The 144,179-nt window shown below is 44.1% G+C and overlaps 2 protein-coding genes across 2 annotated transcripts; one reads left to right on the plus strand and one right to left on the minus strand.

The window, feature by feature from the left end:
* Positions 1 to 24,397: 24,397 nt before the first annotated feature.
* On the minus strand, positions 24,398 to 72,404 carry LOC311236304 (uncharacterized protein; the record flags this gene model as incomplete). The annotated part of the gene is made up of 4 exons (XM_084338381.1): positions 24,398 to 24,638; positions 36,036 to 37,412; positions 71,140 to 71,300; positions 72,368 to 72,404. The coding sequence occupies 4 exons, from the start codon at positions 72,402 to 72,404 to the stop codon at positions 24,480 to 24,482; spliced, it is 1,734 nt and encodes a 577-aa protein (XP_084194507.1). The 3' UTR covers positions 24,398 to 24,479.
* LOC311236305 (semaphorin-6D-like) lies at positions 72,215 to 112,667 on the plus strand (the record flags this gene model as incomplete). The annotated part of the gene is made up of 17 exons (XM_084338382.1): positions 72,215 to 72,511; positions 77,908 to 78,019; positions 85,180 to 85,240; positions 85,594 to 85,656; positions 86,281 to 86,382; positions 88,287 to 88,377; positions 89,686 to 89,805; positions 98,750 to 98,838; positions 99,774 to 99,994; positions 100,111 to 100,242; positions 100,855 to 101,010; positions 101,336 to 101,512; positions 101,995 to 102,135; positions 110,250 to 110,327; positions 110,469 to 110,527; positions 111,765 to 112,006; positions 112,119 to 112,667. Exons 1-17 carry the CDS (start codon positions 72,403 to 72,405, stop codon positions 112,665 to 112,667), a joined length of 2,502 nt encoding a protein of 833 aa, XP_084194508.1. The 5' UTR covers positions 72,215 to 72,402.
* Positions 112,668 to 144,179: the final 31,512 nt, after the last annotated feature.

Below are 144,179 nucleotides of genomic sequence, written 5' to 3' on the forward strand. Positions count from 1 at the left end.
TGCAGTGCAACGTACTCAAAAAGCAACGGTTATGGACTCCACTCAGTGCCAAACATCCAGGGGCAGGTCTAGCAGGACCAGGAGACCTCCAGATAAATATGGAGAGTGGGTGACTTACTAAAAAAAAAGGGGTTATATTACTCCTGTTTAAAGAAAAAATAGTTGAAAGGAGTTTGTTGTTTGAAAGACTTTGTATTGTTTTGGTTAAAGAAAAACACTTGAGGCACTGTGGCATCATGAGTAAGTTTACTTTGGTGGTGATCTTGTTTACGGTGAGAAAAGTGAGACCATACAATTATTTTGGGGTGAACAGGTGAAGCAGGTGTTTTACTCAGTTAGAAGCTAGAGAGGATACTGGGAGGTTGCCTTTAATATTGAGTTAGAGCTGTGGTTATATTGGGGCTGTATTCGTTGCGTTGTAGGTGTGTTTCATGCTTCTTTTTCAGAGTGTGTTGGAACCTCAGAAGCACTGAAAGGAGGTGGACTGTTTAAATTCCTAACACTGCACTACCTTCCACAATTTCACCCTGTTCTCAAGGGAAACAACTATCTTAAGGATTATAATGGACTGTTTCCTATGGACTGTTTCTTATGGACTGTTACTCCGTCAAGGGGAGATGTTCTTGGGCATTGTGACCCTAAAGGACTCCAGAGACTCAAGGGGTGTTCAAAAAGAAAAAAAGTCTATGTAATCTGTTTAGGATATTTTGTGTGTAGTCATAGGGGTGCTGGAATGTTATTATATTTAATTGTTAATTGCCATCCAGAGTGGGGGTAGTGTTATAAGATTATGGTCTGTTCCTTTAAGAGGGAGGCACCCACGCATACAGGTCAGCTACGCAAGGAGCGAATATGTGATGAGACAGGGTGTACACAGGAAGAACAACAGAAGCAGGTAGCTTGTTGTGATATATGTAACGTTAGTCAACAGCATGATATGAAGAATATAATGGAAATAAATGCACAGTCCTGAAGATAACGGTTTCCAGTGGTTTATTGTCACCACCGTGAGGCAGTGACGAGAGGAGGTGAACCGAGGGTCGAAACCATGACGACCATCTCGACGCGGGATGTAAACATCTCGACGCCCGATAGCCGGCTAGCTAGCAGAGCTAACAACGAAAACAACCAGGAACGAGTCCTTTGTTGTTCCAGCACGGCGCGGGACCCTCCCCCCCCCTCCCCCCTTCTTTGTTGTTCCAGCACGGCGCGGGACCCGACCCCCCCCTCCCCCCTTCCCACCCACAACAACACAGAGGAACAGATCACAAACGGACAATACTTCGAACCTGCCAACATCAATGAAATAACCAACGCCAATGGACTGAACATTTTTCACATTAACATTAACAGCTTAAAAAACAAATTGGATGAAATCAAACAAATATTCATAAATGGTAAGGCAAACATACTGTGCTTCTCAGAAACTAAGCTCGACGATTCTGTAAAAGATCCAGAGATAGAGATTGAGAACTACTCAATAATCAGGAATGATAGGAACAAACATGGAGGTGGTGTCTGTATGTACATACACAAGGACACCAAATTCATCAACAGAAATGACCTGAATCATAAATCAATTGAAACTGTATGGGTGGAAATCCTATTCGAAAGGGCGAAATCCCTACTGGTTGGCACAGTCTACAGGCCGCCAGATCATAGTGGCTTTTATGATACAATGGATGGGTGTTTAGCTGGAGTTGAGGATGTAGACAAAATTCTTATTGGAGACTGGAACACGGATATGCAACGAAAAGATGCACCCGTCTTCAAGGCCTTCAGTAGGTTTTGTGATCTGCATGGCCTCAGCCAGCTAATCACCCAACCCACACGTGTATGTGAATCAACTCAGACTACCATTGACCTCATTCTGACCTCCGACAAGTCCAAGATCTCAAATAAAGGGGTTATAGCATGTGGGTTAAGTGATCATTATATGATATTCTGTACCCGAAAAAAACTAAAACAAAAGGCTGGCTGCCACAAAACAGTCACATCTAGAGACCTCAAAACCTACTCTAGCGAGGCCTTCAACCTTGAACTGGAGAGTCTGGACTGGTCAGATGAACTCAATGGTACACTGGTTGACGAAACATGGCTTGGTTTCAAAACCAAATTCTCAGCAATACTAAACGACATGGCGCCCCTAAGAACCACCAGGGTAAAAAATCGCGCTGAGCCGTGGATGCACTCCGAAATACTGGCCGCTATGAAAACCAGAGACAAAAAATGCTCTGAGTTTCGTAAAAGTCAGTCAAAGCTTACTAAAAGCACGAGCAGTGAACTCCAAGCCCACGTGACTGAACTCAAACTAGAAAGAAACAGACTAAGAAACGACGTAAACTCCATGATCAAAACTGCAAAAAAGAATTTCATCAATGACAAAACTGAGGAAAACAAAAACAAACCACGTGAACTTTGGAAATTACTCAATAATCAACTAGGATGCAGCAAAAAACTTAAAACCAGATTCTCAAACATAAACATAAAAACTGACAACACGCTCATCACAGACAAGCTGGATGTAGCCAATTACTTAAACATTTTCTTCACAAACATAGCCACAACACTGGTAAACAAACTACCCTCCCACTCAGGGCTTTATGGGGTAGAACACATAGTAGCTTACTACAAAAACCTAGGGGTCCGCAAGGACGACTTCAAGCTGGAAATGGTAACAACAGATGAGGTACTCAATAAACTGAGCGCCCTCCAACCTAACAAGGCCACTGGCCATGACAACATCCCCTCCAAATTCCTCAGAGACTCAGCAGCCGCCATCACACCAATCATCACACACATAATAAACCTCTCCATAAAACAGGGACACGTCCCCAAGGACTTCAAAATTGCGAGGGTGACCCCTCTGCACAAAAAGGGCAGCAAATTAGACCCAGGCAACTACCGCCCTGTTTCTATTCTCACCTCCATCTCGAAAGTCATGGAAAAAATAGTCTACGAACAGGTCGAAAAATACCTAGCGGAAAAAAATCTAATCTACGAATTCCAATCTGGCTTCAGAACATCCCACTCCACTGACACATGCCTTCTCTATTTGAATGACCACATCAAACAAGAGGTGGACGCAGGCAAATACTGCGGCATGGTCATGCTGGACCTACAAAAGGCCTTTGACACGGTCAATCACTCCATTCTGATTGACAAGCTAAAAGCAATTGGTTTTGATAGTCTATCAGTGAGCTGGATGCAATCCTACCTTGAGGGGAGGGAACAGATGGTGGAGGTAAACGGTACCCTATCCCCCCCCCTCACAGTGAGCTGTGGTGTTCCACAAGGAAGCATACTAGGACCGCTACTGTTCCTAATTTATGCAAATGACATGTCGTCAGCTTGTGACTGCAACTTGTTCCTGTTTGCGGACGACTCAGCCCTGCTGGTCTCTGACAAGAACAAGTTACAGGTTGAAAAAACCCTCAGCTCGGAACTAGGCAGAATCTGCATATGGCTCGCTGATAACAAACTATCATTACACATGGGCAAAACAGAGTCCATTCTCTTCGGTTCAAATAACAAACTCAGCAAGACCGACGGCTTCTCAGTTACAGTGGGTGACAATATTGTCACAAGGAAAGATGAAATTACCTACCTGGGTTCCATCCTAGAGGCTAATCTCTCCTGTGACAAAATGGCATCCAATGTAATAAAAAAAGTCAACCAACGAACTCGATTCTTGTACCGGATCTCCTCTCTGGTAAACAAGAACACCCTGAAGACTCTGGCAGGAGCACTCATTCAGGGGTACTACGACTATGCTTGCACCTCATGGTACCAAAGCACCTCAAAGGCGCTAAAAACAAAATTACAAACATCTCAAAACAAACTGGTCAGACTACTGCTTGACCTTACTCCTAGAACCCACCTCACCCCTGCCCACTTCGACAACCTAGGATGGCTTAGAGTAGACGACAGAGTACAACAATTTGCAATGGGCCTGGTCTACAAGATACACTACACGACCAAGGTACCCATGTACATGTCAAAATACTTCCCAAAGGTCAGTGAATACCACGATCACAACACCAGAGGGAGCTCCACAAATCATGTTAAACCCAGATTCGGCTCAAATAAGGGACTAAACACGTTTCGCAATTATGCCACATCAATGTGGAACGCCCTACCCAAAGCTGTAAAGGAATGTGGATCACTACCCACTTTCAAAACCTCTCTCAAGGGACACCTACGGGAGACTGCAATTCAACACTGGCCCCTGTAAATATCCTAACCCAACCCCCTCCAATGTACAGTCATTTACCTAGTATGGTTGTCAATAGTTCAATGTACAATTGTGTTTGTTTGCACAGTGTCTCCTCCCCCCCCCCCCCTCAATGTACAGTGTTACTTGTTTATACAGTGTGCCCCCCCCCCCCCCCCCCAACCACCTCCAATGTAGATTACCCAGTATGGTTGTCAATATCCCAATGTACCCAACCCCCCCCACCCAACCTCCTCCAATGTACAGTTTCTACGTCAAATGTATATACTCCCTTTTCTTGACTCCTTCTGTATCACAAACAGTACTGTATTTGCAAATCTGGTATGTCATAAATGTATAGATGTAGCAGTACTGACTATCTGTATGTCATGTATGTCATATATGTCTATATGAATTGAAAATGGGGGACCCTGATGGAAACAAGACAAACGTCTTTCTCAGGTCTGCATCCCCTTAACAATTGTATGTATTGAGCCGTACTGTATTGTACCCATTCTGCAATCTGTTAAATAAAGTTTTCATTCATTCATTCATTCATTCATTCATTCATTCATTCATTCATTCACACACCACACATCAAGAGGGAATTACCCCGGAGTCCGGACAGTACGTTAATAATTACGTGACTGTACATGACCACTTCGGCCCTAGAGTGAAGATAACACTCTCCTGTACTCTTACTAAGGTTCGAGTTAACACAGAAAAAGGTAAAACTTTATTTAACAGATTGCAGAATGGGTACAATACAGTACGGCTCAATACACACAATTGTTAACACTTTGACGACCGGCTTGGACCCGTCTAATATGGTGCAGGGGACCGCGGAATGTAAACAAACGTGTTGGTTTTGTTTTAACTATGCTTTATAGTATTGCTATCTGTCCATTCTCATTGTCACTTGAGTGCATAAACCGTGCCTTCACAATGGCTTAAAGAAAATAAAAATCCATCGGTTGGTTGTCATTTTATAGCGTTGTGAATATAAGGTGTAACACACTTTTTGGCTAGGCTTTTTTCCCGGGAGCTTAGATAATAGGCTAAACGTTGGCGCAGTTATACAAACGCCATTTCTGCTGTATATATACGAATGAAATAAAACAAACTGCGTAGCATCCGGACTATTACAGAGCATCTATGGATGAAATGGGGGCGGCGGGGAACGCCGATTACTATTATTGATCTGCAATACAGTGTGCGTTCAATATAGCATTTTCATTGACCAATCACGTTACGTTATAAAACAATGTCCAATCCAGCTGTAATTTGGGGTAATATTATCCTACCGTCAGGCCATGTGATCGCCGGCAGCATTTCCTCACCACTCATCGGATTCTGGTAGATCGATATGCACATTGGCTAATCATAAATCCCATTATGCCACGCTGAAAAAAACGCTCGCCAAACTAATCCAAGATGGAGGATGTTCGGCTGGGATGCGTCTCTACAAATCGGAGATGCTTCCAGCTGCAGAACCCCAGAACCACCACAGTACACAATGGGAAAGCATTAAACCAATCATCTGTCTAAACCTCGTAACTCTATTCGCCCTCAAATCTGTGTTCGTTTTTTTCATCTGCCGAAAAGTTGGGTTTTTGGAGTTATGAGGGTTTGTCCCGCCAGCAGCGATTTGCACCTTGCCTTAAAGTTTTTGTACCTCATTGTCGTCTGCATTTACTCACTGTACTTAGATTGTACTTAGTGATGGCGAGATGAAGCTTCATGAAGCATTGAGGCTTTCCATCCAATAGTACCACACATGTGTCGAAGCTTCATGGTGCATTTGCTCTACTGTGCCATCAAGTGGACAATAAATGTAGAACAGGCAGAGTGATGATGATGCCAATAAACAAATAATAATGTGTCTGTTTTTCTAACAGAATGATGGCAGGGACAGAGGAGAAAGTGCTTGTGTTACTACAACATTCTATAATTTAATATAGTGTGTTTTTCTAACAGAATGATGGCAGGGACAAGTGCTTGCTTCATTCATTTTTATTCAGAAAAAGCAACTCAAAATCGACATGCCATCCTGCATTTGGATCATACAGATGTGATCAGATTAGGCACAGCAAGTTAGACATTACAGCAAGTTTATATTTAACGGAGATGATATCATATGGTCACCTTTTTTGAGTTGTGTTTAACTTTCTTCGATGCCCCGAGGGAGTTTAGAACCCGGGTCTGCCGTGACACGGGCGACAGGTGACAGCACAGACCGCTACACCAAGGTGAATTCACTCTTCATGACGTGTAAAGTGTGTCTTTTTAAGTGGAGTGAGTTTAACTCGCAGTACCGCTACTCGCCAGTCACTTCACAACGCTTGAAGTCCATCGTGACTGACAGTGCCTCGCGCTACCATCTGTTATATATATATATGGATACACATTTATTTGTCTTTCCCAGTACTCCACGGGATTCTCCAACGCAAAGAAACTCGTAATGAATTCCTATGTCGACACTTGTGTTGCGGGGATGTTCCGGGGAACATAGGGATGATCCCGTGTTGGAGACGCGTTGCGCACCAACCCCGAAGCCATTTCCTGAATCAGTGACGCGGAGTGAGGCTTCGGGGGCGGTACCCCCCGGAGTGGGGCTTCGGGGGCGGTACCCCCCGGACCGAGGCTTCGGACGTCATCAGTACGTCACCTGATACGCGCTTCGATACAGGCTCCACTTAAAAAAAGCTGGATTGCTCGACACAAGCTCCGGAGCCTCGCTTCAAACGTCACATCACTAATTGTACTTAGGTTGTGCTTTAGCTTGTATATTTTATAGTGTTATTCTTCTTTTACTACTTTTTACTGTATGAAGCACATTATCAGGAGCTCATACAGAAGTCGAACCAAGCATTTCACTGTAAAGTACATGTACGTTATATGTGACAAATTAAAACAAACTTGAAACTTGAACTTGAGAGGGTTTGAGACGTAAAACAATTTGAACCTTTGGTGATGTCAGACTTCATCTATCTTCCGGTCATTTCAGTAGAAAGCTGAATGGGAACTTAAATAAAAACATGACTGAGTTCTGGTTGCGATTATGAATGGTTGATTTCAGAAGGTATATCCACATATTCCACAGCCTGAAATCATTGGTGAACCATCAACAAAGTGACATGTGTAATGTAAATGTATAACATGTTTTTAATACACAAGGGAATAATTATTGTAACAATAAGTATTAACATGAAAAGTGAATAGATTGCTCACATCGAGGAACCTCCTAAGATTGTGCTTCATACAGTAAAAAAAATAAAGTTTAAAGAATAAAGTCAAAACAAGTTATGTGTCATCCTGACAATCTGAACACACACACACACACGCACAGTGATGCCTGTAGAAGATGACAGCTGTTAGGTACATAGCCTCTTCACAATAATGACGAGTGGAGCCCGTTTGAAACGAGTATCTCTGCACTCTTGTTGAATAGCTGTGGCTTTCAAAAAGGGGGCATTTCAGCCAGAGAGCAGAGGACGTGTGTGAATGAATGAATGAAAACTTTATTTAACAGATTGCAGAATGGGTACATGTTAAATGCTCATGCTAGCCTCGGTCAGATTGATAACCCTATAACTCATTGGTCCGCTCATCTCAACATCAAGCAGCGTCCTGCGATGTCTGTGATATCCAGAACCCAATGCGTCCACAAACTGCTGGGGTTAAACCCGACCGACAGACATAACACACGCACCGCTCCGTCCCCCCCAGTCATCGACCATAGGTCAAGTGATTGAAGTTGCGGAGTCTCTTATTTTATTTGCACCGGGAAGGATTCATTTGACCAGTATGACACTGTCTTTCAATCAGATGATATCCATTTCCCTTATACGTCACACGGCAACTAGAAGTTACTCTTACGAAGTCACAATATGTAGGTCTAGGAGAACTCTTATATGCCTATAATAAAAATTATTATCATCATTTTACGAAAGGACGTGTAATACTGCTCATTTGAAAGCTTGGTTGTATTACTACTTTTTTTAATAAGTATTACCACTGTAACATTACTTAATAAGCCCATTATATAGAATCTACATTATATATATATATAGAATATATATATGCTACATACACACATGGCATACATATGATATATTTCTTTCTTTAGGGGTCTGTGTGGATAAAGACATAATGTGATCATTACTACTAGAGTTTTACATCATAAATCCTAAACATCACGAGGCAGTGTTTCTTCCCAATCTCCTTCATCATGCTCAAAAATGGGTAAAGTTACAATGCAACACATTTCAATGCTTACCCGAATGGTCAGAAGGATGTATACGAAGTGGGTTCAAAAAGGTTTTATTTTTAAAAATACAAAATTACAATAAATGCACAATTCATGGTTATAAGTACAAAAAGGTTTCTCTTACAATATATCAGAATGCAGAATCCAAAAAAATCTCTCTTGAGATGAAGTGAGTTAGCCTTTATAAAGGAATTCAAGATCTCTTTGTCATTGGTTCAGATACAGTGATGAAATTTCACTAGCCAGTCAACGTTTAGCACGTCAGTACATATTTATCCAATCATTTTACTGTACGTGTACAGTACGTGTCTTATCATTCCCTCCGTTATTTATTACTTTGCAGTTACATATCATTCGAGTATGAGAAAGTCCCTCCACATACTATCTTAACAAAACCTGCAAGGGTTAACCTGGTAACCAGGCGTCTGCCGGCCGGAGAGCTGAGGGAAGGGTTCCGAGCAGCTAGGCCATCTGGGAAAACTCAAAACTCAAAGCAAAGGGTTGCTTTCAGCCATTGGGAACACAGCATTATTACAGTACAGTACAGTACATATTATTATAGTATAGTAATATATAGTATTACACACTCCCTTTTTAAGCATAGAATTATAATACATATAATATAATATATATATTATAATCCTTATCCTAAACCTCAATACTGAGAGCGGGCCCCGCTCCACATTCCGATGGTTTACTCCCTTTCTGTATGTTCATGTGGAGGGAGGAGGGAGGGAGACAGACACATCGGTACAGATTACTTTTATATGTAGAATTATAAAGCATATAATTAATATATACTAACTGTTACAAAGGATCAGATTAAACCGAATATATATATTTATTGATTGATATATATTGCATAGTATTTGTATATCGTTTGATATCCCTTGTATATTCCTTGTACATATACACGGAATATCCCTTTAGCCTACTACAGACCATAATATTTCATTCTCCTATTGGACAGCGGTCCACAGGCGCCAGAGCCATGCCTCCGGAGTCAGGTTCAAAGTCACCGTCAAGACATGTCTGTGCATGCCCGGCCTTGCCCAGGGATACGAGACAGAAATGTCGTTGGCACTAGTTTGTTCACCGTGCATATAAATATGGCGCAGGTGAATACAGAAGCGCTTAGTCTAAGAGTTACCCAATAAGTTGAAGCCTCACCCACGATACTCCGTGCGGTGAAGTATGGCCTGTTTGGCCCCAGAATAGAGCATTGAGACCGCGTGCGAATTAATAACTGAATTGTCAGAGTTTGGCGCTATACCGTCGAGTGCGACATATTTCTATTAAGTCAGTAATAGTCTATTTGTGTATAGTGTATCGTGCGGCTAAAGTTCTACAGTGACCAGCATCACCAACGCTTCCTCGTACCAGCTAGAGTTCTTATCCAGGCTAGGCTGCTTTCATGGCGCTTTCACCCGAGGAGACCTAGACGAGAACCGTGTGGACATGTACACTGGATTAATCTACCCGACGACTACATAGCCCTTTGCGGCTGGATTATATTTGTTTTGGTCCTGTGATTTATGGAGCGGAGAATCGCCGACACCTGCACGTGTTGGATTTACCCTGTGAGGAGCCAAGTCGAGTCCGCGCCTCAGAGAGCCTGAGGCCGGCTAGCTTTCTTCACTGTGGAGCTACAGTCTACGGAGAACAGCTGTATTCGTCTGTGGATCAAGAGGCTATTGCACCGTCTCCTGTACTTGGAGTCTCCTTAGTCATCGTTGACCAGACTCTCTACTACCGACAGATCCTCTACCCCTGCTGGCTTACAACCAGGGGGACCCTTCCAGTATCTCCCGCTATATATTACTAGTGTACCATAGATATAATTCCCTAAGATTCAGGTTGTATAATTACCTCCTGCGTAACCAGAGAATGGACATTCATTGTTGATTTGCCTACGCACATTCCTTTGCCTTACAAGTGCATTCAAAGTATAATAGAGAAGTATTATGTACCTTTTGCTGCAATAAATACTTAAAGACAACTTTGTGTAGAACCGGTTCATTGTGGGAAGTGTTCATTATATTTATATATCATGTACTGTATGGCCAGTAATTAAAGTACATAAAGCGGTAGTGGTTTAATGATACCATACTTATCAATACAGTCAGGGAATTGTACCCCTCAGTTACAATTGGTCCTTCGAGCCGGAGGGTAACTAGTGTAATATTAATATAGTGGTATTAATATTGACATGGCCTATGATGAACACTCCACAAAACGGTTCTCCTAAAGTAGATCGCCCGCAGCGTAGACGGCAGACACCTCAGTACTTAGAGGATTACGTTGCCAATATACTACCTAGCCTTCTACAGACGGTAAACGCGGAAAAAGTAGATAGTAAAATTATGTCCGACCCTATCGCCCAGGCTACCCCGCCAATAGAGGCCCTAGTGGGTTCTAACGTAACTGACCAAGCTCACGGTAGGGACCAGGAGGGACCTGACACGACTTTACCCCCCGCCAAGACCGAAGAAGTAGTCCCCGGAGAGCTCCAGGATAAAGACAGCCCTCCAGGGATGGAACTCTACCCGCTACAAGAAGAGGAGAGCACCCCGGAGATGGATCTCCAGGACTCGCCACAGGAGAACAGATCTCCAACGAGTACTGCCAGGAGCGGATCACCTCAACCAGCGTCTTCCCCCAGCGAGGCGGACAAGATGCTGGCACAGGCATTCCTCGCCAGCCTAGCAGCCTCAACAGAGCGCGATCGACTCCAAGCACAGACGCTTAGTGAGCGCGAACATTCTTCCATGGAAAGAGAACGCATTCAGGCGCAGCAACGGAGCGAAGAAGATCGTATACGTCTAGAGATTAGACGCCTTCAGACGGAAGAGAATATGGTAAGGGACTGGGCCGAAGCCCAGCGCGCCGCCGCCGAAGCCCAGCGCGCCGCTGCCGGTGCCCAAAGAGAAGCAGAGCGCAACCTCGCTCTCACCAAGCGCGAAGCCGAGCGCGACCGATTACAAGCGCAGATAATGGAGCAGCTGATCACCAGGGCAACACCCCCTCCCTCCGCACGGGGTTCCAGGGCCTCGTCAAGACAAGGGTCAAGGGCACCCTCCCCTACCCGATCAAGCGACCCTGAGCCCGACCACCAGAGAGAGCCTATACCCCCCTCCGAACTCCTTCCCCGACCGGTCCACGTGAGACCCAGCTACAAGGAAGAAACGGTCTACACCGCGGAGAGGCTAAATAGACGACTACAGGATCTAGAGGACCTGCCAGAGGAAGAAGAAGAGGGAGAGGAGGAGAGTCAAGCCCGACAGCAGCACAGTACTCCACAGGACCAGGAGGTCCAGTACAGCCCAGGCTCTACCCCCGCGGCTCTGCGCTACAGACCCCCGACTCAATTCACGGGTGAGCTTGACGCACGACCAGCCCCGAGGAATAGCACCTGGATACGCGGGCCATGGTACCCAGCAGGTACCAGCCCACCAAGAGGCGTAAGAGGAGACTCGCCTAGGAGGCCTCTCTTCCAACGCTCACCGATGTGCCAGCCATCCATGGCATCATACATTGGCACACCGACGTTTCCGGACTTCACCCACGAGAACAGAGCACAGTACACGGAGCTACGAATGTGCTTAGAGACAATGATGTCCGATGTAGCTGATGAACCGTACAAGTATGCTATCCTACTGAAGCACCTCAAGGTGCCCCGAGCGCACAATATAGCGCTGGCCTATGCCACCTCTACTACCCCATACACAGCGGCTCTAGCAGCACTCGACCAAAGATATGGACGCATATGGGACTACGTAATACAAGAGATAAGGCATATTGACCGCCTACCCCCAGCCACAGACAATCGCTCACTAGATGACCTGTCTATCAAGGTACAATCCCTGGTAGGGATGCTGGGAGCGCAAAGAGAAAAGGGTATGCACGAACTGTACGCGAACTCTAATGTCGAGAGGATTTTAGAGAAGCTTCCGCCCGCCCGACAAGAGCGCTTCAGGCGGCAAAAAGACCACCGTGATCCTAACGGTCCCGAGCCATCCCTCCTAGACCTAGCCGACTTCCTGGCGAGAGAAGTCAACAGCCTACGGTTGGATACGTTCATGCGGAGCACCCCAAGCTCCAGAGGGGGACCTAGGAGAGCAAACGATGGCCGCAGATTGGTGACCGTCATGCACCAATCAGAATCAGTACCGAGCAGCAAGAACCACAGTACCCCCTCGATGAAAGAGAAGTGGAAGATGGTGTGCCCGTACTGCGAAAAGGAACACTGGTTGTCACAATGTGACACGTTCAAGAAGATGACCGCCGACGAGGTGAGTCAATGGATAAAGTCCAACCGACGCTGTTACCGATGTGCGCGCAGTCACATGGCAGCCGATTGCCGCTTAAAGAAGAGGTGTAGTCGGTGTGACGGAGCCCACCTAGATGTCCTACACGACAGTAACAGAAGAAAGCCTGCACCCTCAAGCAGCACAAAGGCAAGTGTTATGTACATTGACCCCGCCAGCAGCGGGGGCGCCCGGGTGCTCTTAAAGGTGGTCCGCGTAACACTGAGTTACCAAGATAAGGTCATGGACACTTACGCCGTCCTTGACGACGGGTCAGAGAAGACCCTTCTCCTCGCGTCCGCTGCGGCCCAGCTGGGGATGCGGGGGAGCGAAAACCAGATGACGATTCGGACAATAAGAAGAGATCTAAAGACGATAAAGGGCGAGAATGTCTCCTTCACTATCGCAGCAAGCGGGCAGCCAGAGAGACGGTATAGGATTACTAATGCTTTCACCAGCCAAGAAATAGGCCTGTCGCAGTACACCTACCCCATCGCCAAGCTGATGGATAAATATGTGCACCTGCGTCAACTACCTATACCGCTCATAGACGGTGCCACCCCGACCCTGCTGATAGGCTCCGACCATGCAGACCTCATCGTCCCGATTGACCGGGTCCACACAGGGCCCAGAGGCTGTCCTGCAGCAGTCGAGACCCGCCTAGGATGGACATTACAAGGCCCCCTCGCTAAGTCTCTTAACCGAACAGCAGCCACTAACTGCCTCCACTCCAGAGTGACAGAAGAAGACACCACCCTCCTACAGCATGTCGAGAGGCTATGGACACTAGAGACAATGCCCTTTAAGAACGAAAAGAAAGACATTCGTTCCAAGGAAGACATTTACGCTATAGCACTCCTCGAGCAGGGGACAAAGAGAGTCAAAGTCAACGGAGTGATGAGATACGCAACTCCACTCCTGAGGCGAGAGGGTATGCCTACCTTCCACGCCCCAAAAGAAGCGACGGAGCGCTATCTATTGAACACAGAGCGGCGCCTAGCCAGAGACCCCGCTCAAGAGACTGTGTACCGCGCTGAGATTAACAAGCGAATCACAGCGGGACACATAAAGAAAATTGACTGGCGACGTCGTGCGCTGCTCCGCGCCTCCCTGATCAAAGACGGCTTTGATCTCCGGCAGCGGGCCAGCAGCGACCCCCCAGTATTGCGCAGCCTCTCCCCAGAGGACAAGCCCCTGCTGCGGTTCCTATGGAGAGAGAGGATCGGGGATGAGCAACCAGCCATCTATCAATGGGAAGTCCTCCCTTTCGGAACCACATGCAGCCCATGCTGTGCTACGTTTGCACTGCAAAAACACGTCGCAGAGGACCCAGCAGCTGATGAAGAGGTCCGACAAAGTGTAGGAAATTGTTTCTACGTGGACAACTGTCTGCAAAGCGTCTCGACGCCAGAAGAAGCCGAGGCCCTTCTACTCAAGCTCCGCGCCTCCCTGATCAAAGGCGGCTTTGATCTCAGGCAGTGGGCCAGCAGCGACCCGCAAGTATTGCGCAGCCTCTCCCCCGAGGACAAGGCAGCAAGCAGCGAGACCTGGATGGCGACCATCCCAGGAGAAGCCCAAGAAATGACATTAGGACTAGTCTGGCGCTTCAAAACAGACTCGCTCCATTATAAACACACACCCCTGACCAAGGAGCAGGGAAGGTCGACTGCACTACCGACCACCAGACGGAGTGTATACAGAACACTCGCCAGACAATATGACCCGTTGGGATGTATTCTACCTTACACCACCAGGGCAAAGATGATTGTAAGAGCGTTATGGGACAAGGACCAGGGCTGGGACGACCCCATACCCGAACACCTTGCATCCACATGGAGAGAGTGGGAGACGGAACTCAGCTCACTCCCAGGTGTCAACATACGCCGCAGCTACTTCCCACCCACAGTGAGGCCGGAGACGTGCCAGATGGACCTGCACGTCTTCAGCGACGCCTCCGAAGTAGCCTACGGTTCGGTGGCCTACTTGCGTGCCCGAGAGGAGGGAGGAGAAATACATACTGCTTTCATCCTGGCTCGCTCAAGAATAGCCCCACGAAAGCAACAATCTATCCCGCGTCTAGAGCTCTGCGCAGCCCTAGCAGGAGCGCAACTCGCCACGTTAATCCAACGTGAACTCACCATTCCGGTGCGAAGAACAATCTTGTGGTCAGACTCCATGACAGTACTCACATGGATCCGGTCTGATTCGTGCAGATACAAGGTCTTCGTGGGAGTCAGAGTCACAGAGATTCAAGATTTAACAGAAGTAGCAAGCTGGAGGTATGTGGACACAACACACAACCCAGCTGATGTCATCACCCGGGGAATGTCCCTGGATGACCTCACCCGTCACAACCTATACAGTGACGGGCCAGAGTTCCTCAAGCTCCCGGAAGAAGAGTGGCCTACACCCACCCCACGGGAAGCGAGTAAAGAGGAGGCCGAAAACAAGAAATCTATGTTCTGTGGATTGAACACACTCGTCTCCACAGACCCCGACATAGACGATTGCCTCACCCTAGAGAGTGCGCAGCTAAAGACATTCCTGTGGCACCACCCAGAGGTTCAGCTCACTACTGACATTACAGCAGCTGACTACGAAGAAGCAGAACTTCTTCTACTACAACGAGCCCAGAGAGACTCGTTCCCCGATGAGCTAGACTGTCTACAGGGAGCAAAGCCCGTCCCATCAGACAGCAGACTGCTCCACCTAGCCCCCGAGAGAGACGCCCATGGTCTCATCAGAGTGGGTGGTCGTCTGCGGAGAGATCCAGACTTACCGGATGACGTCAAGTACCCGATAGTCTTAAACAGCCGACACAAGGTCACAGAGCTGATCATAAAGAAATACGACGAGGATGTGCATCACGCCGGGGCAGAGAGAGTCTTCGCGGAGATCAGACGTCGTTATTGGATACTGCAAGGGAGAGAAGCAGTGCGGCGCTTCCAGCGAACCTGTCTAGACTGTCGTAAGTGGCGAGCGCAGCCCAGTATACCCCGGATGGCTGACCTACCTCCCTGTCGCCTCCGACTCGGCGACAAGCCTTTTCACTCCACCGGTATGGACTGTTTCGGCCCGCTGTATATAAAGAAAGGAAGAGGAACCGAGAAGCGGTGGGGTATTGTATTCAAATGCATGACCACCCGAGCGATGCATATAGAACTCCTTCCAACCATGAGCACAGACTCATTCCTTATGGCCTTCCGAAGATTCACATCGCGGAAAGGCAAACCGTCTATATTATTGTCTGATCACGGGACAAACTTCAAAGGCGGAGAAAGAGAGCTGAGAGAGAGCTTCCAAGCTATGGGCCCAGAACTTAAGACCCACCTCGCTCCATCCCAGATTGACTTCCAGTTTAATCCCCCGAACGCACCTCACTTCGGTGGAACTTGGGAACGAGAAGTACGTTCAATAAAGACAGCCCTGTACGCCGTGCTTGGGGCCCAGACCGTGGCGGAAGAAGTCCTAATGACAGTCCTCACGGAGATCGAGGGAGTATTGAACTCAAAGCCCCTCGGTTACGTCTCAAGTGATGTAGCAGATGTCGACCCAGTCACCCCCAACACACTCTTGATGGTGCGGCTGGACCCCGCGCTACCACAGACAATGTACAGGCCTGAAGAAGCGAACGGCCGAAGAATGTGGAGGTACAGTCAAGTATTGGCTGACAAGTTTTGGAACAGCTTCCTACTCCACTATCTACCGTCTCTACAGACCCGCCAGAAATGGGTGAAAGAGAGAGACAATTTGACAGAAGGAACAGTCGTCATGATTATCGACCAGTCACTACCCCGAGCTATGTGGCCGGCTGGCCGCGTAAGCAATGTGATCACCGGTGCCGACGGAAAGGTCCGAGCAGCCGAAGTGCTCGTCCAAGGACGGATCTACACCCGACCCGTGGCGAGGCTAATAGAACTGCCAAGGCTCCCCGATACTATTGATGACGACCATGACCCCATGACTTTGTGAACTGACCGACCCCTCACAACAGACATTGAGTAGTGGACAGTGCGGTTAATCTGTCTCTGCTTAGCTAATTAGGTGGGACTAATTAGGGGGCGGCTGTTACAAAGGATCAGATTAAACCGAATATATATATTTATTGATTGATATATATTGCATAGTATTTGTATATCGTTTGATATCCCTTGTATATTCCTTGTACATATACACGGAATATCCCTTTAGCCTACTACAGACCATAATATTTCATTCTCCTATTGGACAGCGGTCCACAGGCGCCAGAGCCATGCCTCCGGAGTCAGGTTCAAAGTCACCGTCAAGACATGTCTGTGCATGCCCGGCCTTGCCCAGGGATACGAGACAGAAATGTCGTTGGCACTAGTTTGTTCACCGTGCATATAAATATGGCGCAGGTGAATACAGAAGCGCTTAGTCTAAGAGTTACCCAATAAGTTGAAGCCTCACCCACGATACTCCGTGCGGTGAAGTATGGCCTGTTTGGCCCCAGAATAGAGCATTGAGACCGCGTGCGAATTAATAACTGAATTGTCAGAGTTTGGCGCTATACCGTCGAGTGCGACATATTTCTATTAAGTCAGTAATAGTCTATTTGTGTATAGTGTATCGTGCGGCTAAAGTTCTACAGTGACCAGCATCACCAACGCTTCCTCGTACCAGCTAGAGTTCTTATCCAGGCTGGGCTGCTTTCATGGCGCTTTCACCCGAGGAGACCTAGACGAGAACCGTGTGGACATGTACACTGGATTAATCTACCCGACGACTACATAGCCCTTTGCGGCTGGATTATATTTGTTTTGGTCCTGTGATTTATGGAGCGGAGAATCGCCGACGCCTGCACGTGTTGGATTTACCCTGTGAGGAGCCAAGTCGAGTCCGCGCCTCAGAGAGCCTGAGGCCGGCTAGCTTTCTTCACTGTGGAGCTACAGTCTACGGAGAACAGCTGTATTCGTCTGTGGATCAAGAGGCTATTGCACCGTCTCCTGTACTTGGAGTCTCCTTAGTCATCGTTGACCAGACTCTCTACTACCGACAGATCCTCTACCCCTGCTGGCTTACAACCAGGGGGACCCTTCCAGTATCTCCCGCTATATATTACTAGTGTACCATAGATATAGTTCCCTAAGATTCAGGTTGTATAATTACCTCCTGCGTAACCAGAGAATGGACATTCATTGTTGATTTGCCTACGCACATTCCTTTGCCTTACAAGTGCATTCAAAGTATAATAGAGAAGTATTATGTACCTTTTGCTGCAATAAATACTTAAAGACAACTTTGTGTAGAACCGGTTCATTGTGGGAAGTGTTCATTATATTTATATATCATGTACTGTATGGCCAGTAATTAAAGTACATAAAGCGGTAGTGGTTTAATGATACCATACTTATCAATACAGTCAGGGAATTGTACCCCTCAGTTACACTAACAGTATATATATGTTTCCATAATTATTACATACGCAAAAGGTTAGATTCACACAACAATATATGTATTTTGTAGTTTAACTAAGACAGTGATTCTCTCCTCTGTTCTCATCTCATCTCTGTGCCAACCTGCTCTTTTCATTCTGGCTTGTGCAGAGCAGCCCATGCACTTCACATATAGACACATACAGTAACATATGCCTAGATCTAAAACAGATATATACCATAAACCTATGCTTAAACCTTTTACATCCCACAATTGACAGAGAGAACAGGATGTCATTATAACCAGTGTCACTAGTTGGCTGTGACACTTCACAGTACAATACAGTACGGCTCAATACATACAATTGTTAAGGGGATGCAGACCTGAAAAAGACGTTTGTCTTGTTTCCATCAGGGTCCCCCATTTTCAATTCATATAGACATTTATGACATACACAACATACATGACATTTATGGCATAGGGACATATAGGTATTTAGTACCGATACATTTGTTACATAAACGGTATTCAAATATACAGTACTGTTACCCCTAGATCCTGACAGAGTATATACATATGATGGGGAGGGGACTGTACATTAGGAGGGGGTGGGTGGGTGGGAGAGAAATATCCATACGGCGGGGAGGGAATATGTACATGCGGTGGGGAGGAGACTGTCTATTGGTGGTGGGGGTTTTGGGCATTTACGGTGGCCAGTTTCGAATTGCAGCCTCCCGTAGGTGCTCTTTAAGAGCAGTTTTGAATGTGGGTAGGGATTCACATTCCTTTACAGCTTTGGGTAGGGCGTAACTGTTCCTTTAACTTTGGGATCACAGCCAGAGAGCAGAGGACGTGTGTAACTGTGACTTTCGTTTGGGATCACTTGGAAATTGGTTCTTAATAATAATAAAGCCCCAATCTGGAATATTTCTCATCATCGTATACATTTGGGGTATAATTCGCATACATTCTTGAAGAGTTTGATTTGCAGATGGGAAAATAAGCTTTTTCATGTTCTAAACCAGTGTTTCTCAAAGTGGGGGCGCAGAGGCATGACAGGGGGGGCCTTGAGATTTACAAAAAAAAATTTTTTTTTTTTTTTTTTTGGATTCCAGAAAATTATCACTAAAGTGCTATCTGTTGCAGCTGCACTGTTCTCCATGAAAATACCATTTCTCAAAATCTGAAAATCATTATTTAATAAAACACAGAAAAGGATCACCAAGTTACTCTGGATAAAAAAAAACTTTACAGACAACATTGAGACAAAGCTTCCTGACACATCTCCATCCAAACTCTTGGAAGAACTCTTTGAAATCTCATCTGATACCACCTAGAGAGCTAGTTTCAGAGTGTGGTGCTGAGTACCAAGTATCTCATCTCATGGCCCACCAAGTATCTCATGATGCAGCAGTTAAGGTGTGGATACCATTCAGCACCACATACAGTATCTGTGTGAAGCTGGCTTTTCATCCATGACAGCTCTGAAAACAAAATATAGGGCCAATTTGAAAGGTCACGATATTGGTGATATTTCAATAAATTTAAACATGGCCCATTTCATGACTATTTTGTTGGGGCGAGGGGCCCAAAATATTTTGGTCCGCCAAAGGGGGGCCTGACAGAAAAAGTTTGAGAAGCACTGTTCTAAACCCACTGTGACATTAAAAAAATACAACATTTTCACAGCCTCAAAAGACAGCAAATATAATTTAAAAACTCATATTTACATGTCGTCTAACGTGAGTCAATCAACTACTCGAGAATGAAAAAAACATCTCATTTACATTTGGATCAGATTGGATCAATAGTCATGACCTCATTATTCACTTTTTGTAGTTGAAATCTTCCCTAAGTCTGCTTTTCTCACCAGGATAGAAACACAATTCTATTCAATAATTACAGTAGAAACATTTTATATGATGGATGTCTTCTTGAAAACTGAATAAACCCAAAAGGGAAATGTATGTAGAAGTGGATTGTACAGAGAAACGTGATCAAAATGAACGTCTCATCACTGGCCGTTTGTCCGACTGAGATGTTGGAAGAGGAAATAAAAACTCAAGAACTTGACGTGTGGTTGACATGTTTATTTCCATCAACACAGTAGTCCTTCTATACAAAATTAAGCCAAATAGATTTCAACGTACATGTCTTTTATAAATAGCTGACAAGCTATCTTGTTATATATCGTTATTTAACATTGTTGATCCACTCTGCGTCCTGTCACTACTGCTCTGTTGATCCACTGTGAAGGGATTACGGTCTTAACCCTTTCACTGCAGCACTACCAAATGGTTAATCCTTTCACTGCGACAATACAGGTTAACCCTTTCGCTGCCCCACAACAAACGGTTAACCCTTTCACTGCCGCACTACCAACTGGTTAACCCTTTCACTGCGACAATACAGGTTAACCCTTTCGCTGCCCCATGACAAAGGGTTAACCCTTTCACTGCCACACTACGGACGGTTAACCCTTTCCCTGCCCCGCGACAAAGGGTTGACCCTTTCACTGCCACACTACAGGTTAATCCTTTACTAATCACACTACCGATGGTTAATCACTCAATGAAAATTGCTAGCAATTTCAACATTATTTTTATCTTTTATTATTTAATCATTGTATCCATTACAAGCAGTGTTTTGATAGGAACAGAGACAAGCTACCTTCAGACTGCCGGCAGAAGTGGCTCAGATACGATTTATTTTTTCTCATATGTGACTCAGATCAGAGTCTTTCATGACAAGTGTGAACTGCAACACAAAACACATGGAATCTGATCTTTTCAATTCTGATCTGGGGGCCACTTTCATACGTTGGTCCTATAAATCGGATACAGGTCAGATTTGTTTTTAATTAGCCGACCTCCACTGCATTCAACTTGTAAATTAAAATCATAAACTGTGACCTCAATGTCCTCCATGTTTAAATCCATCTTCTTTATTGTTCATTTGCGCATGCGGGTCAGTTCAGGAGCGTGGGACCGGTTCACACTGGAATCTGATATTTAAAAAATAATGTGAACGGCTAAACAAAAGAAATCAGATCTGAGCAATGAATCAGAAGTGAGCAAAAAAGCTTGCAGTGTGAACAGAGCCTGGGAGAGAGGGAACTGCTACATAGATCAAACCAGTTTATATGTTATTATTGCATTAAACGCACATATCTTTTGGATCGGAGCAATAAATCAGAATTGAGCACTAAAGCTTGCAGTGTGAACGCAGACAGAGAGAGAGCGAGAGAGAACTGCTCCATGGATCAAACCAACAGTTTATATGTTATTGCATTAAACGCACATAACTATGCAGGGATGTGGAACAAAAAGCAGGGAACCAAAAGGAGGTATAGGAATGGGCCGACAGCAATGTCTAGATATAAAATGAGAGTGCTGTCCAAAACAACAACAACAACCCTGAGATCCTGACCAGGGCCCTGTTTCTTGTACGTGGTTCAACTAAGTCGATCAAGATGTCATTATCCAGCTTCAGTTAACCCGATGTTTGAAGCCGGGATTTTCCTGTTCCAAGAAGGTGGATTCAGTCTCGTTAACTCAAGCCAGACTTGATTCTCAGGATCAGTGCGCGCGCCCGCCTCAGCTGAGAAGACAGCAGGTGTCGATCGCAGAAATCCTGATTCTCTAGCGGCATTGATTGATTAATTGATTTAAAACTTTATTAACATATTGCAGTACGGCTCAATCGCCTCGCCGACAAGTTAAATGCGTTATCTATAGGCTAATTTTAAGTCCCTCATTACCTCAATCAATCAGATTATATTTCTTTAAACTTGCCTGCTGGATTGAATAATCAAATGAGATCTTGCTAGCGAAAATAATTAGTTAACTGTTATACAGAATTACGATACGGCTCTCTTACCCATTGATTGATGTATAGTCAATCTTTAACTTATCTCCAATGTGGTCTAACGGGTTGTTCTTTTGACTTTCACACAGACGACCGGGGTTCTAGACCCTAGTCGTCTCCTTCTTTTTGCAATATAGGAATAATTCAATTTGGTGCACGTTGAGAGCTATATAAAGAATGACATCCTCAATGCATGTAGATTTATAATATTTTAACTTAAAACCAGGCTACTTTGGCGTATAATCATTAATATTATATTCAAAAAAATCATATTGGAAAGACCGGATTTTGAACCCCGGTCGCTGGGTTGGCAGGCTTGAGCACTACCGCTGCACCACTGTGCCAGATGGGATAAATTCATTGTTTATACATTAATGAACGAGAGACCCGTGTTTAGAATATCCTTTGTTTTGAATGAAGTTTATCTCCTTATCCTCATTCATTAATGTGACGTCAACGGCTCATTCAATTTCTCAAATCCGTCAAACAGCGCATCTCATCAGACATCTTAATCCCAGTTACAATTAAAATAACCACATAATGTGTACATCGCACGAGCGAGCGCCACCGTCGCCACGGTATATATAACGTGCATTATTTAGGACAAAGTGAATTTAGTATCAGCATTTTGGGTCTATTTTACATTTCAAAAGCCCCCTCTGGAAGAATGGAGCACAAGAACGTAATTCAGAATGGTATAATGCAGATCGTAGACTGTGGGAATAGTTTCAGGAAACGGGCCGTCACTTCTTTGCGGGGGCGTGGCGATGGTTCACAGGCTAACTTGAACTTGAACTCTGCTTTCGACCAGGCTCAAACTTTTGGATATGTTGTCATGGTGATTTGGAAAATCCACGTACATGAAACCGGAAAGTCCGGCTAACCCAGTTATCCAGTTAAAGTTATCCGGCTAACTCAGTTATCCAGGTACAAGAAACAGGGCCCAGGGCCCTGTTTCATGTACGTGGTTCAACTAAGTCGATCAACATGTCCATTATCCAGCTTCAGTTAACCCGATGTTCAAAGCCGGGATTTTCCTGTTTCACAAAGGAGGATTCAGTCTCGTTAACTCAAGCCAGACTTGAGAGTCAGGCTCAAGTCAGGCTAGATGCGCGCTCCCGTTTTAGGTGGAAAGCCAGCACGTATCGATGGCAGAGACCCTGATTCTCAACGGCATTGATTGATTAATTGATTTAAGACTTTATTGACAGATTGCAATAGGCTCAATCGCCTCGCCGACAAGTTAAATGCGTTATCTATAGGCTAATTCTAAGTCCCTCATTACCTCAATCAATCAGATTATATTTCTTTAAACTTGCCTGCTGGATTGAATAATCAAATGAGATCTTGCTAGCGAAAATAACTAGTTAACTGTTATACAGAATTACGAGACGGCTTTCTTGCCCATTGATTGATGTATAGTCAATATTTAACTTATCTCCAATGTGGTCCAACGGGTTGTTCTTTTGACTTCCACACGGACGACCCGGGTTCAAGACCGGGGTCCTTCTTTTTGCAATATAGGAATAATTCAATTTGGTGCACGTTGAGAGCTATATAAAGAATGACATCCTCAATGCATGTAGATTTATAATATTTTAACTTAAAACCAGGCTACTTTGGCGTATAATCATTAATATTATATTCAAAAAAATCATATTGGAAACACCGGGATTTGAACCCGGATCGCTAGGTTGGCAGACTTGAGCGCTACCGCTGGGCCACTGTGCCAGATGGGATAGATTCATTGTTTATACATTAATGAACGAGAGACCCGTGTTTAGAATATCCCTTATTTTGAATGAAGTTTTATTTCTTTATCCTCATTAATTCATGTGACGTCAACGGCTCATTCAATTTCTCAAATCCGTCAAACAGCGCATCTCATCAGACATCTTAATCCCAGTTACAATTAAAATAACCACATCATGTGTACGTCGCACGAGCGAGCGCCACCGTCGCCACGGTATATATAACGTGCATTATTTAGGACAAAGTGAATTTAATATCAGCATTTTGGGTCTATTTTACATTTCAAAAGCCCCCTCTGGAAGAATGGAGCACAAAAACGTAATTCAGAATGGTATAATGCAGATCGTAGACTGTGGGAATAGTTTCAGGAAACGGGCTGTCACTTCTTTGCGGGGGCGTGGCGATAGTTCAGGCTAACTTGAACTTGAACTCTGCTTTCGAGCAGGCTCAAACTTTTGGATCTGTTGGCATGGTGATCTGGAAAATCCACGTATATGAAACCGGAAAGTCCGGCTAACCCAGTTATCCAGCTAAAGTTATCCGGCTAACTCAGTTATCCAGGTACATGAAACGGGGCCCAGTGTTCACGACTTACGAAAAATAAATGTTACAAAATTAGCATAATATTAGGTTAGATTTACACAATTTTTTTTTTCCAACAGATTTTGCCAAATCAGTCGAATGTGATACGAAACGTCTTCTCCTGCTCTTTGCGTTGGTTGTCACACAGTTTGGACACGTCCTCCACCCTCCTCTGCAGGAGGACGGAGTTCTGGTCGATCCACTGGAGCGAGTCCATGTGAGCGTTGAGGATCTTGCAGATCTGCTGGAGCTGAGGATACAAATGCATTACAAATTATTAGGGATGTCCCAATTATTGGCATTCAAATGCCAACAATTTGTTCCTCACATTTGACCCATTCACTCACACACACACAAACAACGACAGAGGCGACCGTGCAAGGTGCCGACCTGCTCATCGGGAGAAATAAGGGGTTAAGTGTCTTGCTCAAGGACACTCAGACAGACAAGCTGCCCGGGAGGAGCGAGAATCAAACCGGGAATGTCCTCCGGATTACCAGACGACTGCGCTACGTGCCGAGCCACCGTCACCCACCATCGCCCACACAGGGTCCCAGTCTGACTTACAGTAACTAACTCTTGCATGATCTCAAGTTCATAAGGCAATATATCAATACAGTCTTTTCCATGCTGTATATTATTTTTTTTATCTACTTTTTCTCCCCATTTTCTATTTTTCTCCCATCCCAATCTCGTAGTATCCAATTCTCCCCTCCCCTGTCTCGAACGTTGTTAGACCATGCCTCCTACTGGTCGGCTGCAGTGAGGACCAAGCCTTGCATCACGTGTCCCCTCCGGTACTCGAGGAGGCAGCCGTCGCATCTTTTCACCTGAACAGCGCGATCTCTCAGCGGCGAGGAGTTTCACACTGCCCCCGATACTTCCCGATTCTGCTGTACAGGCGCACCAACCGACCTGTAGGAGTCGCTGTCCACAACGTCCGATCCCCACCCACCGGCTTTCCCACCCCCTAATACTGCCAATTGTGTTAGTGTGAACGACCAGCCAAGCCGGAAGCAACGCAGAGAGCTGGGCTCGAACCCAGCATCTCCTGCGTTAGTGGCGAGCGCCTTGCCCACTGCGCCACTTAGCCGCCCCATGCTGTATATTCTTATAGCATTCTTGCTTCCAAGCTGCGGCAGAAAATTGGCTTCTTGTACAGAAATAGATCCAGCTTTCCTGCGGCTGCGATTAGTAGAAAGAGGATTGTTGAAGCTGTTTTCACAATGTTGGACCATGGTGATTTATAGACATGCTGCCTGCAGCTTCAACTCTTAACCGTTTTGTGGCCAACCACGTATACACGTGTTAAACTCGTTTTTGCTTTTATTCCATTTTAATATCCTACTCAATGTCACGGAGCTGTATGTTGGCTGGAAACGGCATATCCGGACTCCGAAAGTGTAGTACCGGCCAGATCCTGGTATTGGCGCTGTCTCGATAATGCAGTTTTCCCTGTTGCAGACCGGGTGTCACTTTTTTTTCATTCCGGGTTAACTTTTCCATTAGCCTGAAGCGAGGGCTTTACCGGATCGCCTGGAATACTTATTGCGACACCAAATTCAGTATGCAGTAAAGGAATATAGCATCAGCCAATGGACATATCGATCTACCAGATGGCGATCAATAACTGGGAAATTCTTTTTGGAATCCAACCGGCCACAGGTAAGAGCGATTTGACGTACATTTCAGCTTGATCGGGCCTTGTTCTCATAGCCAACCCCCTGATCAGCGTATGTTGTTGTAATAACGAATGCAGTTATTGGTAATCAATCATCAGAAACGACTCCCCCCGTCCCCCCCCCCCCTTTCATGCATTCATGGTGGACCATGATACCCAGGGCCCGAAACTAGAGCCCGCCACCCGCCATTGGCGACCAGATTTAGGTTTGGCGAGTGCCACTAAGAGGTCTGTCCGCCATTTGGCGGGTCACAAAATAGTCATGTAAAATAATTAAAACTGCAGTGTGTTTTGGTCTTACGACAGGCCTAATTTGTGGCTTGTTTACCGATGTCACATCCACTACTCTTCTGTCCTGACTGCCCGTGGCGCCTGCTTGCACTGTAGGGAGCTAACTAAGCTAAGCTAATTAGCGTTAGCTGCTAATCCTGGAAACGGTCAAAGCACCGTCAGCGAGTCCACAAAACCAGTTCCATTAGTGAGGAAAGGGGTTATATTAACGAGGCTTGACAACAGGGGTTCAAAGATAACTTCACATTTATTGGCTATTGGTTTATTTATATCGCTTCATGCATCCACCAGGCTCCGTGTGTTCTGTTGACATCTTAGTCTGTGTGTGACATCATCAACTACGCGACTCAGACGGAGATGCATCCAGCTGCAGCGCCGGAGAATCCTTGCATGCTGCTGAATGTAGAGTATAGGGTCCAGCTGCAGCGCCGGAGAATCCTTACTGGAGCTGGAGGCTACTCGAGTATACACACAGACAGTGGAGCTGTTTGCAGATAGCGAGCATTTTGACTTGTTGCGTGGTGGCGATGTCTCGCAGATAATACAACTACAAGTATGATTATATAATATATATATTTTATAAAAAAAAAAAATTATATATATTAAAAAAAATGCAATCAAAAAAAATGTGGCAGGTAAGAAATATGCTTGGCGGGTAGATTCTTCCCATCTACCCGCCACTGGCTGGTGAGTCAAAAAGTTACTTTCGTGCCCTGATGATACCGATCATATGCATTTAGATTTTTAACTCTAGCTTGTGTAGGGCCGAAACGCATCGATGTAACGTTATTAGCTTAGCGCCCTATAACTAGCTTTGCAGGAATTACCCATGACCAATCAGATATAACGTTCATATTCACGACGCTATAAAATGGGAACGTATTGATGAAAAAAAAATCTTTATGGCATATTGAAGGGAAGGTTTATACTGTCAATTGACAATGACAATGGACACATAGCAATAATGTAAAATATAGATTTAGCTCTACAAACAACCTCACGCACAGTGAAACCTTGTAATGAAAAGCTGGCCTCAGAGTGAGATTAGACGGGCCCCAATGGCCCCGAATGTGTTAAGCCTCTGGTCTATCATTCTGCCCTCAGATCTATTACTAGTGGTGACAGATATGATGCCCACCACTGTGTCCTTTATGAAAAGGTTGGATGGCCTTCTCTGGTTGAAAGGCGTAACTATCATTAGTATTCGTTTGTCTTTAAAAGCCCTCATCAGTGAACTTCCCCCTTACATCACAACACTGTTGGAATGGAATCTTGGAACCTATTCTACACGTTCAAATGACTGCTTGGTTCTCAGGGTTCCTCCAGTTAGCTCTGAACTGGGAAAAACTGCTCTTTCCTTTGATGCTTCCAACACCTGGAACCAGGGTTAGAAATAAAAAATAAATAAATCCAGGGCTTTTTTTGCCCCCCATAATTGATTTTCGGGGGCTTTTTTGTATTTCGGGGGCACCAAATTTTTATGATAAAAATTAACAAAGATTATAAAACATTGTCGACACGTTTTTTTTTACAGTCTTCGTCCCTATGTTTGATAACGTAATGTTAATGTCTCCATATATATATATATATATATATATATATATATATATATATATAGTGCTCTACGCTAACCTTTTTCCCAAGGAGCACATGTGCTCCTAAATTAAATTAAAATAAATAAAATCTAAATAAAGATTTAGGAGCACACAAAGAAATTTAGGAGCACAGTGAAACTTGTTCAAGTAAGTTTTAAGTTTTAAGTTTATTAACAAACTATTTATTACATGCATAGTATACTGTGCGTGTGCATACTAGGGATGGGCGTGATCGATTACTCGTAGCTATGAGAAAAAACAAAAATATTGAAATTATTAATAATTTGTATGAAGAATTTTTTTTATATTTTCTATTTAATTTTTTTACATATTTTTTCACATGTATGTGTAAGATTATAACCGTTTGTTGGTATCCTTAAACATATATACGTGAATACGTAAAAAATTATAAAAAATAAATAAAAATCAAAAAAATATATACGTTTTTTTTCCCCCTTTTCGAGTAATATCGATCACTCGAGTATAGCATGCGATCAATCGATCTGGATTTTTCTTTAAAATGCCCATCCCTAGTGCATACTAAGGGCTAAACATCTGTGCAAAGTGTCTAGGGCTTTTCTTGCCCCCCTTAACTGATTTTCGAGGGCATTTGGTCAATTTTCAAGGGCATTTTGCCCCAAGCCCCCCTTAGTTTCGAACCCTGCCTGGAACGCCCTCCAACTGACTCTGAAGCTGAAGTTTCTTCCTTCTCTTGCTGCTTTTCAAAAGTATGATTTCCGACCACCGTGTGTCGACTTGTAACTGTCTTAGCTGAATTATTATTGTTTATTCTTATTTATTGTGTCTATGTGTATGAAATTGCTGAGATAAACAGTCTTGTTTTGTTTGCTTGCTTGTCGTCACTGTAAATGAGGGCAAAGGCACAGTGTCTTACGAGTTGAAATAAAGGTTTGAAAAATTGAAAATAACTGTTTCAGTTTGATACTGTATCACACTTCAATCTGATGTAGTCAAATTCTAGCCACCCAAGTAGATGGGATATAAAGCCTATAACATGTCTTCTAATATTGCAGCATCTCCTACTGTATTCCACATCACCCAGCCCTGGCACAAGGGATAGTAATATCATCAGGGTCTATATTCACAAAACCTCTCAAAGTGAGAGTAACAAGAGTAATATCACCAGGGTCTATATCTATATTCACAAAACCTCTCAAAGAGGACTGATCCAGAGGCAGTTTGAAGAAGGTCATGAAGACTAAATGTTCTTGGCCACTGAACCCAGATCAGCTGGGAACTTCAGATACGCTCTGAAGAAACCCAATCCCCCTAACAAACATCTATGCTACTCATAGTGGTCAAATAAAAAGGCTGTGTGTGTGTATACGAGTGTGTATGTGTGGGAGGGACGGGTAGGGGGTAGGATACGAAGAGAAGAGAAGATAATTCCTTCATTGATCCCCTTGGGGGAAATTCAGGGGGTGTGGGTGCAGGAGGAAATGGTTCAAATGTGAGTGCCATTAAAAAATGGGAAATGGTTCAAGTTCAAGTTCTTTAATAGTTGTCATACAGAAGTACAGAATACTTTCATACAAAATGCTTCTTACTGTTACGCTCCAGAGACTGTGCTAGACAAGATAGTATCAAATAACATAATAACATAATATAGCATGAATTTAGAAGAAGAAAATGAGGTCACAGTTGTTCGGTATAGACATATGTACAATGTTCTGAGTTACCATATAATATACAATACACAACTATGCAGTGTACTAATGTACAGTACTATCTAGTGCAAAGCAGAAATGGGATGCGGTACAATTTTAGGTACAATTTACAGTAAGGTGTACGAGTTGTAGTGCAATCCTTCATCCATAAATATAAAGTGTGGGGAGTGGGTGCTACAGTGTGTTTGTTTAAAGTGGGTGTGTGCTATAAAGTGTGTGTAGTGGGTGCTACAGTGTGTTTGTTTAAAGTGAGTGTGTGCGTGTGGATGTGTGTGCTATGTGTGTTTGGTGGTTGTTGTTGTGTAGTGTTCATTCATTGTTCGTTTAGCAGCCTGATGGCCTGGGGATAGAAGCTACTTCTGAGTCTTTCTGTGCTCGCCCCGAGACTCCTGTATCGCTTGCCTGACGGCAGCAGTTCAAAGAGGCAGTTGTTCGGGTGGCTCGAGTCCTTAATAATTCTCTTAGCCTTCCCCTTGCAACGCTTGTAGTAAATGTTCTGGAGGGTGGGGAGCCCCCCTCCGATTGTGCGTTCGGCTGAACGTGTCACTCTTTGTAGTCTGCTTTGGTCTTTTGCAGTGCTATTCCCAAACCAGGAGGTGATGTTGCCGGTCAAGATGCTCTCTATTGTACATGAGTAGAAGTTCTTAAGGATCTTCTGGCTGACTTGGAACTTCCTTAGGCGCCTGAGGAAGTAGAGGCGTTGTCGTGCCTTCTTCACCACACTGTTAATGTGTATGGTCCATTTCAAGTCCTCGGATATGTGGGCTCCGAGGTACTTGAAGCTGTTGACTCTCTCAACCGGTGCCCCGTCGATGCTGAGGGGGCTGTAGTCCTTGACCCCCGACCTCCTGAAGTCCACAATCATCTCCTTTGTTTTGCTGACGTTCAGGGAGAGGCTGTTTTCCTGGCACCATCCCGCCAGGACCTTGACCTCTTCCAGGTAGGCCCTCTCGTCGTTGGCAGAGATCAGGCCCACCACCACTGTGTCGTCAGCAAATTTGACGATTGTATTGCTACTCCGCTGAGCCACACAGTCGTGTGTGTACAGGGAGTAGAGGAGGGGACTCAGAACACAGCCCTGGGGGGCCCCTATGTTGAGGGTGATGGATGAGGAGGTGCAGTTGCCTGCTCTCACCACCTGGGGTCTGCCAGTCAGGAAGTCCAAGACCCACTGGCAGAGGTCATAGCCCAAGCCCAGGTCCCTGAGCTTGGCTATGAGTATGGAGGGGACTATGGTATTGAATGCCGAGCTGTAGTCGATGAATAGCATTCTCACATAGTTCCCCTGCCTCTTGTCCAGGTGTGATGCTGCTGTGTGCAGCACATGGGATATGGCGTCCTCCGTGGACCTGTTGGGGCGGTATGCAAATTGCAGGGGGTCCATGTTGATGGGGAGGGAGGAGCAGATGTAGCCCTTTACTAGCTTCTCAAAGCACTTCATGGCTATGGAGGTGAGAGCTACAGGGCGGTAGTCGTTGAGGCAAGCAGGCTTGGATTTTTTGGGTACAGGGATAATAGTGGACTTCTTCAGGCAGGTGGGGATGACAGCCTGTTCTAAGGACAGGTTAAATATGTCAGTGAATACTGGGGCCAGTTGGTCGGCACAGACTTTTAGGACGCGGCCGGGGATGCCGTCCGGACCTGCTGCCTTCCTGATATTCACTTTTTTAAAGGTCCGCCTCACCTCATGCTCTGTTACCCTGAACACTGCGCCTCCATCAGCAGCCGACCCCCCCCCCCCCATTGCCGAGGCTTGTGAGCTGGTGTTGTTATTACCAGCATCAAACCTGGTGCATTTATATAGTTATTTTAGTCAAGGCGCTTTACAATTTGTTCCTCACATTTTACCCATTCACTCACACAAGTGTCTTGCTCAAGGACACTTCGAGGAGGAGCAGGAATCGAACCGGGAACCTCCGGATTAGCAGACGACTGCTCTACCTCCTGAGCCACTGTCGCCCCATTATTGACATAATGTCATGCAGATATGTCAAGTCAAGATTCAAGTCAAATTCTGACTCCCGATTCTAATTCTGACGTCCACCTGGCGCCAGCCATGTTGGCCCCAAGCCTGCGCAGCCCAGGGCCGGGTGCCACACAGTGGGCGATGAGAGAAGAACCAACCTCCTCCCCAACACCGCAAGGCCTCCCACAGAGACACGGGGTCCGTCAGGACCGCGTGTATCGCTTCCGCAACGGAATTCGGTTTCCGGGTTCCTCTGATTGGCCGCGACCCCCACGTGACCCGCCCCCCTATCCACCGATCTGCCGCGGCAGCGCGATTGTTTACATCAGGGTCCCCCATTTTCAATTCATATAGAACGACTACGCCGTAACAAATCATTAAAAAAATATACCGTTAACTGGAATATGTTGTGCCTTTACACATAATTATGTTGGATTATGTAATTGGTTTGTCATGACAAACAAATAAAAATAATCGCGATTTACCAGCTGGCTACAACATGTGTGTTGATGTTGTAGCCACCTCCTCCGCGGCAGGAATACTAAGCTCCCCCTTAAGCTCCAGGAGAGAGGGGAGAGGCTGAAAACCCGCAGTTCTTGCCCGCCTGATGGGAGCCAAATCCCTGCATCCGATTTGTCTGATGAATACCCCCAAACATGGAGGTCCTGAATGCATGGAAGTATTGATTGCGCCGTAACAAATCATTAAAAAAAGATACCGTTAACTGGAATATGTTGTGCCTTTACACATATGTTGGATTATGTAATTGGTTTGTCATGACAAACAAATAAAATATCGCATCCGCCGGCTGTATCTGGCTTGCTCCAGCGGACACCAGAGCTCAGCCCGCGGCGAGAATGTGCTGCCACGAGCGGCATCGCTGAGCTCTGGCTCTGACTACATGCAGTCACTGAGTGTTGTGTTGCTGTAGCCAGAGGGTAAATCGCGATTTTTTTTATTTGTTTGTCATGACAAACCAATTACATAATCCAACATATGTGTAAAGGCACAACATATTCCAGTTAACGGTATATTTTTTTAATGATTTGTTACGGCATAGTCGTTCTATATGAATTGAAAATGGGGGACCCTGATGTAAACAAGACAAACGTCTTTCTCAGGTCTGCATCCCCTTAACACTTTAACTGCCGAAAACGCCGGAACTCGTCATTCCCCGCCATGCTCAAGTTGCAGAGGACGCCGGAACTAGTCATTGATATCAATATTTCAAAAATCTGTGATCGGAATCATATTTCCCCTCTGCAGCCTTGACACACAGTTCTGATCTCCTCTCAATCCTCTAGCGGTTCAAGAGCGCCATCTGGTGGCCGATCGGCAGATCGAAAAACCGGATGTCAACCTTTAACCCGGCAGGACTCACTCCATATGTGGTCCGGGCACTCGCTAATGTTAGAGAGACTCAGTCTTCACACAGTGAACATCGATCGGTGGAAATAACTCGAAAAAACATGATTTGGACGTATATACTATTATACAACCTGGAAATAGATCCGGTATTTCGACATCCCATAATTGAAAACTGTCTTCTCCACGCTGATCGCCCAACGGCCCGAGGAGACTGGGGTGAGTTTTAGCGTTATATTCTAACGTGTTCTTTACTAACTGCTATGATGAACATATGACCCACATTAGATGAATGGTATAACGTTGCCCACGGAATTATAAACGCCCCCTCACCCATCCGGTCAACATCAGATGACGTGTAGTAAATTCTAGAAGTACGTCCAATTGAAATGTTTGATCTCGCACAGATTCCTACCAAACTGTATTTCATCATCAATATAATGCATTTGGGGCTATAAATCACGTTCTGGAGAAAGCTGCAGAAAGAGATGAAAACATACTTATACTTTAGACCATATTTTAGTATGAATATGTGAATGAAAAAGTTTAACGTTGCTACACCATGAACAATACATATAGGACCTTGAATGGGCCCTAATAATGGCAATCTAGCAATAGAATTTAAAAAGTTATAGCCCTGCAAAGAAGGGGAACTTCTCCATGTTAAATAGAGCTGGCAACGGATGGTATATCATGAATTTAACCTTAGGCAATCAAAGTGTTAACAATTGTGTGTATTGAGCCGTACTGTATTGTACCCATTCTGCAATCTGTTAAATAAAGTTTTCATTCATTCATTCATTCAGTCAATACTTCCATGCGTATAAATTGAGGAAGCGAGCGAGCGCGTCCGCGGCCGCTCGCTCTGCCGACTGCCGCGCGTGGCAGCGGCAGAGCGGTGGATAGGGGGGCGGGTCACGTGGGGGTTGCGGCCAATCAGAGGAACCCGGAAACCGAATTCCGTTGCGGAAGCGATACACGCGTCAGGACCGGGGTGCTGCCCCCTCCGGGCTTCTGCATTTCCCTCAGTCCAAACCCCTCAACGGGCCGCTTGAATAACGAATGGTGGTAGTACGGGGGCGACAGTGGGTCGGGAGGTAAGAGCAGTTGTCTGGTAATCCAGAGGTTCCCGGTTCGATTCCCACTCAGCATCTCGAAGTGTCCTTGAGCAAGACACTTAAGCCTAAACTGCTCCTGATGAGCAGGTCGGCACCTTGTCCGTCGGTGTGTGAATGAATGGGTAAAATGTGAGAAACAAAATTGTAAAGCGCTTTGGATAAAATAACTACGGTATATAAAATGCAACATTTACCATTTGAATAATATGGGCCCAGATCTTGTGTACTGTGTACTGGTAAAGAGAACGTGCAACACAAACGCCACAACAACAAAAACAAGCTAAACGATTTCAAGTTACACATATACTGTACAGTAGGGCTGGACGATAAAACAATAACGATAATTATCGCGATATATTTTTCCTTGATGTAAATTTTCTTTTTTATTATTATCATTTGTTTTATTAACACTTTCAGTGCCACGGACGACATCTCGTTTTATTAGGCCCCCCACTGAGTGCCCACGACGACAAATATCGCTTTATTAGCGATCTGAAATCATATTTCATCAACCGAGTCTCCCGTTGGTACAGCAGTCCCTACAGGAGCTCAGAATGGAAAAAAGCGCCCCCTATCGTCTATCCCTGTGTAACTGCAGGTCAGTCGCTTAGACTGACCTGGGATCTGTAGATATGTAGGGGCGGAGCCAGCTGGTTCCTTGTGCTCACAAGAAGTCTGAACATGGAAGTCATCGCGGGACGGGAATCAGCCTGGAATATATATTTACAGCAGCCAATACTCAATCAATAAGCGTGATCGATATTTGGAATGGCGATCAGGAATTGGAATGATCTTTTTGGAGAACATCTGATCTGAGGTAAGGAATCTATTTTACCAGTCTTGGGATAATCAGAGTTGTATTCGCTGAGATCTCAGCGTTTGCCCTATGTGTGATGGGTCTCTGTGTGCGTGATCGCTGATGAGGAACTAAGAGAATCGATTTTTCAGATCGCCTCTATAGCGTGCATACGTACACATATACTATCGATAATCTAGCGTTTTTTGAAAACGATTCATAAATAGGCCGAAAAATTACAACGTTTGTGTATTCTAGAATATTCCAGTAAATGTCATTTATCATGGAATCTTTATATTTTCCTTGAAAACGAGGACTTTTCAAAATGCTATCAAAGGAAAATGAACCGATAAAAAAACAATCCGCTTCGACAATGTTGACTGGAAAACGAGTCATTGATAAGCGACGGGCAGATTAGAGACACAGCCATAATTTAAAACATAGATTAGGCGTTTTTAACGCTAACATTGAAGTGGATGGTGGGCATTCAACCGGTAAATCAAGGTTAAGCAAGGGCTCTGAAAGTGTTAATGCCAGTTATAAAAGTTTTATTTATTGTTATAGTTCGTGTTCATGTTCTACCTCAGATTTGTGGACAGACTTGTCTTTCTTGCCCGCAACTTAAAGTAATGGCTTTGCTTGTCCAAATGACAATAGTGACCAAATTGAGATTTATTTCTCTCTTGTTTGCTTTCCAATTTAAAATTGAGTTTGAAACCGTCTGTAGTACACACGGTAGGCTATGTGTGCTAATCACACTTGAGATTATTTATTTTTCATTATCAATACCAGAATTGAGATTTTAGTTATTTATTTTCATTGTTAAATGCCAGTTATAAAATGTTTATTGTTATACACAGTTCGTGTTCATGTTCTACCTCAGACGGTTTGGCAAGTAGGCCTAGTTTGTCACGTTCTGACAATAAAGACTATTTCTAATCTGAACCAGAATTAACCTTCTGGTTTCTTCAGCAGCAAAAAATAGCCCTTAAAGTTTAAACTTGACATAAAAAATTATTTCATGTATATCGAGATAATTATCGATATAGAAGAGTAGTGATATGAATTTCTTTTATCGTGTTTGCCCGTATATCGCCCAGCCCTACCGGCGTACGGCACGACGAGTCAGGAGCGAGTGGTCTCTCACCGGGTCACTGGTGTCCGCCGGGCCGCTGGACGTGTTCAGGTGCTCGATGATCTCCTTCAGGTCCTGGGACATCCGCTTGAGCTGCGCGTCCACGTTCTGCGCCAGCTTGTACGTCCGCTCGCGCTCCTCGTCCGCGTTCTGCATGTAGATGGTGCCGCTCTGCTCCTTCACCGACTCCTCCAGCGGCGAGAGCAGGTCCTCCAGCTCCTTCTGCTGCGACAGGATGAAGTCCAGCTCCTGGTTCAGCCGCCGCTGGTCCAGCTTCACCTTCTCCATCTCCTTGTGCAGCGACGTGATCTTCTCGCCGTTCTCCACCAGCATGCGGTCCCAGGCGTTCACCTGCGTGGCCTGCTGCAGGAAGTGCCTCTCCTGGTCCTCCAGCTCCAGGCTCCACTTGTTGATGAGCGCCTCCAGCTGGCCGTACGACATCACCGGAGGCGCGGCGGCGACGGGGGCCATCATCATGCCGCCGCCCGGGGGACCGATCACGGCGCCGAGACCCGCCGGCTTGAGACCCAGAGAGAAGCCGCCGGCGGAAGCGGCGGCGGCCACGGAGGAGGCGGCGGCGACCGAGGCCGGGGTGGCGACGATGGGAGCGGCCGCGCCGAGGGGTTTCGGCATGAAGCCGCCCAGGGCTCCTCCTGCGGCGGCGGGAGCGACGCTCACAGCCGGGGGCGCGGCGGTGCCCAGGGAGAAGCCGGTGACGGGCGCGGCCGCCGCGGAGGCCGGAGGGGTGAAGAGCGAGGGCGCGGCCTGGACGACCGCCACGGGAGCCGGGGTCATCGAGGGTTTGACGGTCCCGAACGGAAATCCTCCGCCCTGCATCATGGTGGCTGCTGGCGCCATCGCCATTGCCGGTGCCATTGGGGGTGCCATTGCCGGCGCCATTGACATTGCCGGCGCCATTGACATTGCCATAGCCGCTGGGGCTGCTGGGTTGAGCATTGTGGGTTGGGCTCCCAGGGAAAGGGTGGGGGGAGCGTTGTTTCCGAATGAGAAACCTCCCCCTGTGGCAGCGGCTGGAGCGCCGGCGGTCACCTGGACCTTGGTACCGAAGCTGAACCCGCCCATGGGAAGTCCTCCAGGTGCCGTAGCCATCGCCGGCTGGACTTGGGGCAGCTGCGCCGGAGGCTGGGCAGCGGCGCCGCTGAAACTGAAACCCCCCCCGGCTCCTGCGAGGGCCGCGGCGGCGGCGTTCTGTGCGGCGAGGCCGCCGCCGAGAGTGAACCCGGATCCGGGGCCACTAGGCGCCGTGCCTAATGTGAACCCGGTAGCCGCTGCCCCCGGTGTCGCTGCAAGTCCTCCTAGGTTTAACTTGGTGGTGGTGGGAGTCCCAAACGCAAAGCCTCCTCCTCCTCCTCCCCCAGGTGTGGTGATCTGCGTTGGGGTGGCGTTAATCAGGACATATATGACATACAGATAGACAGTACTGCTACATCTATACATCTATGACATACCAGATTTGCAAATACAGTACTGTTTGTGATACAAAAAGAGTCCAGAAAAGAGAGTATATACATTTGACGTAAAAACTGTACATTGGAGGAGGTTGGGTAGGTGGGGGGGGGGCTGTACATTGGAGGTGGGGGGGAGGGGGGGGGGGCACTGTACACCTGTACAAGCAAAACTGTACATTGGAATATTGACAAAAACCGTACATGGTCATTTACTGTACATTGGAGGGGGTTGGGTTGCATCTATGCCTTCTACAACGCTGTTTGGTTTCCGGGTTCCTCTGATTGGCCACTAAGCCCACGTGACCCTACGCTAGCACGCCCCCCTTATCGCTATGTGTCTAATATGGCCGTCGCTTATCAATGACTTGTTTTGTTTACATCAGGGTGAACGCTGTTGTATTCGCAAATATGAGAGCCAGCAATACGCAGCTCCAGTTAACCTAATTTATACCGTAATGAATCATTAAAAAAATATACCGTTAACTGGAATATGTTGTTTCTTTACACATATGTTGGATTATGTAATTGGTTTGTCATGACAAACCAATAAAAAATCGCTACTTTACATCAGGGTGAACGCTGTTACGCTGCCACCACCCACTTCAATGACAGAGCTCTCATATTTGCGAATGCATAAACTATATCTTAAATTATGGCTATGTGTCTAATATGGCCGTCGCTTATCAATTGACAGAGCTCTCATATTTGCGAATGCAACAGCGTTCACCCTGATGTAAACAAAACAAGTCGATAAGCGACGGCCGTATTAGACACATAGCCATAATTTAAGATATAGTTTATGCATTCGCAAATATGAGAAGGCATAGACGCGGTTGGGTTAGGACATTTACAGGGGCCAGTTTTGAATTGCAGTCGCCCGTAAGTGTTCTTTGAGAGTGGTTTTGAAAGTGGGTAGTGATTCACATTCCTTTACAGCTTTGGGTAGGGCGTGAGTCATGATGACACGTGATGAGCCGAGACTGTCCATAGATTTGTATTTATTTTATTAGTATTATTTTGTTTTACTTTCTTTATTGTAGACATTTAATTATACATGAGATACACTATAGACAATAAAAAAAAATAAAAATTATTTTAACATTTTAGATTTTTATAAATGCCCGTCTACCAAATAGTATCGAACAGTACCAAACAGGTCGAAAAGTACGTTGCGGAAAAAAATCGAATCTACTAATTCCAATCTGGCTTCAGAACATCCCACTCCACTGACACATGCCTTCTCTATTTAAACGACCACATCAAACAAGAGGTGGACGCGGGCAAATACTGCGTCATGGTCATGCTGGACCTACAAAAGGCCTTCGACACTGTCAATCACTCCATTCTGATAGACTTATCAAAACCAATTGCTTTTAGCTTGTCAATCAGTGAGCTGGATGCAATCCTACCTGGAGGGGAGAGAACAGATGGTGGAGGTAAACGGTACCCTATCCCCCCCCCCCCTCCCAGTGAGCTGTGGTGTGCCACAAGGAAGCATACTAGGACCGCTACTGTTCCTAATTTATGCAAATGACATGTCGTCAGCTTGTGACTGCAGCTGCAACTTGTTCCTGTTTGCGGACGACTCAGCCCTGTTGGTCTCTGACAAGAACAAGTTACAGGTTGAAAAAACCCTCAGCTTGGAACTAGGCAGAATCTGCATGGACAGGTCTTCTCAACCTCATACTCTACCAATGCTAGAGGTGTAATTATGACACTAATACACAGGTCTATTCCATTCCAAATTGAAGAGGTGATAAAGGATCCTAACAGTAGATTCTTGATTATACAAGGTCGCCTTCTCTCTGAACACCTCACTTTAATCAACGTATATGGACCAAATAATGATGACGTTAACTTTTTTTTTTTGATCAAATTTCTTTTATTATTAATTACATGAAACAGGACAACACAATAACCACAGTAACAAAAAACATAACTTCACAGGAGAATAACAAACAATAATAATACAGAATAATAAATTATAAAGACAAAAAGAAAAAGAAACAGCGTCCAACCTATCAAATATAGATGGCTACTTCAATAACAAAAGGGTCTTCAAAACATGGCAACCTTTCCCCACCTTTACAAAGTGGAGTGACTTAAAAGATTGTTTATGAGAGTGTTGCCGCAGATTTACTGTAGATAGCCTAGGTCCCTTACACATGTTCAAGACTGCCAAACTCGCAGAAGGTAAAGTGTAAGAAGAAAGAAATTCTTCCTCCAAGTTGGTTAACAGGTCAATCAGTCTGCCAATATTAGTCCCTTGGGGAGATGGCATGTGAATTGACATATAGCGCAGAATAGCTAAATACCAACCCCCCCTAAAATCCCCCCAGTCAAAGTTAAGAAGGACAAGACAAAAACCAAGACAGACAAGACATTTCCCCCTCCCCCTCCCCAGAGACCGCCGGACCCCCCCCGATCAAGCGCCCCAACCCCGCTCAGCCGCACACTGCGGTCTTTACCTTCTCAGCTGCTGCGAACCACAGGTCAATTCCAGCCTGCCCTACCCCAATCACCCGGGCCGTGGATATCTCAAGATAAATCACATCCAATAGAGTTAGGGACCAGTTAATCATTGTAAGCTTCTCAGGCTCCTTCCATCTCATTGCTATTAGCTTCTTCGCTGCTGTGACGCCCGCTAGGACAACCCTTTTCAGTTGTACGGACGCGGGTAGTGTCGTTATATCGTTCAGGAGTAGCGTAACAGCTGTGAATGGGATAGTTAAGCCACACAGATCTGAAAGTTTGTCCGTTATTGACCTCCAGAAGCGGGCCACTGGTGGGCAATCCCAATACATATGCATATAAGTGCCAGTGGCCTTTTGAGAGCACAAAGTGCACCGAGAGTCGGTTAATGACGTTAACTTTTATAATAATCTATTTCTAAAAATCTCAACACTACCAGGCAAATATATTATCGCTGGGGACTTTAACTGCGACCCTCGACCCAAAGGAAGATAGATCTTTCGGAGTGGACAACACCCACACAAGATGCAGGAAAACATTACACTATTTTATAAAAGTGCTGAACCTACTGGATCTATATCCATCAAAGAAAGAATTGTCCTGCTACTCGAGTACATACAAAAGTTACTCCAGAATAGACTACTTCCTGATATCAGCAGAACTACTACCTAACATTAGAGGATGTAAACACAACAGCATAGTCATATCAGACCATGCAGCTGTGTCTATGGTATTATGTGGAACCAAAACTGATACACAAATCTCATAAATGGAGATTTAAAACAAAATGGATGAAAGATCCAAAGTTTTAAATTTCTTTGGGAGAACAAATTGATATATACTTTGAAATTAATACGACTCAAACGTCGGCCACAATTAGATGGGAAGCCTTCAAGGCATATATTAGAGGTAAAATTATAAGCTACACAAGTAGAATGACAAGAGAAAGAATGAAAGAAATTAGAGATCTGGAATCCAAAATCAAAATGTTTGAGAATGAAAGGTTTCAGAAAGGACAGAATGAACATCTCATTTCAAAACAATTATTAATACTTAGAACTCAATACAACGAGATAACATACGATAAAGCTGCTGCAAATGTGATGAGGCTAAAACAGAATTATTACGACCAAGGGGAAAAACCTGGTAGACTCCTTGCATGGCGCATCAAACAACAGCAGACTGAGAGGACAATCACTAACATAGAGGATGGAAATGGAAATAATATAATCGATCCACTAGAGATTAACACAACATTTAAAACCTTTTATGAAAAACTATATAGCTCAGAATATAACATTAGTGAAGATACACAAACAAAATTTCTTGATAACCTTAACATCCCCAAAATCTCTGAAGAAAGAAAGAAAACCCTGGACGAACTATTAAACATAACAGAGATATCAGAGGCCATAGGTGCATTATAATCTGGAAAAACAGCAGGACCAGACGGCCTCTCAATTGACTTATATAAACATTTTAAAGATAAATTAGTGACCCCCCTTTTTTAAATGTACCTAGAATCCTTTGCTAATGGCTATTTACCCGCATCAATGAAAGAGGCCCTGATTATTCTGCTCCCAAAACCAGGCAAAACCAACACTAAATGCGAGAACCTCCGTCCTATAAGTTTGATAAACAACGACACCAAAATTCTTAGTAAAATCTTGGCCAAAAGAATAGAGGACGTGCTCCCAGAGATAGTGGGAGACGATCAAAATGGATTCATAAAGGGAGACAGGGATTTCACAATGTCAGACGGGTCTTCAACATCCTATACAACCAAAAAGGAGAGAGGGACACAGGTCTTCTCTCGCTCGACGCGGAGAAGGCCTTCGATAGGGTTGAATGGGCCTATATTTTTGACATTATTGATCTATTAATGATGATTAATGATTAATGATCTATTTGGATTTGGAAATTACTTTTGTAACTGGATCAAATTACTACACCTAAACTCTGTAGCTGAGGTACTAACAAACGAAGTGACATCTAAACCCTTTAATATCACCAGGGGTTGCCCTCAAGGCTCGCCTTTATCACCGCTTTTGTTCATTTTAGCTATCGAACCACTAGCAATAGCAATCAGGGCTAACAGACAGCTACATGGGATTGAAATCGGTAATAACAATCACAGAATAGCCCTTTTTGCGGACAATGTCATTTTGTTCCTAAAAAACCTAGACACATCGATACCCGCACTGCTTGATATAATTGATCAGTTCGGTAGTATCTCCGGATATAAACTGAACGCCTCAAAATCATCACTTATGCTGCTTAATGACAATGAGAGACAAACCGCTGACCAACAAGAATTCCCTTTCAAGCTCTCGAACAGTTTCACCTATCTGGGCATCAAAATAATACCACAAATAGAAAATATAGCATCAATAAATTATGAACCTATGATAGACTCCGTATTCAAATCCATAGAGAGATGGATGTTCTTGCCCATCTCTGTGATAGGGAGGATAAACATACTAAAGATGTCCATACTACCAAAGTTCCTATACTTATTTCAAAACATCCCTTTGGCACCACCGGTAGGAATGTTCAGAAAGATTGCGTCTCTCATCTCAAAATGTATATGGCGTAAGAAGTGTCCTAGAGTCCGCCTATCTCTGTTGTACCTTCCATTCGATGCAGGGGGGTTGACGTGTCCTAACCTTCATTGGTATTACCTGGCTGCACAATTGACAACTGTAATGTTTTATTTTTCTAAGAAAGACCCTCCATCATGGATGGAAGTGGAAGCATACCCAATGCAACTACCACTACATTTATACATGTATTCAGCTGAGCCAAAATATTTAAGAAAACATACTACACACCCCATAGTGCTTAACATGATTAATGTATGGTATGAGGTAAAGAAATGTATGAAAATAAACAACTCCATGTCGCAATTCAGCCCAATCTGGGGAAACGTCTCATTTAAACCAGGCAAACTGGATGCCGGATTCAAACTATGGACAAAAGAAGGAATAAGTAAAATATCTGACCTTTACAAAGAGGGGGTCTTGATGTCTTTTGAGGAACTATCAATAAAATACAGCATCCCAAGGAAGCATTTCTTTAAATACTTGCAACTGAGAAGTTTCATTTCCTCTCTGCAAAACCACTCACTGGTAATTCCTACACTTTCATCTTTAGAAAAAATAATCATCAAGAACTGCAATAGCAAAGGCCTGTTATCAATGTTCTATAACTGGCTTGTATCTGGTTCAGATGAGACGTCAATATCTATAGATTGGAGGCATGGAGGCTGGACTTGGGAGAGGAGATCTCAAACGAGGACTGGAACAGAGCATGCGAGGAGGCTCAGACACAAACAGCCAACACTAGCTTAAAACGACTTCAATACAAATGGCTGATGCGGACTTATATAACCCCTGTCAAACTGAATAAATACAACAGCAACACACCAGACAGCTGCTTTAAATGTACAGAGGCTCGGGGAACTTTTATACATTGTATTTGGGAATGTGACAAAATCAAGAAGTTCTGGGGGGAGGTGGTGAATAAAATCAAAGATGTCTTGTCAGTGAATATCCCATTAGACTCCAAAATGATATTGCTACACCTATATCCAGTAAATCTCAACCTGAGAACCAAACAATTTAAATTTATTGATTTTGCTATACTGCAGGCAAAAAGAACAATAGCTTTCAATTGGAAGAAAATAGACGCGCCCACAATAGGTGCTTGGATTAAGAACATGGCACAATGCATGTCTATGGAGAGAATAACATATATCCTCAGGAACAACATAGAGGTTTACGAGGATATATGGAAACCATTTAATGACTATCTGAGAAGGGAAGATATAGGAGGGCTGCTATAGGATGAGTCCCCCCGCTCTCTCCCGCGGTCAGTCGTGACCCGGACCCCGGGAGAGACCGGAGGCACGTCAGTGAAGGTGTTGTAAAGATGTAATTTATTTTATTTTATTTTCTTTTCTTTTTAATTTTTTTTTCTCAATCATTTTTATTTATGTACGAGCTATTTTACTGGAGGTACCAATGAATGTACGTATTATTTCTATATGACAACAGTAAAAACAGACTCAAAGATGCTAAGAGAGAGAAAAGGGGAGGGGGCAGACCAGGCTGCAGAAACAAATGAGTGGGGGGGCATAACATTTTCTCGGGGGGGCACAATGGCTTTTCAACACAGGTTCCCTTTTATACGTTTCAGCTGGGACAACGGCGCTGTGGCTTGCTTGGCGCTGCCCACGGTGCTGAACTAAACAGCAGAGAGGCAATTGAAAAATCTAATTTCTCTCTAGAACATTCACTTATACAAAAACAGACTGAACGGATATATATAACAGACCTGCTGGGGCAGCGGACTGAGAGCAGGGGACACAAACAGGCTGGATAAGATGGTCAGGAAGGCCAGTAGCGTGGTTGGGGTGGAGCTGGACTCTAGCGAGGGTGGCGGAGAGGAGGAACCTTGCTAAGCTCCAGGCCATCAGGGAAAACCCCTCCCACCCACTATACACAGACTTGGCTGACAGGAGGAGCATGTTATAGGCTCACACTACCTAAATGCAGCACTGAACGGCACAGGAAGTCCTTCATTCCGACAGCCATCAGACTATACAATGCATCACTGTGCCTCACTGCATCACTGAGCACAGAGTGACAGTTACCATCTTCCTGGACTCTTACTTTTTAAACAGCACTGTGCAATATTACACCTACTGTAGACTTCAGTATATTTTTACTGTATTTATTTACTGTATCTTTTATTCTATTTTTATTCTATTTCATTTTATTCTATTCTTAGGCCATTTGTTTTGTTATTCTTATTCGTGACTTGTTCTGTCTAAATGTTCTTGTTGAGTGATTTGCAGTGTCAAATTTCCCTCAGGATAATACATTTCTATTCTATTCTATATCTTTGAAAAGTTTCCATTTATTCAACACTTCTGAATTCACTGACAAACTCAACTGAACTGAGAAAAATAAGGTGCATAAAAAAGCAAACAAAATTCCTCCACAGGCTACTCACCATCATTAGTAGAGCGGCAAGCGGCGTTTGGGGACAGAGTGAAATCTTCTTAAAACACTGCCCCTCCACTCATTCCTGAACTTTTTTGTTAAGTCCTTCTCAAATGCCAACTGAATTAAATTGGCCTTGCGTCGATGAAGCATACTAAGGCGATGTTCTATAAAGACGTTCTTGAGGGTAGAAAACGAATTCTCACAGAGTGCTGTGCTAGCTTCAGTAGTGTTGTTGTTGACATCAGTGCCCACTAGGGCTGTTCCCGACTAAGGATTTGGATAGTTGACTTTGATTGACAAAAAAAAAAAAAAAAAAAAAAAAACTTTTTTTTATACCAGGGTGGGCACAGCTGACTCAGTGGGCGGGCCCGGCCCCCTAATGCCCGCCCATGGCGCCGGGTCTGGGAGGGGGGAGGGGGTATGTGGGTATACTTGTATACACTTGTGGAGAAAAGGAACTAAGAATAACTGACGACAATGAAAACCTGAAATGTGTACTGTAAAACCCAATAAAAATATTGTATAAATATTTTTTTAAATCTGCATGTCGTCAGCTTGTGACTGCAACTTGTTCCTGTTCATGGATGACTCAGCCCTGCTGGTCTCTGACAAGAACAAGTTACAGGTTGAAAAAACCCTCAGCTCGGAACTAGGCAGAATCAGCATTCTCTTCGGTTCAAATAACAAACTCAGAAAGGCCGACGGCTTCTCAGTTACAGTGGGTGACAATATTGTCACAAGGAAAGATGAAATTACATACCTAGGTTCCATCCTAGAGGCAAATCTTTCCTGTGACAAAATGGCATCCAATGTAATAAAAAAATTCAACCAACGAACTAGATTCTTGTACCGGATCTCCTCACTGGTAAACAAGAATACCCTGAAGACTCTGGCAGGAGCACTCATTCAAGGGTACTACTGTATGACTATGCTTGCACCTCATGAATGAATGAATGAATGAAAACTTTATTTAACAGATTGCAGAATGGGTACAATACAGTACGGCTCAATACATACAATTGTTAAGGGGATGCAGACCTGAGAAAGACGTTTGTCTTGTTTCCATCAGGGTCCCCCATTTTCAATTCATATAGACATTTATGACATACACAACATACATGACATTTATGGCATAGGGACATATAGGTATTTAGTACTGATACATTTGTGACATAAGCGGTATTCAAATATACAGTACTGTTACCCCTAGATCCTGACAGAGTATATACATATGATGGGGAGGGGACTGTACATTAGGAGGGGGTGGGTGGGTGGGAGGGAAATATACATACGGCGGAGAGGGAATATATACATGCGGTGGGGAGGAGACTGTCTATTAGGAGGTGGTGGGGGTTTTGGGCATTTACGGTGGCCAGTTTCGAATTGCAGCCTCCCGTAGGTGCTCTTTAAGAGCGGTTTTGAATGTGGGCAGGGATTCACATTCCTTTACAGCTTTGGGTAGGGTGTTCCACATTGTTGTGGCATAATTGCGAAACGTGTTTAGTCCCTTGTTTGAGCCGAATCTGGGTTTAACATGATTTGTTGAGCTTCCTCTGGTGTAGTGGTTGTGGTATTCACTGACCTTTGGGAAGTATTTTGACATGTACATGGGCACCCCGGTCGTATAGTGTTATGGTTATGGTGTTACTGGTGTCATGGTACCAAAGCACCTCAAAGGCGCTAAAAACTAAATTACAAACATCACAAAACAAACTGGTCAGACTACTGCTTGACCTTACTCCTAGAACCCACCTCACCCCTGCCAACTTTGACAACCTAGGATGGCTTAGAGTAGACGGCAGAGTACAGCAACTTGGCCTGGTCTACAAGATACACTACACGACTAAGGTACCCATGTCAAAATACTTCCCAAAGGTCAGTGAATACCACGACCAAAACACCAGAGGGAGCTCCACAAATCATGTTAAACCCAGATTCGGCTCAAACAAGGGACTAAACACGTTTCGCAATTATGCCACATCAATGTGGAACGCCCTACAGCTGTAAAGGAATGTGAATCACTACCCACTTTCAAAACCACTCTCAAGGAGCACCTACGGGAGACTGCAATTCGAAACTGGCCCCTGTAAATGTCCTAACCCAACCCCCTCCAATGTACAGTAAATGTCCTAACTCAGTAATACACGAGACCCTCTTCTTGGGACCAAGTAAGGTTTTGTCAATAATCCAATGTACAGTTAACCCCCCCCACCCCGCCTACCCTGGTATGTCATAAATGTATAGATGTAGCAGTACTGTCTATCTGTATGTCATATGTCATATATGTTATGATGAATTGAAAATGGGGGACCCTGATGTAAACAAGACGAAAGTCTTTCTCTGGTCTGCATCAAGTTTCAAGTTTCTTTATTAGTTGTACAGAATACTTTTATATAAAATGCTTCTTTCTGTTTTGCTCCAGAGATTGTGCTAGATAAAAATAGGTAAGTATAAAATAAGTATAGTAAGTATAAAATAGAAGTCAAGTACGTAGACAAAAGTGTTCAATATATACATATACACAATGTACAATGCAGAGTAGAAAAGTAACTGAGTTACAATACAATATACTATATACTATACAGTACAATGCAGAAATGGAATGAGGTACAATTTAGGCACAATTTACAGTAAGGTGTAATGAGGTATGGGTTGTAGTGCAATATATATTTTTTTTTTATCCACTTTTTCTCCCATTTTCTATATTTTTCTCCCATCCCAATTTCGTATCATCCAATTCAACCCTCCCCTGTCACGAACGCTGTTTCTTGCCTCCCACAAGCCGGCTGCAATGTGGACTAAGTCATACATAGCACAAGTCCCCTCCGGTACTTGAGGTAACAGCAGTCGCATCTTTTCACCTGCGCAGCTCGATCTCTCAGTGGCGAGGAGTAACGCGTGGGAGGCTCACGCTGCCCCCGACACTTCCTGATTCTACTGCGCAGGCGCACCAACCGACCTGTAGGAGTCGCTGTCCACAACGCCCGATCCCCACCCATCAGTTTCCCACCCCCTAATACGGCCAATGTGTATTAGTATGAACGACCAGCTAAACTGAAAGCAATGTGGAGCGCTGGGCTCAAACAGGCAAGCCCAGCGTCTCCGTCATTCGTGGCGAGCGCCTTGCCCACTATGCCACGTAGCCGCGGTTGTAGTGCAAATTCTTTACCAATAAATATAAAGTGTGTTTAGGTGTCTAAAGTGGGTAAAGTGGGTGCTGCAATGAGTTGTATGAGTGTGTGCGTGTGGAAGTGTGTGCTGTGAGTGCATTTGATGGTTGTTACATAGTGTTATTGTCATTTAGCATTCTGATGGCCTGAGGATAGAAGCTTCTTCTGAGTCTTTCTGTGCTTGCCATGAGACTCCGGTATCACTTGCCTGACCGCAGCAGTTCAAAGAGGCAGTTGTTTGGGTGGCTGGAATCTTTGATTATTCTCTTAGCCTTACCCATGCACTGCTTGTTGTAAATGTTCTGGAGAGTGGGAAGCCCCCCTCCAATTGTGCGTTCGGCTGAACGGGCCACTCTCTGTAGTCTTCTACGGTCTTGTGCGGTGCTATTCCCAAACCAGGAGGTGATATTGCCAGTCAGGATGCTCTCTATTGTGCATGAGTAGAAGTTCTTAAGGATCTTCTGACTGACTTGGAACTTCCTTAGGCGCCTAAGGAAGTAGAGGCGTTGCTGTGCCTTCTTCACAACACTGTCAATGTGTGTGGTCCATGTCAAGTCCTCGGAAATGTGGACTCTGAGGTACTTAAAACTGTTCACTCTCTCAATCGGTGCCCCGTCGATGCTGAGGGGGCTGTAGTCCCTGACCCCCAACCTCCTAAAGTCCACAATCATCTCTTTTGTTTTGCTGACGTTCAGGGAGAGGCAGTTCTCCTGACACCACTGCAACAGATTCTTTACCTCTTCCAGGTAGGCCGTCTCATCGTTGGCAGAGATCAGGCCCACCACTACTGTGTCGTCAGCAAATTTGATGATTGTGTTGATTGTGTTGCATCCCCTTAACAATTGTGTGTATTGAGCTGTACTGTATTGTACGCATTCTGCAATCTGTTAATAAAAGTTTCAATCAATCAATCAATCAATCAATCAATCAATCAATCAATCAATGGCTCGTGACCCGGAGGAGGTGTTTTCAATTGGTTTGGGGGGTAGGATTGGAATGAATGAATGAATGAAAACTTTATTTAACAGATTGCAGAATGGGTACAATACAGTACGTCTCAATACACACAATTGTTAAGGGGATGCAGACCTGAGAAAGACGTTGTCTTGTGGGTCCCCCATTTTCAATTCATATAGACATTTATGACATACACAACATACATGACATTTATGGCATAGGGACATATAGGTATTTAGTACTGATACATTTGTGACATAAACGGTATTCAAATATACAGTACTGTTACCCCTAGATCCTGACAGAGTATATACATATGATGGGGAGGGGACTGTACATTAGGAGGGGGTGGGTGGGTGGGAGAGAAATATACATACGGCGGGGAGGGAATATATACATGCGGTGGGGAGGAGACTGTCTATTAGGAGGTGGTGGGGGTTTTGGGCATTTGCGGTGGCCAGTTTCGAATTGCAGCCTCCCGTAGGTGCTCTTTAAGAGCGGTTTTGAATGTGGGTAGGGATTCACATTCCTTTACAGCTTTGGGTAGGGCGTTCCACATTGATGTGGCATAATTGCGAAACGTGTTTAGTCCCTTGTTTGAGCCGAATCTGGGTTTAACATGATTTGTTGAGCTTCCTCTGGTGTAGTGGTTGTGGTATTCACTGACCTTTGGGAAGTATTTTGACATGTACATGGGTACCTTAGTCGTATAGTGTATCTTGTAGACCAGGCCCATTGCAAGTTGCTGTACTCTGTCGTCTACTCTAAGCCATCCTAGGTTGTCAAAGTGGGCAGGGGTGAGGTGGGTTCTGGGGGTAAGGTCAAGTAGTAGTCTGACCAGTTTGTTTTGTGATGTTTGTAATCTTGTTTTAAGCGCCTTTGAGGTGCTTTGGTACCATGAGGTGCACGCATAGTGAATTGTATTTAATTTCTTTTGTTTGTGTTTAGGTTTTATTAAAATTTTGTATTAGGTTTGTATAGGGTGGTGATGTTAGGGTTGGGTATTATTTTTGTTTTGTTCTGGGTTTGTTGGTTTTTCTTGATTGTTTTCTTTTCTTTTCCAGGCGGCCTGTAGCTGTTCCGCAACCGTTCCTACTTCCGGGGTAGGCCTGATTGGCCGCGACGGCCACGTGACCAGGCGCGGCCACGCCCCGCGGCAGAGGCCGCTGTGTTGACGCTAGGCTGCTGTGTTTCCTGGTTGTCGCGCCGCGGTAGTCAGTTAGTTCTGTGTTCCGTGTTGCAATAAACGTTCAACGATGTCAACAAAACGGTATCTTATTACGGCTTTCCTCCCGACGACAAAGAGAAGAGAAGGTGACTGAAGCCTGAAGTTGATACAGTAAGTTTGATCGCGGTCTCGTGACGACCAGAAAGAATACAAAACATTACCTGTTGTTATTGTTAAGTCGCTATCTTGTGATAGTAACATGGTCGTGGTGTGAATTACCCATCGGCGTATTTAGACCACTATCAGTAGGGCACGTGCCCTACTGATGATCATCTGTGCCCCACTGATTACATTTTTTTTTTTTTTTACAAATGTTTTTTATTTCCCCTTTTTTAACATGATCAAATGATCATTTAACATGATCAAATAATTATTATAATATTTTTTACTTCACTTTGAAATATTATAGTGAAATATTTTGCAATGTTGTCGCATTTATCTTGTTGAAATCCTCCAACAGGCTATATCGCGCTGATTGCCATAAAACTGTATTGCATCATCAATATAATGCATTTGGGGCTATAGATCACGTTCTGGAGAAAGCTGCAGAAAGAGATGAAAACATACTTATACATTAGACCATACTTTACTATGAATATGTGAATGAAAAAGTTTAACGTTGCTACACAATGAACAATACATATAGGACTTTGAATGGGCCCTAATAATGGCAATGTAGCAATAGAATTTAAAAAGTTATAGCCATGCAAAGAAGGGGTACTTCTCCATAGACAAATAGAGCCGGCAACCTATGGTATATCATGAATTTAACCCATTGCAACCAAAGTGTTAACAATTGTGTGTATTGAGCCGTACTGTATTGTACCCATTCTGCAATCTGTTAAATAAAGTTTTCATTAATTCATTCAAGGGCTAAACATCTGTGCAAATAGTACATACCACCAAAATCACAAATTGGCCAATGCCTACTAGACGCAAAGGATATCGGTTGTCAAACTGCTTTTGTATGTTGTAGTGTTGTTATGATACCAACATTTTGACTTTGATACAGATAGGAAAGGCAATGGAATATATTATTAGATGACAGAACATTGAACATTCTTTATACAATTATTTAATTCATTATAATTGAAACGCTATTGAATAATAGTTAATACAATTATTCTGTTACAGCTACAACTGAGCTATAATTTATACTATAGCTACTACTGTCCATCAATGTCTTCCTTTTGTATTAAATAGGTTCAGGAGAGAGATGTAGAGAGGGAGAGAGAGCGAGACACACACACAGATAGTATTAGAGCCATATGAAATCTATTTTTATTCTTTTCCAAATTCCATTTAATTTTTTCCTAAATTCTGTTTTTTCCATTTTAATATTTCAGAATTCTGTATTTTGCCTTTTACGCCCATTTTACCATCAGAAATAGTGTCTAATAAGTGGGAATGAATAAATGTCCACAATTGAATAAGATATAACAGTCCATTTAATGTTTTTAAGTGCTGCAACTTAGAAATACAGTTCAATTTTACACAATATTTTTCAAATAATATTGTGACAAAATAAAAATACACATTTCAAGTTATCACAATGTCAGTAGCCTAGCTATATATATTCTATTGTGATGGAATATAGTAATGCATAATTTATTTAATTTATAAAGGACAGTGTAGGCCTACTGACAATAATTTGCAAATACTGTAGATGGGTGCACCAGATTTAGCAAGAAGCTATAGATTGATTGATTGAAAACTTTATTAACAGATTGCAGAATGGGTACAATACAGTACAGCTCAATACACACAATTGTTAAGGGGATGCAGACCAGAGAAAGACTTTCGTCTTGTTTACATCAGGGTCCCCCATTTTCAATTCATCAGGACATATATGACATACATCAGCGGTTCTCAACAGGGGTGCCGCGGAGAGCTGCCAGGGGTGCCGCGAGATGCCTGGGAATGTTTCTTTAAAAATATAGAATGACAACTATTTAACTAAACAAATAGTCTATCTAGTGCTTCATGTGTAGTGTATACAATAATTGCCTAATCTAATAACATGAACTAAAAAAGAAATCGATCAAAATGTCTTGCTCTTGACTTATAATAATAACTTCACCAACTTAACGTCCGCGGGAGGCGTCATTACTTTTACCAACCAGTCGCATTCGTGTGACATCACAGGTCCTATGTCCGTTATCAAGGAAATGCAAAGCGGCTATCGGCAATCGTCGTCATTGAAAATTGATAATAATCACTAAATGCATTCAGTGCTGGATCTAATCAAATGGACTTATCGAGACACATTATGGAAAGTTCAAGACCGGACCACACAGCTTCTGAAAAGTGCTAATTACACGCTTCTGACGGCAAACACGTGAGTGTATCAGCCGCTGTGTTATGATTATTATGATACAAAATGTGAATGAATGAATGAATATATCATCTGATGCCACCTGGAGAGCTCGTTTCGGTGAAGTGCCCCTGGAAACATTTTGGTCAGAGTGTGTTGCTGAGTACCAAGTAACTCACGAATGGGGGACCCTGATGTAAACAAGACAAACGTCTTTCTCTGGTCTGCATCCCCTTAACACTATGGCGTCCGTCCACGTCTAAATACGGGTTTTGAAAAAGCGCGATGTGGACCAGAGCCACGAGTATATACGTGACGAGTTGTTATTGTTTTATTCCTTATTTATAGCGCTTCTTAGGTAACCGATCCACTACCAGCATCTTTTCAGATATTTGATTTTCGAAACATGCAGTACCGGCCAAACCCGCTTAGGGGCGCCATCGCTCCACTGCAGTATCATTGTGAATTTTTATTTTTTTTAAGTACAGTCCTGTGGGCGGATCATAGTTCCCTGATCCCAGCCGCGTCTCTACAAATCGTAGCTCCAGTTCTGCAGACCCCTCTCTGATTGGTTGAGCAAAGCCCCTCTCTGATTGGTTGAGCGAAGCCCCTCTCTAAGGTACGCGAGGGAGGTGCGCGTAAGGTTATCGAGGTGCTCTCGCCAAGAAAAGAAAAAGATGTCGCAAATGTAATGCCGCAAATATAATGTTATGTTATGTTGGCTCGCTGCGGGGAGGCCGAAGAAAAGTGTGGTGAGCACAGACCATCGCTATAGTTTCCCAACAGGAGTAAAGTCTGGAACGCACCACAGTCTGTCACAAGCAGTAGAGATGTGTCGTAGCAATCCGAAGTGACATTGACCACCAATATAGCATGTACATAAAGACCCAGTGCCTCATCCGGAGCTAACAGTGTATTGCACTATCACAGGACCTAGCATGTCCTACCATGCTCTGTAAATAACTCATGTACAGATACCTGATATGCCCTACTCTGTTTACTTGTTTTATTGCACAATGTCGTTCTATTGGATTCTATTATATGTTATTACTATTGTATTATGCACATCGTTGCGGGCAAGACCACCCGCATTTCATTGTAAACTTGTATGCAAATAAACAACTTGTGACAAATAAAACTCTTGACTTGACTTGACCACCAGCCTCTCTCTCTTAAGGCATTAACTGGGTTAATTAATCTAAATGTTATATTGTTAACTGTCTAGTTAGGCATTAACTGTGTTAATCTAAATGTTATATTGTAACTGTCTAGTTAGGCATTAACTGTGTTAATCTAAATGTTACATTGTAACTGTCTAGTTAAGGCATTAACTGGGTTAAGTGGGGAGTGCGTCATGGTACAGTTTCAGTAAGTGGGGAGTGTAAACAAGTTGAACGCGTCACGTGAAATAACGTTATGTGAATAAACCTATAACGTTACAATGTACAGTTTCTGACAGCTGGCTGTGTTGTGAAATGTGCATAACGTTATGAATAAACCGCGAAGTCACACGAAATAACGTTATAAACGCGAATCTGGTAGTACATTTATTTGTATCTTCTTGAGATGATAACATTACATCCGCCTTTTACCGCATGACAAGCTAAACCAATCAGAGAGGGGCTTCGCTCAACCAATCAAAGAGGGGGCTGCAGAAATGGAGCTCAACCAATCCGAGAGGGGTCTGCAGAACTGGAGCTACGATTTGTCAATAGTATGCAGCTGCAGAACCCCAGAATCACCACAGTAGCAGCGCTTAGAAGCCCCGCGCTTAGAGGCCCCGCGCTTAGAGACCCCTCGCTTCCATTGGCTGATTTGGGTCACGTGATTTGGGTCCCACCCAATGGCTGAGGTCCCCCGCGCTTAGAGACCCCTCGCTTCCATTGGCTGATTTGGGTCACGTTGCACTGCGGGATTGATTGATTGATTGATTGAAAACTTTATTAACAGATTGCCGAATGATTTGGGTCACGTTGCACTGCGGGATTGATTGATTGATTGATTGAAAACTTTATTAACAGATTGCCGAATGGGTACACGTGACCACCACAGGCCCTGATTGATTGATTGAAAACTTTATTAACAGATTGTAGAATGGGTACACGTGACCTGACCGATTGATTGATTGATTGATTGAAAACTTTATTAACAGATTGCAGAATGGGTACAGTGACCGATTGATTGATTGATTGATTGATTGAAAACTTTATTAACAGATTGTAGAATGGGTACAGTGACCGATTGATTGATTGATTGATTGATTGAAAACTTTATTAACAGATTGTAGAATGGGTACTTGATTTATTGATTGATTGATTGAAAACTTTATTAACAGATTGTAGAATGGGTACAGTGACCGATTGATTGATTGATTGATTGATTGAAAACTTTATTAACAGATTGCAGAATGCAGTACAGCTCAATACACACAATTGTTAAGGGGATGCAGACCATGTAGTACTGTTACATTTGTGACATACAGTAAATATATACAAGTGGGAGGGAACTGTACATTTATGATGAATTGAAAATGGGGGACCCTGATAGAGCCATATGGAATCCGCGATCACGGAATCGCGGACGGAATCGCGGAATTGAGCAATAAATAAAAAAAATCCACTATAAAAAAATAAAATAAATAAATAATTTTTTTTATTTTTATTTTTATTTTTTACTTTTTTTTTTATGTTGTGGGACTTGTACAGCACTTTGTTCAACTTTGTCAGTGCTGTAAAGTTTAAACCTTTTAAAATCTTAGACAAACAAAACACTTTGCTTTCATGAAATATTGTAAGCCGTCATTTGAGGCTTTATAAAAGCAGCACAATGAACACAAATCTGTCAGTGCCGAGTCCGACCTCATCTTAAATAACAAACACAGTGCAATACTCCAATTCAGCCAATGGCAATTCAGCCGTTGGGTGGGGGGCGCTGTTGAGCGGGCCTGTGACCGGACCTGAAAGAGCCCCTGGCTCTGCGGCTCTGCAGCTGCATGCTATTCGCAAATCCAGCATGAGCCAGCTCCTGCTGCAGCAGTCGTTATCAGAACACTACACACATATCATAATGTTTACAGCAAACTGTAGTTGATCACCAGGTATGTTTTATTAACGTAGAATAATTCATATATATATATGCGCGCACTGACAGTCGGCTAATTGACATTTCCTGTGAAAAAAATTAAATCCTCTCGTCCCGTTTGCGTCCCAAAAAAGATTTCTGTTCGTCCCAAATCAATATTTGATCGTCCCCAGGACGACGGGACATCGTTAGTCTCGAGCCCTGGTGACGTCATACGGACGATACCATGACTAAAGGATGGGAGGGGGGTACAAGGAATGGCACGAATTTAACATGCATCTGTTTTGCACTGATATTTTTCTCTCAAACATTAGAAGGTCACAATGACTGAATGTTAAAAAGTATGTGGAGAGGAGAACTCTCAGCAGTATAATAAAAATAAAAAAAAGAAAAAAAGTTTGCCTAATAAGAAACACCCCTCACCATTCAGTAATATCAGGTGACCAACTCACATTTAACAACATGGGGGGAAGTGAAGAGGGGAGGGGGTGTAAAGAGAAATACAATTAAATAAAAGGAAGTTATTACACTGAAGACAAGAGCTCCAGGGGCCAATATAAGAAAGATTTAATTCTTTTTCAGTTATTTTATTTTTTCCATTATTGTTTCTCTATGGCCTACTAGGAGTAAGGGGGTAAATGTCGTGGTTCAGAAAACCATGGCTGGGGTGGGTTGATGTATTTCATGTATGTTTTTTATTCTATGTATGTGTATTCTATGTATGTTTTGTGTTCTATGTTTTTGTTTTTTGGTCATGTTTATTAATAAAAGCAACGGCAATATTTTCGAGGCAAATGTATATACAGTCACAGATAATCCTCAAAGATTGCACCAACTACCATGTCAGATATAATAATAAATTCGTGGAACATTAAAGGCTTGGGAAATCCTATTAAAAGGAAAAAAAATGTATCCCTTCTAAAAGAAAACAAAGTAGATGTGGCTTTTTTACAAGAAACATATTTGTCAGACACTGAAAACGCAAAGTTAAAAAGAGAATGGGTAGGTCAGGTCTATTTCTCATCATATAAAAGTCATAGCAGGGGAACGGCTATTTTGATTAACAAAACAATACCATTTACAGTAGAAAAAACAATTACAGACCCAAACGGACGGTTTGTCTTGGTTTCAGGCTGCATTTGGGGAACATCCATTACTTTTTTGAACATTTATGCCCCCAATGCCGACGAACCCACATTTATGTCTGACATGGTGTTGCTGTTCAATGAAAACTGTAAAGGTTTTGGAGTGATGGCGGGAGATTTTAATCTGACAATGACAGCATTGGATAAGTCTAGTCAAACTAACCAGCTCCAAATCCTCAAAAGTTCTTCAAGGGTTATGTGCAGAAAGTGGCCTAATTGATGTCTGGCATTAGGACTGGGCGATATAACGATAACGATAAATATCGTGATATATTTTAATAATCGATATCGAATATCGAAATTAAAAAAAAAATTGAAAAATCGTTTTTTTTTTTCTTTTTTTTTTTATATACCTGCAACGGGGCAGTTTTAAAACCAGAGACAGTGGACAGACTTGTCTTTCTTGCCTGCAACTTAAAGTAATGGCTTTGCTTGTCCAAATGACAATACTGACCAAATTCAGATTTCTTTTTCTCTTGTCCATTTATTTTGTTTGCTTTCTAATTTAAAATACATTTTGAAACCGTCTGTACACAGTAGGCTATGTGTGCTAGCAGAACTAGACTCCAGTCACGAGTCACAGTGCACATGTGCGGTGGTTTGTCCACCAAAAAAGCGCCAAAAGATCGAAAATAAACTAGCAGAGCCAGAACTGTTCAACTCCTCTGGAGCCACAGCCAGCAGAGAAGCCGGTTTACTTTAGCTTTTAAACCAGCTGCAGCCTGAGAACTGGAGTGTGAGGGGATGTAACACTAAAGATGGCGGCAATGACAAAGAATTGCTGCAAAATAAACATACATCTGTTGTTAAAAAAAGAAAAAAAACGTTTTTTTTTTTTTTTTTTTATTATTATTTTTATACTTATAACAATTCGATAATTATCGATATCGAGAAATAAAATAAAATTATCATATCGTTATCGCGATGTGATTTTTTTCCATATCGCCCAGCCAACTCCTCTGGAGCCACAGCCAGCAGAGAAGCCGGTTTACTTTAGCTTTTAAACCAGCTGCAGCCTGATAACTGGAGTGTGAGGGGATGTAACACTAAAGATGGCGGCAATGACAAAGAATTGCTGCAAAATAAACATACATCTGTTGTTAAAAAAAAAGAATTTTTTTATTTTTTTTTTTATACTTATAACAATTCGATAATTATTGATATCGAGAAATAAAATAAAATCATCATATGTTATCGCGATATGATTTTTTTCCATATCGCCCAGCCCTATCTGGCGTGAATTACATCCAGGCATTAAAGACTACAGCTTCTTCTCAAATGTACATAACTCATATAGTAGAATAGACTATGCCTTTATTTACTCAAAATATATATACATGATAAATGAATGTGAAATTAGCCCAATCATTTTAAAAGATCATGCCAGAATATGCATGACTATTCAGTTTAATAGGAACAACTCGTTCACCAAACAATGGACATTTGATAATTCATTACTTCAAGATGAAGAATTTAAAGTAAAAACGCGAACATGGATTACAAACTACATAAAGGAAAACAATGACCCCCTCATTGACCCTAACATTATCTGGGAGGCTGCAAAAGCCACTTTAAGAGGACTAATAATTTCATATGGTTCATTTAAAAAGCGAGTAAAAATAGCACAAGAACTTGAGAGAGAAGTAATAAGATGTGAAGCACTTCATAAGACAGCGTCTACAGAGGACAATTGGAGACAATTAATTGTGGCCAGGGCCAAATTAAACCTTAATATTTCAAACGAAATTACAACAAAAATGAATTACGTTAGACAAAAGCATTACGAATTTGGCAATAAACCAAGTAAATTACTGGCCCATCAATTAAAGAAAGAACAAACTGAAAGAACTATCAAAGCAATTAATCTCAATGATAATATAACATATCAACCTAAAGAGATTAATCAAGCTTTCTTTGAATTCTACAATACACTTTACAAATCTCAAAGTTCTCATTCACAAGAACAACTGGACCAGTACTTACAAAATAAGAAATTGTCAAAATTGTCTGAATTAGACCAGCAATACCTTAACTCATCATTTACAAAAGAAGAGGTTCTGGCCACAATTAAGTTAATGCCCATAAATAAAAGCCCAGGACCAGATGGTTTTTCTGCTGAATTTTATAAAGAATTTTGGACTGAACTTCATCCCATTTTTATGGCAATGATGTATCATTTCTGTCACAACAGAATACTCCCTCAATCAATGAACCTAGCACATATCACAGTATTGCACAAAAGTGGCAAAGATCCTTTAAATTGTTCATCATATAGACCTATTAGTCTTTTAGATCACGATTACAAGATTATAACCAAATTATTAGCAAAAAGACTAGAAGATATTTTGCCTAAATTGATTAATCCAGACCAATCAGGTTTCATAAAAGGGAGATATTCTGCTGACAATATAAGGAGACTTTTAAATGTAATAAATCATTTGGACACCAGTCGGAGCCCTTCTCTGCTCCTATCACTGGACGCAGAGAAGGCCTTCGATAGGGTTGAATGGAACTTTATTTTTTCTATACTTGACAAGCTTAATATGGGACCAAACTTTATCGCTTGGATTAAAGCAATCTATAAAAATCCTAAAGCAGCTGTCATTACCAATGGAGCTTCCTCTGATTTTTTTGCACTAACGAGAGGGACAAGACAAGGATGCCCACTGTCGAGTTCACTCTTCGCGATGGTGATTGAATTGCTGGCGTCATGTGTACGAGACAATATTAACATTAAAGGACTGAAAATGAATAAGGAGGAACATAAAATATCCTTATACGCAGATGACATTATTTTATACATAAAAGACCCAGAACAGTCCTTATCACACTTATATAACGAAATAGAACTATTTGGAAAATACTCTGGATATAAGTTAAACTTTAATAAATCAAATGCTTGTCTCCTGCATACAGGGACCGAAACTAAAGCCTGCCTGCCGCCCGCCAGGGGCGGTCTGTTTTTACCTTTGGCGCATGACACTTAGAGGGCTGCCCGCCGTGTGGCGTGTAGACGTGTAGTTCATAACGATACTCTTGTGCGAGTACAGATTATAGCCGCTCTCGTCTTTTTTTTCTCCGCCGCGAGATCGTTATAAAACTACAAGTCCCACATTGCACTCAAGTCAACGGTCCAATCACAGTAGAGTGACGTGACTGGTTTCATGAGAAATAAAGCAAATGACCAATCGGAAGCTCTCATTTGGCTTGTTTACTTCCGTCTGCTCTAGTCTATATCGGACCTCCATGAGCTAACGGCTTCTCAGTTACAGTGGGTGACAATATTGTCACAAGGAAAGATGAAATTACCTACCTGGGTTCCATCCTAGAGGCTAATCTCTAGTGATGTGACGTTTGAAGCGAGGCTCCGGAGCTTGTGTCGAGCAATCCAGCTTTTTTTAAGTGGAGCCTGTATCGAAGCGCGTATCAGGTGACGTACTGATGACGTCCGAAGCCTCGGTCCGGGGGGTACCGCCCCCGAAGCCCCACTCCGGGGGGTACCGCCCCCGAAGCCCCACTCCGCGTCACTGATTCAGGAAATGGCTTCGGGGTTGGTGCGCAACGCGTCTCCAACACGGGATCATCCCTATGTTCCCCGGAACATCCCCGCAACACAAGTGTCGACATAGGAATTCATTACGAGTTTCTTTGCGTTGGAGAATCCCGTGGAGTACTGGGAAAGACAAATAAATGTGTATCCTAATAATCCCAACATATATATATATATAACAGATGGTAGCGCGAGGCACTGTCAGTCACGATGGACTTCAAGCGTTGTGAAGTGACTGGCGAGTAGCGGTACTGCGAGTTAAACTCACTCCACTTAAAAAGACACACTTTACACGTCATGAAGAGTGAATTCACCTTGGTGTAGCGGTCTGTGCTGTCACCTGTCGCCCGTGTCACGGCAGACCCGGGTTCTAAACTCCCTCGGGGCATCGAAGAAAGTTAAACACAATGCAAAAAAGGTGACCATATGATATCATCTCCGTTACATATAAACTTGCTGTAATGTCTAACTTGCTGTGCCTAATCTGATCACATCTGTATGATCCAAATGCAGGATGGCATGTCGATTTTGAGTTGCTTTTTCTGAATAAAAATTAATGAAGCAAGCACTTGTCCCTGCCATCATTCTGTTAGAAAAACACACTATATTAAATTATAGAATGTTGTAGTAACACAAGCACTTTCTCCTCTGTCCCTGCCATCATTCTGTTAGATAAACAGACACATTATTATTTGTTTATTGGCATCATCATCACTCTGCCTGTTCTACATTTATTGTCCACTTGATGGCACAGTAGAGCAAATGCACCATGAAGCTTCGACACATGTGTGGTACTATTGGATGGAAAGCCTCAATGCTTCATGAAGCTTCATCTCGCCATCACTACTAATCTCTCCTGTGACAAAATGGCATCCAATGTAATAAAAAAAGTCAACCAACGAACTCGATTCCTGTACCGGATCTCCTCTCTGGTAAACAAGAATACCCTGAAGACTCTGGCAGGAGCACTCATTCAGGGGTACTACGACTATGCTTGCACCTCATGGTACCAAAGCACCTCAAAGGCGCTAAAAACAAAATTACAAACATCTCAAAACAAACTGGTCAGACTACTGCTTGACCTTACTCCTAGAACCCACCTCACCCCTGCCCACTTTGACAACCTAGGATGGCTTAGAGTAGACGACAGAGTACAGCAACTTGCAATGGGCCTGGTCTACAAGATACACTACACGACCAAGGTACCCATGTACATGGCAAAATACTTCCCAAAGGTCAGTGAATACCACGATCACAACACCAGAGGGAGCTCCACAAATCATGTTAAACCCAGATTCGGCTCAAATAAGGGACTAAACACGTTTCGCAATTATGCCACATCAATGTGGAACGCCCTACCCAAAGCTGTAAAGGAATGTGGATCACTACCCACTTTCAAAACCTCTCTCAAGGGACACCTACGGGAGACTGCAATTCAACACTGGCCCCTGTAAATATCCTAACCCAACCCCCTCCAATGTACAGTCATTTACCTAGTATGGTTTTGTCAATAGTCCAATGTACAATTTTGTTTGGTTGTACAGTGTCTCCCCCCCCCCCCTCAATGTACAGTTTTGCTTGTTTATACAGTGTGCCCCCGCCCCCCCCCCCCCCCCCCCCCAACCACCTCCAATGTAAATTACCCAGTATGGTTGTCAATATCCCAATATACCCAACCCCCCCCACCCAACCTCCTCCAATGTACAGTTTCTACGTCAAATGTATATACACCCTTTTCTTGACTCCTTCTGTATCACAAACAGTACTGTATTTGCAAATCTGGTATGTCATAAATGTATAGATGTAGCAGTACTGACTATCTGTATGTCATGTATGTCATATATGTCCTGATGAATTGAAATGGGGGACCCTGATGTAAACAAGACGAAAGTCTTTCTCTGGTCTGCATCCCCTTAACAATTGTGTGTATTGAGCTGTACTGTATTGTACCCATTCTGCAATCTGTTAATAAAGTTTTCAATTCAATTCAATTCAATTCAAAACGTTACTGTTTAAACAATGACCCAGTCAACTATTCACTTTTAGTTTAATACATGACGAGGCATTGTCTAACGGTATCTAGCTGGCTAGCTACTGATAGCTGCTGATATCAACAAATGCTCCAGCAATAGTCGGCTCGAGTGCATAATACCTCCGTTCCCTCGTTAGCTAGCTTAGCTAGCTCACGTTAGATCCATCTGTCCCAGTAAACTAAATTGTCTTAACGTTATCTACCGGGCTAGCAGTAGCTACAGATAGCTCCTGATATCAATGTCTTATAACATTGATTGAATGCGTATTCTAGCTGAGGGCATGTTGAATGTGATTTGACAAAAGAACCGTAACGTTAAATAGGGTCCAGCTGCATCGCCGGAGAATCCTTGCATGCTGAATGTAGGGTCTAGCTGAATATAGGGTCTAGCTGCAGGGCCGGAGAATCCTTGCTGGAGCTGGAGGCTACTCAAGTATACACACAGACAGTGGAGCTGTTTGCAGATAGCAAGCATTTTGACTTATTGCGTGGTGGCGATGTCTCGCAGATAATACAACTACAAGTATGATTATATTATATATATTTTATTTAAAAAAAATTTTATATAAAATATATATATATATATATATTTTTAATCAAAACAATTTTGGCAGGTAAGAAATATGCTTGGCGGGTAGACTCTTCCCATCTACCCGCCACTGGCCGGTGAGTCAAAATGTTAATTTCGCTCCCTGCCTGCATATGACCCCAACCGAAACGATGTATAAAATATATCCTTTTAATTGGTCTCCAGAAGGGTTTAAATATTTGGGAATAAACATTACACTGCAACTGAACTTGTACAGGGAAAACTATTGTCCTCTTATAGAAAAGATACAAAATTATTTGTGTAAATGGTCCACGGTCCCATTATCTCTGCTGGGAAGAATAAATGTAATAAGAATGAACGTCCTTCCAAGACTAAATTTCCTTTTTCAAATGTTACCATGTTACTTATCTACAGAATTTTTCAAATCTATGAATAGACCCATCTCAAAATGTATTTGGTGCAACAAAATGCCTAGGATAAAGTTATTGACACTTATGAAGCCAGAATCCATGGGAGGTCTCGGTCTCCCCAACCTCCAACATTATTTTTGGTCAGCCCAATTAAGAAATGTACTGTCATGGTCGTTGGGAAGACGGGACTCACAGTGGTTTCAGTTAGCAGCTAAATTTGTTGCCCCGTTACCATTGGACTCTCTCATATTTATAAAACAATTTAAAAAGATAAGAAACATAGGTAATGCTTCACTGTTTTTAACACACTATGTGCTTGGAAGGACTGCTAAAAAAACTGGGTATCACCAACTGTACCTCCATATACTCTCCTATCTATCACAATCCTGATCTAGATAAACATCTAAGATCAATTAATATACTCAAATGGGCTCAGTTGGGGATAAGTCAATTCAAAGACCTGTTTCATACAAATATGCAGTTAAAATCATTTGTGGTTTTAAGAACAGAATATGCCATCCCAAATACTGATTTCTTTAAATATTTACAAATGAGAAACATTATACACATACTGAGAAGTGAAAATAAACTAAGACTAGAATTACATGAAATAGAAGAAATACTAATGTCATCAACCACAATTAAAGGTAAAATTCGTGAATTTTATGACATCTTCTCCAAAGAATGTCACTCATCTTTTTTGCCTTTGTTGAGGATCTGGGAGACAGACCTAACCATGAAATTTGAAGAAAATACATGGCTAAATATTTGTGATAGAATACACTTTCCATTTACAAGTAACAAAATCAAAGAAGCTAATTTGAAATGTATCCATAAATTGTATCTAACTCCAATAAAAATGCATAAAATGTCTAGAGATAATTCAATAAACTGTCCTAGATGTAAAACTAACAAAGGAACATTTCTACACATGTTTTGGCACTGTGATAAACTAAAACAATTCTGGAATTGTATTCATTCATTTACAAAATCTGTATTAGAAACGGAATTTAACTTGTCTCCATGTGCCTACTTACTAAATGAATTACCAGAGATCCAGATGGATCCAAAAAAATATAGACTGCTGATTGTTATAACATACTTTGCCAAGAAATGTATTCTCCTGTTTTGGAAAAATGACTCTTCGCCCACTTTTGAGATGTTTCAAGATCAGATATCCCAGCTTCTTCCATTGGAGAGATTGACCTTGGAGGAGCGCGGCCGGGGGTGGATGTTCCGGGACCTTTGGTCTCCGCTGTTTTCTCGATTGAGCAGGGGGGCTGTTGATTGATACGGCTAGTGGCGGTATGTGAATATATCCACATGTTGTCGCTGGCCGTGTCGATTGGTGGTTTTGCTGTTTGGTTGGGGGAGGGGTGGGGGCCGGGGGTCTTGGGATGTCTATCCCCGGTTGTGTATTTTTTGGAGGTGGGTTTCCCTAGTGGAAGAAGTTGTACAACAGACGCGTAAGAGGCCTGTCTGTTGTATAACAATGATGTTGTTGTTGTCATTGTTGTTATTATTTATTTAAAAATACGTATGAGAAAAAATTAACAGTGTAAACAATATCATTAACTCTGAATATAAAAATATGAGAAAAGCAAACAAGACGCGGTCTCGGACTGGTGGGGGCCCCTGATTCGAGGTCTTGGTGCTTGGATGCTCTGGTTCGCTGGGGCGCCGGATTTGGGATCCTCACGGGGTGGGGACCTTGGTTGTCGATACTGGAGATGACAGGTGCTCAGGTAATCTCGCCTTATGGTACATACATGTGGGTATATGCATATATATATGTATATATATATATATATATATATATATATATGTATGTGTGTATATATATATATATATATATATTCTTATTAATTTATATATTTAATTTATACATGACTATTTTACTTTTCATTATTCTGATTTAACTGATGGTCTTGTCATTGTCGTTATTATTATTATTATTATTATTATTATTATTATTATTATTATTATTATTATTATTATTATTATTATTATTATTATTATTATTATTATTATTATTATTATTATTATTATTATTATTATTATTATTATTATTATTATTATTATTATTATTATTATTAATATAACTGTTATTGTCCTGTGATGTCTTGTTTATTAGTATTGTTATTGTATTGTGTTGTCTTGTTTCATGTTGAAAAGGGAAAATAAAGAAAAAGTGTATAAAAAAAAATGCACTCACAGTCACAGCACACACATCCACACGCACACACTCACTTTAAACAACCAACTCACTGCAGCACCCACTTTAGAACACCTAAACACACTTTATATTTATTGGCAAAGAATTTGCACTACAACCCATACCTCATTACATCTTACTGTAAATTGTACCTCATCCCATTTCTGCATTGTACTGTATAGTATATAGTATATTGTATTGTAACTCAGTTACTTTTCTACTCTGCATTGTACATTGTATGTATATATTGAACACTTTTGTCTACGTACTTGACTTCTATTTTATACTTACTATACTTTTTATACTTATCTATTTTTATCTATCACAATCTCTGGAGCAAAACAGAAAGAAGCATTTTATATAAAAGTATTCTGTACTTCTGTATGACAACTAATAAAGAAACTTGAAACTTGGAATCTAGTTCGTTGGTTGACTTTTTTTTATTACATTGGATGCCATTTTGTCACAGGAAAGATTTGCCTCTAGGATGGAGCCTAGGTATGTAATTTCATCTTTCCTTGTGACAATATTGTCACCCACTGTAACTGAAAAGCCGTCGGTCTTGCTGAGTTTGTTATTTGATCCGAAGAGAATGGGCTCTGTTTTACTCAGGTGTAATGATAGTTTGTTATCAACGAGCCAGGTGCAGATTCTGCCGAGTTCTGAGCTGAGGGTTTTTTCAACCTGTAACTTGTTCTTGTCAGAGACCAGCAGGGCTGAGTCGTCCGCGAACAAGAACAAGTTGCAGTCACAAGCTGACGACATGTCATTTGCATAAATTAGGAACAGTAGCGGTCCTAGTATGCTTCCTTGTGGAACACCACAGCTCACTGTGAGGGGGGGGATAGAGTACCGTTTACCTCCACCATCTGTTCTCTCCCCTCAAGGTAGGATTGCATCCAGCTCACTGATAAACTATCAAAACCAATTGCTTTTAGCTTGTCAATCAAAATGGAGTGATTGACAGTGTCTAAGGCCTTTTGTAGGTCCAGCATGACCATGCTGCAGTATTTGCCCGCGTCCACCTCTTGTTTGATGTGGTCGTTCAAATAGAGAAGGCATGTGTCAGTGGAGTGGGATGTTCTGAAGCCAGATTGGAATTCGTAGATTCGATTTGTTCCCGCTAGTAGGTACTTTTCGACCTGTTCGTAGACTATTTTTCCCATGACTTTCGAGATGGAGGTACGAATAGAAACAGGGCGGTAGTTGCCTGGGTCTAATTTGATGCCCTTTTTGTGCAGGGGGGTCACTCGCAATTTTGAAGTCCTTGGGGACGTGTCTCTGTTTTATGGAGAGGTTTATTATGTGTGTGATGACTGGGGTGATGGCGGCTGCTGAGTCTCTGAGGAATTTGGAGGGGATGTTGTCATGGCCAGTGGCCTTGTTAGGTTGGAGGGTGCTCAGTATTTTGAGTACCTCAGCTGTTGTTACCATTTCCAGTTTGAAGTCGTCTTTGCGGACCCCTAGGTTTTTGTAGTATGCTACTATGTGTTCTACCCCATAATGCCCTGAGTGGGAGGGTAGTTTATTAACCAGTGTTGTGGCTATGTTAAGAATATGTTTAGGTATTTGGACACATCCAGTTTGTCTGTGATGAGAGTGTTTTCTGTCTTTATGTTTATGTTTGTAAATCTGGTTTTTAGTTTTTTGCTGCAGCCTAGTTGGTTGTTGAGTAATTTCCAAAGTTTGCAGGGTTTGTTTTTGTTTTCCTCGGTTTTGTCATTGATGAATTTTTTTTTACAGTTAAGTTTCAACAGACCCACACACAGATCTTTTAAAATGACCCTGTTCTCATATAGGATATAATTAATTATTTGAAGAATAGCATCTGCAGGGAAGGACTTCATTTGACAGAATGGAAGATTTTGTGCGCCACCTAAAGAAAAAAAGAAAATAAATCAGTTCAGGGTTCCTACACATTTTGGTTGATACAATTCCAGAACTTTTCCGTGACTGTTCCATATGACAAATAGCCAATGTCTATGTTCAGTTCATACATTTAACATTGAATAGTTGATTTGAATGTCCCAATATTTATTTTGGACAGCTCCAACAATCACTCACGAAATATGTTATCTGGGTTGTTATTCCTTCAAAAAGATAAGCCAAGTTTTATTTAGCTTTTTATTATTTGACCTTGTGAAAACAAGAGTATGAACACATTTCCAAAACTATTTGGACATGTATAATTTTCCATAAATTGTTCAGGCCTGCAATTAGCCTAAATATGTCTTTTCCAGCTTTTCCATGACTATGAGATTTCCTTTTGCATCTCAATATATAAAAGAAATTGCACCGTTTAACCCTTCCACTGCCACACTACAGAAAGTTAACCCTTTACTATCACACTACCGACGGTCTCTGTATTGTCGCAGTGAAAGGGTTAACCGTTTGGTAGTGTGGCAGTGAAAGGGTTAATCAAATGTGGAGTTAAACTAGTGATGGTAAAACATGAAACGTTCCCCATTCAGACTGATCTGGAGAGAGGTTTGTCTCACTTCACTAGACCTGGAACAACACACTAACAAAGTGGCATAGTTGACAATTACACAAACTGGACTTGAATATTTCTGCATACTGTGTAAATAGTCAACATGTTGCTAAACTTGGGAGAATATTTCCATCACTTCCTGGTTGAGCTACGAAATGGCTGATATCTACAGATCCCTCAAGATCTCTAGTTTCTGTTGATATCTCCTTCGTCACACCGCTTTAGAGCTGAGCCCGCTACAGTTTCCAAAAGACAGTAATTTCAGCTGAATTGTGAGGACGTCCGACGGTTCTATGGGGTTAACACTAAAAACACAAGATACAATAAAATAGGCACCAAGCTTATTTATTTCATTATTATTGAGTTATCGCACAGCAATCTATTCCCATGGAAGTCATACATTTCACCAGCTCCATCTCAGAAAATGGTTCCCAAGGTGGGAAGAGGGTTGAGAGGAACCCAACCTGAGCGTTACGTGTGAATACTAGGACCAATATTTATTTTGGTCCTTGGGCCTGGAATGACCTCCACACACATCTCAAACTGGCCTCTCCGATCTCCTTGTATTGTTTTAAACTGAATTTGACTTTTCATTTAAAATATCGGTTGTATGGTAGTCTACTGTATGCGTATTGTGTCTTGTTATGTATGTTTTGTCATCATCTGTGCTCGCCTTCTTGGCCAGATCACCCTTGAAAAAGAGACCTCGGTCTCAATGGGTTTTTATTTTCTGGTTAAATAAAGGTTTGATGATGAATAATGGTCAATAATGGTCACATAGCTCCCGCCACCAGGGGGCAGAAGTCAGACTCACACAGTGGTCCCTGCATGTAGGAAGTCAGACTCACACAGTGGTCCCTGGCATGTAGGAAGTCAGACTCACACAGTGGTCCCTGGCATGTAGGAAGTCAGACTCACACAGTGGTCCCTGGCATGTAGGAAGTCAGACTCACACAGTGGTCCCTGGCATGTAGGAAGTCAGACTCACACAGTGGTCCCTGGCATGTAGGAAGTCAGACTCACACAGTGGTCCCTGGCATGTAGGAAGTCAGACTCACAGTGGTCCCTGGCATGTAGGAAGTCAGACTCACACAGTGGTCCCTGGCATGTAGGAAGTCAGACTCACACAGTGGTCCCTGGCATGTAGGAAGTCAAACAGCTCCTTATCATATATAGCCTAAAAATAATCCAACTTTTCAGTTATTCTCAAGGACGTAGTCATGCAAAAACTGAAAGAATGAGGCCATTTGACATCAGGCACATTGTTTTGACAGTGACGGTTAGCGCTAGGAGAGATTTTGGTACAGCAGGGAGGCATTGCTGATTTAAACATGCTTCTAATTTATTTGGTAAAAAAAAAGTTTACCTTTTTAATAATGTTTGGCACACAAAGACCGAACTGACTGAAAAATATAGGCAAACCCCTTCCCCACTAATCGAACTGGTGTCGTGGAGTCACTTCTCTGTGAACGTTTCCACGGTTAGCTTGCGGCTAACATTAGTTAGCTTGCGGCTAAAGTTAGTTAGCTCGTAGCTAACGTAACGTTATATAACCGAACAATAAACACATGCCCCGAATGCGTACTGTTCCGTACGACCTCTACGGTTCGGGGCATGTGTGTATTGTTCGGTACACGGTTCGAATACGTACCATTCCACCCCTACTGGGTAGTAAAGAATAGTTCCTGTGATGCTTTCATGCACGAACTCTTGTCTTCTTTTGTAGAGCAGCAGCATCATCACTCTTTTAGATGAAGCTGCTGGTCTTGTGAGTCAATACATCTTAGAGGCGTTCTGCATAGATCAGGAGTTTATGGCCAGACATTCATTTGTATTTAAATCAAGAGTAGAGTGGGCGCAGTCTGCCTCCTCGGCATCTATGACATCACTGGCGGAGAGAGCGACCTTTGCCTTTCATAAATTGTGCTCATCTTGTCGAAGCGACCAAGCCCCTAATTTCAGTCATAAGTGCACTAATTGTGGAGAAGTACCGACTTGCCCGGGATTTGTAACGCCAACGGTTACAACAGCATTGCTCTTCCAAAAGCCTCGCTATCCCCCAGAGTGCCGAATAGCTGTGAGTGATTAGCCTGTTGTCGGATAAAACGCCCTAGTATCACCATCTGATACTGACTGTACAGTATCTGTCCTCACAAAACAAGGGTTATTATTAGTGCCTGACTTTCAACGTTACTTTACCATAGAATCTATGGCATAGATCAACACAGGGTTCAGGGCATTCTCGCCAATCCATATTTTGCACAGACCAACGAACAGTGAAGGCTAGTCTGCCAGGCTGATGGTGGTACAGTACATGTGGTAAAGTCTATAGATTTCCCTTTGAGGCTGCAGCCTGCTGATCAGCCACACTTCCTGTGTGGATCAATCAGACCACTAATGGCTCTGCAGACGGGGCTTCTGGAGCAGGTGTGCTCTGGGGCTAATTGAAAAATTTGTCAATACTGGTGCGTGCATGTGCAAGTGTGTGCACACACACATCCATTTCTGCATTACTGTATGTGACAGCGAATATCAATGTGTGTGCGCGTGCGTGCATATCCGCATCCCAGTGTGCTCCCAGCGAATCCGTCCTTCTGCCTGTCTGTGTCGTCTCCTGGTAAATTGTTTATATCCGTTCAGGCTTCAACTGCATGAATAATTTGTTTGCCTTATAAATATTTGACTGTACACCGTTCATTAATATGCACAGCCTGTCCTCGAACCACTGCTCCAAACACTCGCATACACCCTAAACCCTAGACCCTAAACCCCTGCCACGCCCACACATCCAGTCACTGCCCATGTATCTGCCGGAGCGCCGGGCTGCTGTAGAGACGTTGCTCTATTATCAGCAGCCGGGGCACGACTCGGTGCCATGTGACGCCACGATGAGTGAATCACAGCACCGCGTCTATTTTTATAGGCCCCCGAGAGGAGAAAACACGGCAATAAAAGCCAATAGAGCATTAATAGATGTCAGCTGAGGTCAGAGCAGCAGAACCAGACTGTGGAGACGAAGTTACAATGTGCTGATTAGAGATGATCCTCCTGGTCCAGAATGACCCAATGGTAGCGCAGATGTACCCAGACAGCAGGCCCACAGAGCCTCTACCAGGGTGGACTTCTCCCCTACACAGAGACGCCCCACTGGTCACTTGGCTGACCTTCCCCCGGACAGCAGATGCTGGGAGAGGTAGAGGGGGAATGCCAACGTTTACCACTGAGAGCCCAGTCAGCTAGAAGCAGAACTGGCCAAGCGTGTGTGTGTGTGTACTGTTTTTTACCATTTGCCAGACCTTGCTAGGAAAGGGTTATTTTTAGGACTGAGGTTTGAATTAAAACCAGGAATAGGTTCAGATTCGGATTAGGCGGTTTGGGTCCGGGTTGCGCATGTAGTAGTGGTCAGAGCTGAGTGAACGTAAAATCAAAAGAAATGTCATTCATACGCATTTTTGTAGGAGCCAAAGCTATTTAGGTTATTGTATTATATGAATGTTATATGTTTATTTGTATAACCTTACATTGAAACGGCATTATGAATATTGATTGGATTTAGATAGTCATTGAACTGTCTTATTTTGTCATAATAGAACATTCTAGAACATTTGTGATGTCACAGTATGATGTTATAATCAAACATTCTAGAACCTTTGTGATGTTACCGTATGATGTCATAACCAAACATTCTAGAACATTTGTGTATCTATATATATTATAGTCAACAATTCTCTCAGATCATTGTGCATCTTGAAACAGGACTGAACAGTACTGAACAGATAGACTAAACAACATAGACTGAAGCCTGCATTTCTCAACCAAGGTGCCTTGCCTACCGTTTTGCTGTGGAAAGAGCCGGCAAGTTGATTTACGGCTTTCCAGTGTGGAGGAATTTTCATGTGTCCAGTCGGCTGTGATTTTGGAGACTGGGAAAATACAGTTTTCTTATCTTGTAGTAGTAACGTGAAGCTTTAGGACCACTTCTGTAAAGAAAGACTTCGCTGTGGAAGAGAAATAAACCATTTGGATATCTTTGTTTTACACTGGAGCGGCTGTGGACATTATTTTTCTTTATCAAACGAACGTACTACTCACGAGTAAGCGACTTTAACCAGTAAAGTGGAACGTCGGCCCTCATAATTTCTAAGAAGAGATGCACGTCATTTCATTTCAAATGCCTTGAATTATAATTGACCGTTAAGTAATACTCTTAATAAACACAGTAATGTGTGTGTCTCCAGGTAAAATCTCCACCAGCCGTGTGAATCAGGAAGTGTTGTCTGTGAGCCATGGGCCAGAGAGCGGCGGTGGTACTGCTCCTCCTGACAGTCTCACACACACTCCTGGCTGTCAGCTTCCCCGAGGACAACACGCCCCTCGACGTAATCGATGCACACTGTGAGTATAGACTCCAAACAAACACGCCCCTGGGAGGCCATGATATTCATTAGTATTTGTATGACATGATTTAATTTGAAACGTATATACTATAGTATATATATATATATTCAACATGTAATTCTTCTGTGTAACCTCCTTAAATCAGGGCTGATATTATATGTGCGTATGGTCATACATAGTCATAGGTATAGTTGTGATCAAAAGTACCAACGGCTCCCCTTTTCTAGTCCTGTCAGCATAGCAGATTCTTGCGTGTGTAACGGTTGTCATCTGGTCAGAGATTGAAGAGACGGAACTGCTTTCGACTGTTTATTGCCTATAAAAGACATGGAATAAAACAGCTGTAGTGTTTTTCCTGGTCACTTGTACATCTTGTAGAACCTCAGCAACTGGGTATAAGACTGCTCTTTTATAATGTCTCAATGACACAGTATTTATAAAAGTACATGTATTTTACATTCTCATAACAATTAAAATAACAAACCCACTACTTTCCAATACAATATACCATGACACAGTACCATAGCCTTCTTGCAGGTACATAACCAAATTGGTAAACTTGCACGACCTGCTGGACATAGCAGGAAATGCAGCAAAATACGTGAACAAAAGTATAACGTTAATTAACATGTTTGCACTATGTACAAAGCCACATACCTATAAAAGACATGGAATAAAACAGCTGTAGTGTTTTTCCTGGTCACTTGTACATCTTGTAGAACCTGCATGTACAACATAAAATGGTACATTATACTTCCTTCTCAAGATTATTGTAACAAGAAAGTATTCGCGCCATGACACGTTTCCTCAGTTCTAACATTTGTAAAACGCAACACACATCTAGAACCAATACCAGCGGTCAAACCAACACAGCTATCATTACATTATGTAATACAGTGAGCGTTACGCACTATGTTATTACAGTTTAATGTTTAGACAAATTCTAACCAGAGAAAATAGTGATATAGTGGAGCTACACTTCAAAGGGAAACCTACCTCAGCAACTGGGTATAAGACTGCTGGGTAGGTAGTGGTACGGTGTCCCCACAGAGACATGCAGCGCGATATACAATGACCTCAACACGTCACCAGGTGGCTCCCAAAACAAATACGGTATGATGTTTCTCAATTTAGATAAAATTCACATGCAAACAAATATAATTTCTAACTCTGTTACACCCACCCCCACTGAATTTTGGCGACATTGAGCACCAACCACGTACTACCTACTAAAGGCACAGTACAACACAATCACACATACACTGGGTCTTCAAAATAACAAAACCAACTCAAAGTATCCCATAAGGATGAAGTGGTATGAGAACAACGCTCTCAATCCAGCTACTGGCGGTAGGGTGCCTTGTACACCCCACAAGACCCTCATACACTGTGTAGTATAAGCCCATGAAAATAAATCATCCCAACATAAAAAAAAATTATGTAAGATAAATTACCCTGGACTGTCAAAACCTAGAACAAGGACCCTGTGTCGCGAACAACATCCTGCCTCGACATGGTCTGTATTAACCTGCTAACTGGTTTGATAAGGCGGCCAAATCTAGACCGAGCCTGATCAGTGTGCACGGGTGGACTCTGTATGTCACTGCACTGCACATTTCTCGCCCTATCAGTCCGTGTCACAGTGTCAAGTGAAGGATCCGCCTGCACTCTGTGTACAGAACTGTCAGTATCAACAGTGACGTTCACTGGTCCATAGTCACAGCTCACAGACCGAACCTCCATCTGGCCCTCAGGTCCCTCTGAGATGTCTCGAGACACAGAGGCTGCACTGCTTATGTCTGTAATGTCGGCCTGCGAAAGACTAGGAACGGACAATTGTGTAATCCATTCTCGGGTCCTTCCTTCAGAGTCCACAGATGCTGGGCCAGTCAAGAGATCCCCACTCCCTTCCTCAGAGATGTTCTCTGTGTTCTCCCCCATACCGTCGACATTTGGAATGGACGATTGGGTCTCAGGCATGGATGAGGCAAGGTCGGACACTTCACTCATGTCATCCACAGGGATAAAATTGACAAGCATCAGCAGGTTCCTATGGACCACCTTCTCACGTCCAGCAACTGTGTCACAGATCCTGTACGTATGTGTCTCAGCATTCATGCCCACCACAGTGTAGATGGTTGATTCCCATCGATCAGCGACTTTCCTCTTCCCCCTCTCCCTCTTGTTCGCCAAGAGCACCCTGTCGCCGACCTCAATGTCAGACCCCTTCACTTTCCTGTTATAGAGCCGAGCATGCCTGTTCTGCTCTTTTGTGGCATGTTCCTGGGCAATGGCCATGGCCTCCCTCAGATCTTTAGTGAGAGATTCTACATACTTGTCATAACTCGTCACACATGAGTCATTCAAGACGGTTCGGAAGAGGACATCTACAGGTAGACGGGGAATGCGGCCAAACATGAGATAAAAGGGGGCGTATCCCGTCGTCTCATGGACCATACAGTTGTACATGAATGTCAACGTCTGCAAACGCCGTGGCCAGTCAGCCTTTGCTTCAGGTGTCAATGCACGGATCATCCCACCCAGGGTCCTGTTGAATCGTTCCACACTACCATTTCCCATTGGATGGTAGGGTGTTGTGTGCGATTTCCTGACGCCTGAAACTCTGAGAAGCTCACTGATTAGCTGACTCTCAAAGTTTTCCCCTTGGTCGCTGTGGATCCGCTCTGGGAACCCGAAGACACAGAAATATCTGTCCCAGAGAACTCTCGCCACTTGCTTGGCTGACTGGTTTCTACAGGAAAACGCCTGAGCCATCCTCGTAAAGTGATCGGTCATCACCAAGACATCGACTGACTTGTTTCTGGAATCTTCAGCCGACCAAAAGTCGATACAGACAAGCTGCAGCGGTCTGGTTGATGTTATACTCTCTAAGGGAGCTCTCCCCTCAGGTTCGACTGTCTTGCTGACGATGCATCGCTGACAGTGGCGCACATAGTCTCTCACATCCCTGTCAAGGTTTAGCCAGAAGAACCTCTGTCTGGTTAAACTGAGACTCCTGAACTGGCCCTGATGTCCTGCATCATCATGAACACCCTTCAGAACCTCAACCTTGAGTGAATCAGGCACGACAAACTGAGACCGCCTTGCCTTGGTGATCTGGTCTCTTGAAACTCTGTACAGCACACCATTGCTCACAGCGAGCTTCTCCTAACTGCCCTACCATGTCTGTGAGGTGGTTCATAGCATCAGCATCACTACTAGGTGTAGAAGTGTGAGGACCCTGCCCCATGACCTGCCCAACAGGAGCACAACCTGGGCTCTGACTCAACCCTGTACCCCTACCGCTGTCAGCCATGGACCGGGAATGCCCCACCCCCCTATCAAACTTCCTGGTGACATCGCTGCCGCCAGCATAGCCACTAAACGCCAAACCTCTTCCCATCGATAGGACTGGACTGGCAAAAGTATCCACCCTATCGTCATCAACTCCCCCCTCAGACATTGTAAGTACTTGCGTTGTGTTAAACTACGGAATACCAAATGAAAAAAAAGAAAAAGAAAAAGAAAGAAAAAGAAAATTATAATCAAAATAATAATTATAAATATACTTTTTCTTTCTTTTTAACAAAACAAAACAAAAATAATCGTCACTCTATGCATGGGAGTGAAAACACTTCGCTCTGACCAATATACTAGTTACAGATCTGACCACACACTGATCTTGTACACAATTCTGGACAGCCACACAGCATCCACGGCGATCGGCGTCGAGCTGATCTTGAAGATCCAGAAGGTCACGGCACCAGTGTAACGGTTGTCATCTGGTCAGAGATTGAAGAGACGGAACTGCCTTTGACTGTTTATTGCCTATAAAAGACATGGAATAAAACAGCTGTAGTGTTTTTCCTGGTCACTTGTACATCTTGTAGAACCTCAGCAACTGGGTATAAGACTGCTCTTTTATAATGTCTCAATGACACAGTATTTATAAAAGTACATGTATTTTACATTCTCATAACAATTAAAATAACAAACCCACTACTTTCCAATACAATATACCATGACACAGTACCATAGCCTTCTTGCAGGTACATAACCAAATTGGTAAACTTGCACGACCTGCTGGACATAGCAGGAAATGCAGCAAAATATGTGAACAAAAGTATAACGTTAATTAACATGTTTGCACTATGTACGAAGCCACATACCTATAAAAGACATGGAATAAAACAGCTGTAGTGTTTTTCCTGGTCACTTGTACATCTTGTAGGACCTGCATGTACAACATAAAATGGTACATTATACTTCCTTCTCAAGATTATTGTAACAAGAAAGTATTCGCGCCATGACACGTTTCCTCAGTTCTAACATTTGTAAAACGCAACACACATCTAGAACCAATACCAGCGGTCAAACCAACACAGCTATCATTACATTATGTAATACAGTGAGCGTTACGCACTATGTTATTACAGTTTAATGTTTAGACAAATTCTAACCAGAGAAAATAGTGATATAGTGGAGCTACACTTCAAAGGGAAACCTACCTCAGCAACTGGGTATAAGACTGCTGGGTAGGTAGTGGTACGGTGTCCCCACAGAGACATGCAGCGCGATATACAATGACCTCAACACGTCACCAGGTGGCTCCCAAAACAAATACGGTATGATGTTTCTCAATTTAGATAAAATTCACATGCAAACAAATATAATTTCTAACTCTGTTACACCTGGCGTACCCATGGTGGTAAAAATCAATCTGTTTTATTGTCAGATGTAACACTAAGTGGATTCCATTTTCTTCTCCCTGTGATGTACTGGGAGAAAACACACGGAGATGTGCTGATCTAGGCAGCTGTAGCTCACACAATCACCACATGCTAAAATGCATGTGCATACACACACACACACACACACACACACACACACACACACACACACGCATAGACGCACACAGACACACAATTGATGCATACAAGCACACACACACACACACACAGACAATAGATGCATACAAGCACACACACACACCATGTTCATTACACTTGCTGAGAGATTTGTATCTACAGCATTCATTGCAGTACTGAAAGATTTCAATAAAGCTGTTATACACAGCATATTTACGGGAGAGCGAGAGAGACAGACAGACAGACAGACAGACAGACAGACAGACAGACAGACAGACAGACAGACAGACAGACAGACAGACAGACAGACAGACAGACAGACAGACAGACAGACAGACAGACAGACAGACAGACAGACAGACAGACAGACAGACAGACAGCGAGCAAGTGAGTGAGTGTCAGAGTGAGCTTTTGGCAGAGAGAGAGAGAGAGAGAGAGATGACTGTGTGTACATGCATTAGCCTGCCCATGTTTATGCTCTGAATCTTCAAATAACGTGTGTGTGTGCATGTGTGTGTGGTTCAGACTCCAGGCAGTACCCTGTGTTCAGAGGCAGGCCCTCTGGGAACGAGTCGCAGCATCGCCTTGACTTTCAACTGATGACCAAAATACAGGACACTCTGTTCATTGCTGGCAGGTAAACAAAGCACTCCATGCATGCGCACACACACTCTCACACACAGTGACACACAGTCACACACACACACACAGAGTCCTTGCTCTCTCTTTCTCTCTCACATACACACACTCAAAGCACCCCCCCCCCCCCATCCACCTTCTCTCTCACACACATACACATAGCGCACTCTCTCTGTGTCTCTTTCTCTGTCACAAACACACACACACACACACACACACACACACACACACACACACACACACACACACACACACACACACACACACACACACACACACACACACACACACACACACACACAGACAGACAGACATGCACACACGTACACACACACGCTTGCTTATTGGCAGGTAAACAGTGGTGTAAGGGGAAAAAGCTCTTAGTGTTATTGGATCTGTAGCGTCCTAGAACCCACCTCACCCCTGCCCACTTTGACAACCTAGGATGGCTTAGAGTAGACGACAGAGTACAGCAACTTGCAATGGGCCTGGTCTACAAGATACACTACACGACCAAGGTACCCATGTACCCATGACCACAACAGCAGAGGGAGCTCCACAAATCATGTTAAACCCAGATTCGGCTCAAACAAGGGACTAAACACGTTTCGCAACTATGCCACATCAATGTGGAATGCCCTACCCAAAGCTGTAAAGGAATGTGAATCACTACCCACTTTCAAACACACTCTCAAAGAACACCTACGGGAGACTGCAATTCGAAACTGGCCCCTGTAAATGTCCTAAGCCAACCCCCTCCAATGTACAGTAAATTACCTAGTATGGTTGTCAATATTCCAATGTACAGTTTTGCTTGTACAGTTGTACAGTGTGTGTGTCCCCCCGGAACCCCTCCTACCCTAAAGTGAACGAAAACACCATCTGCAATGGCATGACAGAGATGGCAAATGAGATAGAAATTGTGAAAGAAGCATGCCGGAGGGAAATACAAGAGGTTAAAGTTGAATCGATGGAGAGGCTACTCGAATCCCATCGCTACCACAGGCGAAACAACATCCGCATTGTAGGGCTTGATGAAGCAGTCAATTGCGAAGACGACAACTTTTCAACAGTTCTATCATTGATTTTGGGTAACAACTTTCCAAACAAAGTGCCGAAAGTGGACCAAGTTTACAGAATCGGTTCTCGGGAGCAAAAAAGCAAAGGGCCAAGAGTCATCATTGTTACTCTGCGGAAGACATCAATAAGAGATGACATCATCAAAATTGCTCGCATCCAACGTGGGATGCTGAAACATGGTGAACATTCAATATTTATCTACGAAGATCTAAGCAAAGAAGCCATCGCTCGACGTCTACCATACAAGGAGGTGATGCAAAAATTGTTCAAGGCTGGCCACAGGCCACGGCTAACATACCCGGCGCTGTTATCGATCGTGAAAAAGGACGGCCGCAGGATTGGATTACGCACACCACAAGAGGCTGAGGAGTATTGGATTAAATATGGAGGAGATACCCCAAGTCAGAACGACAGTGTCTGAAAACAGATAAGCCGATTCATCTCCCTCTTTCTCAGTGTATATCAGTATTAGAATGACTTTTATTGTGTTCATCAAAGTAGCAGATGATATGCAGGCCGTCTATACCAATGCGTACTGTGTATAATACGATCCGTAATACATTATAATTTCAGACTCTGGTCTCCGGGGAGACAAGTACATATCATTGGCAATAAGTTCAATCTGGAATATTCTGGGTTTATCGCTCGACTGCCCTGGGTCTCTTAGATCATTCTGGAACATAACAACAGTCTATTGGTACTAGTATATTCTACAACCTTCTAGAATATAATGCACCATGACAACGAAGGCCTACAACTCTAACATTAAACATCCGGTGTGTATATACATAGCAGATAATCAATTGACTGAAGTTCAATCAGTCCTTAATAATACTTCAAAAATCAACCACACCTAAACGTATGAACACAACAAGGTTATTCTAACAATTTATGTAATCACTCCACTGATGAAGTGACTGGCACATTGAAGCTCTAAAAGGCTCTGCTTTTCTATTTTATCTAATCACTTAATTCGGTTCTAGTGGCTTCTCCACGTTGAATATTATTCTATCTCTCATTCCTTATCTATATATTTTTTTTTTATTATTCTATTTTTTATCTCTATCTTTTAACTTACATTGTTCTTTTCTATTGTTCTTCACATTTAGGTGTCAATATTTCTCTACAATCTTTTCCTTTTTCCTGACTTTCCTACATGTTAGTAGAGGGTTCAAATGAATATGTCGATGAAAGTTTATTCTCTTTTTTTTCATTTTTCACAATATTTCATTACAGTAAGGGAAGGTGCAAGACCAAAAGCGACATTCTATTGCATTAGAATGAAAATGTTAGATCCTATGGCAATTAGCATAGGAAGATTAGGATTACAATGCTCAGTTTGGGCAACCCGGTGGACTAAGGGAGAGAGTCATTCGCGGAGGATGTGTTTTTGGAACACAGGCCTGTACGACTCTCTGGGCGAGGGGAAAATAGGGGATTTTTATTTGTATATATATATGTTTTTAAGCTCGGCTCTCAATGGGACCTCATTAATTGCATGTACATCTATTGTAGCTTCGCACTTCAGTAGCATTACCAAAAACTACACAAAAACATGCATAGATTATGGCTAGTTTGAATATAATGATATGGAACACCGGTGGGATAAACAAACAACACAAACGCAAAAGCGTGCTCACACTGATGAAAAAAGAACATGTGGACGTGGCTCTATTAAGCGAAACGCACATTTTAGAGGAAGACATAAATACGTTAGCGGATAACATATACCATAATATTAGTCACTCTTCTTTTGGTACGAGAACTCGAGGTGTAGCCATAGTCGTCAGACGTAAATTAAATATCGAATTAAAAGGGGTATGGTCGGATGCTGAGGGGCGTATAACTATAGCTAGGATTGTACATAATAACAGGAAAATAGCGTTGGCAGCGGTATATGCCCCAAATTTGTACGAAGTGGGTTTCTTCACTTCACTAACTGGGGAAATGTTAAACCATCCCGAGTACTCATATATAATAGGTGCGGATTTTAATGCCATTTGGAATCCAAGGATGGACAAATCTTACCTTGCCTTTTCCAGCGAACAAAAAAATTCATCTAAAGCATTAAAAGATTGGTCAAAGACTACAGGGGTAATTGATTTATGGCGTTCACTTAATCCCATGACCCGAAAGTACTCCTGTCGTTCGGCGAGACACAACACATTATCCAGAATTGATTATGTCTTTGCATCCCCGAGAATATTTGATAAATATGAAGTGGAAATGATACCCAATGCGCTTTCAGATCACTGTTATTTAATCCTGAAAGCAACATTAGGTATACTATCTTCCCGGGCCCCAAGATGGCGTTTTAATACTATGCTGCTTAACAACAAGGAATTCATTACACAACTCAAAGAAGCTCTCACAGTATTCTTACGGGATAATGCAAACGCGGTGCAAGACCCCAGAATATTATGGATGTCGGTAAAGGGTATGATCAAGGATTTCACGGATAGATTTTCCTCCATATTGCGCAAAAATCAATGCACAAAACTGTCTGAAATGGAAACGCTTTACTCAACGTTATTTAATTCTTTAAAATACAACAACTCTACTGGACTAGAAAATCAAGTTAACATTCTAAAGACAGAGATCAATGCAATATACAGACAAAAATCGGAAATGCAAATACGCAGCACAAGACAACAGCAGTATTTCCAAGGTTCTAAACCTAGTCACCTATTAGCCATGCGATTAAGAATTAATGCAAAATTTGCAGATATAACTGCCATTAGAAAACAACAAGTACTTGTGACAGACCCCAAAATAATAAACGATACATTCAAAGAATTCTACTCCGACTTGTATAATTCAGAAACAACCGTTGATCAAAACAAATTAGACACATATCTTAATCAAATTATTCTCCCTAAACTTTCGGAGGACGACGCTAAACAGTTAGAAGCACCGATCACATTAGAAGAACTCAAGAAGGCCATATCCGGAATGAAAAACGGTAAGGCTCCGGGAAAAGACGGTATCCCATCAGAAATGTACCTTTCTTGTTGGGACATATTTGGACCCTTATTACTAAATATGATCTTATACTCAGTCAAGGAGGGGAGCTTCCATAAACACCACAATATCGCACTCATTTCAGTCCTTCTCAAAAAAGACAAGGACCCCACTGAGTGCGGTAGTTACAGACCTTTAAGCCTCCTCGGAACCGATGTCAAACTGTACTCTAAGATATTAGCCATCAGATTGCAAAAGCATATGACGTCTTTAGTTCATCCGGACCAAACTGGCTTCATAAGAGGTCGCCTGATCAATGATAACATAAGGCGAATTCTGCACGTACTAGATGCAGACAAAGAGGACACCACACCTAAGGCGATGCTATCCCTGGATGCTATGAAAGCATTTGACAGGCTGGAATGGTCGTTTCTATGGGCAGTATTAGAAAGGATGGGGTTAGGAAAAGGATTCATTGATATGATTAAAGTACTATACAAGGACCCATCGGCCATGATTACAACAGGCACATTCATCTCCGAAATCTTTCCGGTATCACGCTCAGCCAGACAGGGTTGCCCTCTTAGTCCCGGACTATTCGATCTATCATTAGAGCCTTTAGCACAATATATAAGACAATCCCAATACATTGTTCATGCAAAACCCCAACACCACATTGCCGCATCTACTCAAGTTGATAGAGAACTTTGGTGATTTATCGGGATTTAAAATAAATTGGCCAAAGTCGGCTTTCCTTCCTCTTAACATCCGAGCAAAAAAAGACACATCCCTCCCAGGTGCGATACCCATGGTTAAACATTTTAGATGCTTGGGTGTGGAAATATTTCCCACCATAAGGCAAACGGTGAAGCACAATTACACAAAAATACAGAACAAAATCAAAGACGACCTGGACAGGTGGGCAAAACTTAAAAACTCAGTACAGGCAAGGGTATCAATTGTTAAGATGGATGTATTACCAAGAATCAACTTCATCAGCTCAATGCTACCGTTACCTCCTCCAGAGGGCTACTGGAAAAGATTACAATCCTCCACATACAAATTTATTTGGAATAACAAACCACCTCGCATAAAAAGATCCACCGCACAGAGAAATAAAGCAGACGGTGGCATGGCAGTTCCAGATTTTTTACAATATTTTAAGGCTTTCACATTAAGACCATTGACAATATGGTTTGATCCCCAGGCTTTGGTATCTTGGAGAGAATTGGAAGAAAACATAGTAGCCCCACAGAGACTGAAGGACATAGCACACACTAAACTTTCAATCAAGCACTGTGAGCGGGAATTTGGCCCCATAATTACCCATGCAATCAGAACATGGCGAGAAACACAAAAAAAATATCCTAACCCTCAAAAATGGCATAATCACACTCCCATATTCAATAACAATGCACTCTTAATGGGAAAACGCCCTATAAGATTCCCTATATGGGAAGAGCAAGGCATACACTCATTAGGGGATATTTTTAATAACCAGGGCTTCTGTAGTTATGGAGAAATATGCACAAAGTTTAACCTCACCGAGTCCACATGGCTTTTTTACATACAGTTACGCCTATGTTTGAGGTCTCACGGTGTTCCATTACACATACCAGTTGAACACCACAGATACCACACATTTTTCTACGAAAGAGAAACATTGGGAGGTTTTGTATCAGGTTTTTATTATCAATTACTAACGTCCTCGTATGAAACCCTTCAACTAGACACTGTCTGGAGGAGGGATATTCCAGACCTGGAAAGTGACTTTGATTGGCAAGAAGCATGGGCAAATGTCCGTCTTACATCAAGGAACCCGGACCATCAACAAATCAATCTTAACTATATTCACAGGACATACTTGACTCCTATAAGGCTGAACAGAATGGGCCTGAAACAAGACTCAAAATGCTCCCAATGTACAAATGGAGACGAAGGGACATTTATGCACATGTATTGGGACTGCCCACCAGTTAAGGCATTCTGGAAAGATGTGACCCATCAATTATCAAAACTCGTATCTTGGAATATACCAGTACACCCCTCTGTATTGCTTTTAAATTATGTTTTTGAGTTTGCAGTAAATCCACAGCTAAAGAGATTGGTCTTATCGGGTATCACAGTTGCTAAAAAACTGATCGCATCACGCTGGTTTCAACCGGAAAAAATTTGCCGGAAAGTTTGGTCTCTTACATATCTAGATGTGATATATCAAGAAATATCTACAGCAAGAATTCTGGGTCTCAACGAATCCAAAATGTCAATGTGGGTAGAAGTGGTGGAGAGAATAAAAGCTAGCTGATAATGGTAGTGTCTGGTTAGGAGTGAGGGATAATGGAGGTACTATCCAAGGAGGGGTCCGGGAGGGGGGGGGTTCGAGCTGGAGCATATGTGTGTAGGGTTTTAGAAAATAGGTATTAGGGGTATGTTCTATATAAACATTTATATAATTGTAATTTCGCTGGATATACACTGTATACGGTTAAAATGTTATTATAGACTTTTTTTTAATCTTGTTTCTGTACTTGCATGTAATTTTAACCACCTTGACTGTTAGTTTCATTATGCATTGTGTTGAGTACTGACTTTTAATAATTTTTGTTTTGCAATAATAAAAAAAATATAAAAAAAAAAAAAAAACAGTACTGTATTTGCAAATCTGGTATGTCATAAATGTATAGATGTAGCAGTACTGTCTATCTGTATGTCATGTATGTCATATATGTCCTGATTAATTGAAAATGGGGGACCCTGATGTAAACAAGACGAAAGTATTTCTCTGGACTGCATCCCCTTAACAATTGTGTGTATTGAGCTGTACTGTATTGTACCCATTCTGCAATCTGTTAATAAAGTTTTCAATCAATCAATCAATCATCCCCTCCTAATAGACAGTCTCCTCCCCACTGTATGTATATATTTTCTCCCACCCACCCCCTCCTAATGTACAGTCTCCTCCCCATCATATATTTTCTGTTAGGATCTCTGGGTAACAGTACTGTATAATATTTGCATAACCCTGCAGTTCATCAAGTCCCACCCGCTCATGGACACTGCGGTGTGGTGCTGTTTGCTGTGATGTCACAGTGGTGTGTTTGTTCTGTCTGCCCACAGAGACCAGGTGTACCTAATGAGTCTGAGGGAATCCTACAGGAATGAGATCATCCCTTACAGGGTAAGACTCTGGCCACACTTGTAAACACACAGGGCTCCTTAGAAAAGACTGGGCCATTCATCACATGCTCACATGTTATAAAACCAGAGAGTGGAAACCAGAGGAGTGTGTGTGTGTGTGTGTGTGTGTGTGTGTGTGTGTGTGCGCGCGCCTACATGTGGTTGTGTGTGTGTGTGTGTGTGTGTGTGTGTGTGTGTGTGTGTGTGTGTGTGTGTGTGTGTGTGTGTGTGTGTGTGTGTGTGTGTGTGTGCACACACACGTAACCATGTGTGTGCATGTGAGAGTGTGTGTGTGTAGTACATAGTGCCACTGCCTATGTATTCGTCTTACGTTCCTTTGTGTTTGTATTCCAGAAACTAACATGGAGGTCGGGCCAAGCTGATAAAGAGATGTGTGCTTTTAAAGGAAAACACAGAGTAAGTTTTACCTCAAAACACTTATCTCTTCATGTACCTCACAACACTTATCTTATCTCTCATTTACCTCACAACACGTATCTCTCATGTAACTCACCAGGCTGGCAGTCTGTTTAATGTCCTAATTACATTACATTACCACTATTGACCATATTCACCAACCGCCATTTTGCTGTTATGTCATTCTCTGGTTGGGATTTCTTTCCACCCTCTGAATATGGTCAATTCTGCTTTTACAATATCCACCTATCATCTCTCCATCTATAACCAACTAGGGCTGGGTATTGCCACTGATTATCCGACTTGATTATGATTCACAAGGTTCGATTCTATTAGGCGTAATGGCGCTGGTTTCAGGGGCACAGTTTGTTTTCCCACAGTTGAGTTTGAAACTTCTCTGAAGATCCGTGGATAGTGAGCCCTTTTCACGGCAGCCATTTTGACATGCCTGAACAACTTATAATTCTTCTATTCTATATCTATGGTTACACCTTTGTTTACCCATCTATGACTAATCAAAATGCCTGCTGTGAAAAAGGTTAGTTACCTTTTCGCAAAGAGCAATTTTCCTGCTTTGATTTCAATTGGACTGTAACATTTGTTTGTGCTTTTTGTCTGTTTCAGGATGAGTGCCATAACTTTATTAAAGTGCTGGTCCCCAGAAACGATGACTTGGTCTTCATCTGTGGCACAAACGGCTTCAACCCCATGTGTAGATACTACAGGGTGAGTTCTAGAAAGTGTGTGTGTGTGTGTGTGTGTGTGTGTGTGTGTGTGTGTGTGTGTGTGTGTGTGTGTGTGTGTGTGTGTGTGTGTGTGTGTGTGTGTGTGTGTGTGTGTGTGTGTGTGTGTGTGTGTGTGTGTGTGTGTGTGTGTGTGTGTGTGTGTGTGTGTGTGTGTGTGTGTGATCTTCGACAGCAATTTTAAATTCGACAAACAGGTCAGTGCCGTAGTTAAAAACAGCTTTTACCACCTTAGACTCCTGGCGAAGAAAAAAGCCTACCTCTCCCAAAGTAACCTAGAGACGGTGATACATGCCTTTGTCACCACTCGCCTCGACTACTGCAATGCTCTGTACACGGGCATCGACAAGTCCCTCCTCCGCCGCCTACAACTGGTGCAGAACGCAGCCGCGCACCTCCTCACCAAAACAAGAAAACACGAACACATCAGCCCAGTTTTGGCCTCGCTCCACTGGCTGCCTGTTAGCTTCAGGATCGATTTTAAATTAGCTCTAAATGTTTTTAAATCATTGAATGGCACGGCTCCCTCCTATCTGTCCGAGCTCCTGCACCGCCACACCCCCCACCGATCCCTCAGATCAGCTGACCAGATGCTATTGGTGGTACCCAGAACCAGGCTCAAGACTAGGGGAGACAGAGCTTTCTCCACCGCAGCGCCTAGATTGTGGAACAGCCTCCCCCTCAGCGTACGGACTGCCCAGACCGTACAGGCTTTTAAATCACTCTTGAAAACCTACCTGTTCTCCTTGGCCTTCCCCCCTACTTAACCACCACTAGACCCCTGGCCCTTCTATCCTCTTTGTTTTACTGTGTCCTACCAGTTTTTATTACTTTCATTGCTTTATTATGTTTTTAATCCTATATCTTGCACCATATTGTTTTGTTTTTGTTGCTTTCATTGCTTTGCTATGTTTTTCTTTTCTTTTAAATCTTATACCTTGCATCACACTATTTTGTTTTTATCAACTTGCTTGTGAAGCACTTTGGTGTCAGCTGCCGCTGCCTGGAAATGTGCTATACAAATAAAACTGACTTGACTTGTGTGTGTGTGTGTGTGTGTGTGTGTGTGTGTGTGTGTGTGTGTGTGTGTGTGTGTGTGTGTGTGTGTGTGTGTGTGTGTGTGTGTGTGTGTGTGTGTGTGTGTGTGTGTGTGTGTGTGTGTGTGTGTGTGTGTGTGTGTGTGTGTGTGTGTGTGTGTGTGTGCTAGGCTTGGGCGTTGGGGTGCATGTGCTGTCTCTGTTATACGTTAATGTTGTGTGTGCTAGGCGTTGGCAATAGGATGATATTATCGTTTACGTATCACGCACATGGCCACAAAATGGCTCTCACGTGTCCCTGATAACAGAACAATATTCAATTATGCAGCCTGTTATGAATCGTGCGCTATAGTCAGTCTCTCTTTCCCTTTCTCTCTGGCTTCACCACTTTGTTGTAGGCTATCAAAAAACATTATGTGAGCCTATATTCTGACCCTGAATATAACGTTACCACATGTAGCCTAACTCAGTGGAGAAAACTTTGGAAAGAGGTCAGCTCTTGTTAGCAAAATAATGTAAATGCACCTAACGATGTGACAACATGTGGTTAATTTACTTTTATCAATTCTGATTGGAAGCTGAAATCAAAATGCTTGAATCTTCCCCCGAGACTGTAATGTTTGCAGCAAAGGTTTGTGTCAAGCTAGCAACAACAACAATAAGACTTCCGGTCAGAACTTTTCAAAATAAAAGCTGCCACATATGTGTCTTTTCAGCTTTTTCTGGATGATAATATCATTTATCATTGCCTTTCTTAAAGCAATCAGTAGGGGAATTTCAATGTTGTCCAAGCCTAGTGTGCACATGTTTCTCTGTTACCATACATTAATGTATGCATGTGTCCTTTGAGCTGGATAACCTGGAGTTCGATGGAGAGGAGATCAGTGGACTGGCTCGATGCCCCTTTGACGCCAAACAGACCAATGTTGCCCTCTTCGCTGGTCAGTCAAATACACATGCACTGCTTTTCAAATACAAACACACTGCTTTTCAAACACAAACACTGCTTTTCAAATACAAACACACTGCTTTTCAAATACAAACACACTGCTTTTCAAATACAAACACACTGCTTTTCAAATACAAACACACTGCTTTTCAAATACAAACACACTGCTTTTCAAATACAAACACACTGCTTTTCAAATACAAACACACTGCTTTTCAAACACAAACACACTGCTTTTCAAATACAAACACACTGCTTTTCAAACACAAACACACTGCTTTTCAAATACAAACACACTGCTTTTCAAACACAAACACTGCTTTTCAAACACAAACACTGCTTTTCAAATACAAACACTGCTTTTCAAATACAACCACACTGCTTTTCAAATACAAACACTGCTTTTCAAATACAAACACACTGCTTTTCAAATACAAACACTGCTTTTCAAATACAAACACTGCTTTTCAAACACAAACACACTGCTTTTCAAACACAAACACTGCTTTTCAAATACAAACACTGCTTTTCAAACACAAACACTGCTTTTCAAACACAAACACACTGCTTTTCAAACACAAACACTGCTTTTCAAATATAAACACTGCTTTTCAAACACAAACACTGCTTTTCAAACACAAACACTGCTTTTCAAATACAAACACTGCTTTTCAAATATAAACACTGCTTTTCAAACACAAACACACTGCTTTTCAAACACAAACACTGCTTTTCAAATACAAACACTGCTTTTCAAATACAAACACTGCTTTTCAAACACAAACACTGCTTTTCAAACACAAACACACTGCTTTTAAAACACAAACACTGCTTTTCAAATACAAACACACTGCTTTTCAAACACAAACACACTGCTTTTCAAACACAAACACTGCTTTTCAAATACAAACACTGCTTTTCAAATATAAACACTGCTTTTCAAACACAAACACTGCTTTTCAAACACAAACACTGCTTTTCAAATACAAACACTGCTTTTCAAACACAAACACTGCTTTTCAAACACAAACACACTGCTTTTCAAACACAAACACACTGCTTTTCAAACACAAACACACTGCTTCTCTGAAGCACTATTCGTGTCTTTCTGCTCACTTTCATTAACACCTCTGAAACAAATGGCAGCTATGGCAACTCAGCCAACTTAAGCCTAATGAAATTCATTGTAGTAATGGATATTGCTGAACAGAATAGCAGTATACCTGCATGTGTGTGTGTGTGTGTGTGTGTGTGTGTGTGTGTGTGTGTGGTAACCGTGCTCCTTGCTGTATGGTTTCAGATGGGAAGCTGTACTCTGCCACAGTGGCAGACTTCCAGGCTAGTGATGCTGTCATCTATCGCAGTATGGGGGATGGATCGGCCCTCAGGACCATCAAATATGACTCCAAGTGGCTAAAAGGTTAAACCACTGACTCTCTGATTCAATTCAATTCAATTCAATTCAAATAGGCTTTATTGGCATGAAATATCAACATACTTATTGCCAAAGCAAGTCCAATATACAAACAATAACATATATATTATTAAGCAATAAAACATACCATAATATTAGCAATAAGTAAAACAATCAACAGAAACATATTAAATTACAAAATAATCATTCAATCGGGTAGTCATTTTACAGATGTAGCCACCCAGATACATGTATTTACAGGGCTTGTTCTCTTATTGTATGACAACCATCTACATATTTTGCAGCTAATACTGTACACTGACTTTTCTCCCCACATATATATAACAGCTTTTGATTATCAGGGAGATGGATAAACTGTGGATCAATTTTATTTATTTTATAAAAGAAAACTTCTCTTAGATCCTTGTATTTCTCACAGTATAGTAGGAAGTGAGGTTCTGTCTCAACATCCCCCTGATGACAAAGTGAACACAGCCTGGCCTCTCTGGGCAGCCAGTTCTGCCTGTGACGGCCTGTTTCTATGGCTAGACTATGTCCACTCAGTCTGTACCGTGTCAATGTCTTTCTTAATTTTATATCATTCACAGTGGTCAGGTATTCTGCCACCGTGTACTCTCTGTTTAGGGTCAAATAGAATTCTAATTTACTTTGAGATTTGGTTGATTTGTTCCAATATTCTATATAGTTTTCTTTTTGTTTTGAGGTTATTTGGTTGGGCCAGATTTTTTGGTATCTGTCCTGAGGCATTTGTGGGCAGAGATTTCTGACTAGCTGGCAGAGGGGACTCTTATCTGGGTTCATCTCTTGGCTCTGAAGGGCTTTGTAGTGGTAGGAGTGGGGGTCACTTGATTGGAGGTGTGTGTAAAATGTTATGGCTCGCTTTTGAATTTGAATGATTAGGGGGTATTGGCCAAGTTCTGCCCTGCATGCATTATTGGCAGTGTGTCTGTGGACCTTAAGTAGGTTTTTGCACAATTCTGCATGCAGTACTTCTAATGGGTGTTTTTCCCATTTTGGGAAATCTTGGTTAGTTAATGGACCCCACACTTCACTGCCATATAATATTATTGGATTTATTACGGAATTTAGAATTTTGAGCCAGGTCCTAATTGGGATGTCAATTGGAATTTTCCTTTTGATGGCATAAAAAGCCCTTCTTCCCTTCTCCTTCAATTCATTCACAGCCATATTGAAGTTTCCATTATGATTTATTTTCAATCCCAAATATGGGTAGCTTTTTGTGTTTTCTAATATGTGTGTGCCTAATTTAAATGTATTATGTGAACTCTGAGACTCGTGTCTCCTTTGAAAGATCATGACTTTAGTCTTCTTCATGTTTACGTTCAGAGACCATGTCTGACAGAACTGGTGGAGGATGTCTAGGTTCTGTTGTAGACCCTCTTTAGTGGCTGACAGCAGAACCAGATCATCTGCGTACATCAGTAATTTTACATTGGTATCGTGCAGAGTCAGACCGGGTGCAGTAGAAAGTTCTAATAACTTTGCTAATTCATTTATATATATATTGAACAATGTTGGGCTTAAATTGCACCCCTGGCGGACTCCGCGACCCTGGGTGAAGAAATCTGTTCTTTTATTTCCAATTCTAACAGCACATCTGTTTTTTGTGTACATGGATTTGATCAAGTCATATGTATTTCCTCCAACACCACTTTCTAGAATTTTGAAGAAAAGACCTTTGTGCCAAATTGAGTCAAAGGCTTTTTCAAAATCGACAAAGCAGGAATATATTTTGTTTTTGTTCTGTTTTACGTGAATGTCAATTAGGGTTTTAAGAGTGTATATATGGTCAGAGGTACGATAATTTGGTAAGAATCCGATTTGGCTTTTACTTAGAACGCTGTGTTCTGTAAGGAATTCTATGAGTCTGGTGTTGATGATACTACATAGAAGTTTGCCCAAATTACTCGTCACACAGATACCCCTATAGTTTTTTGGGTCATGTTTATCTCCACTCTTGAAAATTGGGGTTATGAGTCCTTCATTCCAGACATCAGGAAAATAGCCTAGATTTAGTGTCAAATTGAATAATTTTAAAATAGCCAATTGGAATTTTTCAGAGCTGTGTTTAATCATTTCATTTAGTATGCCATCTGTACCACAGGCCTTTCTAGCTTTAAGGCACTGGAGTTTTGATTTCAGCTCTTGTTCTGTGATTGGGAAGTCTAAAGGGTTTTGATTATCCTTTATGATATTTTCCCATTTTTGTAATTTTTCACATATCTGGCTGGTTTCCGTTTTTGTATTTAGGGGTACAGTTGTAAAGAGTGATGTGAAGTGGTTTGTCCAAACATCCCCATCTTGGATAGCCATTTCTTCCGGCTTGGTGGTCCCAGAAGGAGTTAGAGCTTAGAGAGTCCTCTATTTTGCACAATTGTTTATTTACGTGATTGTTCCTTTTAATTCTGATGGTCTTTTTGTAGTGTTTCAATGATTCACAGTATTGGAGGCGTAGGGTGTCATTTTGTGGGTTTATGTGTTTCTGGTTTGATATTTTTCTTAGCTGTGTTCTAAGAGCTTTACATTCTTTGTCAAACCATTGGTCCTTTTTAGTTTTTCTCTGTTTGTTACCTGATAGTTTTAATTTGGACTTTGTTGCAGTTCTTTCAAATATATAATTGATGTGTTCTACAGCTAGGTTTACTCCTGTTATGGTTTGTAACCGACCCCAATCGCACAACACAAGACAGGTATGATGGTTTGCCAAGAAACAGATATTTATTGAAACACAGGGAAAAACAGGGAAAAGGGCACTGTCCCTTTAAGGGAGAATCACAAATACAGGAATATAATATGAGGGGAAGGAAGGGTGCCTTTAAGAGGCGGGCAGGAAAAAGGGAACACTATGGGAAGGTAAGGGAACGCCTAAGGGAAGGTTAAGGGAACGCCTTGGGACAGAGGAACTAGAGACTAGGTAAAACAAGGGACAAGGAGAACTAGGGAGAGAGGACTAGGGACTAGGAGAGCTAGGGATAGAGGACTAGGGACTAGGAGAACTAGGGAGAGAGGACTAGGGACTAGGAGAGCTAGGGATAGAGGACTAGGGACTAGGAGAACTAGGGAGAGAGGACTAGGGACTAGGAGAGCTAGGGATAGAGGACTAGGGACTAGGAGAACTAGGGAGAGAGGACTAGGGACTAGGAGAGCTAGGGATAGAGGACTAGGGACTGAGGAGAACTAGGGAGAGAGGACTAGGGACTAGGAGAGCTAGGGATAGAGGACTAGGGACTGAGGCCCGCGGAGGCGGGCTGGGGAACAGGGAGGAAACTGGGAGGACTGGTGGAAATCATCTGGGCCGCTCTGCAGGACAGAGGAGATAGTTAATGCACAAAGGGAAAAAACAGAGCAGGTGCAGAACAGTCCAAATAACAAAGTGAACAAAGTAATAATATCTTCGTGTGACAAACACACAGGGGGAGATGTAAAGTCCAAAAATACTATTCTAAGTGAGAACCAAAAACAGAGGCAATACGCTGGGAGATGAAATGTCCAAACTAACTAACAGAGGCAATACGCTGGGAGATGAAATGTCCAAACTAACTAACAGAGGCAATACGCTGGGAGATGAAATGTCCAAACTAACTAACAGAGGCAATACGCTGGGAGAGTGACATCACAATCAAAACTCACCCAGCGTATGCGTAATGGTACAGGAACAGCAGCGGCGGGGGGCCGGCTGTCCGAGCCGAGGACAGAGTGGTGCTGGAACAGGCGGCGGTGGCGAGGGTATCGCCACCGGGGAGCCGGCAGTCCGAGCCGAGGACAGAGTGGTGCTGGAACAGGCGGCGGTGGCGAAGGTGTCGTCACCGGGTAGCCGACTGTCGGAGCCGAGGACAGAGTGGTGCTGGAACAGGCGGCGGTGGCGAAGGTGTCGTCACCGGGTAGCCGACTGTCGGAGCCGAGGAACAGAGTGGTGCTGGAACAGGCGGCGGTGGCGAAGGTGTCGTCACCGGGTAGCCGACTGTCGGAGCCGAGGAACAGAGTGGTGCGCCACTGCTTGAGTGCGCACCGGAACCGAGGGACGCGTCGGGGTGCGTCTGCGAGGAGGAGTGTGCCAAGCACGAAGGTCTAGAAGATGCGCGTTGCGCGCTGGTCTGGAGAGCGTGCCAAGCTCGAGGGTTCTTGGAAGATGCGCGTTGCGCGCTGGTCTGGAGAGCGTGCCAAGCTCGAGCGTCCTTGGAAGATGCGCGTTGCGCGCTGGTCTGGAGAGCGTGCCAAGCTCGAGCGTCCTTGGAAGATGCGCGTTGCGCGCTGAGGACTGGAGAGCGTCTGCGCTGGTCTGGATGTGCGTCAGGACGAACAGCTGCGCGGGGGTCTGCAGTGGAACGCTGGGGTGCCTCCCGTGGAAGTACAGGGAGCGCAGACCAGTCTCCCCCACAGGCAACGGCGACAGCTGGCGAAGGCTGGAGCAAACATCTCGACGCCGGAGAATGGAACAGCATAGGCAGACAGAGGATCTCCCGAAAGAGTCTAGATGTTTAGAGAATATGACTCGGCAAGTATACAACACGACCCCACGCCAAAACGAGGGGAAGCGCCCTGGTATTTAAAGCCCACAGGGGGACTAATTAGCCTGCCACCACAGGTGCGAGAGATAATAGAATATCAAACAGGTGTGGCCACTAAGGGTAAGGAACGAGAGGGTGGGGGCTAGAGAGAGTGAGTAGGGAATTCCTAACAGTAGGCTTAAAGAAGACAGAGAATAGGGAATTCCTAACAGTAGGCTTAAAGAAGACAGAGAAAAGGTAGTGAGCAGCGGGCAAAACCTCACAGTATCCCCCCCTCCAACGGGAGCCACCCGGCGACCCAAAACAAATACAGACAGAGTGGCAGGGGGCAAAACAAGAGGTACTGGCCAAGCCAGCAGGGGAAGCCACCACAAGAGTGGGGCTAGCAAAAGAAACAGGGTCGCCGAGGGGTAACTAGGGTAGCAGAGGGGCAACTGGGGGAACTGGTCAAGAGGAACTGGTCTAGAGGAACTGGGTCTAGAGAACTAGTCTAGAGGAACTGGTCTAGAGAACTGGTCTAGAGAACTGGTCTAGAGAACTGGGCTAGAGAACCGGGCTAGAGAACTGGTCTAGAGAACTGGTTTAGAGAACTGGTCTAGAGAACTGGTCTAGAGGAACTGGGTCTAGAGAACTGAGGGGCAAGCAGGGTAGCAAAGGGGTAACCATGGTAGCACCGGGAAAGGGCTAGCAGAGGGAAGGTTAGCTGCCAGGGCACTGATAGCTACAGGGCCTATGCTAGCTGTACTGCTACATCAACATAGAGGCTGCGCTAGCTGCCGAGCTAGGCTAGCAGGGGGAAAGGGTAGCTGCCAAGGCACTGATAGCTACAGGGCCTATGCCAGCTGTACTGCTACATTAACATAGAGGCTGCGCTAGCTGCCGGAGCTAGGCTGGCAGACAGGGCTGGACCAGCATGAGAGCACAAGCTAGCTGGAAGGACAGTCCTAGCTGTGTGAGATTCTACACAAAAAAGTGGAGGCCATGCAGAGGGACCGGGTTAGCTGCTTGGGCCTGGCTAGCTACAGGGCCTATGCCAGCTGCAAGGCTGCATTAACATAGAGGCTGTGCTAGCAGCCGGGGCCAAGCTAGCAGACTGGGGCTCTGCTGAGGGACTGGGTTAGCTGCCAGGGCATGGCTAGCCACAGGGGGGTCAAACAGGGCAAAACGGGAAGCAAACAGGGGAGCTAACCGGGGAGACTAACAAGCTAAACAGGGGAACTAACAGGCTAACAAGGGAGCTAAACAGGACTAACAAGGAAGCTAAACTGGGCTAACAGGGAAGCTAGAGGGGAGACTAACAAGCTAACAGGGGAGCCAGAGGGAACAAGAAAAAAAAAAGGCAAACTCAACATACACAGTCTGTGCTGGCTGGGGTCGTAGACTTGGTGGGGTCGTACTGTTATGGTTTGTAACCGACCCCAATCGCACAACACAAGACAGGTATGATGGTTTGCCAAGAAACAGATATTTATTGAAACACAGGGAAAAACAGGGAAAAGGGCACTGTCCCTTTAAGGGAGAATCACAAATACAGGAATATAATATGAGGGGAAGGAAGGGTGCCTTTAAGAGGCGGGCAGGAAAAAGGGAACACTATGGGAAGGTAAGGGAACGCCTAAGGGAAGGTTAAGGGAACGCCTTGGGACAGAGGAACTAGAGACTAGGTAAAACAAGGGACAAGGAGAACTAGGGAGAGAGGACTAGGGACTAGGAGAGCTAGGGATAGAGGACTAGGGACTAGGAGAACTAGGGAGAGAGGACTAGGGACTAGGAGAGCTAGGGATAGAGGACTAGGGACTAGGAGAACTAGGGAGAGAGGACTAGGGACTAGGAGAGCTAGGGATAGAGGACTAGGGACTAGGAGAACTAGGGAGAGAGGACTAGGGACTAGGAGAGCTAGGGATAGAGGACTAGGGACTGAGGAGAACTAGGGAGAGAGGACTAGGGACTAGGAGAGCTAGGGATAGAGGACTAGGGACTGAGGCCCGCGGAGGCGGGCTGGGGAACAGGGAGGAAACTGGGAGGACTGGTGGAAATCATCTGGGCCGCTCTGCAGGACAGAGGAGATAGTTAATGCACAAAGGGAAAAAACAGAGCAGGTGCAGAACAGTCCAAATAACAAAGTGAACAAAGTAATAATATCTTCGTGTGACAAACACACAGGGGGAGATGTAAAGTCCAAAAATACTATTCTAAGTGAGAACCAAAAACAGAGGCAATACGCTGGGAGATGAAATGTCCAAACTAACTAACAGAGGCAATACGCTGGGAGATGAAATGTCCAAACAAACAGAGGCAATACGCTGGGAGATGAAATGTCCAAACTAACTAACAGAGGCAATACGCTGGGAGAGTGACATCACAATCAAAACTCACCCAGCGTATGCGTAATGGTACAGGAACAGCAGCGGCGGGGGGCCGGCTGTCCGAGCCGAGGACAGAGTGGTGCTGGAACAGGCGGCGGTGGCGAGGGTATCGCCACCGGGGAGCCGGCAGTCCGAGCCGAGGACAGAGTGGTGCTGGAACAGGCGGCGGTGGCGAAGGTGTCGTCACCGGGTAGCCGACTGTCGGAGCCGAGGACAGAGTGGTGCTGGAACAGGCGGCGGTGGCGAAGGTGTCGTCACCGGGTAGCCGACTGTCGGAGCCGAGGAACAGAGTGGTGCTGGAACAGGCGGCGGTGGCGAAGGTGTCGTCACCGGGTAGCCGACTGTCGGAGCCGAGGAACAGAGTGGTGCGCCACTGCTTGAGTGCGCACCGGAACCGAGGGACGCGTCGGGGTGCGTCTGCGAGGAGGAGTGTGCCAAGCACGAAGGTCTAGAAGATGCGCGTTGCGCGCTGGTCTGGAGAGCGTGCCAAGCTCGAGGGTTCTTGGAAGATGCGCGTTGCGCGCTGGTCTGGAGAGCGTGCCAAGCTCGAGCGTCCTTGGAAGATGCGCGTTGCGCGCTGGTCTGGAGAGCGTGCCAAGCTCGAGCGTCCTTGGAAGATGCGCGTTGCGCGCTGAGGACTGGAGAGCGTCTGCGCTGGTCTGGATGTGCGTCAGGACGAACAGCTGCGCGGGGGTCTGCAGTGGAACGCTGGGGTGCCTCCCGTGGAAGTACAGGGAGCGCAGACCAGTCTCCCCCACAGGCAACGGCGACAGCTGGCGAAGGCTGGAGCAAACATCTCGACGCCGGAGAATGGAACAGCATAGGCAGACAGAGGATCTCCCGAAAGAGTCTAGATGTTTAGAGAATATGACTCGGCAAGTATACAACACGACCCCACGCCAAAACGAGGGGAAGCGCCCTGGTATTTAAAGCCCACAGGGGGACTAATTAGCCTGCCACCACAGGTGCGAGAGATAATAGAATATCAAACAGGTGTGGCCACTAAGGGTAAGGAACGAGAGGGTGGGGGCTAGAGAGAGTGAGTAGGGAATTCCTAACAGTAGGCTTAAAGAAGACAGAGAATAGGGAATTCCTAACAGTAGGCTTAAAGAAGACAGAGAAAAGGTAGTGAGCAGCGGGCAAAACCTCACAACTCCTTCAACACTGTTAGAGTATGGCCTGGCTAGGAACGTATCTAACAGTGATTGTGTCTCATCACTGGCGATGGCTCTCTGGTAGTCCTGCATGCTGTTCTGGGACCATCTGTAGTATTTGGGGATGTTGTATAGTTTACTGGGCTGTGTAGGGGGATTTTTGAGCGACTCAGTTCTTTTCATGTATGCAGTGATCTGACTGTGGTCGGAGAGTGGGGTCAGGGGTTTGACTGTGAATGAACTGAAGGATACTGGATCCAGATCTGTTATCATGTAATCTACTGTGCTGCTGCCAAGGGGTGAGCAGTAAGTGTACCTTCCTTGTGAGTCCCCTCTCACACGCCCATTGACAAGGTAGAGACTCAGTCCTCTACACAGCTGTAATAAATCCTTTCCATTTTTGTTTATGGAAGTGTCATGGTTATTTCTAGGGGACTGGTTTACATGGTTGCATATGGTGTGGTCAGATATGAAATTGTCTCCATGTGTACTGGTGAAATCAGGGTGGGTTCCCGTTCGGGCGTTGAAGTCACCGCAGACAAGCACATGACCTTGACTTTGGTAAAGACATATTTCTGATTCTCTCTCTCTCTCTCTCTCTCTAATATACACGTCTGTCTGTCAGCTAACTAGACGGCCATCATGATTGCGCATGGTGTATGCGTGTGGTTGTTGGGGCTGTTGTGCGCGTTAGCAAGCTTTCCAGCATGTCAGAAGTCCCTGGGAATTATGTCCTGCTCTCTCCCAGGCAATCTAGGTCATTCCCAGACATATACAGCCTTGTAGAAATCACTGAAATATTTAGCATGCAGAGCGGTGACGGTGCAAAAAAAAATCTATTTCAACTCTTTCTTTCCCTCTCTCTCACACTCTCACACAGAGCCCCACTTCCTACATGCAGTGGAGTACGGGAATTATGTCTACTTCTTTTACAGGGAGATCGCTGTGGAACACAACAATCTGGGCAAGGTAAGGCCACCTCACCCCTCACAACACTGAGCACCTGCCAGTCTACCGTTATTAGTGCTTTAGAATTAGGAAGAACAAAAGAAAAAGCCATGGAGCAATTCTCTCTGTTTTGCAAATGTAAACTCATCACTAAGTGAAATGATTTGTGTCTTACATGCACGCACACACACACACACACACACACACACACACACACACACACACACACACACACACACACACACACACACACACACACACACACACACACACACACACACACACACACACACACACACACACACACACACACACACACACACACACACACACACACACACACACACACACACACACACACACATTAGGATGTTGTATGGCTGAGGGCAGGTTCAGATTTGCCCATACATCATCCAGTGAATGGCTGATCCCGGCCTGGCCTGCTGGAAGTAAGTGTCCTCCATCATCCGCCAGCTAATAAATATTTCAGTCCTACTAATGCTGGGGATGACACCTGGCCTGTGATGGAGGTTTGCACTGGTGAATTATTAAAGTTGTCTTATCCAACCGCTTCACATGCCTCATTTACACCACTAAGCCCAACATTTGCCACATTTGTAGTCGCACACACACACACACACACACACACACACACACACACACACACACACACACACACACACACACACACACACACACACACACACACACACACACAAGATGTGGTGTAGTTAAGGGCAGAGTTTATTTTTTTGCCATTTGCTAAAATAAGAACATGTTACTCCGGTACAGAGTTTTGGGATGAGAGTTTGTGGTGCCTGTGAACGTGTGTGTGTTGCAAAAGGATGGAAGGATGTATTATTCAGAGTGTTGAAGTGTTTCTAGCCTCTTCCTGTGCCTCATTCTTTCCTCTTTCCATACGCCCGCTACCCCCCACCCCTTCCTGCCCCTCGCAGGCTGTGTACTCCCGCGTGGCGCGGATCTGTAAGAACGACGGCGGCGGCTCTCAGTGGGTTCTGGAGAAACACTGGACGTCATTCGTGAAGGCGAGGCTGAACTGCTCCGTCCCTTACGGGGAGTCCTTCTTCTACTTCGACGTGCTCCAGTCCATCACCGACATCATCGCCATCGACGGGGTCCCCTCTGTGGTGGGCGTGTTCACGACGCAGATGAACAGGTGAGCCGCGACCGCCTCCCGTCGACTAGATCGATTTGCGAAAGCCTAGTTTTTTACGAGTTCCTCAATTCAATTGAGGTATGAAATAAAGAGCTGTCTTGTTTTTCTCCCCTCAGTCTCCCGGGCTCTGCGGTGTGTGCCTTCTCCATGGCGGACATAGAGAAGGTGTTCCAGGGCCGTTTCAAAGAGCAGAAGACCCCCGACTCTGTGTGGACGCCCTTCCCAGATGAGAAGCTACCCAAGCCCAGGTAAGGCTCTTGAATCAACTCAAGGGGACAAGAGACGGAACAAAGCTCTAAAGAAGTGAGATGCTAAAAAGAGATATTCGTTAATTTCAGAAGTGTAAGAAGGAGCACCCAAAAATGAAAGTGGCAGATGACAGTTTAACACACCATCTGCCTGTCATTGACCCCCCCCCCTCCTCCTCAGCCTAGTTAATCCCAATGAAATTAAATCTTTTTCACCAGAGAGGGACATGGGTTATTTTCTGTGACCCGGCATACAGACACACACACACATACCATCTGTTGACGATTAAATAATTTATCTGGCTTAATTAGACACGTCGCATATTTAACCTGCTCACAGTCCGTACATACACAGGTAGCAACGTCCAGAACACAAAGTCCACAAAGCACCTCATTACTTTCAGTAAATCATTCATGGAGGATAACCGTGCATATGTATATTTTATGTTTCCATTTGTGGATTTTCTTTTTGGGTCCTAATGAGCAGCTGCACCCTTGCCCCCCCCCCCCTCGCAGCACTTCAATCCAACCTTTACAGGTCCCAGAACGGTGATAGTATAGAGTGATCGTGACCTTTGCCTTCTTGTGTGTGTGTGTGCCCTTTGCCCCCAGGCCTGGCTGCTGTGCGGGTCGTAGTCCAGCCGAGTCTTATAAGAGCTCCATCGAGTTCCCAGACGAGACCCTGCAGTTCATCAAGTCCCACCCGCTCATGGACACGTCTGTCCCCTCCATGGGGGACGAGCCGTGGTTCACCAAGACACTTGTCAGGTAAAGGCCTAACCACAACCTTATCCCAACCATAACCATAACACCTAACCCCAAAATAGCTCCTTTAAACCTTGTGCCAATGTCTCCACAATGACAAAAGAGTCTCGTATTCATCACCTGCGGGAACATTCGATCCTCACAACAGTAGGTAAACGAGGTCACACAAACAAATACAGTAATGTCCTCCCACTTGTAGCCCCAAGGGCCAAACTATTTGACTAATTCAAATGACCTCTACTATTTTCCACTGAATATCGTTCCAGGTGACTGAACCATTCCTTCCTGCTGTGTGTGTGTGTGTGTGTGTGTGTGTGTGTGTGTGTAGGTACAGGCTAACGGCTCTGGCAGTGGACAACAGCGCGGGGCCCCATGGGAACTACACGGTGGTGTTCATCGGCTCCGAGGCCGGGGTGGTCCTCAAGGTGCTGGCCAAGACCTCGTCCATGGTGTCCCTCAACGACAGCCTGCTGCTGGAGGAGATAGACGTTTTCAACAAGGCCAAGTAGGGACACATGTCCACTTCTCTTTCTCTCTCTGTCTGTCTGTCTCTGTCTTTATTCTCCTTTTCTCTCTTCCGTTTTCTGAACGAGGAGTCAGCTACTCTCGACCCGGAGCAGAGTGTTACTTCCTGGCACAGATAGCGTGTCGGCCTGCTTTTGTGTGTGAGAGGGAGAGGGTGTGTGTTGGTGCATGATGTCGATGTGTGTCAGGTGTGCTGTTGAATGGTGAAAAAGCTTTTTGTGAATCCGCCTCCTAACATTTGATTAGAGCAACAGTGTGAAACAGTAGACAGCGTTATCTGATGAACCCCTGATCAGGTTTCTCCCTCTCGCTCTCCCTTGCTCTCTCTATTTATTTTTTTGTCTCTCTCTCTCTCTTTCTTCTCTTGTTATCTACCTCCCCCTCTCCTACCTACCTCTTCTATCATTCCTCTATCCCTCCCTCTCTTCTCCCCCCCTCTCTCCCTCCTTTCCTCCCGTCCAGGTGTTTGTCTAACCGGGATGATGACCGGCGCGTCCTGTCGCTGCACGTGGACGTGGAGGCTCACAGCGTTTACGTGGCGTTCTCCAGCTGTGTCATCCGCATGCCCCTCAGCCGCTGCGAGCGCCACTCCTCCTGCCCCAAGTAAGTGACATGGAGACCAACAACACGGATCACTCTGTGCCCCCCGTCCCGTGTACAGTCATAGCTCATCTTAACCCTTTCACTGCCACATGACAGAAGGTTAACCTTTCACTACAGAATGTTAACCCTTTCACTGCCACACGACAGAAGGTTAACCTTTCACTACCACACTACAGAAGGTTAACCTTTCACTACCACACTACAGAACGTTAACCCTTTCACTACCACACGACAAAGGGTTAACCCTTTCACAACCAGACTACAGAAGGTTAACCTTTCACTACCACACTACAGAAGGTTAACCTTTCACAACCACACTACAGAAGGTTAACCTTTCACTACCACACTACAGAAGGTTAACCCTTTCACAACCAGACTACAGAAGGTTAACCTTTCACTACCACACTACAGAAGGTTAACCTTTCACAACCACACTACAGAAGGTTAACCCTTTCACTGCCACACGACAAAGGGTTAACCCTTTCACAACCACACTACAGAAGGTTAACCTTTCACTACCACACTACAGAAGGTTAACCCTTTCACTGCCACACGACAAAGGGTTAACCCTTTCACAACCAGACTACAGAACGTTAACCCTTTCACTGCCACACGACAAAGGGTTAACCCTTTCACAACCAGACTACAGAAGGTTAACCTTTCACTACCACACTACAGAAGGTTAACCTTTCACTACCACACTACAGAACGTTAACCCTTTCACTGCCACACGACAAAGGGTTAACCCTTTCACAACCAGACTACAGAAGGTTAACCTTTCACTACCACACTACAGAAGGTTAACCTTTCACAACCACACTACAGAAGGTTAACCTTTCACTACCACAATACAGAAGGTTAACCCTTTCACTGCCACACGACAAAGGGTTAACCCTTTCACAACCAGACTACAGAAGGTTAACCTTTCACTACCACACTACAGAAGGTTAACCTTTCACAACCACACTACAGAACGTTAACCCTTTCACTGCCACACGACAAAGGGTTAACCCTTTCACAACCAGACTACAGAAGGTTAACCTTTCACTACCACACTACAGAACGTTAACGATAGGTTATGACTATAACCAAGTTCTGTTAGTTAGGGGCGATGCTTGGCATCACACTGCACTATCTCGCGTACGTGCACGCGTACTGAATAAACCACAAATGTACCTCTAATACCAGTATTAGTCTGACCACACCCCTCATCAGCTTACCTTCATAAGCAGGTGTGTGGTCACCTGCTCTCCTCCTTCCCAAGCTTTCACCACAAGGTGAGGACAAGGGCTGCAGCGGCCGTCTGATGCCAAGCATCGCCCCTAACTAACAGAACTTGGTTATAGTCATAACCTATCGTTCTGTATCGTTAGTGGCTTAGCTTGGCATCACACTGCACAAGGGAGGCCAAGCGGAGCCACTGGCTGACAAATACACCCCGCTGACAGCCCCCCAAAACCATCAGAACAGGGAGGGCCGAGCCCCCCCGACCCCCCCTAATGGAGGGTATCCCCCCTATTAGAGGCTTCACGGGAAGGCGACGGACCCGACCGTGCGAAGAGGCACTCAAGCAACTTAACGCACAGGGTGAGCAGACCGTGGCTTGACCCCACGACTACACACACGCACAACCCGCATGCCACCCGGGAACGAACGGAGGAACAACCTCGTCACTGCCCCCAGAATCACGGGGTCAAGGGCAAACCCAACCCCGTGGCAAGGCCGTAGCAGCGGAGCGCGAAGGAAGACCCAGACCCACCAAAAGGACTGGACTCCCTGGAATGGGGGCCCGGAGAAGTCCATGATGCCAGCATCAAGACCCCACCAGGTGGGCACGTAGTGCCCCGCCCCCCACATCGCCAGCGTATTCGGACAAAGGCCCCCCAGTTACTGCACCTGGTAAACCCAGGCGGTATCCCAACCAAGTACTAACCAGGCCAGAACCTGCTTAGCTTCCGAGATCGGACGAGATCGGGCGTGTTCAGGTCGGTATGGCCGTAAGCCGAGCGGGCCCCGTCCCCCCAACAGTACACCGCCTGGCACACTAACCCTGCAGAACAGACAGTCAGCATGGCCGTAAGCACACAAAAAAGGTTAACCAACGGAAGCAGGCAGCGCACCGGGGAAAAACCAGGCAACAGGCTGTTAACCCTAGCCTGGAGACTGCGGACGAGACAGGCGCCAGAGGGGACAGCTGAACACAGCTGCCCCGGCGGAAGGGGCGTATGCTGGCGTTGTTGCATGACCAAGCCTCCATTTAAAAACCCCCACCCAGAGGGGTTGAGGCAGAGAAGGCTGACACGATTGGCAGACGTCATGAACGTGCAGGGGCACCCTCAAACGGTGAACCCGGGAGTTGACACTGCACCAACACACCAGGGAACCAACCACCTCGGTGTTACCCAATGCGGTGGTTGTTCCTATAACCCCTCAAGAAAAAACTCCAAAACACACCTGCGGGTATACACCGGCTATACCGCAGTACAAGTGTTTCAGTTTTCAAAAAAGGGTTAACCCAGGCCTACGGGTCGCAAACATCACTTCGGACCGGGCCTGGCGGTACGGGAAGCACAGGGTCACCAGAGGAGGTCAAAAAACCACCCCCACAGGCCCCTCTTCGCCATGCGTGAGAGAGGAGCGAAAAATAATGGAGAACCAGCCCCTAAGCACACCGTACTTGGTATTCCCAGGCGGTCTCCCAACCAAGTACTAACCAGGACCAACCTGTGTAGCGGCCGAGATCCGACGAGATCGAGCGCGTACAGAATGGCATGGCTGTAAGCCATGACGACAGTGCTGAGTAAAAACATACCCAACCAGGGTCTCCATAGCGCTTAACCCTGTGACACCCAGACCGACCTGGCATTTTTCCCCCTGAAAAAAGCCCAAGTCCCTCAGGGTACCAGAACAGCAGATCTGCATCCCCGGCGGACAACGGGTTCAACTGATCTGGACCAGCGTGACCAGAACCAGTCCCGTGCCCTAACCACGCCGACATGCCTACTCCAGGAGAAGGGCAGATATGCGTGTTGATCTTAACATGAAAAGAAGGCGCCACCCAGACGTTCGGACGAACCGCGCCTGGTGGCCCACCCCAAGGGCGTGAGACCCCACCACATATGTTCAGATCCATCCCGTCATCATCCCCCAGACATGAACGAGAATCCGTCGACAACCCACCCAGGTCATGGGATGTGGTCGTCGGAAGAGGAAAAACCCCCATCTCAGTTGCTTTATAAAAACGCTGTTTCAACCACAAGCAACCAAGGCGTGCCAGTCAATCGCCTGTTTACAGCGAGCTAGCACTATACGTGCGTCGGGACACACCCCCATCAATGAACAGGCTATTTAGACCTGTCATTGAATCCCCAAGGCGCCCAGGGGAACGACAAGAGGGGTGTGACACTCCCTAACTCCAACACTTCTGGAATAGAAAGAAGGAAGCATCAACAGTATGTATCCCAGTCTACACAGCCGGGGTAAAAAATGTTCACATTTTTACATCCCACCACCCTCCCATAGGAAAGAGACGGGGATCCCCAGAGAGACTTCCCACGCGAGCTGTACAGATTGAAAAGAATATATTGCACCTTGAGCCATGTAAAAAACTGGTTTTAGGGCCTCCGGGGAAGAGGCACTGAACCCATACACACTCAATAAACGAATTGAATCGAATATACATACAATAGAAAAGGACCCTTCTAGAGGGTCCACTCACTTTGACAATCTGAGGAGGAAGGCTCTGTACTCTGATGGAGGCTTCCTCACATGGAAGAAGGAGTCCGAACTCACAGAAGGCCTGAATAGGCGCTTGGTGAGGAGGAGCCCTGACCACCCCCCCTGAAAACAGATCCATCACATGGACCTGAACAGCACACGGAAGTCCTACCAACAGAGACGCGCACGGTGACGTACTCTATGGCGGGGGAATTCCTGCGGTGCACACGCCCAATATACCAGGCCGTGGGACCAGGAACTCCCTCCCCCCCCCCCCCCCCCCCCGTAACGTGCCGAACCGCCACGTGACGGGAACCTTGAAGGACAGGGGGTGTACCCCTGACCGACAGAACAATGGGGAGAGGAAAGGTTACCAGTTCACCCCTTTACGACCCCACACCCATGATACGATGTAACGACAAAAAGAGAATATGACACAGTCATAGTCAGCTCTATGAAGCGTTTCACAGCTCCACACAGCGCATGAGCTAACCTGCTATCTGATTTTTACTAAGGAAAAACACAGAATAGAGAGGGCTCTAAGAACCCCGGTCCAACATACACATGTGCTTCTGTGGCCAGTACAACCCAGTTGTAGGTCACATGACACACACAACCCATCATCACCTACAAAAAATGGCAAAACACTCAACAGAGGAACGCCGTTTTTTTCACAATGAGAGAATACATCATTCTTGATTAGTATCGACCACAGGCCTTGCTAAGCACACATGACAGCAACCAAACCAATTTCCCTTTAGGAAATACGTTTCTCCAGCAGATTTAGCACAACCTCAGCAATCAAGCTAAGAGTTACATCGTATCCCTACCACACAAAAGACACAATTAATGCACAACATGTCTGACAGGAGGATGAAAAAGTCCCCAGGGAACCGGGGGGGAAAACACAATCCTCCTATTTTACCCTCAATACGGCCAGTTAAAACAGGAAAACCTGTTAATGTGTGAACACACTGTTCATTGTCATTACAGTCTGAGAAAGAACATTCTTTTACTCACTTGTCACCAAGCATAGCTTCATAGGTTAGTTACCTTAGTTGTGAGTACACGGCCGTGTTTCTCACACAACAACCAGATCATTACATCCCGTTTGCACGGAGAAGCTAACTGCCAGTGACAAAAACAGCTCACACATAACCCGCAACGTATCCTAAATGCATTGTAGCAACACACGTTTTGGGAAAAACACCGTTATTCACAATACATTTAGCAAAGTAAAACCAGAAGACGTGTTATGAGGTCTGGTCAACCCCGTTCCTACCCGGAACGCAGATCAGCGAAGTGCAGTCACAGACACCGTAGGAAACACAGCCGCTCCTGTGTTGTTCGAACTGGGCAGCGTCGCCGCTCCAACCCGCACTACAGTCCTTTGTTGATGCAACCTTGCCGTCCTGGCTCAGGGCAGGGTCGACGAAACATCCCCTGTCAAGGATGACGTCGTAGTCAAGAGTGTAAAACATGTTAAAATCAAAGCACGTTCAACAGAATAGCTATCAAGCTAACGGCCGCTCCAACCGTTCGGGTGCTACTGCTTCCGCTCGCGAGACGCCGATCTAACGACGCACGCGATCAGAAGCGAGCTCACGGCGCGCGCGCGAGAAGCTAAGCTACCCCGCGCCAGGCCATGGCCATAGCAGCAAGCTAACGTTACCTAGCGACCACGACATGCTAGCCCCGCAGCTAACAGCTGACTGGCTAATAGTAGGCCCTAAGCAGGCCATGCAGCGATCCAGCAGGCTAACGCAGCAGTTAACAGCTGACTGGCTAACCGTAAGCTATGAACATGTAAACAATGACATAACACTCACCCAGACAGGCCGCCGTTCTGAACCTCTCCTCACTTTTTAAGAGAAAAGAGAAAACAAGATGTCAACACCGCTTCACAACGGTGACATTACCACATCCGACGGAATCAGCACAGTACCAACTGGCCTGTGTAGCTGACTTTGAACATGAATCTGCCGCTATCGCACATTACATGCACATATCCCCTCGTGAAGGAATACTCTCATTTGAATATGAAAGATGGGGCCTTAACACGGTGACAGAGAGAATCCACTCGTCCAGAACACACAGGGATCACCAGTGTCAATGGTCGCGGCCCACTAGTTAAAACTATAATGGTCTTCAGACCAAGGTCTTCTGTCGCCTAGGTGGCTGAACAAAGGACCCTAGCCTGGGGCCGGTTTCCATAAACTTTGTCAAGTAGCCCCCATAGCACTAACAGACAAGTGGAGCCCGCCAGCAAACACTACTCACCCAACCTGGAACGCACCGCTTCTCACAACAGCGGCATGTCCGACAGTTCAGCTGTGGCCTGACAGGTTTCACCCCAACAAACACAGCAAGGAACTGCAGTTGAGAAGCATGCAGCGGCGTGCTCCCAATACGAAAACCGGTGGAGGGTTTTTAGAATGATCATCATCTTCCAGACACTCCAGTACGAAGACAATATCGCCGTATTTTCTCGAAAATAGTGAGAGAGAAAATAAAGATATGATGTCAACGTATCCTTGTTTCCCAAAGCTGCTCCTAAACCTTTCTTCCATCATGGTGTCAAGTGTGGGGATCTACCGAGGCACTTCTTCCTTGTGGTGAAAGCGAGAAGGAGGAGAGCAGGTGACCACACACCTGCTTATGAAGGTAAGCTGATGAGGGGTGTGGTCAGACTAATACTGGTATTAGAGGTACATTTGTGGTTTATTCAGTACGCGTGCACGTACGCGAGATAGTGCAGTGTGATGCCAAGCTAAGCCACTAACGATACAGAACCCTTTCACTGCCACACGACAAAGGGTTAACCCTTTCACAACCACACTACAGAAGGTTAACCCTTTCACCACCACACTACAGACGGGGGCCGAGATTCAATTTTAATTCGAAGCTTCGAATTTAAATTTATTTTATTTTATAAATATATATATATATATATATATATATATAATTTTTTTTTTATGTTGTGGGACTCGTACAGCACTTTGTTCAACTTTGTCAGTGCTGTAAAGTTTAAACCTTTTTAAATCTTAGACAAACGAAACACTTTGCTTTCATGAAATATTGTAAGCCATCATTTGAGGCTTTATAAAAGCAGCACAATGAACACAAATCTGTCAGTGCCGAGTCCGACCTCATCTTAAATAACAAACAGCATTGCTTGTTGTAATTAATTTAATTAATTTAATATATTTGAATTTTTTATTTTCATATTCGATTCCCATGCCCATCGAACGAAGCTTCGAAGTATTTAAGACAGCCCTAAGTTCTGTATATATCCACATCTGTCTATAATCCTTTTTACATATCTGTAGATACTATATCTATACATATCCCTTACCTACTCTTACTAGTTACTCTGCTGGTCAGTACGACTTACTACCATAGTTTATTTATACCTGTATCACTGTACATATTAATACTACAACTCTAGCACTATTACATAGTAGTACTAATTTATATATTTTATACCCAGTTTAATCACCTGTACATTGTATATTACTATTGCACAGTATTGTTACATTTGCACTCTGGTTGGATGCCAAACTTCTATTTGCTGTACTGTACTTGTGTGTAAATATGAAGAATCTAATCTAATAGGTTTGGCCATTTATTGTTTTGTTTTTCCGTGCACGTCGTTAAAGGGCGAGATTGTGCTTGGCCTGCAGCAGCCTCGTGGTTAATGGCCAGTCAAACACGAGGGTTTAATGGTACACCACACAGAATGATTAACCCCTGTGTTGTGAGTGTGTGTGTGTGTGTGTGTGTGTGTGTGTGTGTGTGTGTGTGTGTGTGTGTGTGTGTGTGTGTGTGTGTGTGTGTGTGTGTGTGTGTGTGTGTGTGTGTGTGTGTGTGTGTGTGTGTGTGTGTGTGTGTGTGTGTGTGTGTGTGTGTGTGTGTGTGTGTGTGTGTGTGTGTGTGTGTGTGTGTGTGTGTGTGTGTGTGTGTGTGTGTGTGTGTGTGTGTGTGTGTGTGTGTGTGTGTGTGTGTGTGTGTGTGTGTGTTTGTGTGTTTGTTTGTTTGTTTGTTTGTTTGTTTGTTTGTTTGTTTGTTTGTTTGTTTGTTTGTTTGTTTGTTTGTTTGTTTGTTTGTTTGTTTGTTTGTTTGTTTGTTTGTTTGTTTGTTTGTTTGTTTGTTTGTTTGTTTGTTTGTTTGTTTGTTTGTTTGTTTGTTTGTTTGTTTGTTTGTTTGTTTGTTTGTTTGTTTGTTTGTTTGTTTGTTTGTTTGTTTGTTTGTTTGTTTGTTTGTTTGTTTGTTTGTTTGTTTGTTTGTTTGTTTGTTTGTTTGTTTGTTTGTTTGTTTGTTTGTTTGTTTGTTTGTTTGTTTGTTTGTTTGTTTGTTTGTTTGTTTGTTTGTTTGTTTGTTTGTTTGTTTGTTTCCAGGTCCTGTGTAGCAGTGAGGGACCCTTACTGTGGCTGGAAACCTCATGGAGCCTGTGAAAGGATCCTGCCTGGTGTTCTGTAAGTAGGCTGATGTCTTCTATCTCGTTAAGATCAGCTAAAGAGCAGAAATATCTTGCACACGATAGTGGGCTGTTATCTCACGACTCTTATCTTGTATGTCTCTCATGCCCCCCCCCCCCCCCCCCCTCCCTCTCTTAGGACTGGCTATGAGCAGGACGTTGAGTGCGGTAACACCGCTCATCTGGGAGACTGTCACGGTAAGGCTCCACATCATTTCATCCTACCCTCACACAAACACACATACTACATACACACTATACACGAAACACACACATCCATCTGCACATACACCCCATGAGCCTGCCCACTCACACCAGTAACCACTTCAGTAACCTGCCTCCCTACATGAGTCTCTGTGCAGTATTAACACACACATCTACATTATGGTTACAGCACATGGCCAGCTGTAACTGGTGCCACCTGCAAGGCAGAGACATAGGGGGCATGATGCTCGTTGCTCAGTTGGTGCAAATGGTAGACGCCTCATACTGTTTGGTGGCATTTCAACATATACGACACATTCAAGGATGGTGCTTTTGATCCATGTGCCCTGCATTTATACCAACTGAACATGACACATAGAACCACACACATAAATGGCAGCTGTTTAAGATAGTCTGGTCGATTTTTTTTAATTTTCTTTAAATATTATTTGAATTTTCATTCACATTTATGTGTTCATACATTTTGTATTTTCACATCTACACATGTACTTTTTCTTTCACATGGTGAAAATGTCTTTCTTTTTCTTTCAAACCGTTTCCACTCAGTGGATCTTTAACCTCCACTCAGTATCCTCCTATTCTTTCCTTTGGCTTCTTTCCTTTGGCCCTCGTGGCCCTGGTCACCGCGGGGTCTAGCTGCTATAGTCCTGGCTGTGGTAACGGTTAACCCACTGCAGTAGATCATTGGTTGTCCCTGCATCTCTCTGCATTGTCTACACTGGGGATGACTAACTCTTCAATGTCTGTGGTTACTAACAAACCTCCAGCGCCGAGGCAAGCTCAAGAGAGTACTCTAGAGAGTTTGCGGTAGATCTTTGTTAAGTGAAACCTCTGGTCAGCCGGAGCGCTCCTCACTTCTCTCTTCTGGTTAAATGCATGGCACGGGGGGGGGGGGGGGCAATTGGGTAATGGAATAAGGCAAGGCTTCACGTCTTCCCTCTAAACTAACAGCATTATTTGTTATAGAAGGCGAGCTGGATATAGGCACCTAACAGCTTCTGACAATCAATTTTCACCATGTTCCTTCCACACGACACATGACATTTTGGATCTGGTCGAAAGGCTACTTTTGGGCGGGGCAAAAGCAGACCGTCATGCATGGTGGAGTTTCCACACGGACACACGCACTCTCCTGCTGAGGGAAGACTACGACAGAGCACCGCGATGGACTTGCATCAGGGACTTAACCCATCCCCTGTTTTGATTGTAGGTGTGTGGGAGATCCAGGCAGGCGAGGCCAACCAGATGGTCCACATGAACATCCTTATCACCTGCGTGTTTGCTGCCTTCCTCATGGGGGCTCTGCTAGCTGGCTTGGTGGTCTTCTGCTATCGTGACTCCTTCCTGCGCAAACCCAGACATGTCCACAAGGACGCAGAGTCTGCCCCGTCCTGTTCAGACTCCACTGGGAGCTTCGCCAAGCTCAACGGGCTTTTCGACAGCCCTGTAAAGGTACCGCAGTCAGCGCTAAGCTATAATTATGTCAAAACTCTTAATTACGATGTGGTAAGGTAGTGTTTAGAAGCAGAATGTTAACAGATTGCGCCGTTTATCTTGTTCTCAGGAGTACCAGCACAACATGGAGTCTCCCAAGCTGTACACCAACCTACTGAGTAACGGCAACGGTGACACCAAGACTATGATCATGCGAGATAGCTGTCAGCCCCCTGAGCTGGCCGCCCTGCCTACACCTGAGTCCACGCCCGTCCTGCAGCAGAAGGGCCTGCAACCCATCAACAACCAGTGGGAGAGGGCCCACGTGAAAGCCAACGGCTCCCCCAAGGAGCCCAACTCCTCGTCCCAGTTCCTCTCTTCTTCTTCCTCCCCTCCTCCTCCTCACGCCAACCAACCTCACCTGGCCCTGGGCCACTCCCACATCCCCAGTCGCGTCGTCCTGCCCAACGCCACGCACGATCAGAGTAACCACGGCAACGGCGAGGACACGTCGCTGCCGCGCACCGCTGACAGGAAGCAGAAGAACACGGACTCCAAAGGGAGCAGGAAAGAGCAGAAGAGGTCTGTGGATGCCAGTGATCGGCGGTCGTTCTGGTTGGCATTTCCAAACCATGCAGTGGTGCATCCCGTCAGTACGCTCTCCGTGGTGCCTCTGTAGAAGGCCCTCAGGATGTGTGGCCCCGTGTCTAACCTCTTCAGTCTCCTGAGGTGGTAGAGGCGTTGCTGGGCCTTGTCCACCACGTGGCCGGTGTGCACTCCCCAGTCCAGCTTCTCTCTGATGTGAACTCTGAGGATCTTGAAGCTGTCGACCCTCCCCGCTGCGACCCCGTTGATGTGGATAGGGTCATGCTCAGGGGTGTAAAGTACTTGAGTAATTGTACTTCGTTACAATACTTAAGTACTGTTTTGGGGGATTTGTACTTTACTCGAGTATTATTAGGTTTGTATACTTTGTACTTTTACTCCATTACATTTCAGAGAAAAAAAACATACTTTTTATTCCTTACATTTAAAATACAGACCTACAAAGTACAAATCTCGCAGGTCCAACCATTTTAATTAGTATATTTGAATTGTTTATTTGGCTAAAACTAACGTTAACGTTATTAATCCTGCGACCGCAGGTAAACAGCCAACCAAATCCCAATCAATGGAAAATTAACCCGCCCATACCCATGCTGATTGGTCCTTGTGCAAGACTAGAAAGCGGGGATCTTTGATTAAACACCTGTTATCAGAAGAATAGACAGTCAGAGTGACAAGCCATAGAAGATGGCCACAATGAGTGATGAAGAGGACGAAACGGTCGACGATGGCGTGGACGGACAAGACGAGCATCCATGGCCCTATCTACATAGAAAATACATAGTAATAATTTTAATGCAAAAAAAGTGTCCTCTGTTCTTTCATTTCAGCATTGTCTATCGCAGAACACATTCCATTGTGAGCAGAGTGTATGCTTGGTTTCATTCCAGCCTTGCCTAAACACCAGCTGATGATTTCACTAATTGGCTCACCTCTTCAACTAACTCACCTGGTACAATGTATATTTAAAATGGAAACTTGGCCCACGATGGAATGAGTTTGAGACCCCTGGTCTATCCCTTTAAAAAAAAATACTTTAACTTTTTAGTACTTAAGTACATTTAAAAGTAGGACTTTTTTACTTTTATTCAAGTGTGTTTTTAGCCAGATACTTTGACTTTTACTTGAGTCAGATTTTGAGACTGTACCCATACTTTCACTTAAGTATAATTTCTGGGTACTTTTTACACCCTCCTCCCTGCCTATAGTCGATGATCAGCTCCTTGGTCTTGTCAACGTTGAGAGTGAGGTTGATCAGTCTATCACCGCTGTGTCGTCGGCAAACTTGATCACCAAGTTGGAGCTGTGTGTGGCGCCACACAGTCGTGGGTGTACATGGAGTAGAGGGGGGGGGCTCGGGACGCAGCCCTGGGGGGTCAGAGGTGTTGGGGGAACTCTAGTGTGGTCTGGGGTTGCTTCTCTCAGCCAGGTCTCTGTGAGGCAGATGATGTTACAATCCTTAGTTTCCTGTTGGAAGGCGATCCTTGTTCTCAGCTCATCCAGCTTGTTTTCTAAGGACTGTACGTTCACCAGTAGAAGCTCGTCGTCTCAGCCTCACCACAGCTCCCGTTGTCTTGGTGACCTCCTTTGTTTGTTGTTGTCGTTGTTCATTGATTTATTGATTGAAAGTTTTATTAACAGATTGCAGAATGGGTACAATACAGTACAGCTCAATACACACAATTGTTAAGGGGATGCAGACCTGAGAAAGACTTTCGTCTTGTTTACATCAGGGTCCCCCATTTTCAATTCATCATATATGACATACATGCCATACAGATAGACAGTACTGCTACATCTATACATTTATGACATACCAGATTTACAAATACAGTACTGTTTGTGATGCAAAAAGAGTCTAAAAAAGAGAGTATATACATTTGACGAAGAAACTGTACATTGGAGGAGGTGGGGTGGGGGTTGGGTAGGTGGGGTGGGGTGGGGTGGGGGGGAACTGTACATTGGAGGTGGGTGGGGTGGGGTGGGGGGGGGGGGGGTAACTGTACATTGGATTATCGACAAAACTTTACTTGGTCCCAAGAAGAGGGTCTCGTGTATTATTGGGTTAGGACATTTACAGGGGCCAGTTTCGAATTGCAGTCTCCCGTAGGTGCTCCTTGAGAGTGGTTTTAAAAGTGGGTAGTGATTAAGCATTACATCACGCGCAGGAGTGGTTTGTGAACAATAAACCATGCCTAGGGGTGGTCGTTAGACCCCCCTAGGCATGGTTTATTGTTCACAAATCACGACTGCAAGTGGTGTAATGCTTTTATACAACTGCCATATTCATCCAACCTTATTGCTATACAATAAACACACATTAATCGAAGATTTATTGAAAAAACCATCCGCCAGAAAAAGTAGTTCCCACAACTACAAAAAAGACAAGTTGCCTCCATGTGGAAGCAGCTTGAAGTGCATCCAACCAACTAACACATCCAACTGTGTATTATTGGAATGATTGATTGAACATTTTATTACCAGATGCAGAATGGGTACAATACAGTACGGCTCAATACACACAATTGTTAAGGGGATGCAGACCTACTTTCTATAGAACTTCATTCTTAGATGCTTCTATAGAAAGTAGGTAAAAGTTTTCTTTGCCCTATAGGAAAAAAAAGTTTTCTTCGCCCTATTTTTTTAATTTATTTTTTTAAACCTACTGTAGAGGGCCTAAACTTAGCCAGTTGGAAACCAATCGTACAGTAATAAAATTAGAAATCAATCAATCAATCAACTCAATAGGCCATGCTCACTTAGAACAGCGCAGCACCCAGCTCTCTCTCAGTCTGACTATCCCCCGCGTTGCAGACAGGAGTGTGTGTGTGTGTGTGTGTGCGTGTGTGTGTGTGTGTGTGTGTGTGTGTGTGTGTGTGTGTGTGCGTGCGTGTTTGTGTGTGTGTGTGTGTATGTGTGTGTGTGTGTGTGGGGGGGTGTGTGGCGGGGTGTGTGGCGGTGGGTGGAGACTAGAGCCAGCGCTGACAGTCGAAAGGAAAAAAAATTGAAAAAAAAATTGCAAATTAATCAATCAATCCGCGATTTTTCTTTTGTTACACAATGATTCAAGACCCATCAATTACATCATCCAACATTGTTTAAAGCACTAAGACATTCGTTGTGACAGAATCGCTTGATATTTAGTCGTTTAGTCGTTATCAACATATCCATTTGTTAAATTATTGTCCGGCATCTTGTGATCCGGCGGAGTGATGTGATGTGATTCGGTTGTGGGCGGGTCCTGGGCCAGCAGCGTGGAATTGTGAAGAATAAACATGTGTAAAATGACTGTTTCAGCCAATCAGAATCGAGAAATTTGCATGCCGTTGTATAATTCACATTCCTTTACAGCTTTGGGTAGGGCGTTCCACATTGATGTGGCATAATTGCGAAACGTGTTTAGTCCATTGTTTGAGCCGAATCTGGGTTTAACATGATTTGTGGAGCTCCCTCTGGTGTTGTGGTCGTGGTATTCACTGACCTTTGGGAAGTATTTTTGACATGTACATGGGTACCTTAGTCGTGTAGTGTATCTTGTAGACCAGGCCCATTGCAAGTTGCTGTACTCTGTCGTCTACTCTAAGCCATCCAGAGTCTTCAGGGTATTCTTGTTTACCAGAGAGGAGATCCGGTACAAGAATCTAGTTCGTTTGTTGACTTTTTTTATGGAGATAAGAATAGAAACAGGGCGGTAGTTGCCTGGGTCTAATTTGCTGCCCTTTTTGTGCAGGGGGGTTACTCGCAATTTTGAAGTCTTTGGGTACGTGTCCCTGTTTTATGGAGAGGTTTATTATGTGTGTGATGACTGGGGTGATGGCGGCTGCTGAGTCTCTGAGGAATTTGGAGGGGATACATCATCGACGTGACCATGAACTCTTTGTCCAGAAAATCAAGTTCCAGGTCGGTGAAACCCGTGTACAGAACTTGTAAGTCACTTTGGATAAAAGTGTCCGCTAAATGATTAAATGTAAATTGTCCATTGAAATATTGTGGATAACAATTACACCTTTTGAACACATGAGGGCGACACTAAACGAGTGAACTACCTACCTCTCTCCCACACATGCACATGTGTATGTATGTTAATGTATCTATGTGTGCAATGTGCATGTGCATGTGTGTGTGTGTGTGTGTTGAATGTCCACCAACCTTCTCGTTGTCTGCAGCAGGAACACTAGCAGCGCTCCCCCGTTGCTAAGCAACGCCACAGGAAACACCAGGAGGTAGGTGACGGTGTAGGCCCGGTACTTAAAGACCTCGTCGTCAATGGTGCATGAGTGGTTGCCTACCAACGTGGCTGTCGTCGTCGTCAAGGTGAGGTTGCCGAGGAGGAGAGTGTGGGGAGAGGGAGAGGGGTGGTGTCAGGGGCCTAGGGAGCAAAACACAAGAGTTAACCCTTACCTTATCATTAAACCCTTACCTTAACATGACTCTAACCTCAATCATTACCTTATCATTAGGCCCTTACCTTAACCTCACTTTAAACTCAGCCCTTACCTTACTGTGTGTGTGTGTGTGTGCGGGGGCGTAGCTGGGGGGGGGTAGCTTAGGATGATTCCAAGGGCCCAGCACTGAGGGGGGGCCCCAACATTTTTTTTTTCTTTTTCTTTTTTTTTTTTACTAGACATCACTCAGGTGTATTATTGATGCTCTCATTGATACTATGTTTGTTTCTGAAGTGTGTGTGTGTGTGTGTGAGATATATAGAGAGAGAGGGGGGGCTTTGGTAGACTATTGCATTGGTCCATTCATTGAAGATGAACGCAATGCGACATCCTTTACTAGGCTCACCCACCAACAGTGCAGGTGCTGAACTGCTGATCCGAATGTATAGGTAAAAACCATATTATGCGTTTTCATCAATAAAAAAATGGCAAAAAAAAAATCCACTTGCGCGCTTACGCGCGCTCGCATTCACTGGGGGCCTACAAATACATTCTTTCATGGGGCCCAGAATCTGGAGCTACACCCCTGTGTGTGTGTGTGTGTGTGTGTGTGTGTGTGTGTGTGTGTGTGTGTGTGTGTGTGTGTGTGTGTGTGTGTGTGTGTGTCAGTTTGCTCTCGCATGCAAATCAAACAGCAGTAATTAATGTGACAAGAACAAAGGCCCAGTTATAACAGCTGATCTATATTTGGTCCCAGCTATAGTCCTTCTGACTGTCCAGGAAATACACAAGTAACACAAGTAATACTAAACAAGGGAGAATACATAAGTAATACTAAACTAGAGATAATACACAAGTAATACTAAACTAGAGAGAATACACAAGTAATACTAAACAAGAGAGAATACACAAGTAATACTAAACAAGGGAGAATACATAAGTAATACTAAACTAGAGAGAATACACAAGTAATACTAAACTAGAGAGAATACACAAGTAATACTAAACAAGAGAGAATACACAAGTAATACTAAACAAGGGAGAATACATAAGTAATACTAAACTAGAGAGAATACACAAGTAATACTAAACTAGAGAGAATACACAAGTAATACTAAACAAGAGAGAATACACAAGTAATACTAAACAAGGGAGAATACATAAGTAATACTAAACTAGAGAGAATACACAAGTAATACTAAACTAGAGAGAATACACAAGTAATACTAAACAAGAGAGAATACACAAGTAATACTAAACAGGGGAGAATACATAAGTAATACTAAACTAGAGAGAATACACAAGTAATACTAAACTAGAGAGAATACACAAGTAATACTAAACAAGAGAGAATACACAAGTAATACTAAACAAGAGAGAATACACAAGTAATACTAAACAAGAGAGAGAATACACAAGTAATACTAAACAAAAGAGAGAATATATAAGTAATACTTATGATTATGTTGAGTCCTTTCTCTGCACAATCCATGCTGTTCCTCATATTAGCTCTGGATAAATAGCCACGAATGAATGCCAAGTCAACGCCCGAATGCCCTCCCCGACCATCTAAGAGCACCACAGTCCGTTGAGGCTTTTAAAAGGGGACTAAAAGGAAAATTTCTTTTTAACAAGGCATTTGCCTAATTATTTAACTTTTTTTAGATTTTGATCTGAATGTTTCTTCCATTTCATTGGTTGTTTTATTCATTTTTATTGTTGTTATTCATAATCATTTTTATTTCTTTTTTATCTCCTTTCATGTAGCACTTTGAGATTGTTCCAATATAAAGTGTGTTACAAATTTTATTTATTATTATTCAACGGTGTCAAGCTCCTGTCTGTACGACCTGAATGAGGACAACTGAAATCTACTTTGTGTGCTGAGTACCTTTCTGTGAGCCTCAGTCAGCTTGTACAGACAGGAACTTGACCGCATTGACTTTGCATTAACCTCTGAACTCTGACCTCTAAACAAGACCACCAAATGTTCACCTCTGAACTCCATTGCATTATTCTAGGCTCTCTTACCCATACTGTACGAACTCTGAACTATGTTGCCTTGACTCAATTTATACCTGCCTAGTGCCATCACTGTCTACAACTGCCCTACAAAGCCAAAGCCATGCCTCCAAGAGGAATTAACCATAAAAAACATGTTTTTGAGTGGAGCAGATCTTTAAAGAGTTAAAAAAAGGATTGGATCTTTAAAGAGTTAAACAGGATTGGATCTTTAAAGAGTTAAACATGATTGGATATTTAAAGAGTTAAAAAGGAGCAGATCTTTAAAGGGTTAAAAAGGAGCAGATCTTTAAAGGGTTAAAAAGGAGCAGATCTTTAAATGGGTTAAAAAGGAACAGATCTTTAAAGGGTTAAAAGGAACAGAACAGATCTTTAAAGGGTTCAAAGGAGCAGATCTTTAAGGCGAGACACCCCAGGTGAATAGGCAAATATACTTTTTTTTGTTGATTTTGAGATTTTGTTATATTTTGCTTCCTAAACATGTCTTCTATGAAACTAGTGACAATAAAACGTCAATAACACACATTTAGTTGTTTATTTTACTTCATTTTGCCTTATTGCATCCATAAATGTGCACATATTTAATGGGGAAGTGCCTCATTTGCATATATAAACATAAAATTCAGAAAACTTGCAATATATTTTGATATATTTTTATTTTTATATATTGATATCTATTCAAATATTTTTTTGCCTATTAGGGGGTGCTACACTGTTTGTAGCCTGTGTGTAGTTCTGTTCAGTTCAATAACATCATTATTATTATTCAGTTATCAGGCATGTGTTTAGGTTGTCAATTACTAATGGTTTGATTAGGTATTGTGTTTGTAAATAGCTGTTTAAAAAAGAATTGTGGCATTTTACAATACAGAACTTTGAAGGCGTTTTTGTTATGGTTTGTAACCGACCCCAATCGCACAACACAAGACAGGTATGAGAGTAAGCCAAAACAGGGCAAATATTTATTATAGAACAAAAAGCGGCTCAGTCCCTTTAAGGGAGAACACAAAAACACTAGAGTCAAGGAAATATGGAAAATGCTGCACTGTGCCTTTAAGAGGCGAACAGGCTAAGGGACTAAGGCTAAGGGCCAGGGCTAAGTGTCAGGGCCAGGACCAGGGGCACTGGAGAGGGGGACAGGGACAGAGGCCTGGAGAGGCGGGCTGGAGACAGGGACAGAGAACAGGGTTAAGGCCTTGGACAGGGCGAGGGCCAGAGCTGCTTACAGAGATGAGGACAGGGTTCCGACGGCGGAGGCCTGGCACGGGGACAGGGGCCCGACGGCGGAGGCCTGGCACGGGGACAGGGGCCCGACGGCGGAGGCCTGGCACGAGGACAGGGGCCCGACGGCGGAGGCCTGGCACGGGGACAGGGGCCCGACGGCGGAGGCTTGGCACGGGGACAGGGGCCCGACGGCGGAGGCCTGGCACGAGGACAGGGGCCCGACGGCGGAGGCCTGGCACGGGGACAGGGGCCCGACGGCGGAGGCCTGGCACGGGGACAGGGGCCCGACGGCGGAGGCCTGGCACGGAGATCCTCCTCGTCCCTACACCGAGTAGGGCTCTGCTGCTCTTAAAGGAATCCTCCTCCTCCTCCTCGGATGCTGCAGACGGGCAGCGCAGAACACAGGGGGTCCCAGGGGACCGGGGCGAAGAGACGCCATCCTCCCGTGGAAATAGGGAGCGATGGCGAGCCGGCTTGACGTCTGGAGTGGGAACACTGGCAACCTCCCGTAGAGAATTAGAGAGCGAAGGTGGTGTCCCACTCCAGGCAAACGGCGACAGGTGGTGATGGCCGGCACTTCGTCTCACGCCGGAGACGCGGCAGGTGATGGTAACGTCCAGAATACAGACCAGCACACAGAACTCCATGAACACAGAACGACCCGACCAGGACTGGAAGGGAGTCTGCAACCTAAGTACTCTCCCGAGCAGATTGCAAACTCCCAACAGGTGCGTGAAGGTAGAGGATCAAGAACGTCCAAGGGTGGGGGCTGGTGAAGAGCAGGAGACAGGGAAAAGTTCTCGCAAGGGTGGGGGCTGTTGAGGGAGAGTAGACAGGGAAAAATCTCGCAAGGGTGGGGGCTGGTGAGGAGACAGGGAAAAGGTCTAGGGACAGGCGAATCCTCACAGTTTTCCCAAAAATGAGTTTTTATGCATTTTTCTTACACGCAAGGGTAGACATGTACCATTCCATAGCACCTACACACACCATACTTTCCACATTTCTTCCTATGTACTGTATAACCTGCATCTTTTTACAGAGGGGTTTGTTGATATATCATTCATAGCCTGATTTATAGTACATTTAGACTATCATGGGATGATAAAAAGACATATCCACAACCACCCCACATCTACAACGCAAAGAGTTTAGATTTATAGATATGTGCATATTACAAGCAAAACGTGTAATAGCTCTTAATTGGAAAAATGTTGATGGACCAAGAATTGGTATGTGGATTAAAGAAATGGCTTCAAATATGTCAATGGAAAATATGGTGTATATTGTTAGACGTAAACAAAACATTTTTGATAATGCCTGGGGACCATTTGTGTACTTCTTGAATGTTGGGAACTTGCTTCAACAAGAACAGGATTAGGGGGAGTACTGTGGGACAACTCTTATTATTGTGTAAAAACGACAAGAAACACCCTTTTGGTTGTATTATTATTTATTTATGTTTATTTTTTATTATTTAAATCTGTATCCTTCCTATGTGAACCTGTTTTTGAAGTTAATTATTATTTTGTGTGGGGTGGGGTTAGGGGAGGGAGAACGGGGTGAAAATGTTTTCTGAATACTGCTCTGCTGATATACATGTTGTAATTTGCAAACTAAAACCCAATAAATATATTGATTAAAAAAAATAAAAACTGCTCAACCCTCTGTAACCTCTGTAACCTATCATCTTCAGATAATAAGGTTTGAATACATTGCTCCTCTGAAAAATATAAAGCATAAAGGAGATACGTGGTTCAAGGACTGACTCGCAAATACTTCCCAGTTGCAGTGAGACACTTGTTGTTTCCATGGTGACCCCCCCCCCCCACACACACACACACGCACACACACACACACACATGGGACTTTTTGGTATGGCCAATTTTGTCCCCACAGCTTTTTAAAAGAAATGTAATAAAATAGAACGCATTGAGGTTTATTCGCTCAATGAGAGAACATACTGTATAATGCAATGTAAATATAGGAGAAAGAAATATGTGTGTCCTTCACACATCGCAGTTTGTCCGTTCTTCTTCTGTTTCTGGGGCCCCGACCGAGGACACGCAGTGTTGGATCTGGTGCAGTTTGCACACATGACCTGTTTAAAATGATAGCAGTGTGAACGTTTACCAAGAAAGACAGAAGAGAGACGTTAGAGTCAACACACATGGATCAAACACGGTGGAGCAGCAAAAAGAAATAAAAAAGAAATTGGAAAAACATACTGAGGAACTTATCTCAAGCGTTTTCAAAAGTGGGCTCCCTACTAAGATGAGATCAGATATTCCTTTATTGATCCCCTTGTTCAGGCATCATAGCAGCATGGGAGAGGGGGGGGGGGGAGGGGAGGTACATGGTCATAGTAGAAGACATGATACAGGTAATAAAATGATAGTACAGTAGAAAAGTACAAATAGGCAGTGTAAACAATTAGTGCTGTCAGGCGATTAAAATTTTTAATCTAATTAATTACAGGTTTTGTAATTAATTAATCTAATTAATCACATTTTAATCGCATATTTATATTTCATATTCATATAAATATTTAAAATTCAAGGACATTACATTATTGTGGCAGGTGACTGATCAATTAAATACACCAAGAAGAATGCTTTAGAAATCAATTTTATTAAATAAATAAAATAAATAAAATGAAAACATACCTCTCAATAAGGTAACATTTGTTGCTGATACAGCTAACAGTTTACACTAAGCTACAGTATCCTCAAATCAGGGTCTACTGCAGGGTCTACTGCAGGATCTAGTGCAGGGTCTACTACAGGGTCTACTGTATGCATGACATCTATTCCTCAGCTTGTTTACATTGTCTGAGTGTAAGGCTGCCCTCTTCTTTTGGACTATGTGACCTGCAAGTGAAGAATGCTTTAGAAATCAATTCTATTAAATTGAATAAATAAATAAATAAAATGAATGAAAACATACCTCTCAATAAGGTAACATTTGTTGCCGATACAGCCAATAACAGTTTACACTAAGCTACAGTATCCTCAAAAATCAGGGTCTAGTGCAGGGTTTACTACAGGGTCTACTGTATGCATGACATCTATTCCTTGAGCCAATTGCTAAGACAAACAAGCTTCAGCTTGTTTACATTGTCTGTGTGTAAGGCTGCCCTCTTCTTTTGGACTATGTGACCTGCAAGTGAAGAATGCTTTAGAAATCAATTTTATTAAATTGAATAAAATAAAATGAATGAAAACATACCTCTCAATAAGGTAACATTTGTTGCTGATACAGCCAATAACAGTTTACACTAAGCTACAGTATCCTCAAAAATCAAAACAGCCCACAGCAAGCTAGTGTCTGGGGGCATGACTACAGGGTCTAGTACAGTGTCTACTACAGTGTCTGGGGGCATGACTACAGGGTCTAGTACAGTGTCTACTACAGTGTCTGGGGGCATGACTACAGGGTCTAGTACAGTGTCTACTACAGTGTCTGGGGGCATGACTACAGGGTCTACTACAGTGTCTGGGGGCATGACTACAGGGTCTACTACAGTTTCTGGGGGCATGACTACAGGGTCTACTACAGTGTCTGGGGGCATGACTACAGGGTCTAGTACAGTGTCTGGGGGCATGACTACAGGGTCTACTACAGTTTCTGGGGGCATGACTACAGGGTCTAGTACAGTACGACCTGGAATAGTTTAGGGAATAACAGCAATGATACTTTAATGATTATATACTGGACACACTAGGGGGGGGTTAATCCGGTCGCTTGTAAGCCGACAGGAGTAGGAGGGGGGGGGGGGGTAGAATCCGGCTGCCTCATCCGGCCAAGGGTATCCCAGGTGAACCCACTGTAGTGCCGTTCAATGCGCCGGCGATCCTTGGACCACAGATGAAAGCAGGTGGACTCTTTGTGGGCCGGCGTCATCCGGTCCACGGAGGAGAGACGTGAAGCGACCTCGTCTTGCAGAGCGTCTCCTCACCTTGCGTCCTCTCCAGGGGGGGGGGTTCCAACACACGGCAGTGTCGGGGGTCTTTATCCATGGAATAATCAAAGTATACAAAGCATAATCCGTGCCTGGGAAGGCGGGCTGTCGTCGGCAGAATAATCCGGTATACAGGTCCACTCGCTCGTCGGCTCTGGGGCTCCTCGGGTGCAGCTTCACGTGGGGTCAACCACCCTGGATAAGCAGCCAGTTCTCTGCCCGAAACGATGGGGTACTGACTACGGTAGTATTCTCACCGCACGAAGCACTATATATTAACAGACTATTATTAGCTTAATAGACTACGTCCAACTCGACGATATAGTGCCAAATATGACTATTCAAATATTAATATACTGACTACAGGGTCTAGTACAGTGTCTACTACAGTGTCTGGGGGCATGACTACAGGGTCTACTACAGTGTCTGGGGGCATGACTACAGGGTCTAGTACAGTGTCTGGGGGCATGACTACAGGGTCTAGTACAGTGTCTGGGGGCATGACTACAGGGTCTAGGGGCATGACTACAGGGTCTAGTACAGTGTCTACTACAGTGTCTGGGGGCATGACTACAGGGTCTAGTACAGTGTCTACTACAGTGTCTGGGGGCATGACTACAGGGTCTAGTACAGTGTCTACTACAGTGTCTGGGGGCATGACTACAGGGTCTAGTACAGTGTCTACTACAGTGTCTGGGGGCATGACTACAGGGTCTAGTACAGTGTCTGGGGGCATGACTACAGGGTCTACTACAGTGTCTACTACAGTGTCTGGGGGCATGACTACAGGGTCTAGTACAGTGTCTGGGGGCATGACTACAGGGTCTAGTACAGTGTCTGGGGGCATGACTACAGGGTCTAGTACAGTGTCTGGGGGCATGACTACAGGGTCTAGTACAGTGTCTGGGGGCATGACTACAGGGTCTAGTACAGTGTCTGGGGGCATGACTACAGGGTCTAGTACAGTGTCTGGGGGCATGACTACAGGGTCTACTACAGTGTCTGGGGGCATGACTACAGTGTCTACTACAGTGTCTGGGGGCATGACTACAGTGTCTACTACAGTGTCTGGGGGCATGACTACAGTGTCTACTACAGTGTCTGGGGGCATGACTACAGGGTCTAGTACAGTGTCTGGGGGCATGGTCTACTACAGTGTCTGGGGGCATGACTACAGGGTCTGGGGGCATGACTACAGGGTCTAGTACAGTGTCTGGGGGCATGGTCTACTACAGTGTCTGGGGGCATGACTACAGGGTCTACTACAGTGTCTGGGGGCATGACTACAGGGTCTAGTACAGTGTCTGGGGGCATGGTCTACTACAGTGTCTGGGGGCATGACTACAGGGTCTGGGGGCATGACTACAGGGTCTAGTACAGTGTCTGGGGGCATGACTACAGGGTCTAGTACAGTGTCTGGGGGCATGGTCTACTACAGTGTCTGGGGGCATGACTACAGGGTCTACTACAGTGTCTGGGGGCATGACTACAGGGTCTACTACAGTGTCTGGGGGCATGACTACAGGGTCTACTACAGTTTCTGGGGGCATGACTACAGGGTCTACTACAGGGTCTGGGGCATGACTGCAGGGTCTAGTGCAGGGTCTAGTGCAGGGTCTACTGTATGCATGACAAATCTATTCCTTGAGCCAATTGCTAAGACAAACAAGCTTGTTTACATTGTCTGAGAGTAAGGCTGCCCTCTTCTTTTGGACTATGTGACCTGCAAGTGAAAATAGCCTCTCACATGGCACAGAGGTAGCAGGAGTAGCCAGATATTTGCGAGCAAGAGGAGACAGCTGTCCATAGGCTTTTGCGTGAGCTGCCCACCACTCCAGTGGACAGTCATTCATTCCGATGCTGGGCTCAGCTTTGTAGAGGTCTAATTGTCCTGACAGTACCCTGACTTCATCTGAATCAGAGTCTGAAGACAGCAGGAGGAGGGTCCTCTTCGCTGGTGGCTCGTCCTCTGTGGCTTGTGGAGCAGCTTTGTCTGCTTCTGGTCCTGGAAGCATCTCTTTAAGCCAGGTCCACACCTAATAAGAGGGACAATTAATTAGTTGCATAGGACTTTTCATGACAGCCTAAGGACTTAACACTGGTCTTCTCATTCACACACACACCTCATCCCTCTCGTCCTTTGGTACGCTCTTCAAGTCCTTGAATCGCGGGTCGAGGGCTGTAGCCAGCTTCAGCCATCTGTTGTTGAGGGTCGCTTTGCGTGCGTCCAGGTCCTTCGTGAAGCTGGCCTTGAACTTTACCATGTAGCCCGGATCCTCCTCGTTGAGGTCCATGATGCGGTTTAGGTGGCAGAGTGCGGGGAGCACCACAGAGCATGAGACGTAGGTTTCCCCTCCAAGGAGCTCAGTCACATACCTGCAGTGAAACAAGAGAGCGAGAGAGAAAGAGGTGAAGGTGTGTGTATGAGAGGGAGATAGGTGTGTGTATGGGGGAGAGAGGGGGGGTGAGGTGTGTGTATGGGAGAGAGATAGGTGTGTGTATGGGGGAGAGAGGGGGGGGGGTGAGGTGTGTGTATGGGAGAGAGAGGGGTGAGGTGTGTGTATGGGGGAGAGAGGGGGGGGGTGAGGTGTGTGTATGGGAGAGAGATATGTGTGTGTATGGGTGAGAGAGGGGGGGGTGAGGTGTGTGTATGGGAGAGATAGGTGTGTGTATGGGGGAGAGAGGGGGGGGGTGAGGTGTGTGTATGGGAGAGAGATAGGTGTGTGTATGGGGGAGAGAGGGGGGGTGAGGTGTGTGTATGGGAGAGATAGGTGTGTGTATGGGGGAGAGAGGGGGGGGTGAGGTGTGTGTATGGGAGAGAGATAGGTGTGTGTATGGGGGAGATTGGGGGGTGAGGTGTGTGTATGGGAGAGAGAGAGTGGGGTGTGAGGTGTGTGTATGGGGGAGAGAGAGAGAGGAGGGGGGTGTATGGGGGGAGAGAGAGAGGGAGAGACACTTACCTGCAGGGCTCAAGTACAAGCTCCAGCTTCTTCAGTTTGTCACACTCTGTGGGGGTCAGCATGGACAGCTTGTGGTTCTGTTGGGCCAAAGTGGCAGTCACAGCCTCCTGGTTCCTCAGGTACCGTGAGATCATGGCCAGTGTCGAATTCCACCTTCCAATTCAATAAAATAACTATTAGTCCCACTGGGGGTTGTTAATGCAGCATGATGCAATTGTACAGAACACAAAGAAATAAACACACACACACACTAAATTTACCCTAAGCATACAACAGGTAGTTAAACAGTCTCACCTTGTGGATACATCTTGTATCATGGGCTCTTTTGCTTGTCCGAGGGCAGTCTGCTGCTGCTGCAGTTCTTCTGTACTGGCAGGGCTGTGCTTGAAGTGGCCTACAATCTTGCGGCACTTTGCCAGGGTGGTGTCAAGGCTTCTGTCCTCAAGGGAGACTGTGATGGTTCTTTGCAGCACGTGTGCAGCACATGGCATGTGCTGGAACGGCATATAGCGCGCTGCTGCTATCATATTACGGGCGGAATCAGTCCCAATAGATGTGACTTTATCTTTTATATTCCACTCCTCTATTACTGTGTTGAACTGTTCAGCACACGCATCGGCGAAATGGCGGCCCACAGTTTTGGTCACCGTTAATGCAAATGATTGCAGTTTCCACTCAGTATCGATCAAGTGCACTGTGACACCCAAATAATTATGATTGCCCACCGACGTCCAGTGATCACCCGTTAGGGCCATTGGGCCAGCCCGTGCCAACACTTCTTCCCTCGCCTCCCTCTCTGTGTCATACATGTTGTGGATCCTTTTCATCACTGTAGCTCTCGAGGGTAGCTTGTAATTTGGGTCAGACGACGCTATTCGAAATGACTCCGCTAAACCCTTATCTTCCACTATAGCTATTGGCCTACAATATTTTGCTATCCACTTCGCGACGCTGTTGGTTAGTTTGTCTGTGGTGGATTTACTCAACCGTTTGCCTAACGGTAATTCTCCAAGAGTGGTTTGACGAAGCGTGCGAGTTGCTCTGGAGCTAACGTTAGCTACACTGGAGCTGCTCGAACAACTTGCCTGGACATGTTTAGCGTTCATGTGATACGTTAGACTAGAGCAGCTTCGGTGATACGCAAATTCTTTTTGACATAAGCTACATATTACAATGGTCTTGTTTACTGTCCCATCTATATTCTTTTTGAAATTGAACTTGCCGTTCATAGGTCCCAGGAGTATCGCCTCGGGTGATGCTGACATCTTGTTCCAGCTGAGCTAATTCCTTTGTGTGTTTGTTTTGTTTGATAGACGACGCATGTGTGAAGTGACGATCAAGTAGGCTACGGGTCATTCAATGGGCCAAGTTTAATACGCCCAACTCAAGCGTGGATTTCAAAATAAAAGCGCACCGATTTGCCACTTGTCTAAAGTAAATATAGGTCGGCTGTAATTAATTTTGCGTCAATTTTCATAACGCGATAATTTGCTGTGTAATTAATTAATCTAATTAACGCGATAAACTGACAGCCCTATAAACAATATAACCCAAGACCCCGACGCTCTGCATCTTCTGGCCGCCTCAGACCCACTCCTCCTATCCGAGCTCCGGGAGGGTCATCAAGGAGAAGCCGCCTATTCTCAGTCCTTGCCCCACAATGGTGGAATGAACTTCCCACCCCAGTTAGGACAGCCGGAACCCGTCCAATCTTTCGCTGTCGACTAAAGACGCACTTCTTCAACCATTATCTGAAATAAAAAATAAAATAAAAAAGATATCTAACCCTAACTAACCTTACTGTCATGCACTTGTCCTAATAAACTAACCTACACTGTAGCACTCAACACTTTGATCAACATTGTTACTCAGCTGATAGAGTTGTGCCCTTCCTGATGACTTGTCGTACAGAACTTGTAAGTAGCTTTGGATAAAAGCATCAGCTAAATGACTAAATGTAAATGTGAAAATGTAAATAACAATATAATTAACTCTGAGTATACGCATTATGAGCAAGTAGGCCGTGTGATCAAGGTGCAGGTGAGGGTCTGTCTGCAGTCTGCCCTATCAGTTATATTATGCATTACAATAAATATGGTTACAATCTAAATATATACTATACAGTATACACAGGTGCAGTATGCATAAGGTACTGTATGTATGGCGTGACATACGTCATATGTTATATACGTTGTTGTCCGTTTAGGTCGGAGTCAGACACACTCTGTGATCAGACGGTCCTAGTAGTTCTGGAGTTCTGCTGCCGTTAGTTCTGCCCCCCCACTGTGAGGACGATGCTAACAGGGCCCCACCTCGTCTGCTGGCAGCGCTCCCTGCCCCCCCACTGTGAGGACGATGCTAAGAGGGCCCCACCTCCCTGCCCCCCCACTGTGAGGACGATGCTAACAGGGCCCCACCTCCCTGCCCCCCCCCCCCCCCCCACTGTGAGGACGATGCTAACAGGGCCCCCACCTCCCTGCCCCCCCCCCCACTGTGAGGACGATGCTAACAGGGCCCCCACCTCCCTGCCCCCCCACTGTGAGGACGATGCTAACAGGGCCCCACCTCCCTGCCCCCCCCCCCCCACTGTGAGGACGATGCTAACAGGGCCCCACCTCCCTGCCCCCCCCCCCCCCCCCTGTGAGGACGATGCTAACAGGGCCCCCCACCTCCCTGCCCCCCCCCTGTGAGGACGATGCTAACAGGGCCCCACCTCCCTGCCCCCCCCCCCCACTGTGAGGACGATGCTAACAGGGCCCCACCTCCCTGCCCCCCCCCCCCACTGTGAGGACGATGCTAACAGGGCCCCCCCCTCCCTGCCCCCCCCCACTGTGAGGACGATGCTAACAGGGCCCCCCACCTCCCTGCCCCCCCCCCCCCCACTGTGAGGACGATGCTAACAGGCCCCCACCTCCCTGCCCCCCCCCACTGTGAGGACGGTGCTAACAGGGCCCCACCTCCCTGCCCCCCCCCACTGTGAGGACGATGCTAACAGGGCCCCCCACCTCCCTGCCCCCCCCCCCCCCACTGTGAGGACGATGCTAACAGGGCCCCACCTCCCTGCCCCCCCCCCCCACTGTGAGGACGATGCTAACAGGGCCCCCCCCTCCCTGCCCCCCCCCACTGTGAGGACGATGCTAACAGGGCCCCCCACCTCCCTGCCCCCCCCCCCCCCACTGTGAGGACGATGCTAACAGGGCCCCACCTCCCTGCCCCCCCCCACTGTGAGGACGGTGCTAACAGGGCCCCACCTCCCTGCCCCCCCACTGTGAGGACGATGCTAACAGGGCCCCCACCTCCCTGCCCCCCCCCCCCCCCACTGTGAGGACGATGCTAACAGGGCCCCCACCTCATCTGAACTCCATTTAACCTGAGAGCCTGCAACCAGGAACTAAGTATAGTCTATAAATGCGGGTTGGTTATACAACCTGGTTAGACCGGTTCAACAGCGTTACAGATCCAGCTTTATGAGGAGACACGACCAGCGTCATGGTGCAATCCTTTCTCATCGCACAAGGTAGGCTTATACCTTAGTCCTTGTTTCAAGTTCAAGTTTTGTTTTATTTGTCACATATAAGGTACATACATGTACGTTACAGTGAAATGCTTGGTTCTGTATGAGCCCCCTGAGATTGTGCTCCATACAGTCAAAAGTAAAAAGAATAAAGGCCAAACACTATACAAAATATACAATATACAAACTAAAGTACAACATAAAGTACAAAGTGATGTACAAAATGCAAACAATAAAGTACAAATGCAAGCTTTTTAGAATGCAAAAATGCAAAGATGAGGTAGGGATGTAGTGCAAATCTTTTTGTAATAAATAGATGAAAGTATGGTGTAGTGCTGAAAGTGTTTAAGCGTTTCTATGCCAGGATGTGTGATATGATATATCCTATATGCTCGGAAATACAGTTGAGCTTATAGGACTAGATAGTACAATCCCTTAGATAATCAGCACTTGGTATTGAATGGGGTAAGGGTAAAATATTCACTGGGGTCTTCAGGTGGGCACCCTCCTTCATTGGGGTTTCGTTGACAGGCCCACGACACCTCTGAAGGGCTCAACGGCAACACCTGGCATCCCAGGTGTGCCCCCCTCTGCTTTTACCCCTCGATGGTCATTGTGCATCCCAGTTGGGGTCCTTTCTCTTGATCCATAGCCAGCTGCTGCGGAAACAAGTATATTTGTTTTTGGTGCCCATGCGTTGAACGCCAAAAATGAGTATATTCGTTTTATGTTTATTTATTTATTATGATACGACGACACTGTCCCACACATTGTGTATGGATTTGGAAACACTGTGATAACGATCGAATCCAGATAGGTGGCAGTGTCGCCTACCTTTTGAGTACATCTGGGCTGGTTTCCTGTGGGGCATATGCACTCGGGACAGCAAACGTACTCGGCAATGGGGATCGTGTGTAGCACACGATTGGAGATTATTATGAAGAGGAAAACAAGTTGACGATCCATCCATAAGGTGCATTTTCACCAGACTACGTTGGACTCAGCATTTCTGGTAAATCATAAAAATACTATAGCCAAACCGGCCGAGGATGTACCGTTATCTGTTCACCGTGCTGCAGTAGTCGCAAGAGCACTCCAGAGCCAGAATATTTCACTGAAATGTTCAGCGATATCGACACAGACAGCGAGATTACCGAGTCAGACCCAGATGAGTCGAGAAGCAGGTAAGAGTTCCTACCCATCGTGGTTTTGTGAATAGAACAATCTATGTATCAACATGAGGCATTGGCCCTTTGACATGGAAATGTATTAGTGTCGAGCAACAAGCACGAACTGCGCATACTGCGCACAAAATACGCTATATCTCTCTTCCTAGAAAATTAGCAGGGATTTGGGGGAAATGGCCACTCTTTAGCCTGGGATTGCGCAGGAACGGATGTATGTACGGTTTGTTCCCTGTTGGAGTATAAATATTGCCTTTCAAATGAGCCATAGTATGTCTCCATAGCTATAATATAGAATGTACGATGGCTCTACAAACATCGTTAAACCGGTCTGAAACGCAACATTGATTTGAGTTTTCTCTGGTTTTCTCTGTGGAGAAAATGGAGATTCTGTATAATCATTGCTGTCACAGTCTCTGGTTAATGAAGGCTTTTTAAACAGCCACTCACATGCAATGGATGTATGCTTTACAAAGCATGTATTATCCTTATCCATTATAAACATCAGTAGCAACTTTACAATAACCATCTCAATAATGTCCATAGATGCTTTACAATTAATTATTAACCATAACAAATCATTATAAAATATAGGTTGCATCTATTTGCATATATTGTATATGTTTTATAAATCATTTATTATAGATTCTGCTAGTTTTATTTTAAACAACAACAACAACAACAACAACAACAACAACAACAACAACAACAACAACAACAACAACAACATATACAATCAAAACATCAAGAAGAAAAGAAAGAAACAGTCAAAAGAATAAACACCAGGCAGCTGTCTTAAGCCTGTGTGACCTCTAGCCTTTCTCTCATGTGGTTCATAAATAGACTCGGAACTGTGAGTCTCGGAGCTCCTCCAACCCTGCAGACTTCAGCATTGTTTTGGAACTCTACTGTCATTTAAATGTAACGCTATTTAATTTCAATGGTAATATATGAGGATATCTCTAGACTAAAAGCAGCATTCGGAACTTTACCTTGTTTGATTTGCTAACTGTTTAACATGAGTATATGCAACAAGCTCATCCTGGCTGCATATCTCTTCTACTGTCTTATCTAGTAGCTCATCCTGGCTGCATATCCTTTCTACTGTCTATCTAGAAGCTCATCCTGGCTGCATATCTCTTCTACTGTCTTATCTAGTAGCTCATCCTGGCTGCATATCCTTTCTACTGTCTATCTAGAAGCTCATCCTGGCTGCATATCTCTTCTACTGTCTTATCTAGTAGCTCATCCTGGCTGCATATCCTTTCTACTGTCTATCTAGAAGCTCATCCTGGCTGCATATCCTTTCTACTGTCTATCTAGAAGCTCATCCTGGCTGCATATCTCTTCTACTGTCTATCTAGAAGCTCATACTGGCTGCATATATTATCTACTGTCTATCTAGAAGCTCATCCTGGCTGCATATCCTTTCTACTGTCTATCTAGAAGCTCATCCTGGCTGCATATCCTTTCTACTGTCTATCTAGAAGCTCATCCTGGCTGCATATCTTTTCTACTGTCTATCTAGAAGCTCATTGGTTTGGATAGAATTTCTAGAGATTTTTTGTTTTTAATGTTCTCTAATCTGTATATTGGCCTGGTGTGTTATCGTTATATTAATTGTGATACTGCACACGATCACCATTAAATATAAGGATCTTGAATACAAGGTGTATATAGTCAATACAATGACAAAAGATCTTTGGACAGGCCAACTTGGCAACTCTCACTGATTTACAGTATAAACGGGTGGCATCTTATAATGGACACAAGATGGCGCTATTCACCATACAATCATTAGATTCTAGCTTGCCTTCATTTGCACCTTTCCAATGTTGTCGCAGTACACCTGGTGCTGTGCTGGTAAAGACACAATGACATGATGCAGATATTTTACATTGCAAAATTAGCTGGAATGCTGCCATCTGATTAGGTTAAAGGGGAATTTCACCAAAACAACAGCGGCAATTTATTTTACAAATAATCTCACACACATCCAAAAACTCTAAACAGTTTTGCAAATATTAATTTAGTTTGACAGCTATTGAGAGTAATGAGTTTTAATATGGCAACCAGTAATGTCATCGGGGACACTGAATCCTTCTGTTGTGTTAATCACAGCTCAATTAAATGATAAGGTAGCAGTCCTTTACATTACAGCATCATGGTGCTGTAATTAACACAAGGATCCAATGTCCCTGATGACATCACTGATGGCCATATTCAAACTCATTTACTCTCAATAACTATCAAACAAAATTAATGTGTGCAAAACTGTTTCGAGTTTTTGGGATGTGCGTGAGATTATGTGCAAAATAAATCAGCATAGTTTTAGTTGTTTTTTCCCCTTTAATATGTACAAAGTCATTCAAATGTGACCGTATAAGACAAATTCCCCTTCTCAGTTTTCAATAGACTAAGTTTGCAGAAATGGTAAATGCCATTGTCAAGTGCTCATATTGGTATTCAGTATCATGAGTTCAGTATTTATACTGTACTCATGAAAGTATTGACACCTGTCCCTGTTAAGCAAAACAAGAAATTGCATCAGACAAAATAACGTGTTGGACGTTGCAAATTTTAAACGTTTTATTTTGATCATGAGAAACATAATCAAGGAAAAGGAAAAAAATATATCTCGAGAAACACAGATTGAAATATGACAGAGCTTCTGAAAGCTCTGAGTAAAGCAGATACTGCAAACCAGAACATGGGAGAAGTAGAAAACAAAATCAGTGAATAAAGGAACAACCGAACAAGACAAAACAAGTGCTTCGTTAGGTGAATACATTCCTCTAGGGCAAAATATAGCCATACAACTACACATACATAAGCATCCGCACAGAAGCCAAAGACCAGAGCACCTGGTGTGAAAGAAAATCAAACATTCCCAAAAAAAACAAATAAAAACAACTTAATAAAACTGTGGTTCTAAATGATAAGAGACAGCTGTATTGTCACAGAAGTCATGCGTGCAGAAAACTACGAAGAACCATTGCACTGATGTCGTTAACAGAGAGATTTGGACTCGCTGTCGACCCGTGGTGTGGGAGACCATGGGTTCGAAACTCCCTCGGGGCATCTGCGTTTAAGATGACGATATAACAACCGTTACATATGCAACAACAAAAAAATGCTAATATTCCTAACCATAGTGAGGATTAAATAATTAGGCCTCGAACGGGAGCAGTTTGTTGGGTCTGGTAGTCATTTCACATTGATGCGCCTGATGTAAAAAGAAAAAATTATAAATACACAAACGATGACGATCATTTTTTTTTGCCAGAATGGTCGCTTGGTTTTCGTCAATGCAAATGAAATCACACGGCACGGAAGAATAGGACAATCCCCCGCGCTCCTCTGCAACAGAGAGCGAGCGTATCAGTGGTGGACTTAACGGGGGCTTGTCCACTCTTCAGTGTAATTATTGCTTTAGGTTCAGACACTTCAATGTAAAAATGGTACAAAAAAAAAAAACCTAACCAGCTGTAGAACTTCCTTGGAACACAGCCTATGTTTATGTCTACATAAAACTGTCATGGCGCTGGTGTATAGACGGCATGAAGGAGGAATCACGATGCCTCCTCCTTACACAATCCCACGGCACCTTCTCTCTCTCTCGCTCTCTTTCTGCCTCTACCGACCTAGCGTTTTCTATGCATGCCATAGAGGCTATCGGAAGGCACCTCAGGCATAAGGGTATACAGTATGAAGGCAATGTGGATGCTTTTCTGATTAAAGTGTGTACGGTGATTGTTTGTGGCGTGGTGCAACTGTAACGGAGGTACCGCGTGTCTATCCACAGTCACTCACGATGGACAGTGTAGCGGTAACTCACTCCCCAGAGGCATCCAGACCTATTAACAAGAAGTGAATTCACCTCTTGGTCTAGTGGTCTGTGATCCGGCGCGGGAGACCGGGGTTCAACTCCCACTCAGGGCATGTCAAATGAGACCGGTTACACAACGACATACTGTACCTCAGATACCAAACTGGAACTGATGAGAAGGTAGAAGAGGAGACATTCTAAAAACCCCAACGTGTACATGAAAAGTACGGTAATGTGCAGCAGTAGCCAACAAGGTGTTGCAAGAACAATGTTAGGTATGACTTTTACCATACAAACACACTGATGATACTGACACAAAGGGAAAAACAATTTACATTTACTATATAAAAAAACCTGACCTGGCGCATGAGCACGTCTATTCTAAAATGCACCTCAGATACTAATGTGAAAATACAACATTTCACCCAGAATAACAGGCCCTTTATGGCATAATTTCAGAATAACAGAACATGTTACAGGTTGTTCATGTAAAAAGAAAAGGGGAGCTCCAGTAGTTCACCGCGTACCTCGGACGCTATTTCGGCGTCGGGGACAACCGTGCGCGTCACGGATCTGGGGTACACGAGTTCGACTCCCGGACTCGCCGTATTTTCTCAGAGTGTCTTTCCCCCGATCTATACCCCATTCAACCTGTTTCTGTCGGTCATGCTTGACCAGAAAAAGCGATAAACGCTAAAAGAAAAAAGTTAAAAAAAAAAAAAAAAAAATATATATATATATATATATATTTTACAGGAATCCAAACAGCCTGTTGAATAAGGAAATCAAATGTGAATCCATGCTATTTTCAATACCCTGCGCATTATGAACCTTGCCATGGCTAAGAAGAGTACATGAGCTAGAGCAGTCGTCTAGCCTGGTCTGTACAGGAGCTAGAGCAGTCGTCTCAGTCATGTAGAGCAGTCGTCTAGCCTGGACAAAAAGAGAAAATAACAGAAAAAGATACTTTTGACCATCAGGAGAAAGGAGAAGAAACTAGGGATGCTCGATGTTGGCTTTTTTACCGATACAGATATACCGATATTGTCCAACTCTTAATTTCCGATACCAATATGTGCACACCCCCCCCCCCCCCAAAAATGGAATAATTTCAGGTAATTAACATTACATATCTCTTGTCTTCCCACATTGCTCACATTGGCTTCTCTCTTGTATGAATGCGCTGGTGTCTCTGTAAGTTTCCAGATTGACTGAAGCCTTCCCCACACTGGTCACAGTGGTAAGGCTTCTCTCCTGTATGAATACGCTGGTGACCCTTTAAGCTGTCACATCTACTGAAGCTCTTCTCACACTGGTCACAGTGGTAAGGCTTCTCTCCTGTATGAATGCGCTGGTGTATCTGTAAGTGTGCAGACTGACTGAAGCCTTCCCCACATTGGTCACAGTGGTAACGCTTCTCTCCTGTATGAATGCGCTGGTGAACCTTTAAGCTGTCATATCTACTGAAGCTCTTCTCACATTGGTCACAGTGGTAAGGCTTCTCTCCTGTATGAATACGCTGGTGACCCTTTAAGCTGTCATATCTACTGAAGCTCTTCTCACATTGGTCACAGTGGTAAGGCTTCTCTCCTGTATGAATGAGCTGGTGTGTCTTTAAGGTTCCATAGGTCCTGAAGCGTGTTCCACATTGGTCACAGTGGTAAGGCTTCTCTCCTGTATGAATACGCTGGTGTGTCTGTAAGTTTGCAGACTGACTGAAGCCTTCCCCACACTGGTCACAGTGGTACGGCTTCTCTCCTGTATGAATGCGCTGGTGTGTCTGTAATTGTGCAAACCGACTGAAGCCTTCCCCACACTGGTCACAGTGGTAAGGCTTCTCTCCTGTATGAATGCGCTGGTGTTTCTGTAAGTTTGAAGACTGACTGAAGCCTTCCCCACATTGGTCACAGTGGTACGGCTTCTCTCCTGTATGTATGTGCTGGTGTATCTTTAAGTGTCCAGAGGTCCTGAAGCATGTTCCACATTGGTCACAGTGGTACGGCTTCTCTCCTGTATGAATGCGCTGGTGTATCTTTAATTCTTGGGTGGTCTTGAAGCGCGATCCACACTGGTCACAGTAGTAGGGCTTCTCTCCTGTATGAATGCGCTGGTGTTTTAGAAAAGCAGCCTTTTTGATGAAGCTCTTTCCACACTGGTCACAGCAGTGAGGCATTGACTTGTTCATATCTCTGCTCGTCGTTGGGGAGCAATGCAGCAATTGTACCTGGAGAAGAGAGAAGTACACCAATGAAGAGTTCAGATTTTGCATGATTGATTGATTGATTGAAAACTTTATTAACAGAATGTGTACGCTCAATACATACAATTGTTAAGGGGATGCAGACCAGAGAAAGACTTTTGTCTTGTATCAGGGTCCCCCATTCAAGATCATGAATTAAGATCACTTTTAGTCTGTTTCTTTCAAGTCTTATAGTATCCAGCATATTGCCACCCTATAACCTTTCAGTCTGCCCAGCACCAAGACAACTGTTGGCATTGCAGCCTTGATGCCGCTCGTTAATCCTGTTGTAGCCTATGGCTGAAAGGAAAGGTAAAGGAGGAAAGACCTTTTTCTGTTGATTTGGTCATATCTGTCTGTCATAGTAGTCTTTAGTGGTCTGGTCTGTCTTTGACCAATTCATTGACAATATATGTCTTTACAGCTAAGATAGACCTATCAGAGGTTGTAATATTGTGAAGAGAACGAATGTAATATTTAATTGTGAAGAGAATTACGTCACTGCAGATGCTAGCAGTTAGCTGACCATTATTATAGTAAAATCACATGTTCACCTTATTCATACTTTGTACCCTTTAACCTCCGTCGGACCGCTCAGGCTAAAGAGGTTAATTAACTAGAAGCAATTTAAAAGTAAAGTAAAATTAGGCATTGTATCGCACTCTAAGATCGAGGTTTACCTGAACACATTAGATATAATAGTATAGTAATATAATATATAATATATAGATACAGAGATATAGACAGAGAGAGAGACATTTATAATAATAATTATTATTATTATTTAATAGAATAATTTTCTATAGGCTTGCCGTGGTAGTCAGTGATACTGGTGTCATTCTGTGTTCAGGGCTCCATACTTATTGAAAAAATGCTCATATCCAAAAGTAGTAGATAGATATAGGTCATACATGTAGGTATGCATTTGGTTACACACACACAGAAGTATTCTCAGACCGGTCATTGTGTGTATCACTAGATAAAAAAATGAAAAAACACACAACTGGAATAGAATATCATACAATTTTATTAAAAAAACATAGAGAATAATAATCAACAAGAGACATCAACTGTATCAATTGTATTGTACAATGAATAACCCTATATATCACTTTTGAATTACAATAATAATACAAGATGCCTCATATGATATTTGGCAGAGAGCGACCACGATGAATTTAGGCAAAATCTACACGTACAAAAAAAGCTAAAAATAAAATTATGCACATGTATAAAACAAATAATAGGCGTCTCCTCATGGTTGTATCTGCCTGTTCTGTATCACACTTAGTGATATGCGAAAAAGCAGTTCCTGTCTGGAATGAGACAGAGGGCCACACCACATTCACTCATCTTACAGTGGACACAAAACAGGCGGCCAGTCACGGTAACCAATAACAATTTGTGGTTGTATTTCTAGTCTAGAATGACTAGAAGACCTGTTCACACAACAGCAGGAACTTGCCGTCGTGGACCTAGTGAGAGCAGACAATGCAATCCGTCTCCACCAGCTACGGCAACATCAACCATGTCAGCATCACCACCATCAGACGCATCTTGGTAAACTTGGTAAACGTAACCAAAACACCAAACTCATCACACAGCAGTGGCTGATACTGTATTTCACGTGGCCAGCTTGAATGAACTGCGAGAGATTCATAACTCGTATAGTGTGACTGTGATCAATACAGGCAGGCCTACAGCAACACACACTTTGATTTGATGTCATGTATACACACACTAGATAGACTGAGGTTTAGATATTTAGATATATATATATAGATATATAATAGTATAGTAATATAATAGAGAGAGAGAGAGAGAGAGAGAGAGAGAGAGAGAGAGAGAGAGAGAGACAGAGAGAGACATTTATAATAATTATATTATTAATTAACTGTACAACTGTACAAGCAAAACTGTACATTGGAATATTGACGAAACCATACTTGGTCATTTACTGTATATTGGAGGGGGTTGGGTTAGGACATTTACAGGGGCCAGTTTCAAAGTTTTGTTTGGCTTTGGCAATGTAAACATATGTTTCCCATGTCAATAAAGCCCATTTGAATTGAATTGAGATGGAGAGAGAGACAGAGAGAAAGAGAGAGAGAGAGAGGAGACAGAGAGAGAGAGTGAGAGAGAGAGGCAACGTCATCTTTCCTTCCTGCATAAGCCGTCAACTAGCAGTCCGCGTTTAGACAGCGCGGGTGACCAAAACTACAAACTCGTCACACAGCAGCCAGTGGCTGATACTGTAGTTCACCTAGCCCGCAAGATGAGTTGTTACAGAGCATTATTCTGCTTAGCTTAGTTGGAATACTCAGTTACGAGATAACATTGCAGTAGTTAATGTTTTAGCGCGACGTGGGTATATACACTGGTGGTGAGGTTTGCAAAGCATGTTAGACTACTTTTAATTCATAACGTTCCGTCGGGGCCACATCAAATATACCACAAAAAAAGGGTTTCAAGTATTCCAAAAGAAAGTACAATGTTGCACATAGAAGCAGCTCGAGATGCGTTGTTACAGAGCTGGTCCACGCTGCTATTATGAAATGACAATTGCGAAGCAGCCCAAAAAGCAGAAAAGTAAGCTTAGGGGTGGACGGTATAAACGGTATAAACTGTATGAATTTGCTCTACGGTATGAATTTTGACTATACCTTGTAACCGGTAGAGCAGCTCTAAAATAGCAATGACGTCATGTAACCACAGCGCGACTATTTCACTCGCATTTGCCCCTAAAAATAGATAGAATTAGTCATAGATAATAGATATGTGCAATCTGGAAAAAGTTATTTAGGAGGCTTCGCGCAGTGGGCGTGTCAACACGCAATTGTCATTTCATAATAAACAGATATCACCGCGGTGCACAGCAAGTTTCAATTTCAGTTCCTGGCATTTTTAACCAGTGGAGAAAGGTAAGATATTTCCCTATCGTTTTTCTTATATGAATTATTCTACGTTAATAAAACATACCTGGTGATCAACTACAGTTTGCTGTGAACATTATGATGTGTAGTGTTCTGACGGCTGGGCAGCGCGAGCTGGATGTTGGATTTTGCGCGAAGCATATGCAGCTGCAGAGCCGCAGAATCCACCATAACCCACTCATCTGTAACGGCACCATGCAGTACTTCAATTCAGCCATTGGCAATTCAGCTGTTGGGTGGGGGGCGCTGTTGAGCGGTCCCCAGATAGAGCCTTAAAACAGCTGAATCTGCTGCTCTGCAGCGACATACTCTTTGCAAATAAGTCGTTGCGAGGTGGAGAGTCATCACGCAAACCCACGATAATGTTGCCGTCTGTCTCTGCCAAATTTCTCAGTTCTTCGCTTGATATAATTAATACAAATGTCCAATATAACGGAATTCGTTAGCTCATAAAAATGTGATTATAACAGACTGCTGTTTATTAATGTTGGGCGACTGCCCACAGACACCCATTTGATTTAAAGTCAGCAGCAGCACGGAGTCTCGGGACTTATTTTATTTGGAATATAATATACTATACGCAAAAGTAGCCTAGTTTTAAGTTAAAATATTATAAATCTACATGCCTTGAGGATGTCATTATTTATATAGCCTGCCTATCAGGCAAAAAAAATTATTCAAACGGAAACACTGATACCGTGATATATACCGTTACCGTCTATGCTTCAAATTATACCGTGATATAAATTTTAGACCATACCATCCACCCCTATGTAAGCTTTTCTTTTTCTCTATCTGAGAGAATGTCCGCGAATGTCCTCACGCAGGAGAAAGTTGGCGTGTGTGTTCGTGACACACACAAACACAACGACTGTAAAAAGTCGAGTCCCGTGGATATTATTGCAAGAGATAATTCATACATATTATGAAAAGCCAATCTGTTGTTTAGAATTTGGATGGGGGGTAGCGAGTCTCTGATACCCCTCACCTCTGCGGGGTCTAACACCTTTTCACAGCCCACATGCCGCTCTTGTGTGTGTGCGCACGTGTATGTGCGTTTCGGGACGCGCTGTAGTTCTCTGGCAAACGGAGATAATTACAATCATACCATCTAGCAAAAATTAAACGTATTTACAAGTCATATTACGTTTAGCAAGTAAAGAGACATATATATTACATTTCAAAGCACTCGAAATTGTCATTTTTCTATTTTTACCGATTTCTGAAAAGCGCAACTTCCTGAGCATTTCTGAGAAATTCTAAATCCCTTTGTTCTCCCCCCACAGGTGCAAAAAGGCCCAAGGGTTAATCTTTGTGCACTCCAGACCCCGCAGAATGTTTCTCAGTGGACCAGTTCCAGGCATACCGTTTATCCAGATGCACAGCATGCATGGAGTGACGTCAGAGAGTTATAGCCAACATGGAAAAAACAGTTGAGACTGCGTTGCTTGTCCCGTTGAATGGGATGTTTCGTTTTGATATAAAAAAAAAAAAAACAGATGGAAGTGTCGATACGAATGGTAGCGTGCACTTTGTGCAGCAAAGACTTTGCCCATCCCCGGAGCGTTTCTAGCCTACACTATCACCTAAATGCCAAGCATGTTGGAGCTACCATGCAAACTAAATCTAACGCCGGTCAGGCTAACATTACCCAGAGTACAAGCAAGCAGGGTCGCCTAACCACACTAGACCAGATGACGGGATTCAGAGCAAACATTTGTCAGACCAAGTGTAACAAATTAACTAACTCATTGGCTCGCTGGATTGCCGTGGACTCAGGGAACAAAAATTACTTTTTGGCTTACCAGCCAAGGTGGCTGGTAGATTAAAAAAACTACCAGCCAGTCAGATATTTTCCCAGCCAAGAATTCAAAAACGAAATTTGTTGTCACATATATATAAAAATAATTCAGTAAATTTAAATTAGATAAGGTATTACGTTCAAGTAGATAAAGATAAAAATCTAATGCTCTCCACCTGGTCAACTAAGACCACAGTGTCAAACAGACTCTCTAATGCTCTCCACCTGATCAACCAAGACAACAGTGTCAAACAGACCAACTCCCTCCACCTGATCAACCAAGACAACAGTGTCAAACAGACCAACTCTCCACCTGGTCAACCAAGACAACAGTGTCAAACAGACCAACTCTGCACCTGGTCAACCAAGACAACAGTGTCAAACAGACTGACATTCTCCACCTGGTCAACCAAGACAACAAAGTTTATCTCAAAACTCCAGTCCTGCAAACCCACCTGGTCCCACCAGGTCTGACATCAAGGCCACCCAATCATCACTTCCCCTTAATTGGCTGCAGGGCTGTACGCTAAGCTTTTTCACTAGGGGCACACTTGCCCCTAAATTAGAAATTTAGGGGCAAAAAATATGTTTTAGGGGCACATTTTTAAATAACAATTTGACCATTATAGTGCAAAAAAATATGTTCCTCCTGCCTCATTACTGTGGTCCTTTTATTTAACATTTAAGTGCTTTTGTTGTCAGGTTTGTATCTTTTATAATGAACCAACTAGGGCTGGGCGATATGGCCTAAATATGATATCACGATATTTTCTGACCTTTCGGCGATACACATCACAATGTTTTTCTTTTTTACCCCAAACAATTCATTATGAGGCTTACCAAGACAGTATGAGTTTGCAAGCTAACATTAAAGACAAAATAAAATACCCATGCATTTAGCATTTTTATATTATATATTAGATTTAGATTATTGGATTATTAGATTATATATTGCATATATTTAGCAATGAGATATTATATGATTTAGATATGAAATATGATGAATTGAAAATGGGGGACCCTTTCTCTGGTCTGCATCCCCTTAACAATTGTATGTATTGAGCTGTACTGTACCCATTCTGCAATATGTTAATAAAGTTTTAAATCAATCAATCAATCAATAGCATTTTAGCATTTTTATGAAACTACTGTATATTTGTATGTCTCTAAATGTTTTGATGAATTGAAAATGGAGGACCCTTATGTAAAAAAGCCGAAAGTCTTTCTCTGGTCTTCATCCTCCTGTACTGTATTGTACCCATTATGCAATCTGTTAATAAAGTTCTCATTCATTCATTCTGACGGAAAACAGAATAATTTTGATTGACAGTAGAGTCTGCCAATTACGTCACAACGCTTGCACCCGCCCTGCTGTTCTTAGCACCAATCGGCAAGCGCATTCGTTTTTGACTTCCTGAATGCCCTGTGTGTTGACAACAACAAAGCTACTAACATTAGCTCCCCGCGGCCCACGAGTAGGAGACCAGTGCTCTGCAGGATGACTAAATGAGGCATAATGATTTTACCTCAACGAAT

The sequence above is a fragment of the Notolepis coatsorum genome (genome assembly GCF_963971535.1).
Source record: "Notolepis coatsorum genome assembly, contig: SUPER_10_unloc_1, whole genome shotgun sequence".
In the NCBI taxonomy this organism is placed as follows: Eukaryota; Metazoa; Chordata; class Actinopteri; order Aulopiformes; family Paralepididae; genus Notolepis; species Notolepis coatsorum.